The sequence below is a fragment of the Heteronotia binoei genome, chromosome 11, assembly GCF_032191835.1.
Source record: "Heteronotia binoei isolate CCM8104 ecotype False Entrance Well chromosome 11, APGP_CSIRO_Hbin_v1, whole genome shotgun sequence".
In the NCBI taxonomy this organism is placed as follows: Eukaryota; Metazoa; Chordata; class Lepidosauria; order Squamata; family Gekkonidae; genus Heteronotia; species Heteronotia binoei.
The window spans coordinates 48207708-48348912 of NC_083233.1; the positions used below are offsets into that span (position 1 = coordinate 48207708).

At 46.9% G+C, this 141205-nt stretch overlaps 6 protein-coding genes across 10 annotated transcripts; 1 reads left to right on the forward strand and 5 right to left on the reverse strand.

Moving 5' to 3' along the window:
* The first annotated feature begins 12378 nt into the window (after positions 1-12378).
* PLP1 (proteolipid protein 1) lies at positions 12379-29542 on the forward strand. Of its 3 annotated transcripts, none has more exons than XM_060248934.1 (8): positions 12426-12545; positions 20926-21033; positions 22717-22903; positions 23934-24090; positions 26587-26755; positions 27329-27402; positions 28332-28397; positions 29236-29542. In XM_060248934.1, the coding sequence occupies exons 1-8, from the start codon at positions 12542-12544 to the stop codon at positions 29305-29307; spliced, it is 837 nt and encodes a 278-aa protein (XP_060104917.1). In that variant the 5' UTR covers positions 12426-12541; the 3' UTR covers positions 29308-29542. The 3 variants fall into 3 exon arrangements, with proteins under 3 accessions (XP_060104918.1, XP_060104917.1, XP_060104916.1); XM_060248933.1 differs by having other exon boundaries at positions 12428-12545; positions 23934-24195; XM_060248935.1 differs by lacking the exon at positions 20926-21033 and having other exon boundaries at positions 12379-12545; positions 23934-24195.
* Positions 29543-38201: 8659 nt separating this feature from the next.
* Positions 38202-39902, reverse strand: RAB9B (RAB9B, member RAS oncogene family). 2 transcript variants are annotated; one of them, XM_060248936.1, is made up of 2 exons: positions 39755-39902; positions 38202-39083 (listed from the first exon to the last, which is right to left on the reverse strand). In XM_060248936.1, exon 2 carries the CDS (start codon positions 39072-39074, stop codon positions 38469-38471), a length of 606 nt encoding a protein of 201 aa, XP_060104919.1. In that variant the 5' UTR covers positions 39075-39083; positions 39755-39902; the 3' UTR covers positions 38202-38468. The 2 variants fall into 2 exon arrangements, with proteins under 2 accessions (XP_060104919.1, XP_060104920.1); XM_060248937.1 differs by having other exon boundaries at positions 39759-39896.
* A 10989-nt stretch (positions 39903-50891) lies between these two features.
* On the reverse strand, positions 50892-53173 carry LOC132579726 (thymosin beta-15A homolog). The gene is made up of 3 exons (XM_060250331.1): positions 53156-53173; positions 52425-52570; positions 50892-51346 (listed from the first exon to the last, which is right to left on the reverse strand). Exons 2-3 carry the CDS (start codon positions 52522-52524, stop codon positions 51309-51311), a joined length of 138 nt encoding a protein of 45 aa, XP_060106314.1. The 5' UTR covers positions 52525-52570; positions 53156-53173; the 3' UTR covers positions 50892-51308.
* Positions 53174-56860: 3687 nt separating this feature from the next.
* SLC25A53 (solute carrier family 25 member 53) lies at positions 56861-61585 on the reverse strand. The gene is made up of 2 exons (XM_060250012.1): positions 61458-61585; positions 56861-60370 (listed from the first exon to the last, which is right to left on the reverse strand). The coding sequence occupies exon 2, from the start codon at positions 60344-60346 to the stop codon at positions 59447-59449; it is 900 nt and encodes a 299-aa protein (XP_060105995.1). The 5' UTR covers positions 60347-60370; positions 61458-61585; the 3' UTR covers positions 56861-59446.
* A 3289-nt stretch (positions 61586-64874) lies between these two features.
* PRPS1 (phosphoribosyl pyrophosphate synthetase 1) lies at positions 64875-71091 on the reverse strand. Of its 2 annotated transcripts, XM_060249421.1 has the most exons (7): positions 70606-71091; positions 70256-70439; positions 69253-69351; positions 68132-68256; positions 65763-65936; positions 65155-65314; positions 64875-65033 (listed from the first exon to the last, which is right to left on the reverse strand). In XM_060249421.1, the coding sequence occupies exons 1-7, from the start codon at positions 70725-70727 to the stop codon at positions 64941-64943; spliced, it is 957 nt and encodes a 318-aa protein (XP_060105404.1). In that variant the 5' UTR covers positions 70728-71091; the 3' UTR covers positions 64875-64940. The 2 variants fall into 2 exon arrangements, with proteins under 2 accessions (XP_060105404.1, XP_060105405.1); XM_060249422.1 differs by lacking the exon at positions 70256-70439 and having other exon boundaries at positions 70606-70982.
* A 2794-nt stretch (positions 71092-73885) lies between these two features.
* On the reverse strand, positions 73886-108843 carry FRMPD3 (FERM and PDZ domain containing 3). Its single transcript, XM_060249975.1, has 14 exons — positions 108396-108843; positions 107938-108040; positions 107095-107140; positions 102747-102851; positions 100445-100552; positions 99805-99936; positions 98806-98925; positions 97891-98027; positions 96423-96549; positions 95311-95400; positions 92351-92530; positions 85251-85395; positions 81729-82544; positions 73886-78361 (listed from the first exon to the last, which is right to left on the reverse strand). Exons 1-14 carry the CDS (start codon positions 108709-108711, stop codon positions 75522-75524), a joined length of 5265 nt encoding a protein of 1754 aa, XP_060105958.1. The 5' UTR covers positions 108712-108843; the 3' UTR covers positions 73886-75521.
* Positions 108844-141205: the final 32362 nt, after the last annotated feature.

Consider the following 141205-nt stretch of genomic DNA (forward strand, 5'->3'; position numbering starts at 1 on the left):
GCATAAGAATGGAATACCAAACAAACATTTGTCATAAATATGACAACAGAAAAAGTGAAATCTTTTAGCAAAGTCTCCCGATGCAGAACAAGTTGAAGTAAATTGGAGCTCTTGGGAATTATGAATAAATATTTCAGCATCCAAAGACAAACAAGATCCTAAATAAGAATTCTATCCAAGTTTAAAGTAGAAATGCCAGTAAGATATTCATCAATTTTCATTTCAAATAGTGTCAACTACTCTTCTCCTTAAAGCAACCACATATCACTGCTCTAGATGATGAAGGTGCAATCCTGTTTTTGACCAACTGGGTATTGTCATGAATGGGAAATCCAATGCTGATCCAAAGGGAAAGGCAGAAGGAACAACCTTGGAAGGGTAGGGTGGCTACAGGAAGCGGCGGGGGAGAGAGATGGTGGGAAGGAGAGACATAAGGGTGGGCAGCCAGCTCTGGACATCAACAATTCTGGTCCCTGGGTCAGGACTGAAGGCAGAAGGTCAGGGAGCACCCAAGGGCACCTACAGCCTGTAACTTAAAAACAAACAACAACAAGGGAGAGAAAGGACTAATCTGGCCTTGAACCCAAAGCAACCACCATAAACCACCAGGATATTTTCCTCTTTACTGGCTGGCAGCCCTGGATTTAGGGCACTATTACAAGAAAACCAGAGGGCTTGCAGCCTGAGCTTCTAATACACTGTTCCAAATTCCAATTCACAATGTTCTTCAGAGCAGGAATAAGATGTGCTAGCTTCAGATGTGCATCTCACTACAGTATGCGTCCATAGAGATGCATTTTACTGTTGTGGGTTCTCTACCTTGGGAGTGCTGCAAATTAAGAGGATGTCAGTTCACTTGTATTGCTTCCTTGCATTGTCCAGAGAGTCCAAATAGCATGGAAGTGGTTATGGGGGGAACATGGAAGGTGAGAGAATGGGAGTCAATGGGATGATAGGAGGGGATGTGCCCATTCACTATTCCTTGTAATGTCACAGAGAATGCCTACTCCAAAATGTCACCCATTTCCTATTGTGCAGAGTAACTTCCTTTTCAAGTCTTCTGCTTGGGCCTTTTCTTTGCTGCTGGAAAAGATGCTAGTGTTCAGCAGGGAGGAGTCTGGGATGGATGCTCCATTTCAGCCTTGAGCCAAGAACCCACTGGATCTAGGTCAGAGAGATCCTTGCTAATTGCTTCTTTCTAGCTGCTGCCAGCAGCCATCCAGGGCAGCTTATTAAGAAGATGGATGAGTTCAACATGCAAGCAAGTCCTTCTCTAAGAAATCCCAACCGCTTTTCCTCACAGCATTGGCAAGGTGAATGTCTGACACCTATAAGAAGGAGGCTGTTTGCAAGTGCCAATGGGAGAGAATTTAGGTCTCTGATTAGAGGCAGAGAGGAGCAGGACACTAGTTGGGAAGATACTTGCCCCTGCCTCTGGCCTCATCCAGTTGGTTACCTCTCATACATCAGGAAATCCCAAATGTTTCACTCCTCAACATTCCCTAAGGGAGAAAAAGAACACTGAGGTTTAAAATTGCAGGAGGAGGTAAATCCACAGAAGGACAGTGAAGAACCCCCTGGATAAACAGGTTTAAACCAGATTAATAATGAGAAATTGGTTGAGATTAAGAATGAAGGCAGAGTAGATGAAACAGGATGATGGAAGGAGGTAGAGGGAGCTGAAGAAGAGAGTGGCTGGACTGGCAAAATAAAAAGTGTCACCCAATAAAGTTGTCAAAAGGCAAAATAAAACCACTAAAGAGGAACTGTTGAGGAGGAAAACAGAAAAATAGCCAGTGCCACAGATTCCTAAGTGGAGACAGTTGCTAGACAATCCAGTGAGACACTAAATGGTTACTGTAGTTCTTTTCTCTGACCCATCACCTCTAGACTGGTCACCAGGCTGCAAGACATGGTATCAGAAGGACTTTGTATATCAGAAGGGCTTTATAACACTGTCTAGTTCTTCAAATGATTATAATTTTTTAAACCTACAAAGTAAATTATTTAAACTGCAGCTGGTATTACCCATTTTTTACTTTCCACTTAGCATACCCCTCTAAAAACATTCCCTGTGTCTCTACATTTTGCTAGTCTGCCAGCACTGGCAGGTCATAATATTTCTCATCATATTTCATCTGCTGATTTCTATAGATCATATTAGTACTAAAGGCAGAAGAGCAGGTTAGCCAATTTCTTTTTGGTTAATTGGCAACCCATGTGGAGATTCAGCATCTCCATGGAAAAGCATTATTCTATTCAATTTCTACCACAATAGAGTCTGCAACTCTTGTATCTTTTAAAATCTAGAGACTAGGCAGAAATTCAACAGATGAAGTGTTTCCTACCCTGTAACTCCTTTTGTTAACTTTGTGCCTATTGTGAGGCTTAGTATGAATGCTGATGGGGAAAAAGCTCTCCTTAGATAAGCTTCTTATTCAAAACACTGCAACGAAAGGCAGACTTTAGCTTTGCCTGCTTTGAGTTTTGACACAAATTCTCATTTTATTTCTACTGCTTTTGCCCTAACATATTACATTCTTAGAGATGGCACATGATGGCATACATTACATTGGAGCAAGTGAATAAGTTTAAGAGAGTACAGAGAATGTTGGTAACTGATGGAAACAAATGGGCTCTATCTTCCAAAGCCTCTAAAGTGTTCTGGGGTTGGAGCTTGGGCATCCGGAACCTCCACTAATTCTCCTTGAACCAGGCAGCAGCATCTTCTGCAACAATCTTTATCTTCTTCCTTTAAAAAACCCCCAAAATCTTAAAAATCCACATTTTGCAAAAACCCAACTGATAATAATTTTAGCATAAAATATGCTATCCAGAGCATCTAAGCTGGAGTTTGGTATCAAAGAACCTAGGCTTCCTGAAACAAACAAAGGCAAGAGTTTGCAGAGCAGATGTGCAAATTAATTAAAAGACAATCTAATTACATCTATTGGACACCAAGGAGCGCCTATGTCTTTTTGGCTGCTTGTACTTTCTCAGCTGCTTTAGCATATAATCCTGTCCTGCAGTTTACCAAACCATCCAGATCAGCACATCTCCAGCACCCTCCAGAACCCCTGTGATCCATTTTACGTAGCCCCACAAGAGCGCTAGACATAGGCTGCCAGTGCCATCCATAACCAACATAATGCTAGGGCAGCCTTTGATAAGGCTATTGTAAAGGAAATGGATCATGTAATGTAGTCCAATCACATCCAGAGGTAAGTGCTAGTCTACACATTGCATAGAATGAGCTGACTGACTGTTTAGGTAGCCTCCCCCTTCCATCTGCTGTGTGGGGCTAAAAGTGTTCAGTTCCATGTAATGCCTTTTACTAAAAAACACAAAACAGTGTGCAGGCTTTTGGGTTCTCCAGAACTCTTCATCAGACTGCTAACTGCTATTTAATGGTGGCAGTCAATCTGTACTTTCCATTCAATCCATGAACATTTTCTTAAAATTGCTACTTACCTGGCCTTCACATGTGTCACTGTCTACATACTAGACCACTCAGATGCACAGGGCATGCTGCAGTGCAAGCTGACTAATATGCTGTCCCTTTAATAGCTTAACCTGTGGAAGTCCATGGCATGGAGGTAAACAGCAATACCTGGTAAATTACACCCCATTAAGACACTATGAAAAGGACAGGCCATTTATCTCCAGGCCAGTTGGCAACCCTAAGTGCAAATCAAGCCTTCATGCTTTGCAGACACTGATGCATAAACTAGTAGCAATATTTCTGCTTCAGGTTAAAAACTATATCAGGATTTAATAATGACATTATTAATGTTCATTTCTCTGCAAAGTGATAATTGCCCTTTGCCAGTGAAATGAAGATTCACATTGCTCTGCCACATTATGTTCTTGCATTGATGTTATCTGAAAGCAATTCAGTAAGCAACATCTTGGAGCTTGCAATGTTGGTGTCCAGAATCCAGGAAGCTGACAGACTGAACATGTTGCATGTTGCCTCTGGCTTGTTTGTTTGCAGATCAAACTAATGTTAAAGGGATAGCTAGAGGGATCCAGTCCTTGTGTAGAAAGATGAACCAGAATTATCTGTCTAGCACATTTGAATCCTAGCCTTCCTCCAAGAAGTGCAAGGCAGCATACACAACTCCTTTCCCCTTCCTTCTGTTGCTCTCTCATATTTCTGATTTGCCTGACTCGATTTCTAGATCAGGAAACGCTGGCAGTCAAAAGGACTGATCTGTCAGTCAGCATAAACTGGCAGATTGCATAAAATGTCACTTTCTGCTAGGGAGACTGCCAGCCTCATCACTCAGGCTTTGTGTTCTAGACATCCAATCAAAACATGACCAAGCCCCCAATCTTGGGGAGGAAATTACATTTAATGTGATCTGCTAGGCTGACACACTCACAAATCCTCAACTCAGTCACAAAGGGGCTCTTTATATACCCTCCAGTAGGCCTGGTCCTCTCTGAGGTGATAAATTTAGGGTGCTGGAAAAAAGAATTTTTTTTTTTAAATGGGAAAATTCCCTTGAAAATACAAAAGCCAGCAGCTAGTCACATTCCTCTCTAACACCAGAAAAGACATACAGATCCCTGCAACCTCATTCTCCTGGAAGAAAAAAAGGCACAATGGATAACTGATTCTGCTAGAAGATGCCCTCCCCAGCTCACATACACACTGTTTTAGAAGGGAATGTTTTCCAACAAAACAAAATTTCAAAGTAATTCTCTTTGTAAAAGACAGAGACCGAATGGTGACCAGTTCTCAGGGCTATTATCTGGTCATTAAGAAGCACATGGATGACAGAAAGCAAAGTCACTTTCCATTCACCTTTGGGCATGGCTGCATTTTTGGCCTGCACTACAAGCCCCTAAGAAGCAGACAAGGGTTGCAGTCATTTGGCTGCTGGACTGGGTGGCCCAGTTCATACCCCTCAGTTGTGGCTTAATAGCAGGAGGCACCATGACTTCTGTTCTGTTAGAACATGCAGTTAAACACTGTAAGAACTTCGCTGCTCACCTTTACCTTAAGCTCTACTGAACAAGCAGGTCTTACTTCCCTCTAAATATGCATAGGATCAAGCTGCTTGCGACTGATCTTGGGCTGCACAGGAAGGCCAACTTTAGGCTGGTTCTGAGTGGAAGTCCATTCTTCACCTCCACCCCCTCCAGGCCTGCGGTGTCCAGACTGAACCAGCTCCTGCCTTTCTCTGGCCTGCTTTAGCACATAGAGACTGCCACCTACTGGTCGTATGCATCACTTGCAGGCCTTTGGCATGGAATCCCCTGGCTGTTGTCAGGCAACAGATGGCAGTGCCTCCGGGCAACAGGATCTAGAAAGAGCGTTGTTCTTCCATCACTAACACCTAGCAATGTGAGGCAATAAAGATTAATGGCTTCAAGTGGTTGGGGGCACATCATTTTGTCTTTTTACATTAATTAAACAAGTTAAGACGGGCCCTGCCTCACAGTTTGTCTCCCCAGAAATAAGCACTGAAATGCTGGCTAGGATGGCCAACATGCCTGTGTGGAAATAGGCAGCTGAAGCTCTTCATGGCACAGTAGTCAATAGCACCCCCTGGGAAACAACATGATCTCTGTTAAAGGAACAGGACTTTCCCCCTGCCCAGGCAGTTGGCAACCCTAGTACTGGCTGCGGTCTCACGTCGATCCATTTGGGTGTAGCAGTTCAGGAGGCAAATAGCCTTTCCTCCAAGGAAATGAGAAAGAGAATAAGAATATTCCTATTCCCCTCTTCCTTGCTGCAGGCAACACTTCTGACTCACTCATTGCCGGGTCAAAGGGAAGAGATACATGAAGCAAATGTGAAATCCTGGGTCTCCAGTTGCCCTGGAATCAGTCCCCACCCCAGATAGGGCTATTGACTGCCCGAAGAAATAATACACTGTCCCTTAATAGAGGTTTAATGGGATGTGATTTGACAGACAATATTATTTACCTCCATGTCATCATGGAACACCTCAGTTGGCCATTTCTACCCATCATGCTTCTGTTAAAGGGACAAGATTTCTTTTCCAGGCCCAATATCCCCCTCCCGTTTCTTAACTTGTGTGGACTGAATGCTGACTCCAAGCCCCTCCTTTCCCCAACAATAACCTATTTTACCCCATGGAGTTAATTCTCCAAAGTTCTGCCTGTACATCCACATCAGTTAGAGATAGGGGAAGAAGAGCTTCCCCTTTGAATTCCTTCCAGGGTTCAGTCTTCGGAAATAATTGCAACCCTGTACAAATCATGAAGGATTTCAAGGATAATCCAAGGAGCATGTAAAGCCTTTTGGAGGATTCTCAAGGGAATCCTTCCTGTTTGCTTTCTCTTCTGCTTTTGAACTAATTGTGCTTTTTTAAAAATAAAAAACAACCTCCCTTCTGCGGATGAGATGACCTCAGAATACCAAGACATGACAAGCAGCCTCTTGGAGGTTCTCCCTCCCCTCTTCAATCCAATAGAAGCTTTTCCCTCTTCCTTTCTCTGGGTCTGATGAATTGTTGAACCATAGCTAACATGCGGGGTAGCTTGGAATGTCCTACTGTCCCAGAGAACTGTCTCATAGAAACCACAGGCTGCTGCTAGCCTTGCACTCCAGTCTGGGACTGGTCAGGTCAGGCATCAGGGAACACAAGCAGAGTCAAGGCAGGCCTTTTGCTATGCTTCCCATCCCCATCCCCAGCTCCTCTCCCCTTTCATCTATCATTTCCTTGGTTGCATTTGTGCCTTCCTGTTCCTGCTGGGGAAGAGGACACTACCGACAGCAAGGCTTGGGTGGGGTGGGGGGGTGGGCTACAGGCCTATTGGCAGAGAACTAGATGCTGGGCGGGAAGTCACAGGCAGGACAAAGAGAGGTGTGGCAGCTCGCAAACCTTTGCTAACTGGGTGGGACCTCCCTCTTTGGTCTATTGTTTTCTTTGTGGCTCTTTTCTCACAGATCCAAGACTTGTGTGGGAGCGATTGTTGCCTGCATAAAGGGGCTGTGTTTGCCCATGCAGGCACCGCTCTGCCAGCCTGCTCATTGCTGTGCAAGGCCTATTAAGATACCTTGAGTATAAAGGAGGCTATAGATGGCCCCGAGTCTATCTCAAAGCAGCATGGCAGCACCTGGTGGTTTCTGAGGAAGGTAAAGTATTAGCACCCACTCTCTCCACTGCGGAGTCCTTTATGCCCAAGGTATCTTTCCTCAGGGAAAGTAGGTCAGCTTCACGTGAACAGTTGGCTTTACTGGGGGTGTAGAAGTGTAGATTAGGGCCACTCCACTTTCCAGATGGAGATGGCCCTAGTTGCCCTCCTCACAGACAATCTCCACAAACAGTTGGATCGAAGTGGGTCAGTGTTGCTGTTACTACTTGATCTTACAGCAGTGTTTGACACAGTCAGTCATGATCTTTTGATCCACCACCTCACTGACATAGGAATTCATGGGGTAGTCTTGAAGTGGCTCACCTCATTTCTCCAAGGTCGGGACGGACGGTAGAATTGGGAAAGAGGGTGTCAACTAGGCACCCACTAGTATATGGGGTTCCTCAGGGGGTGGTCCCCTCTCCAATGTTGTTTAACATCTGTATGCACCCCCCCTCACCCCATTGGTGTGGAGTTTCACTCTGGGGTGTCACTAGTATGCTGACGACACCCAGTTATATCTGTTGATGAGTGGGCAGGCAGATGCTACCCCAGAAATCTGGCTTAGAGGCCGGAGGCTGTGGAGGAATGGTTGAAATAGAACTGGCTGAGATTGAATCCTATTAAGATGGAAGTTCTGTGGCTAGGTGAGAGGGGACTCAGGTTTGGGATGCTGACTCCCAGCTCTTGACAGTGTGCCCTTAACTCTGGCACCAACTGTCATGAGTTTGGGTGTGATTCTAAATAGCTCCTTATCAGTTGAGGCCCAGATCAGAAATGTTGTCAGACTGGCGTTTTTGCAGCTACACCAATTCCTGCCCTGACCTGGCCACAGTAACCCATGCAATGGTCACCTCCAGATTAGACTACTGTAACTTGCTGTATGTAAGGCTATTCTTGAGACTGACCTGGAAACTGGGATCCCACAAAGGGCACACATACAACCTGTGCTCGTGAGCTGCACTGCTTCCAAGTGGAGTACTGGTCCAGGTTCAAGGTTTGGACATTAACCTTTAAAGCCCTAAATGGTCTGAGATCCACATATACCCCTGGCTCTCTGCCAAATAACATCTGGGCTCTGCAGAATCTAATGCAATTCTGCAGGGCCTGAAAGGCGGAGATGCTCCACTAGGCATTTTGTGGAGGACAGTGATGGTCTCCATCTATCTGGCACTCCTGTCTTCCTACCTCCTCCCCCCTGCCTGCGGGGCAGTGGCATGATCAGTAGTTTTAGCATCCTCTAATTAGGTTGCGTATTGCATTTTGTATTTTACTGGATTTTTATTGTTTTTAGGGCTAATTAATATATGAATATTTTTATTGGTGTAAAACAAGGCTCAGGGCAGTTTAAAAATCCAATTTAATAAGATAATAATAAAATAATTTACAGCTCCAAAAGGGCAGCACTCAGATCTGGCAGGAATTCGCTGCTGTTCTTTCTCAGGGCTGTTCCAATTAGGAGGGGAGAGGCAGAGGCTCCTGGGAAGAGGCAGCCCTTCTTTTTGCAAACCATGCAAGGAAAACGCCTCACAAATAATGGCCTGAAAACCAGGCAAGCTCCCCCTTCTCCTGGAAAGAAGTCCAGGAACAGAAGTCCGGAACACATTGATGGAACTGCAGAGATGGTGTAGGATGACTTTGGAAACCAGGGCTTGGAACTGACTCCTGCTCTGCCTGACATTTGCAAACAGAGAGCATCCAAAGGATCGCTCCAAAACTTAGAAATGCTGCTAAAAGCAAAACAGGGCAGGGGGGGGGGGAGGGTTGCACAGATACACTTAGGAAGGGAGGCTTCCTCTGGACAGAGGGCTCCATTTAAGATTGCCAGCTCCAAGCTGGGAAATTCCTGGAGATCTAGTGATGGAGCCTGGGGTCTGGGGACAGTCCACTTTACTAAGCTGCCATTTTCTCTAGAGCAACTGGTCTCTGTCATCTGGAGATCATTTGTCCAGGTCCCACCCGCTTGGAACTTTAGTCTCATTATTCCTTCTTCCCCTGTCTTAAATGTCTCTATAGACATACAATAGCCTCTTCCCAGTATCCATACTGCTAAAGGGCGTACCTACCCTTTATACACCTTCTTTGGAGGCCCTAAAGGAAGAGCTCTGTGGGCAGCTTTTACATTTCTGGTTCAGTTTCGGGGTGCATTTTCTCTGTGTGGCTGCCTCAGTGTGCTTAGAGCTATGAGGCCAGGGAAAGAAGGAAGGTGCTTGTATTGACATCTTGGGCAGTTTTGGCTGAAAAAGAGCACAGGAGGGCATTGGAAGACCTTAAAGCTCTTTGTTATTGTTGTTGCTTAAAGCAATCAGGACTGTGAATGCAAAGTGAGACTGGCCAGAGAATGCAGACTCTGTTTGACTTGCATGCTCTCTGGCTTTGTAGTAGACATCTAGAAATGTAGAGTATTAGAAAGCCCCAAGAATACTGTTTATTTTGCATACATGAAAACATCCTAAAGATCCAAACATTTTGCCTTTGCCGCTGGGATGCAAGGAACTTGGTAGAACCCTCACTTGGGGGTTCCTTCTCTGTAGTTCAAGTTTCCTGCAAATGCTCTTCTTTCTGTATCAGAGTCGTGCTGATTGTTTCTGGATGGGCAGGGTACTGTTTTAGTACCAGCACACACGCAGGCCACTTTGTATGATGGCTGTGAAGACTAGTCCCTCACTACCCACAGCAAACATAGCCAATCTATATGTGGCAGCAGCATCCTTGTTCCCCATTAATCATCTTCACTCCACAGAGCAAATTATTCTAGCATCACTCCTGGCTGAACCTCACAAACAAACAAGTCCTCTTGAAGCAGCCTGGCACTCAGCAAACTGTGGTATGTAACCAGGAGAGACAATCCCCACATTGTTGTGGCTTCTCCCAGGCTGGAAGGACTACACTGCCCTCTAGAGGGCTTCAAGAACCTTCTGTAGCAAGTTTTGATTGGGACTTGGAGAGGGAAAGGTAGCATTTGTGTTGTGCTGGTCAAGGCAACACAACATATGGGCCTTCAGCACAGAGTTATAAGAACCTCAGCACAGGGACAGTTTATAGGAATTTGGCCTTGGTGGGGGTTAGTAATTTAGATGAAATGCTTAGCCCAAGAGAAGCATATCTGTGTTTGTGAATATATAAAGGAGGAGGCCTATTTGGGTTAAAGGTTCAGGGTACGGATGACTCTGAAGTGGCAAGTCAGGTATTGGTGCCAACTCTCACTGATGATGTTCCCCTAAGAATCTCTGATGGATTTCTGAATGGAGTTTAATAATTCCAAACCTGCCTCAGTTTAGCTCAATTTGTAGATGGGTTAAAAAAAAGTATTCCCCAGCCCTGCACTTTTCTACATCCAAAAATTTTTCTATATTTTTGAGTCTAGGATAAATCTGGTGACTTTTGGGGTTGTGACTTATGGAGATGTCCATGCAGGCAATGGGCAGCAGCCAGATGTATGAATGGGCATGGAGAATGGCTATGAGACTATGAGTGCTTTCACATATGCTGAATAATGCAGTTTCAATCCACTTCAGTAACTGGGTTTTTGCTAGTGGGTTTTGCCATTTCACTTAGTAAAATCCAGATGCAAAATACAATGAAAGCAGATTGAAACGTTACTTAGTGTGTGTGCAAGAACACCATGAATGGCTATGGAACTATAAGGAAATAGACAGGATGGCTCTTTTCTTCTGTTGTAATGATCAATCTGTAGATTGCTTGGCCTGACTGGCACCATTTTAAAAGTGCCAGCAGCACTCTGGGGAAACAGGGATGCCTGCTGGCCTGGGCAGTCAGTTGCCCCATTATCAGTTTGGATCAGCTGTTGCACCACTTCCCCCGTCTGACCCAGGTCCTCAGTCATTTGACTATTTGTCCTGGAGCCCAGGCAGCCTCCCAGGGAAGGATCTAGTTGCATTCATTGCCTTCTTATCCTTCCCACTAGTGTTTTTTTAAAAAAGATGTTACTAGGCATAATTTCCTGGAGGAGGTGCCACAACTGACACTGTGCACTCAGATATTCCTCATACAATTTGAATTTGGTGGATGGTTTTATGCTTTAAAAATTGTTTTTGGGGCCAGAGTATTAGGTTCAAGGGGTCTTGTGCAAACTCTTGCACAACCATTGAGGAATACATGCATATTCGTTATGCAAAAGACTGATTGCACCAAATACTTTTAGGAAGCCCAAAGCCTGCCATGAACTGTGTTTTGCATTTCTGTGAAAGATCCCCATTCACCTTGCAGCTGTCCTTATTTTGGTCATACCCCTGTGTTTTGCAGCAACCAAAGTTTCTTTTGCCAGATGTTGACAGGTTTACCAAGTCCTTTTAATAGAGGCTTAATGGGATGTGATTCACCAAGAGATGTTATTTTCCTGCATGCCATGAAAAGCTCCAGTTGCTCATTTGCATGCAATAATCCCCTATTAAATGGGACACAGCATTTTCTTCCAGGCCTGTTGGCAACCCTAGTTGTTCATAGCACCATCTGTGCTTCTGTAGAGCTTCCAGAGCTTGCGACTTCACCAGCTACTGCTTTACCTCTCTGCACTGAACACTACACTGGTGCTAGAGCTGCCTTCAGTCTTTCTGTCACCTTATCCTGCTCTCCACCACTGCATGCCATCCATCCATTCCTTGACCTCCATCTATTCTAAAGCCCAGTCTCTTCTGTCACCCTTATGCATTAATGGCTTTAACAGCTACTGTGTCACTAAAGTCACACTGTGGCTTGGGGTCTTCCAAGTAGAGGTTGGCTGCAAAGGGGCACTAGTAGATGGCTGGAAACAAACTCTCACTTTCTACTAGCACAGCCTCTGCTCTTGTGACAATAAAACTGCAGATCCACAGTGTCTGTCACGACCTGTCTATACCTGAAGCCTCAACCCCAGCTGCACATATGTGCCAGGTCAGGCCAGGGGCAGGGCACAAGGTGGGCCTGAAGTAGAGCCTCATACAAATAAGCCCTGCTGTCACCTGCAAATTATCCAGTAGCCAATTCCTTCCTGACCTTGAACGCCACTTCAGAAATCATTCTGATCATTTTCCATTCCCCCATTTCCCAAACACAAGGCACTGAATTTGCAGCAAAACCCTCTGCAATTCCTTGCCACCCAGAAGTCTTGAGGAAAAGAAACTGGTAAGCAAAAACGAAGGAGCCCAGCAACACAAGGGACAAACACAAGAGGCAAGTGTCCAGATGAGAGTTAAGAGGGATGGGACAGTGAGAGGAGGAGGAGCAGGAGGAAGGGGGGCTGTCCCTTTAAGGGGGTTGGCTGTCCACCCAAGAGCCCTTTTCTTGGCTGAGGACAGGGCAAGAGAGAGAGAGAGAGAAAGATCCAGGGGGAAACAGAGGGAAGGCACAGAGGCAGCGGCAAAGGATTGTTCTAGTGGAAGAAAGGCAGGAAAATAGCCAGCGGTTGTTTTCCTGACATCTGAAAGCAATGGGTGAGTTTACAAAGCAAAGGAAACTTTGCAAATTGTTTGATGTAATGCTGCTAATGCGAAAGGCATTTCGTTCCACTGAGAAAAATTATGGGTCAAATCCCTGATTAATTCTCTGAATGTTCCATTTATTACCGTTTTGCTCATAGAAATAGGATCTTGGACTAAAAGGACCAAGTTGTTGGACGTGTTTATAAAAGAAAGCCCAAGGAATTGTGGGTCTTTCTGGCAGGCAGGACAGTTTCAGGCTCTCCACTAAATATTCCAAGCTGGTGAAGTTCTCCGGTGTCTGGGGAATACGTGAATTAATTCTGCTCTGGAAACCTTCTCTAGTGCTGGGACATTGAAGTGCTGGCATTCCACAGAAAATAGCTGGTTTGAGGAAATTTTCCTGCTTAAGAATAACCAAGAGTGCAGAATTTTCTTCTTAAACTCTGAACTGAACTGAAATCTAACCAATGACATGAGAAGCTGAAGGGAGAAGTAAGGAGATTTCTGGCTATTTGGTTTCAAGATCTTAGCTAGTTTGTTTCCAATTTAAAATAGTTTTTATTGAACATTATATAGTGAGAAACATGGGGTTGACAGGGAAGAGTCCTTTTTACATATTCTTTTTATCCAAATAGAATCCATACAAAGTACTGCAATATGTCAGTTGCTTAGTCTTGAGCTATTAGTTTGGTTAGATTCAGAACAAACATGCAGACATTATTATTGCTATTGTGTAGACAGCATTACTAATAAGCATTTAGAGTATGCACATAGAAATTTCTTAAGCAGCAACAGCATCCCTCCAGAAGGACTCTTGATGTTTCATCTAATTTATAGTGGCTGTGATGCAGGGGAGAAAGGCAGGTGCATTTGTGTAGAGAAGGAGAAACATTATTCATTATATCCAGTCAGGACTGACATGTCAGTTGAAACATTAGCCAAGTTACCTATTCTAAAAGCCATTGATGACGGGAGCAAGGAGCCCAGGGAGGTGGTGTCCTTTGGGAGATTTCAAGAGGCTGGGCATTCAGCATCTGAGGCAGAAGAACGGGAGACTATGTTTTGGCTAAACATTGACCAGCCATATCCTTCCAACCTGATATTGTGACTCTCCATACTAGACATGCGAGAAAATCCATCAAGTGTCCCACATCTACTCTCCTCCCATTAGTTCTTTTCCTTGTAAGTACTTGATGGGAGACACCAGGGATGGTCTTGCAGAAAACTTCTGTGAAACATTGTTTAGATCAAACACAACCCCATAAAGTGGTGCATTCTGTGTTCATCAATCTGTCTGAACTAGCAGAGAGGAGAACAAGTCCCAAACAAAGATGGTATCAGGTGAAACAAAACCGAGAGAGAGAAAGAGAGGTTTATAGACACAGATTGAAAGAATATTGCCACATCAGCGATGATGCTACCATCTGAGTCACAGCAGCTGTGGCATTCAAGAGATTTGGCTTTCTCCATTTCTTGGATCTGGTACTGGCAATGTGTCAGCACGTGCTTAAAAAGTAGCAAGACACAAGGCAGTGACCAGTTAACAAATTCAGAAGGAGGCATGGCTCATAAAGCTTGATAGTTCAGCAGTGCATGTGAGTAATACCACTACAGAGAGGGCCTCTTTCACAATAACTTTTTGGGATGACAGCACCAGTGCCACTTGCTGAGTTGTTGACCGAAGTGTAGCTCACGGGGAGAGTTTATCTACTAGACCAAGATCCACCCAGTCACCCCCAGTTCACCAGCATATATACACCTTGCTTTTGACCATGACCTTGCAGGCATGCTCTCACCAGGGGGGAGGGGCGGCAACCCTTCCTAGCAACTGGTGCACAGAAAGGGGAGGTCACTTGGGCTTCTCATTCACCTTGTGCTGCAGATGACAGGTGGGACAAGTAACCAAACTTTATTCACATCCAACACAACTTCTGAACAGTAAATTGGAAGTCTTAGTGACATCAGCTCCTTACTGATAGTTAGTCAGCCATCACAACATGCAAGATGAAATTTCTGACCCATCTCAAAGAGATTTGCTCATGCAGTGCTGATGTTGCCTGTGAATGCAAGACAAGCTTCTGGTAGGATGTGAGGGCAGGAACAGCTCCAGATAATAGATTTTGAGTCCTTTCTGGATGATGGGTTGCACCAGCAGCCACTGGCTCCAGGCAAAAGGTTTATTTATTTATTTTTGCTGGTAACTCACCGCTAATTTATGGTGACCCAGTAGGGTTTTCAAGGCAAGAGATGTTCAGAGGTGGTTTGCTATTCTCTGGCTCCATGTCCTCCTGACCCTGGTAGTCCTTGATGGTCTCCTATCCAAATATTAGCAGGCGCCAAACCCAGATTAGCTTCCCAGATCTGAGGAACACAGGCTAGATTGGGCTATCCAGGTCAGGGTAAATAATCCTTTCCCAAATTAGCCAGTTTATGGCTGAAGAGAAAGAATAGGACTCAATCCGCAAACATCTCTTTCAGATCCAAAGATTCAGCAGCATGGGACTCACAATGACTGTATATATTTTTTCCTCGCTCCTCTTTTCCCCTCTCCTCTGCCCAAGAAATCTGAATAAAAAGAGGAAGGAGTACAACCTACTTGAGGAATCGGGTCCTTCAGGGATGGATGTGGAAGTTTAAACAGCCAAGTTACTCCTGCAGCGCTGGCAACCCTGTGCGGGGCACTTGGTGGCCCTTAGTGGCATGGAAGAAAGTAGTGAGCAAGACCAAGCCATCTGACCCTTGCAGCCCTGTCAGAACTATGTTAAGGATGGTTCCTGCAGGCTGAAGAGCCAGCGACTCCTCTGCATCCTCACTAGCTCCTGGACAGGATTCAAACAGGGAAAAACAAATCCTGTCCTGTGTGATGCAACCAGAATTTCCAGAGAAGGGAGCATACAGCCTCCCATACCCAGTGCTCTGCCTCTTGGCTTGCCTGTCTTTCCAGTCCTGTGACATTAATTTTTCCAAAGTCTCCCCCCAGCCTCCACTCAATAACTGGAGCAAAAACTGAGGTAGAATTCTTGTGATTTCTGCTGTCTCCCTTCTTGCAAAGAGAGGCAATCTTTTTGTGGGTCTCAGAAATCTAGCTGGTTCTGAAGAGCTAGCTGGCAAACAGTTCAAAGCAATGCTAATCATGCAGAGCATTAATAGGGCATTTGGTGGGGGTGGGAATTCAAAGAAAGTATTGCTGTTTTTTTAACAGCCTCCCCTCCCAGCTTCTCTAATGAAATTCTCCTTGATTTCCAAGCCTTCATTCACCTCTTGTTTCCCACTGGTCCAAAGCTCTGTCTGAGTCTGAAAATGATAAGCGTTTCCTTGGTTACGAGACATGGAGCTTCTCTCTGAGAGGATGCTCAGATTCTGGGGGTTTGGAAGAACCTGCAGCATGAGCAGGGTGTGCATAAGATGGAGTGGGGGGCTAAAATAATAATAATAATAAAAATATTTAATTTGTATCCCACCCTTCCTGCTGAAGCAGGCTCAGGGAAGACTTAAACCTCCTCTGGTACAGGCAGACCGCTTAGGATACCATGTTGGAAGGCATCTCTTGTCCACTATTTAAAAATATCTTTTACAATTATTGCATTAAGCCATAACTAGGGGGGGGGATTACTCAGCTTTGCAGCCCTAAGATGAGCATCAGTGTCCAAGATTTCTACCTTCCGCTGCTCTACAGAGAGATGGTGCAGACATATCATTGGGTGAAAGATGTAGTAGGAGCTGAGACTTCTCTCCACCCTGTCCTCCCAGTTGACTATGGAATTATTTAATATTGGCCAGGTAGAGACAGGCATCCTACTACACCAAGCCATCTTATCATCCCATCCAAAGTCCTGGGATGATAGGACAGCCTGGCATAGTAGGCTTCCTGTCAGCTTGAAGCCTTCAGCAAACCATCCAGGACCCTTAAAATTCCTGGAGACTAAGTCATTGTCCAAGAAATCTTCTTTAGGTCTCAGGGTCTAATAACTTGATTTAGGATCCACCCAGTCTTGAGCTAGGAGTCATTCACAGTCCTGGTGAGGATTCTGAAGCACTCCTCTCTTTGAAGCGTTCCTAGTTTGAACTTGCCTTTAAAGCTATCCTTTGTTATACTTGCAAAGCATAGATGCAGCTTTCTTCTCACCTGGAGGGAGTGGGGTCCTCTTTCCCACTAATAGAGAATGTTGTTATGCCCTGAAGTGAGTTGCAGGCTCTGGTCATCCCAGTCCCCAGAAGCTTGACATGGAAAGTTAGCAGTGGCCCCAAATGATGTCTTGAAGCAGCTAGAGACATGGAGGTTTGGGCTCAGGTCTTTTCATGGACTTCATTAAACTGCTCCTTCTGTGACTGACAACACTTTTTCTGAGTTCTCCCATCCTTTCTGGTCAATACCAGTTTGCAGGACTTTTTTTAAATAGGAAAAAACCCAGCATGAACTAATTTGCATATTAGGCCACACCCCCTGACATCACCATTGTTTCACACAGAGGAAAAGCCCAGCATGAACTAATATGCATATAAGGCCACACCTCTGACATCACCATTGTTTCACACGGGGGGGGGGGAGCCCAGCATGAACACATTTGCATATTAGGCCACACACTCCTGACACCAAGTCAGCCAGAACTGCACTCCTGTGCATTCCTGCTAAAAAAAAAAAAGCCCTGCCTGTTTGTAAGAAAATGTGTCTCCTTTGAGATCAAGCAGACAATTTTGCCTGCATGGAACTGATATGCACAAATGCCAGCAAATCCTGGCCCTTTGAAAAGCCCTTGTCCTCCACAAGGAGCTTGGTGTTTCTTTTGAGTTGCCCTTTCTTACATGGTTGATAGAGAGATTTCTGTCTCCCCTTTCCAGATGTGGTTTTCAGGAGGCGCAGAGGCTTGGTTTGTGTTTATGGTTGGGATTGCTCCAGGGGACCTCCTTGTGGCTTGTAGAGGTCATTTAGAGGGCATGAAACTGGGTGCCCAGATAGAGTTCTCCTCAGGGAGAAGATGGTGTTTTTGTGTTCTCACAATGTGTCCAATATTGCTGTCATTTCCTGCCAAAGAAGACCTCGATGCGGGGTTTCCCTCTTCAGTCTATTTTTAATTGGGGTAGGCAAAGAGTGTAAATTGTTCCAGGCTTCACAGACAGAATGGGCCTTATAAACCTTAAATGACAGTGCTGTATTTTAATGTTTGAGGTGATCAGATCCTTTTCATTTTGAGCAATGATCAGTGAAAAGGTCAGCCTAAGGTCTCAGGAGTCATTTGGGTTTCTTTTGGGCTTCATTTACTTGATTCCAGTAGGGTTCTGTTCTGATGGTCCAGTATGGCCTGCAAATTTAATCTACATATAATCCCTTTGGTTCTTTACTCCTTTTCCTCTCTTCACCCTTCATATTCCCAGGCCCATCAAGAGCCTGGACGGTTGCCTGGATGGGAGGAGGGGCGACGGAGCCCCTAGCCCAGCCAACAGTAGCCAGGAATATTAATTGACTCAGTTTACGTTCCTCTTAGGCAGTATTGCCAACTATTACCCCCACCCCCAAATCTCACACACTTGAAGTCCAAACCCCAGTAAAAATGAGAGGGTTCAATGTGCAGAAGGAGTTCTATTTTTCTTCTGGTTCCAATAGTATCTGGTTTTGTTTTTGTTTTGTCTTTCAATGTCCAGGACACGAAATCTTTTTTATACTGCCGCATCATATTCATTTGTCTAGTTTAGATTTTTTTTAAAAGATGACATGCATATCTTTTGCTTTCAAATGGAGAAAAAAACAACATTGACATAGTGTACAAAAAAAGGAAGGGGGCTCTGTGACGAACCCTGAGTCTTCCAAAGGGCCCACTCCCTCCCTCCCCCCAAGCCCATCCTGTACCAGCCAGGGTTACTCTCGGCTCCCACACACCTCATCAACGGGAGCACTGTTTCTGTGGGGGGAGCCTGAGCCAGCCGGGCTAGGGTAGGAGGGCCAGGGAGGCAGGGAGCCAGGCTCGGAGGCTCATCCTCTTGTCTCGTGTCCATTGTTCTGCCTCTGAGCACAAGGCTGGGGATTGTGTTCAGACAAGGGACTCTTTCTCTCATCTCCTCCTCCGAATATTCTCCCCCTCCTTCTGAACCCCAGATTCCTGCACTGTGCTTTTGGAGCGTGCGGCTTAGAGTTGCATCCCAGGGCTCTGGCAGCCAGCAAGAAAAGGAGGCGAGGAAGCCAGGAACTTGGGCCAAATGAAAAAGCAAACAAACAAAACACAACAACTTTATCCTTCTGTCTTGTGTGCAATGAACTGCAACATGGTGTCATCTGTGCCAGGGCCCATGGTGTGATCAAAAAGCCATGCTTAATTGGTGAGGGTCCTTGTCTTGTCCAAGTGCAAGATCAGGCCTGCTAAATGTGGAAAGCATGGATTACAAGAGGCATACAAGTACAATAGGCTAGAAATGAAAAGCTTCAGCATTGAACTGGAAATGGGTTGAGCAAACACCTGCCAGGTAGATGCAGTGGCATTCATCAGCTCTCTTAAATGGCTTAAACAGAGCAGTGGATGGCACACTTGTTAAAGATGCGAGGATGCATTACAGAAATGTCATTCTGTAACCAACCTATACCATTCTAAAGGCTTTAGAAGTATTAGTAGTACAACCTGTTTGCCCTGGCAAGATCCTGTTTGGAATTCTGAGCTCAGTTTTGGGCACTAGAATGGATGACAGGGCTTCTGAGACAGTGGCAAGGTGATACAGGCCCCGTGGAGACAGGTTGTGTTTGGAGAAGATGGAGGAACTGAGCATGTTTAGGTTGAAGAAAAGGAAATGAAGGCTTCTCAAGCATTTAAAAGGAAATAAAAAGGATGAGGAAGAATGACTTGTCAAGGCAGTAGATGGCCTTCTTTGCTAGGGAGAGCTGCCCCATTTCCAGATAGGCCATCAAAGAAATTAATTAAAACTCCGGCAGATTCAGCTCCACCAGAAACTTCTATAGCCCTGTTGCAAACCCAAAGGTTGGTGTGCATTTTACAGTCTAAACATTGACTGAAATTACCAAGAGAAGATTGGAGAGGGGGATATTCTTCAGTGAGTGACATTAGTGTTCTTGATGGGGCAGTGCACTGTGTCTCCACACTGGCTACAGACCTGTGACAAAACCATCAAATAAATGGGCTGAAAAGAAAGGATATTCTGCCAACCGCTGCTTAAGTTGTTCAGTTTCCACAACCACCATGCTCCTCTTTTTCAGGCTCTGGTTGTTTGAGGCTTATGGTGAACCAGGTCTTTAAAGCAAAAGAGACAGACAGTTTCATTTGTCAATGCAGACTTTTATAAGGGTCTTGAAAATGGTTTCTAAAGTCAAGCCACAATAGCATTTGTAGTGAAATAATCCAGTGATTTGTCTACCGCAGACAATAAGTTGTATTTAGATTTGTGTAACATTCTCATGAGAAGCAGGGCATTCACTGCTGGGAAGCCCAGGCCGAGAAGCCAACAGGCACCCTGGGAGAGGCTGTGGGGAGTGTGATGAGAACCTAGGAGACAAAGGGGATGAGAGTACCCCAAAGAAACTCTATCTGATGACCTTTGGAAGAAGAAGAAGGAAGAGAGGAATGTATAAGCTGACTTAAGCCAGAAAGAACAGTTGTTCAGGTCAGAGCCTGCAGTGTGGAACGATGATGGGTCTCATGGCACTGATTATAAGAGCCCAGTGAAATTACTCCAAACTGACTGGGCAAAAGTGGGGAAGGGACTGAGGTCACGTGGGGCCACTTTGGCTCCTAGCCGAGAAGAAGGATGACCAAGTAGTTAACTGCAGGCCTTTGACCACCCACTTTGTGCCCATCGCCTCCTTCAAACTACTCCAAAGCCCCAACAGATGCCATACATAGAACGTGGGGGTGGGAGACTTGCCAAACTTCAGCAGGCCTTGTGGTGGCCAGTTCCACGTAGCACTTTGGAGGGGGCTGCTCCTAAATAAGGCTAAGAGAATAGGCCTCCCATTGTTCTCTGTTTGTCTCCTCTTGCCCCTGGTCCAGCCCTCCCCAGAGCAGAGTGAATACTGATGAGCTTATCCAAGCTTGGTGAGAAAGAACAAGCCCCCTCTTGTCCTTTGTGCCACCAAGAGATCAGTACAAGCGGTGACCTTGGCCCTTGGTCCCATCAGTTTCTGATGGGCTCATTTTTCAAGGAATGAGAAAAACACTTTGGAGACAGGGAAGGAGGGAGGGAGAGAGACCAACCATGGGAGGGAAGAACTGCCATATGGCTTGGACTGGACTCCAGTGCCTCTCAGAGGCTTGAGAGATAGGGGGGAGAGGGACACAGATCCTCAGGGACCCAGGGGGATTCCTGCCCCCAGAGCTAGTGGGAGGAGGGAGTGTGGGTTTTCTGCACTATGTTAAGCATTCTTAGGTTTGCTGTTGTATTTTTTATAATATAGATAATGTTAGTGATGTGCCTGAGCCAAAACCCCAGAGCCAAACACCTCCACAAACCACGGGTCCTCAGAATCCAAACCTGGATCCAGTTCCACAACCGAGTTTTCCAGGTAGCCCTTATCTCCATCTGAACCCTTGAAAACCCAGAGCCAAAAGCTCTTCCCCACACTGTAGGTTATGAACAGAGCAGGACAGCTGTGTCTCTTCATCTGCCCTGCCCCTTTCCTCTTACAAAATGTGCTCTCTTTGGAGGGAGCTCAGCCCTTTCTTGCTGAGGGCTCAGGCAGGTTTGATTTCCCATGTCTTTACATGCAAGTGCCCCCTTGTGGAGAGCACCTGTTAGGCAGAGCGTGACCTCTGTAGGTCTCATCCAGCAGTCCAGTTGAAATCCCAGAGGGCAGGACTGAGCTGCTATGTTTGGACTCCTTGTCAAGTTATGGGGATGGCATTGCTTAGCTTGGCTTATTGCTGCTGCCAGCCAAGATTAATTCTTCCACATTTCTGCTTCCCTCCCCCAAAGTCCACAAATGGGCATATCCCTGTCCTTAAATGCAACAAGGACAGAGTGTGATACCAGCCCGGCTGGATACAAGATGGGTTAAAAAAAAGAAGTTTGGAGAGCCACAGAGCTGATTCTTGCAAGGAGATTTCAGATGTCTGCTCTGATGACTTCAGCACATTCTCATGCAGCAGCACTAAGCTCTGCCTTTGGATTGAGCTTCTCTTGGGGTGATATCCAGCTTCTCTAAAATCAAAGCAACATTGTTGAAGTGCCAGAAAAATATCTTATATTTGCCTTATTGATGGGAAGGTCCAAAGGGAACAGTCCCCATTTGTCCATGCAAACAATATAAAAAGGTAAAGGTAGTCCCCTGTGCAAGCACCGAGTCGTTACCGACCCATGGGTTGCATCACATCATTTTTTTTGGCAGGATTTTTACCCATGTATAAAAAGGGCTTCTGAATGACTAGCCAGCTGGATCCTTTTTTTCCTGCATCCTCTGTGCCAGCCTTTTCCTCATCCAGGTACATTTGCATAGCCTGGTTCAACTTTCACTGTCTTCTTCAACTTTCTCTACTTCTTTAAACTTTGGTGCCAAAAAGGAGACACCAAATCGTCTGGGTGTTGCCTGCAAAGGCTCTGTGAGTTAGACCCAGCTGCAAGAGCTCTGGAAAGCAATTCCAGGTCTAAATTCCTTTTGGAAGCCAGCCTAACTGGTCCTGGTGATCTTGGAGCCTTAAATCATGAGATAGGCTTGAAAACCTTGAGACTTTAAAAGAACCAAAAGACTGCAAAGGTGACATCTCTCTGTGTGAAGGGATAGCAATGTACCTGAACCAAACCTCCAGGGCCAAATACTTCCACCAAACTATGATTAAGAAAGCTTTGAAGGGATCCCCAGCTAGCCCCAAGTGAAGGTTAAGTGAGTGTTCTGCCTTCAAGTGGAAGCAAAGATCATGAATAGAATCTCACCCCATCCACTTCAGTTTCATCTACTCCTTTGCTGAAGGAGCTAGCAGCTTTCCTTTGGAGAGTAAGGCTCCTACTGAGGGTTTTTTTTTAACCTAAGAGATTTGTATTTAGGTCTTCTGAAACACTGGTTCATTATAAGTGGACTAACTAATGCGATGAAACATTTCTCTCTCTCCGCTATGTCTCATTCCTGCATTAATATACTTTCTTTTAACTGCCACCACCACATAGGCTTCCCATCCTCCATACTGTTCTCTTTTTCACCATGAGAATGTACAGGTTCTCTGCTGCTGATGGAATCTCTCTTTTCTCCCCCCAGGTTTATTAGATTGCTGTGCAAGATGTCTTATTGGGGCACCTTTTGCCTCACTGGTTGCCACTGGGTTGTGTTTCTTGGGGGTAGCACTCTTTTGTGGCTGTGGGCATGAAGCACTCACTGGCACAGAGCACCTGATCGAGACCTACTTCTCCAAAAACTATCAGGATTATGAGTTTCTGATTGATGTGTAAGTATCCTCTCCATGGCTGAAGCTCCTATATCCTGTCCCAGCCAATGCTGCTCAATTTTGGACTGAGGAAACAAGAGAAAGTCTTCCTGTTTCCCACCTGAGTTGTAACCACATTTAAGCCTCCCCAATTTAAACTCAACCCAAATTAAATGTCTCAGTAAAACTGTCCCACTTGGAAAACCTGCATGGCCAGCCCCATCTGAAGACCAGGTACTCCATAGTCACTCCAAAATGGCCACAGATGTTTCAGGTGATCATTAGAACACGCACAGGCTTTGCTGAGTCTCCTCATTCGCAGCCTGGGGGATGGTTAGCCCATGGGCTTTTAGCACCCTAGATTCTTTCATTTATAAAAGATAACATATAAATAGAGGAAAAATCAGTTCCATCTAATTTGGTGTCCCTTAAAAGCTGGCATCCTAGTAAACCTCCTGGTTTGCCTATGTGGCCCAGTTGATTCTGCCACACTTACAAGCAGCTGCTGATTCCAGCAAAGGGTCTCTGCCATGTTGACTCATCCCCAGCTCTGAACTCTGAAAAAAGCCATTGCATTAGCTTTTGGGACACAGGCTGAGATTGTTACGCATTCTGTGCTCCTTTGCTGTGTATTTATTGCTTAAGTATGTTATCTATTGGATTCGTGGTAAGTATGGTGGGTTCCTTGAGAAGTTTAATAGGTATGGAGGACTCCTGGCATCTTGTCCTGCTAGGCAGAATGTGACTCAAAGCTCTCCCCTCTCCAAGACCATCATTTTACGCATGTATGAGCCTAGTAGTCTCTTCATCACATGGTGGGCCTCCTTTTGGCAATCCAGGATGTGCTATCCTCCTCCCTTCTCCTTCTCCCATGGTCCAGGAACCTCAAAATCTCCCTAGACCCTTTTGAATGACTGAACCAAGACAAGGCCTTGCTAATACCAGGAGTTTATTTTGCTTTGCTCAGAGCCCAAAGACTATCTCATCACTCCAGTACTGGGATCAGAATAAAACAACTACAAAAAGCTTCCTCCCTTTTATCCCTCTGCAGGATCCATGACTTCCAATATGCCATTTATGGGGTTGCCGCTTTCTTTTTCCTCTTTGGAGCCCTCCTGCTGGCCGAAGGCTTTTACACCACTGGCGCTGTCAGGCAGATCTTTGGCGACTACAAGACCACCATCTGTGGCAGGGGCCTCAGCGCTACGGTAACAGGGGGCCACAAGGGGAGGGGTTCCAGAGGACACCGTCAAGCTCACTCTTTGGAGCTGGTGTGTCACTGTTTGGGAAAATGGCTAGGACATCCTGACAAGGTGATCTTATGCAGAGTTTGCTTATCCTTTGAGCCACTTGATGGGCATGAGACAGCAGTGACTGGTGCGGCAGAGGCACCAGGAACTGAAGGGAGCAGCTGCACTGAACTGACAGCATCTTAGAAAGAAAACTGCACCAGGACTGCTCAACCCTCTTCCTTCCCTTCTCTGTGCTCCTCCAGGGTCAAGTGCATCCCTTGTCATCACTGTGTAGAATCTCCCCAATTCTCACCTTTACTTTTATCCTTTATTGATGCTAATTCATTCATTTGTCTCTGTTTCCCCCCCTTCACTATTTTCTTTCATGTTTTATCTACCAGCCTCCCCACTCTCTCCATTGCTTTAAGGCATCTCAACTTACTTTGTCATTACAGTCTTTTAAGGAAGAGCCCAAATGTTCCCATGGACCTGGATAGTGTTGGGCAATGGTTATTCATTGCAAAAAGTTCCCCCATTTGGTAAAATAGCCTGGATCTAGGGTTATTGAGGGGTCCAGAATTTCATGGAAGTCAATGAAATTTCGGCCTCTAAGTGCAGTTTGGAGGGAAAATGGCTGCCGGCCTTTTCATCAAAGCCACATGATGCACTTGGGCTGCCTATAATAAAATTCCAGCTTCATGGCTTTTCAGCATGTGCAAGTTCAACCAAAAGCAGGTGGGAAAAGGGGATACAGTTCACAACAGATTGGTTGGGCATTTGGCTGCCCACATTCTTAAAATGGGCATTTCTAAGCCACTGGCTCGCCATCATCCACCTTTATGAACATGCACACAGGTGAGGCATGTTCTTTAAAGTCTGGGCTATTAAATTTACAGGTTCTTGAACTCTTCACTGCTGTCCCATTCCCTATCTGTAATCACTGCACACACAAAAAGCAATTGTGATAGCTCCATTTATGGTTGTGCCAGGAAGTGGGACTAGACTTCATGTGCATCTGATCAACAGAGAGCAAATGCAAGCCTTTACAAATAAAGAGAGGCATCTTGGCATCTCTGCATTGTTGCTGCTCATTCGAAGGCCAGCTCAACTTTGCAACAGATATTCAAAGCTACCTGTCCTTCAGAGAGTGGAGTGGCTTCAGAAATACCCATTTTAATTAAGACCTCCCAGCTTACAAACCAAGATTGGTTCAGATCAGGGGAGCTGAGCAGAACAAGTGCTGTTTTCTCTCAAGACCAATTTCATCATTGCACCTCTTGGGTCAGATGTTCAGAGCCAGGAGCACACAATTCATTATCTCATGCACCTAAATCACACATATGCACAAATTTTAGGATACAGATATCACAATGATATAAATTCTGCTGTGCAAGCAAGTCCTGGGAAGCACATTACAGAAGTGCAACCCAGAATTTGTACAGAAAGAACTGCCTCAGATAGACACATATGTAATTGAGTGCTCCTCTCCTTGGTCATCTGACTCATTCAGAAACATTGTTCACACCATTGCGGCTTTTCTGCACAATGAAAATGTCACACTCTCTCACACACAAACATCTTTACTTCTGCACAAAATAGCAACATTGTGTTCACCAGTAATATATAGAATGACAGCTCACATCCTCTTTTAAAAAGGAAACGTTATCACTTCCCAAAAAGAGGCAGCTGGAGGTATGTTGCTTTTAAAAAGAACATGGCTAAGTAAGAACTCCTACATGGGAGATTATATAATGGAGGACTCCGTTTCCAAAGAGATAGATCAAGACAGATAGCCATGTTCATCTGTCTGTAGCAGTAGAAAAGAGTAAGAGTCCAGTAGCACTTTAAAAACTAACAAACTCCTACAAATTTCGTTAGTCTTTACAGTGCTACTGGACTTTTACTCAGTTTCCAAAGAATGAATAGCCCAGGGCTAGACAACAATAAGGGTGTGTGTACTTTCTTATGCTACATGTATTACATAATAGGTTGTGCCCACATCCTGGTTAATGTGGTGCTCTCATGGTCACACACCCCACATTGCAATTGCAAAACCTTTGCCATCTGCACCAGTATGGTTCTTTGCAATTTTATCCAAATACAAATTATTGTGCTTTGATTACTGGATAGTATGTTTATTTATCCCATTACAGATAACGCATCCTCTTCAAGGAAGATGTGCAAACTGCACACAACAAATAAACCTGTGTTCATTCATTTCACAAGGAACCAGTTGTGCAGAAAGACCACAGTTGTTTATATTAGCACAACTGTACATATATATTTGCATGGATGCATGGGCAGAGCTGCTTAGCCCTTCTGCCACCCGATTGGCTAGAGGTGCCCTTTCCCTCTCCAGTAGGAAGAGGTTTTCTCAGGTCATTTCAGTCTGCAGATCTCCAGTCTCATGCCCTTGTCTCTGAAGGCTCCCAGCTGTCCACTAACAGTTCTTGCTGATTTTGACTGTTTCAGTTTGTGGGCATAACCTATGTCTTGGCCATCATATGGCTCCTGGTCCTGGCCTGCTCTGCTGTCCCTGTCTACATCTACTTCAGCACATGGACAACATGCAACTCCATTGCAAATCCAAGCAAGACTTCAGCTAGTATTGGCAACCTATGCACTGATGCCAGGATGTATGGTAAGTGTTGTGCATCTTTGCCTTGCAAATGTTGCATTTTCCACATGGTTGGCACCATGGCTAATATATAACTTCTTTTCTCAATGAGCAAGCCATCCTTGGTGGAAAGAGGGTCTTGAAGGGAAGAGATGAGCTAGTTCTCTTGAGAGGACAGCCAGGGATATTTGTGGGGTGCTGCAGTTCATTTCCTGGAAACCAGCCTGAGAATCTGATCTTACTTTCCTCACACCCAAAAGATGGACTGCCAGTAGTGTTTATAAAAGAAAACATGCTCCCATGGAATAAACTAAAAGTTTTTCTTAGAACTGTTTTCTTGGTCCCTTGAAAACTCTCAGAAATCCTCCTTCCCTACTTCTCCTGGCTGATGGAGTAAGTCACAGGGGACCAGAAAAGCTTCTTAGGAGAAAAAGCAAGCTACTGCGCTGATTCCTTTTTTTTTTTTTTTTGGCAACCAGTACCTCATCTGTCTTCTACTTTCCACATAAACTTGCTTATTGTAAGAAGGTTTGCTCTGTGTTGGGAAGCAACCTGATCTGCTATCAATTTACTCTGGGTGTCTTGTGTCCCACACAGGTGTTCTACCCTGGAATGCATCTCCAGGAAGAGTGTGTGGACAGAGCCTTCTTTCCATCTGCAAGACAGCTGAGGTGAGTTCCTAGCAAAAAAAGAAAAGAAAAAGTACTGAAAAGGAAAAGGTGAAACTCCTCACAATTGAACCTGTGAAGGGGGTATGATAGAGGCCATAGGGCCCCCAGGAATGGCTTCTTTTTTGTATGAATTTTTTACAGAACATTGTTAGGTGAAACAGCCTTATACTGAGGCAGGCCGTCATCAGTCTATCAAACTCAGAATTATCTGACTGGCAGGTGCTGTCCAGGATACTCCAAACACCTTTTAAATGTCAGGGACTTAACTTGAGACCTTTTGCAGATAAAGCAGACACCCCTGAGACCAATGCTCCCTCTAAACTGTGGAGTCTTGTGAGCAAAAATTCTGCTTTGTGAGCTGCTGGCATTAAAGTTGAGAGTGAGCAATTTGGCTGCTGCATAAATTAGTTTTCTTTGGGGCCACCCTTCCTGAGTTAAGACAAAAATGTGTGAGCTAGAGGCTAAAAAACTGTGAGCTAGCTCACACTAACTCATCTTAGAGAGAACATTGCCTGAGACATATTCCAAGCCGCAGGTGAGCCCCTTCTGCTTTAGGTTGCCTTTCAGAGGACTGTCATTTTTTTTCCTGAACACATTTCATTAGTCATTGATTTGGCCATTTGCTATCCCCTAATTCACTCATCATTGAGTAAATGGCAATGTCTTAGCTGCTAGTTGAGAGAAAGTACAGGGGACATTATCACAGCATTCCCAGATGCTCAAGCCTATGGTTACCTATGGAGAAGGAGGAAAACAAGGTTGACTACATGTGATGTAGCTGCAGCTCTCCCCTTCTTGTTTGCCAGCCTAAGGGTGTAGTAGCATGCATTTTGACATCTGACTTAATGGGCTACTGGCTCCTCACAGCTCGCAGTATGCCTGTTCAAAAGCAGTCAGAATTGATATCTGCTGTTGACCTTTCCTTACAGTTCCAGATGACTTTCCATCTGTTCATTGCAGCATTTGTTGGGGCTGCAATCACACTGGTGGCACTGGTAAGTCATTCCTTTAATAGCTGTTCTCTTTATTTTATTTACTTTATTTATAGTCCACCTTTCTCAGTGTGACTCAAGGTGGAGTACATGAAATAAACAGTGCAATCAGACATCACAAGACCGCTAATGAGCAATGCAGTTAAGTTCAGAATGCTGATAGGTCAATTTTAACATCAAATCAGGGGGAATAAATTCTAGTGTGTCAGGCCCTATAAAATGCAGAATCCCTATGCAGTCTTTGCAAATGTGAGTCCCAGAACTGAACTAACCCTTCTTGGCTGGGTGGGTGGCAATGAGAGTCTCCAGTGGAAGCAAGAGCAGGAGTGGGGAGGGAGCCAAGGGGTGTAATCTGAGAAGACTGTGGACAAAAGGGCAGAGCACCTCTAGGGACACGGAAGTTCCACCCATTTTCCAATTATGATGCCCAAAACATAGTCTTTCAATAACAAGAATAGCAGCATTATTTTTCATCCAGAGAATTATACAGAAAGTGCAACTCAGTAACATTTAAAACCAAACCACAAAGAAACACAGTGTTAAAATGAATACTCAATTAACTTAAAACGGGCAATCCCAGTTTTGGCCACTAAAGATAAGTCTGAACAAAGATGTTCAGCATTGCATTGGGAAAAGTCTGGGCTCCAATGGCTTCTAGACATGTCCTTGTCCTGAGAGTCCTTCCTCGCACGCTCTCGGCCATATCACATGGATGACATTGCTGGAGCACAACTGGAGGGCCACAACAGGACACATGGGATGGTCACTATATTACTTTTGGGGGTAGCAGGGTGCTACCCGTCTGATCTCATTTCCTCATTCCTGCTTTCTGCCCCACCAGCTCACTTACATCATTGCAGCCACCTACAACTTTGCAGTCCTCAAGCTCATGGGCCGGGGCACAAAGTTCTAAACGACGAGGGAGTTGATGTCGCATCTACAAGGCGCCCTTCGTCCCCTAACGACAAGGCTTTAACCTGATGCAGTCACGCTACACCAAGCCTCCTCCTCTAACTCTGCCCATTGCCCTCCTCTTCCTCTACGCTATTTGACACTGGGTGTGTGGCAAGGGAGAAGAGACACCCCACTCCAGCAGCAGAGCTCTTTGCACCCCGGTACCTCTGAAATTATCTGGCCTCGTGGCAAAAGCTCATAATTTTAAAAAGGTCTGCAAAATAAAAGGAATTTCTTTCCCTCAATTTGCAAGGAGAAATGCAGCAAATTTACTCCAGCTTTTCTGCTCCCAAAGACAAAGGATAAAGACGAAATCACACTTGTTGTGGAAAGGTGAGCCTATGAGACAGAGAGAGAGAAGGAAGCACTTGGAGCTTGCTAGAGACTTTTCTTGATGCCGCGGAAGGTGGAACTTCCATCACTCTTGAACAAGTGACAGAGGACACAAGAATGAAATAAACCTTTATAGGATCCTACCTGCCACAGCCCAGGCAAGGGGTTAAGAGCAAGGATCTTCCTGATATAGGAAGAGAGCACTGACCCTGTCTCCAATGCTACCAGATCTCTCCTTCTCTTAACCCAACCAACTTTACTGAAAGCATTTAAGGAGCTTGGTGCCCCTACAACCAAGGGGGCCTCTTGTTTTCATACTTTGAAAGAGAAGAGCCAGGCTGCTCTTCTTGCTTCCTCTGTGCTGCCATGTTGCTAACCAGCTGAACAGATATTGGTATTAGCCTAAGAGTATCTGTAATAACCAGTAGCTTGAATGTGTAATGCTAGAGGCTCCTTTGCTGTATGTGGGATAACTCTTTTGGACTGCACATCTGTGCTATATGCCTTTCCTTTTGTAACCAGCTGTGGAAATGAACTTTCTCCAACCTTCACAATGGTGCTCTTTTCTCCCAGTGACATTTGCTTCCATGTTTCTATACACAGATGATCTTTTGCAGAATCTAATATTTGCTCTTTTGGTTCTTGTTGCTATTTGCTGTCTTCAGCAAGCTGTAGACATTTGCCACAAACAGTATCTGAATCCTGAATATTTGAAGTCAAATTTAGAGACCAACAGATAGAAGAGCATAGAATATTCTGGGTAACTGTAATTCCTGAAAATTGAAATGAGTTGGTGACTGTGCAGAATGAACCTCATGGCGTGCCAAATAAGAATCTGAAGGCCAAATTTTTTTTAAAAAAAATCTGGAGACACCAACATAGGATTGGGACTTCATGATGTCACTGTGCAAAGAGAACCAGACAGCAGGTCACCTCAGGAAGTGACACAACCAAAAAATCAGGAAGCAAATGATCCATGGCCACTAAGACTTCCTGGTTTCAGCCTTAACCTTCACTACTTAACCACAAGTAGAGAGACCGAGGTTTGGTGCTTATCTACTGGGGAAACCAAAATCACAGTGGCAGACAGCAGGGATGCTAGAAAGAAGGAGAATGGGCCAAGATAATTCTGCTGAGCAGGAATGCTGGCCTAGATCAAACTGGTTAGGCTGACAACACACATAGGGCAAAAGATGAGATCTGATTAAGGTGGGTAGGGGTGGGACATGAAGAAGCCAGTCAAGATCAGGACAAGTGAAGTCATCTATATTTCATATTTCACTTTGATTTAACTAATGCATAACCCGCACCCATGTCCCCCAGCCCCCTTACTCTCCCCAAGAAATACAGGAAAAAATAGTTAATAAGCTGAAAGTGTTTTTATCATTCTGATTTTGAATTTTGACTTTTTAACAAAGCATAAAAGATCATGTTTTTAGAGACTTACCTTACAAGGTGTATTTTATAAAATTAAAGAAAATAAAATTCAAGAATGTCTGAACACAAACACGCACATTTTGTTTGCTTGTCTTGGACTCCATCTGACATCACACATTGCAGAGCACTCTACAGATTCTTAAAGGGTTAGTAAATCTTTTACATTACATGGATTGAGCTAGAGGGAGACAAAAACTGCCTGGAGTTGAATCTAAGAGCTGCCTCCAAGAGACAGAATTCTGCAGGGTCCTTTTCCAGTGCTATGACTTACACTACTGCAATGTCTATTCAGTAGTATTAGAAACCACCACTACAGCTGTCTCCTTCCTCCATAATGAATGGTAAAGTACCTTTGCTGCTGAGGACAGGTATACTCCTAACCTACAATTTAAAAAATCCCCACATACTCCAGCGGGGTACAGAACCAGAGAACAGGCTGAATGAAAATGGAAAAAATATATACTGTTTCAAAAGTTGTAAGATGGCAGGGTATTAATGCAGGGGAGGAGACTTGCTGATGTTTTGAAGAGCTTAGTGAACATTCCAGTAGTACAACTCTGAAACAATTCACTTCTAAAGACATTTGCTAAACTACAATTCAGTTCACAAAGGGGTGTTAGTGTTATGCTAGAGTGCTGTTGCTCATCCATGATGTCACAGGCACTAGCCAATTGGGGACATATCTGCTGTTTTGACTGCTATACAGCAACACACCGTAAAAACTGGTTAGAACTGTCAGTGTATCCTAGCAACAAAATATTTTTATCCTGTGCTGAGAAAATATGAGAGACCCTCAAGAGAAGTGTGAGATGATCCTGCACAGATAAGTAAACATTCCCCAGCCTATTATCACATGACTGAAGAATCTGAAGGCCGTCCCCCAAATGAAAACACTCGGCTCCCTTCTGCCCAGCTCCTGTCCTGTCTCACCCCATCTTCCAGCCCTGATCTCCGTACATAGCACCCACGCCAATAGGAACGTGTGGGTCTATCAATGAAGCACATTGTCCACAGCTCTCCCACATACCACAACCATTCTTTCTCTACACTGAAAGGACCCCGTGGGTGTTAAGATCGGCTGAGAATCAGGAGCGAGCCATGTAAACAAGGCCTGTTCTCTCACTGCCAAAGCAGGCTGCTCTCTCAACAGCATCAAGAGAGTGTATGGAAGCCCAGGACTGCTTCAGAGCTGAGACTGGCTCCTGTGCTTCAAGCAGGAAGAAGATGGTGTTGACGGAGCACCAGCCAGGTTTCTCATGGGACAAAGATCAGCACCAGGGCTTTTTTTGAGTTGGAACGCTCAGGAATGCACAGGATGGCTAGAAGGTGTGGGCTGTAGGGGGGGAAATGCAAGGGATGATTACTTAGTGGGGTTAATCACATGAATTCAGAGTAAAATTCTTTCTAGGGATCACTCTTCAATTGACAAATTATCATAAACATCATCATCATCATATGGCTTGGCATCAGGGGGATCTAGTATGCAAATGAGTTCCTGCTTTTTCTACAAAAAAGCCCTGTGTGAAACAATGGTGATGTCAGGGGGTGTGGCCTAATATGTAAATAGGTTCCTGCTGGGCTTTTTCTACCAAAAAAGCCCTGGTCAGCACAAAAATAAAGAAGTGGCGTATCTGTTGGCCCAGAGGATATAGAATATGGAGGGCAGATACACAATGCAGTGGCCAGACTGAAGGTCTCCTGCACATCTCCTCTCTGCCCGCTCCACTGCACAACATTTTGAGTTCCATTATGGAGGAATATAAATTTAACAGATGACACTGTCCTAAGCCACTTCCATGCCTGTAAGCAGACAGCTTCCTAGTTTAAACAGTCACAATCAGGACTTTTTGGGTAGCAGGAACTCATTTGCATATTAGGCCACACCCCATGATGCAGCCAATTCTTCAAGAGCCTACAGGGCTCCTATTACAGGGTCTACTTTAAGCTCTTGAAGGATTGGCTACATCAAGGGTGTGTGGCCTAATATGCAAAGAAGTTCCTGCTACAAAAAAAGCCCTGGTGACAATCATACTTTACCCCATTGCAGGCTCATGGCTTCTGCACAGAATGATCCCTAGAGCTGCAAGTATTGCACTTGAATACACTGCACAGCTCTTCAGGTACCTTTAGGCAGAAAGAGGCAGATAATTATCCCAGATTAATTAATGCTTTGCAGGTTCAGCACCTGCACCAGATCCTATCACGATGCAATAAATAATCAGCATATCTTGGGGTTATGCTCCACTGTTGTAGCAAAGCCCAGCATCCTTCAGCTGCCTAACAAACAGCCGGATAGCTAGAAGGTATGGGGTGTAGGAAGAAAAATGCAGGGGATGACTAGTGGGGTTAATCACATGAATTCAGAGTAAAATTCTTTCTAGGGATCACTCTTCAATTGACAAATTATTATAATCAACATCATTGTATGGCATTGGATGTACTATAGCCAGAGATCCTAAGATTGTCTGGCAGTCTAAAGTTCTAGCTCTTTTTACATTATGCACCACTAGGTGGCGAGCTAGACTTGTTTTTAAGGCCAGAGATGTTTCAAAGGTGGTTTGCCACTACCTGCCTCTGCATCAAACCTGGTATTCCTTGGAGGTCACCCTTCTAAATATTAGTCAAGGTTGAACCTGCTTAGCTTCTGATATCTGGCTAGCCTGGCCTATCCAGGTCAGAACTCAACTGACAAAAAGAAAAGCCAATTAAGGGGAAAATTTAACTGCAACAAGACGTCTGGGTACATAAGAATGCAAAAAAAGCGAAAAGGCTTAAACCAATGCCTACTCCCATTTAAGAGGGATGGTGGAACTTCACTTGCCTCAGATGTTTTGATCAGCCAATGGTTATGTCCTGGAGTTGTACCAAACAAAGGCTCTGAGGCTGAAAACAGACGGGCATTTTGGGGCAGCTGGGAGGTGTCCCCAATTGGACCGGCGCAAAAAGAGCCGTTCGGGAGCCTCCACACACTCACTCGCAAGCCGCCCGCCTCCGGTGCGTCAGGCAGCTCGGCGCCTCTGCACGGGAAGGCGACCGGGAAGCCGGGTTCCTCTTTGATCCCCCTCGGGGGAAGTGCTGATGCGCACAAGCGCTCTCATGGGGTTCTTTAAAAAAAAAAAACCCGGAAACAGCTTTGGGCGGCTTGGAAGTTCCACCCCGCCAAGCCGCCTCACTTGCGCCCCTCCCCTTCCAGACGGGGGGGGGGGGAGGAGGCGACTACCTGCTGGCTCAAACATTTGTGACCACTTCCAAAGTGATTGCTTTTCGAGCGGGGGAAGCGGCCAGAAGGACGGGGTGAGTGCGGGCTGGGGACGCCCAGCAGATGTTTCTGTGTGGAGGGATTATTTGGGCCGACTTCAGAGGCATCTCTGAGTCGGCCCAAAGTGCCGGTCTGTAATCAGCCAAAGATATTCAGTGGACTCAACCCTATATTAAATGTAGTGTTTTATGACTCCAGACCCTGATCTTCAATCTCCTCCTTGTGGTTGGAATGAGCATCTAATCCTTCTTGTTCAAACCAAAGCACAAGTCCATCAGGAATCCTTTAGCACAGAGTGGAGCTGAATGGATGGTCCATGATAAACAATGAACATAAGACAACCCCTGCTGGACCAGACTAATGCTCCATCTGGCACAGCATCCTGTTTCCCACAGTGGCCAAATGCCCCAGAAGGCCATGAAAACCAAACCTCCTCCTATAGATAACCCCATCCACTGATACCCAGAAAGTTACTGCCTCAGATCTCTCCATTCCCATTAGACATCATGACTCAGCCACTGATATCCTCCAGGAAAGTGTGTAATCTTTCAATTACACATTGCATGAAGTAGTATTTTGGCTGTCTTGAACCTATTGCTCATCACTGTCATTTGGTGCCTGTGTATTCTAGTATCACAGAAGGAGGAGATAGTTTTCAGTATCAATTTTCTATGTGTGGAATTATGTCAATCTCTATCATGTCCCCTAGTCAATTTTTAAAAACCTGAATAGGCCCAGATACTTCAGCCTTTCTTTTCACAGAAGGTTCCCCAAACTCTTGAAGTACCCAGAGCATGAAATCTAGCAGAATCCATTTTCCATGAAGCTTTTACTTCAACCCATTTTCCATGCTGGGTCTCAGCAGAAGGAGGCACCTAATTCTACTCCTGCTAGCTCTTGGGTGCAATCATAGAGGTATCCAGGTAGGTATCATGCACACCTGGTGCAACTTGCTGTGATTTCCCATGGATTTGCATCTTGTGCTTTTTTCATGAACAGAAATGCAAGGAAGGAGGTTTATCATTTCCTTAAATACATTCACATTTTATTGGTTTCAACAAGTCTCAGTCTTGCCTCTTTACATTCCTGGCTCCTCTAAAGTGCAGGAGCACCCACAAGAGAGTCACGCACAGAGAAGAGAATCTCTGGTTGGTGAAGCAGCAAGCAGTTGGGAATAAGGGCTTGCAAAGCAAGATCCTCAGCCATGTGTCTCCCAATAGACATAAGTTGCACTCTGAAATAAATTAAGAACTAAAAATGCTAGATTTCTTAAAAAATGAATGTAAAAAAATACACAGGCCCAACAAAATATTAGATCAGGACATAAAGGGAAACATCTAGTAATTGAAGGTACTGAAGTATATGCTTCTGAGTTCACAAAGTATTAACACATGTGGTTCAGTTCAAATAACTAGACTTTCCCCACTTCTGTCAACGCACACTCTGGACAACCCATACTGTGCATTGTCCCTAGTAGCCAGGGTGGCCCCACAGCAACTACTTCCCTTTCTTTTGTGGAGACAATGCAGGTCACAGCCCAGAAGGCATGTGTCAAAACAGAGTCCAACTGTTTTGGCAAGAAAAGAGGTTTTGGCCTCATCAACACCTGGACCACTTCAGAAAACGGCCCTGCTCACTACCAATTGCAACCAGATAATTCAAAGCACGTAAGATGGGTAACCTATTCCTAAAAGCAAAGAAGACAGAAGATGAGAAACCTGCAGTTTTTGAGTTTGGAGAGGGCAGTTCAGAGAGACAAACACAAACTTGTCACTTATTTGCAGCAGGAAAGGATCTCTGGTCTCAGCTCTTTTAAGCGGGAGAGGGGGGGGGTGAACCTGGAATAGCTTTGCACCTACAGGTGTATTCTTCCATGCAAGGAGAGACTACAATTTCCAGGTGTTCCTGCAGAGGGGGCACGCCTATCACTCAGCATTTTTATGGCACTAATTGTGCAGAGGAGAACAGGAGGGAATCAAGTTACAAGCTACCAAGCAAATGAGCCACTGCTTAGCAGAATATGGGAAGAAGAGGGCTCCCAGTGGCTGTGACCTCTCACAGCTGTTCTGAGGCCTTGGCAGGGTAATTCTCTCCTAGGACAACTGCTGCATTTCTACTCCACCGTATTAGGCGGAATTCATGACTGTAGGGGCAATGTAGCTGACCTGAGTGCACTGACACAGATTCATGGGTTGTGACTCAGTTTCCTGTATAAAACAGAAGTTGGGTGGTACCTCAAATGCTTACATTTATTCAAGTGTGTTAGTCTATAACAGGGGTGGCCAAACTGTGCCTCAGGAGCCACATGTGGCTCTTTCACACATATTGTGTGGTTCTTGAAGCCCCCACTGCCCTGTCAGCCAACTTGGAGAAGGCATTTGTCTCTTTAAATCCCTTCTCCAAGCCAAGCCAGTAGCTTGAGGAATGCATTTAAAGTTGCTTGCTTTCCACCTCTCCTCCATTTATCTGTCTTCCTGTTGTGTGGCTCTCAGACATCTGATGTTGTGGTTCTTACATTAAGCAAGTTTGGCCACCCCATGTTGACTTCTGTTTTAGTTTGCTACAGCAGACTAACAGGGCTACCTCTCTGGAATTTTCCCATCTAACGCCTAGCCACTTCCAAGCTCCACTTGAAAACTGTCCCCAAACTTTGCAACAAAGTGTGTAAGGAACACAGCAGGGGTTTGGAGTGTTCCTCTCCTAACACAGTCTGGCCAAGACCAAAACAATGTCAGAGAGGCAGCAGGTCCTGAAGAAAGTTTAAATTACACGCCCCACCCCTCTTTCCCCCAGGGGAAATGAGTTAGTCCTCCCTTTTGGGAGGAAAGTAAGCACAAAGCCTAGCTTTGAGAAGGCATGGATTCTGTTCAGACATCACAAAAAACCCCAGCTGCTCAACCCTCAAAGTACCCTTGATAATTCTATTCCTATCAGAGAGAGGAGGATACTGGAAAAGTGCCATAGGGACAACCACATAAGATCCATATCCGGATCTAGTTCCTTGCTTGCCAGGCAAATCTGACTGTCTTTTCTGAGAGGTGAAGCAGAGGCTGCATGTTGGGATGCCCCAAGCTGCAAGTAGACAAGCAGCACATCCAGGCAAGGAGAAAGAACAGGCATCTCCTTCACACACACAAGACAGGAATGATGCCTAGAGGCTGCCACGTTCATACAGAGCTCCCCTTTCTTTTCTGAGGATGTATCAGATATTAAACTGATAAGAACAGCTCGACTTACTTAAGAATGTTTTACTCCTTTGCCAAAAGGCCAAGAAGTGACGACACAGCCCTCTTTTCAAAGCTCCATTGTGCTGACAACTTTGCAATATGGGCCATTGAGTGCTGCTCACTACAGCCATTCTCTGCCCAATGTATTCCAGCGAGTAGAGAAAGATGGTGCTTCCTACAGCAGGGCAGAGAGCACAAGCTATAAAGGACAAGGTGGGGTGGGAAACAGTCAAAAGCATGAGAGTGTATAGTCTCTACTCCAGGCAACAACACCACTGCCCTGTGAGATGTCAAGAGGCAGCCAACTGTACTTCCAAGCAGTGTCTCCTGCTCACCATGGGCATCCAAGTGCACACATACACACACAGGCCCTAAGCCTCCTGTCCCCTATAAGCCCTCCCTCTCACAATTCTTTCACTCCCACTCAGTCCCCATACAATAAAGCCAAACTGTAGGGTCATCGCTGCTATGCTCAGCACCACCAGAACAATTACGGCTGAGGAACTCTGGACCAGCTCCCCCCTCCCTGGATTTTTTGCTCTCTTGTTGGCTTCCTCCAGCAACCTTAGGAACATCTTGAAGGGCAGCAGAATACAATTTTCCAGTTCATAAAATACTTTATGGAATGTCTACAGTGCTTGCCACACACCTCATTGGCAGCTCTAGCCCATACAACAAACCGTAACTCTATTTGATTTGATGTTGAGCCCAATATATTAGGTATGCTAAGACAGAAGAATGGCTACCTCCAGCTGTCCCTGGACCTCCTGCCCGCCCTTTCTGACTACATTCTAAGGGCCTCCTCCAGAACCTCTACTGCGGGGTGGCTGGTTCAAGGATCTGGCTTCTGTCATGTAGCTGTCCTCAACAGCAAGAAGACCCTGACTTGGCATTGGAGTGAAGGTCAATGGTGTGGCCCAGCATACAGTGCTCCAGCTGCTCCTCCACGGCCAATACCTGCCGAACAGCTTCCTCAAAGGCCACGGCCACGTTTGTGTCATCCTTGGCACTGGTCTCCAGATAGGGGTAGTTTCCATTTTCCAAGCACCAGGCTTGGGCTTCTTCGGTGGTCACCTGCCTCTCCACCTTGTCTACCTTGTTGCCCAGCACAACGAAAGGGAAGTGGTCCGGATCCTTCACGTTGGCATAACAGATAAACTCCTTCTGCCAGTGGCCCAGATTCTCAAAGCTCTGGCGGTCGTCTACACTGAAGGTCAATAAGCAGCAGTCCGCCCCCCTGTAAAAAGGGGTCCGCAGGCTCTTGAAGCGCTCCTGTCCGGCCGTGTCCCAAATCTGGAGGGTCACAAAGCGCCCGTCCACTTCCAAGTCCCGGTTGAGGAACTCCACCCCAATGGTGTGGAAAGCCTGAGAGTCAAACTTGTTGGTGACATAGCGGTTCATGAGGGAGCTCTTCCCAACGCCACCATCGCCCAGGAGAATCACCTTCAGCAGCAGCGACTTCCCACTCATGGCAACGGCCTGCAACAAGGAGACCCACAGAGTTAAGGTGAAGCAGTGTGGGGTGGGTGAGGGGGGCTTCTGCTCTCTCCTGACAGAAAAAGGAGCAGAGCAGAGCGGAGGGGAGGGGCAACCCCTGGAGGGGCCTTAACCCAGCCGGCCTCTCCCTGTTCTCTACAGATGACACTTCCCCACCCCCTTCAAGGGGATTCCAAGCAGCTCTGCGGGAGGCCATCGGGCGGCGCCAGGCGGGGAGGGCAGCCCCACAAAGACCTCACTCTCCCTGGAAAGCAGGGAACAGGGTGGTCGTTTCCCGCCTTCTCCCGAAGCCGCCATCCCATCCCAGAGGCAGAGTCCGGGGCGCGGGCAGTAGGGGCGCAGGGCAGCTTCCAGCCTAGAGGCCCGGGGGATGGGCTGCTCCGCCCTGGCATTTTAACTGACAGCAGAGACGTGGGATTCTGCAGGCACGGTGCTTCAGCCCAAGGACGGGGATTCTGCCCCTCGGAGTCCCCGGGAGGTGCTTTCCTCGGCCCTGCCGCCCCCCCGCCCCCAGCATGCTCAACCCGCCCACTTCGGCGGCGGCGGCGGCAGTGCTTCAAGCAGGGCCGGGATGGGGACGTTCCCCGGGGAGGCCCCGAGGGAGGCCGCACTCCCTTGTCCCCGGGCGCTGCTAAGGTTCCCCCGCAGCGCACCTACTCGGCCGACCAGGACCCCGGGCGACTCTCGGGTGTGCAGCTCCTCCGCTCTCCCCGGCTGACCAGCAGCGGCAGCCGGGCGGGCCCCCAGCAAGGCCAGATCCCCTACGCATGCGCCGGTCGCATGCGGCGCCCCGAGCCAGCTCCGGCAGCATCTGTCGGCTTCCTTCTGTCACTCCGAGGAAGGGGGAGGGATTCCCCCAGGCCACGCCTCCCCTCCCCCTCCCGGGAATAGGGGCCTCGGAGCAGGTGTGCTGTCGCCCTGGCTTGGTGACTAGCCGCGGTTCCTCCAGGGCCACTCCTTCTTCGGGAAGTCTGCAACGGCGGAAGGAAGGTGGTGGCGGCGGCGCCTCTCTGGCCCTTGGATCCACCGCCCCAAACCTCTCCGCAGGCAGATGGAGACCGGCTAGCCATCTCGGGCAAGGAAGGAGAAGCCTCTGTCTGGGGCAGCTGGCCCTCCCTTTGGGTGCCCAAATTCCTACATCACTCCTCCGACCCCTTAATGAGACGCCTGGCCAAGTTTTGCCTTAAGCGAGTGCCGGAGATGAAGCAGCTGTAGGGTTGCCAGATCTGCGTTGGAAACTACCTGGAGACTTTGGGGGTGGAACTGGGAGAGGGAGGGGTTTGGGGAGGGGGCTCAACATGGTACAAAGCCATACGGCCCGCCCTTCAAAGCAGCCATTTTCTCCAGAGGAGAGGATCTCTACCAGCTGGAGATCACCTGTACAAGCAGGAGATCTCCAGACCCCAACCTGGAGGCTGGCAACCCTAACAGGGAGCAAGGCCGCTGGACCCTGCCCAGCTTCACAGTTCTCCACACTGACTTCCCGCTCCAAGGTGTTCTTGGGCTCTTCCTGCCTGTGGAGCTGTGCATGGGTTCCTCTTCATGTCAGAGCGTGTTTGTGGGATGAAAGACTGTTGTTGCACACTGGGTTGCAGTTTGGGTTGTCAACCTCCAGGTGGGTCCTGGAACTCTAATGAAATTACAACTGATCTCAAGAAGACAGAGATTGGTTCCTCTGGAGAAAGTGACTTCTTGGATGGCAGTCTCTATGGCATCATACCCTGCCTGAGGTCCCTCCCCAAACCCTGCCCTCTCATGGGTCCCCCACATCTCCAGAAAATTCCCAACCTGGAGTTGGCAACCCTAGTTGCAGTCGATTCTAGGGCTCTGAAGTGAGCTAGGAGCGGCTCCAGTGCAAAGGTGTCACAAAGGAAGTTTTTGGTGTGAGCAGGCCAAAAGAGCACAGGCAAGAATGAGCAGAGGGCATGAACCTGTCCATATTACCTGTGGCCATGAACTTGAAGCACAAATTGGGTTTCTGGCTATTTAAATAAATACAGTATAAGAGCAGATCACTGTTCCTGGATTTGAGTGGCAGCCAAAACTTTGGAAGGAACATGGCAGCAGCTCTCTGCTGAGACTGGTTTGCTGAATATACCAAGTATCCACAGTGTAGGAAAAGGCTTAAATGCTGATTTGCTGGCCAGATTCCTGGGATCTCTGTAGGAAAACAGGGGCTCCCAAAAGGTCTAAAGCAGCACCTGGTCTACTTTTGATCCAAGGAAAGAGGGCCTCAGGTGGGCACCTAGTTACATAGAGAGTACTGTGGACTCCTGCAGGGCAACTTGAGGAGTGAGAGCAAAGAAATCATAGGAGAGCCTACTAAAAGCACCCTTGCCTTTGCCAGGAAATTGGACTGTGCAAACACCATGGAGTTGAACACTGTTGCCACACAATAGATAGGCAGTCAGTATCACCATCACATGCAGCAGAGGATGGTGCCCTGAGGAGAGTGAGGAAGCAGGTGTGATCAGGGACTCTCAGCCAGGCATCTGTCAGCCCCATGAGCAGAGCCCAGACATCACTTTTTCTGGGCCTAGCACAAACTTGTAATATGATCCCCTCCCACACATACAACCTCACCAGTCACAAAAGAAAAAAAATGTTTTGCTTTACTTCTGGAATAATAAATCATAGCACAGTCAGGGCTTGCTGTCTGGATTCCCTACTCAGGTGTGCTCTTTTCCCCTCCCTCAGGGCCATGTTCAGGGATCTCAGCTTGAGAGAGGCATGCTACATGAATTTCTAACACATGGGGTGATATTAGTACATACAAAGCCTGACAGGGGGGCTGATATGTCCAGGTGGGACTTGGTCATCTGCTAATGCTCATGTCTACAAACTCATTACAGCATGTGGACACCTGAAAGGGTAGCTTTGAACTTTGTGTAAGAAATTATTGAAATTGGGTTCCATTTTAACAGCCTGATTAACTGAAGAAGACCAGTATTGAAACATCTTGAAATCTAGAGGAGACGTCTTATGAAGGCTGCAAGGATTTCCTGGCCCCTCCATTTGAAATAATTTCACAAGATATGGACTGCATTATGAACTTCGTTTATTGGAGGAAGGATTTCTGAAAATCCCTCTATTGAAAAGTATTGGAACTAATTGTTGTTTGTTAATAATTTGTAAATTTTTCTGAAGGGAAGAAATTGGAAATTGATGTTGATATCTGTATACACTGGTTTAAAGTTGTATATGGGATAAATCATATATAAGGATTGACATATACTCATTGTTTTTTAGTGGTATTCTATCTGTTTAGGCAGCCAAGAAGGCACTGTCTGGCTTGCAGTTCCTGATTTCCAGACCTCCCTATTCTAGCTCCAGCCTAGCCCTGACCTGCAGGCTCTGTTTGTTCCTGCCTCAGGGAGTGGCATCTGTTCTCCTGACCTTGTGCAAGGGAGGGGAAAGCACACAGTGCAGTAAGAATACAACAGATTTCTTGGCTGAAATACACACCTGAAAAGCAAACACTGTTTTGGTGCCACGACCAATGCCAAGGCAGTGGTGCTGAGACTCCCAGTTGGAGAATTCCCAGCACATAACCTCTCCAAACTAGGCACTGGGAACATATAATTCTTCCCTCCTCTCAGCAAAAACAAAAAATCTGCCACATTTGTAACCACTGTACAGAAAGTGGTTGAGCAAGTGTCAGTAAACAGTAGTTGGCTAGTGTCCATGGCATCCCTAGTGACCAATGACACATCTCTCTCTGATCTCCAAGTTTGGCACCATTTCACAAACCTTTTGAGCTTCCAATTTTTCAAAAAGTTTGTTTTTCTCAGATCTTAAAAGTATATGCACTGCTCAGCATAACTACTGTGTGTGCTTCTGTGTGCTCAGTTTGTCCTTTGAGCCAAGCAAAATGGTTGTGATCACAACCAACCATTCCTCCCCTTCATGATTCAATTTCCCTTTTTCTTCTTGTACGCTATAATGCTTTAATCTCTGCTCAACATCTCTCGTGCACCAGATACCTGCAGTTCTTGATGAACTGGGCTACTACAAGTGCGCATCTAAGGGGTTTTTATGATGGTAATTCTCTGGATCCTGACCTGGATAGCCCAGGCTAGCCTGTTCTTGTCAGCCCTGGTTAGAATTCAGATGGGAGACCTCTAAGGAATACTGGGATCATGACACACAGAGGCAGGCAATGGCAAACCACATCTGAACATCCCTCACCTTGAAAACCTATGGGGTAGCCATAAGTCAGTTGTGACTTGACAGCACTTTCCACAAGGGCTTTTTTTCTGGAAAAAGGGGTGCTGGAACTCTAAAGAAGAAAATAAAGGAGAAACATATGGCTGCCCCTCATGAACTTTTAAACATTTGTTGAGCATTTTGTTTCCACAAAGAGGTTCTGGAACTCTGTTCCCCCAGGAAAAAAAGCCCTGCTTTCCACCATCAATTATCTGAAACTCTGCAAAGCTTTGTCTGGAGTTTTCCAGTCTGTAGGCAATTTCCATGTGTGGACTCCTTTGGACCTGCTGTTCATGAAACAGTAATTCACATGTTAGGAAGACTAGATGTTCATGGCATCGCCTCCCACCCCATTCCAGCCACCAGCTGTTCCATGGTCAAGAGATACCCCTTGCGAACCACATTTGCTTCACAAATATACACCCCTAGTAGGAGAATAGCGAACAAACACTCCCTAGAGGAACTAGAGACAAAGAATGCACTCTGCTATTTTGTGGCAGGTTTATATTTGTCATGGAGGACTTCTGGAATCTGCAGAATGTGCAAAATGGCAATTACTGCTCCTTCTGACAGCCCTGTGCAATGCTGACCTGGTGCGATGGGTCAGCAACCAAAGGATCCATCTGCTTTCCCCAGAAAGGCTTGCATGCCCAGGATAACCTTCCCATCTGTCTGCTTCAGAGAGAGACCTGCCTAGGAAAAGCCTGAAGGAGGGGGCAAATCCTTTATTCAAAAAACAGGTTCACTCACTGATATTTTTGGTCAAAAGGTCTAGGGAGAATCTTGTGCTGGAAACCTGGGAGAACCACAGCCAGGCTCAAAGCCTTTCTGCACTGTTGTTTGCCAGATTCTGTGTTTGTCATGAGATTATCACATTTTCTAGGCTGTCAAAGTGTCAGATGTGGGGGGAATGTGATGCAGGTCAGCTGCTGCTGGGTGTCAGAGGCAGCTATGGGCATAATTTCTGATGAACAGAGCACTTTCATCCCTTCCTCTTTACTCAGACAAATTCTGTAATTTGTTGTTTGTTTTATTACCACAAAGGTTGGAAATGCTGTGAGCAGCTGGGGATGGAAATGGATGAAAGATTAACAACAATTTTATTTATTATTTATTTATTACTTTCCATTTATATCCCGCCCTCTCCGCAAGCGGACTCAGACTGGGAAGATGTGTGTTATCAGATTTCTCCTTAGTCATGAGTGGGCTGGGGAAGTCATACTTTCTTGGCTTCACTTTAGAAAATGGACAGATCTTGTGGCATGGGCAGTTCAAATCCCACATCTGCTATGACCTCACTGAGTGGCTTAGGCAAGTGCAAGTCACTGTTCTTGCAGCTTCTGTGTCCCTCTCTGTAGTATGCAACTAATAGCACTGGTCGGCCTTGCAGGATTGTTGTAGGGATGACTAAAATGCTATGCAAGGGTGCCTAGCTTCTATGGACAAAGATATACAAATGATAATTGCTGTTAAGCTTCTCAGCTTCCAGTCTCCACTGGAAGCAAATCTGTTGAGCTCTCTTTGGCTATAACAAACAGAAACAGATCCTGTAGAGACCAGGGCTCAGAAGCACCCAATGAAAGGCCCTGGACAGAGGAAAGACAGGGCAAGATGAGAAGCTGGAGGACTGACCCAGTGGACAAAAGGCAGGTTAGACTAATGCCAACTATTGCAGTCTCCCCCCACTTTATGTATGCAAAGCATGTAGCTCCTCTTCCATCTCTGAGCCCAGAGGGCTTGTATTCTTGCAGCCTCTCACTCTCTGCTGAATTTCATAATATCTCCAGTTCAAACAAGCTTTGAAGAATCTGGCAATTCCCCTCCTGAAGTAGTTCACACTCTGATGTTGTTTCCTCATCTCCTCTTGAATACAGCAACCCCCTTTCCGCACTGGTGTGAGAGGAATGAGGGGCAGGGATACCACGAAGCTATCTCCCCAAAGGAGGAGGGTTCTCCAACTATGAGCCCCAACATCACAAATTAAACATAATAAGCATAGTTATATAGTTATCATCTGTTAAGGTTCAACTGGGGGGGGGGGCAACAACATCACAAAAATTCCCAGTTGAGCCCTAACAGGTGATAACATATAACTAAGCTTATTATTCTTTTAATCTGTTAAAAATTCTTCATTATTCTGTATACTAATTTACTGCCCACCTTCTATATGTAAGATTGTTTGTTTCTGTTTCACTCTGGCTGAAGAAGTGTGTGCATGCACACAGAAGCTCACACTTCGAATAAAAGTTTGTTGGCCTTAAAAGGTGCCATTGTTAAGAGAAAGGGGTCTGTTTTTAATCTATTCTTTGGATGCAAACTCAGTCTGTATGTATTCTTTTTATTCATTTATTAAACTTTCTTATATTTTGAATGCTCTAAATCTGATCTCTGGAAACAGGTCACACCTATTTGGTCTTGCTACCTGAAGTGTGGTAACAGGGACAGACAGTGGGTCAGCTTGCCCTCCCTAGAGTACAATAGTTCAAAATTGTAAAGTTATTATTGATTTATGTATTTCATTGAAGCCTCGCCTTTCTCCTCATAATAGAGATCCAAAGCAACTTCCTTTCTTCTCCTCTCCTCCATTTTAACCTCAGAACAACACTGTGAGGTTGGTTAGGCTGAGAGCATGAAGGTCACATAGCAAGTGTCAAAAACAGAGTGGGGATGGGTCTCTCAAATCCTGTTCTGACTACACCACATTGGCCCTCACCTCTCTAATGCCAGCTTGCAAGAGGTGTGACAACTAAGGAAAACTTTTAAATGGCAATGAAAGTACAGTGTGTAGACATGCAATTCTGTTTAGGAGATACTCTCAGAGTTGCTGGTAACAGCAGTTGTCATTTAGTTTGTTTTGGGACTGTCAATAAGTGAGGGTGCTAAGTGGAGACATAAGATGACTGTGGGGTTTTCTGACCTCTGGATGACCAAGTGGAAAGAATCAGAGTGGGTTTTCAAGTCCTTTCCTTCATATAGGAGCTGGGTAGCCTCCCTGAAAAACCCTGACAGAAGGATGGCACCTGTCAGGTGATGGTGCTCCTAGAAAGTATTCTAAGCCTGCTCTGCAGGAGAAATAAGGAAATACTCCTCAGCCATGTATTCTTCCTGCCATTACATTACATCAAGGCCCTGATTGGGGCTGGGAAGGCCAATGAAGCTCTACTACACTACCTATTACATGCCTCCAGCATTACCCACTGGACACTTCTACTGTGGAGTTCCACCATCCTGGCATTGCTACAGCACCAGCATATTACCAGGTGTATTGGCACAGGGCTTACTTGCCATCCTAAACCTTTCAGGTCTAGGCTTGTCCTCTATATGACACAAGGCTGAATGGTAGGCAGTAGCTAAAGAAAGTATGAAGATTTTGTACAGGAAGTCCAGCAGCCTGCGTTGCTTTGACTGATGCTGGCCCCGTAAAGGAATCCAAGCACCTTCCCTGCCCTGAAGCCATTTACCCACTGAGGTGGACAAACAAGCTTGCCCAGCAACTTCCAAAAGAGGAAGGGGGAGGTACCGCAATCAACACCAAGCCCTTGTTGGCCAACAAACCCTTTTCCGGAGACAAAGCGTTTTCATTTGCTGTTACAACATTGCCTTCCTCTGCTGCTTTTATCTCTGGCACTCTGTTCTTCTACTCTGGGCCGAGGAAACCCACCTATGAAACACCGGCCCAGCAAAGGACACCAACAGCTTTTGCTTCTGGATGGTTTGCACAACCAAAGCAACTGTTTGGCCTACAGTTGCCTTCCTCTGAGATGGCACTGTCCACTGTTACCCGAGGCTGGAAATGGTTCTTCTGTCCCTCACCTTCAATTCTGATTTTCCTTCTGCCAGCAGGATAGCCCAGTTGGGAAGGAGACCATTTGCAACTTCCAGGGTGAGGCTCCCACTAGTTCCAGCCTTGACCTGGCACTCTAGAGGCTGAGTATGAGGATAGCTGCTGTATATCTTGGCAATCAAGCCCTGCACCAGGGCTGTGGGAATAATGTTTTGAAGAAGCTCTCCAGCAGCCTACTTCCAGTTTTGGTTTGCTTCTGACAGCGCAGTCCAGTGACTGGGGCCGCTCTCTCAGAGTCAGCTTTCCTAGTATCCCTCTTGTTAGGATCCTGGGAGAAAAAAAGAGTTTGAGCTTTGTGACCCTGGCACTATCTGGAGACCTATCATGCACCCTGAGTTTCTCCAAGGTAGACGGAGGCCCATCAAAATAGGGCTTCTTATGGAACCTTTCAAGTTCCTACCGCTAAGCATTTTAACTGAGCCTAATGGGTGGTTATAAACCAGGCACTTTATGGAATCAAGGTCTCTCTTGTTCAGTCTTAAGTACTTAACAAGCTTGAAGAACCACAGAGCTGACCTGAAATTGACTAGACAGTTGTTGCAGTTGGTAAACAAGTGACTTTGTTCTGTCAGACTGAATGTCTGAAGGCTTTGGTTCCATTGCTAAGTTACGTGGTCCTGTGAAAGACTGAAGAAACCCCTGCTACTTCGGAATAGGAAGCTGACCATTTGGATTTGTCTTGAGCATATAAGGGACTTTTAAGAAAGTGCTATACCAATATGGAACTTAAATTTTCTTTGTATTTTTTGAAAATAATTCCATGTATAGGGTGATAACACCTATTGTTTGTTGCAATGTGTTGTCTATGTATACTGTCTTCAAACTGTAGCAATCATTACACTGAATGAAGTTTACAGTAAGTTTTTATTGTATCATAGCAGTGTTTTTTCCTTTTATTCTGCTCGCTGGCACAATGGAAACAGACCATTTACTGCAATGTCACTTCTCCCCACCTTTGCACAGTGGCTTCCAGAGTCAGCTGTGGCTCTGTTTGCTGCAACTGAAGCTCCAGAGAGTTTTGTGCAATGACTTAGTCCTGCAGAGATGATGCATCCTAGGTAGAGCCTTTGAGCCGCGCAGCCTTGCATGCCCTGAAGCCTTGGCAAGCTCCCTGGTTGGTGGAGGAAAAGGCCTGCTCAGTCATGCTCCTGCCACTCATTCTCCACCCCAGGCTCCAAGGTGAGCTCGAGGGACTGCTCCCTCATGAAGGCAGATGGGAATCAATGCTCTCCAGTTGCCTGCCCAGCTGGATCATTAGATTACCGGGCCTTGCTCAGACTTTTTCATGAGACTCAGCCAGACCAGAGCAGGATTAAAGATAGCAGAGCATAACAAGTTTGAGCACGTTCCAACTTGCCTCCCCATGCCTGAAGAATCATCATTTTGTCTGTAAAACCCAAGAAAGTTTTGGGAAAGCCCAGGACAAGAAAGTATGATCTTTTAAAGAGCACCTTTTCCTTCCTCCTTGGTGAGCCTGCAGAGACTAAAGTAGCAGCTAGTTTCTCATTCTTGCATTTTCCAAGGGTACAGAGAATCAATGTCCCCCCAGCCCCGTGCTAAACTTCCATTCACTTTGTAAAAAATTTGCCTTTCCCTCCATTTGCCGTTGAGCAGAAGTAGGACTGCCTATTTTGCCTATTATTTTAAATGCATGTAGATGTATAAAGAGCTTATGAAATATGATAAAGCAACACTTACGTATTTCTCCCGAGAAAGGGGGACAAACCCACACAAGGTTGCAGTTGGAGAGTGTAATTTACTTACACAATGAAGGCCAAGGAGAAGCATTATTACAAGTCGTGGTTTCTGCTCTCTCACTTCCTTCAGGTGCTTCCTCTTTCTTAAGCATTTTGGTGTCTCTGGAGAGCCCCCCTTAGCAATGCACATTTGTAAAGAAACACAACTTGCTTGAGCTCCTACCTATCACTGTAGAAAGGGAGCAGAGTTAAGATCCTGGTGTGCTTACACACTGATGCCCACTAGCTCCCTCTCCCACTCTGTGAACAGCAGAAACACATATTGCTGAGCATGTAATAAGTGGCTGCTCCATGTTGGCTCTGTGTAGTCCACAACCTAATCTCTCTCCAAACGCCATTTCCACAAGATCACAGGGCCACTTCTGACGCATGCTTTTCCTTTGCAGATAATCTGTATGCAGAAAAGAAAGCCGCAGGCACTATCGCTTCAGCATTTATTCTTCTGCTACACAAAGACATATCATGCATGAAGCAGCCGTGGTTTCTTTTTTAAACTTCTCACTTCTTACATTTTTAGGATCACAGTACACCCAAACATTACTCTATCTGGGTCATTGCCTCACTGCTGCTGAAGATGAAGTGCAGCCTTCGCCACCTCTCTCCTCTACCACTTTGCACCTGCCCACCACCTTCTAAGCAAGAGGTACTGTGTTCTTTTATTGCTATCTTTGATTTCCTCTGCTCATAAGTCACATTGTTGGGATGCAGAAGCTTTTTTGCACCTGGACCCTGCAATCTTGGGAGATGGTCCAGTAGTCACTTAAAAGATAAGAGGCAGGCACTCCACCCAGAACACACCACTAGTCAATAATGAAAACAATGCTTACCATAAGCCTCTTCTGATAGGCATCTAAAGAAGGCTATTAGCAAGAGCTTCAGTTTCAGGACTGATTCATACATGCATGCCAGTCACTTGTCTGGCACTCACTGAATATGCAAACAGCCTTACTTAAACGGTATGATGTGGTGGGCTCAGTCTGGGATGGCTGTTCAGCACATGCAAGTTTGCACTTGATGCTTCTGTCACTGGGTGAACAAGGACGTCACTTTCAGATTTATGTGTGAAACACCAGCAGCTCCACCTTTCCCCATTGCATTTTTCCACTGGAGGTTTCCTTCCAACCCGTTGCAGCTCAATTACCCCAAAAGACTGAGTGAAGTTTGGAGCTGGGCAAAATGAGCCCTGGACAGGCCCATCACAGCTAGTGAATGATACACAACTCTGCTGTATGCAGCTCAGCAGCTAGCTTGTCTGGCTGACCTGAGCAGGTTTTTGTTAGATGTCAAGTTATGTTCTTTATGCTAACTATATGCAAGATAAACGGACAAGAGATCTGACAATCGTTATGGCAGGTCACCCTAGCACAGGATGAAGAGCTCCAATCACTAAGCTGTCTACACTGAAAACTTTGGAAGGGGAAGAGTATGCGAGTTAATATCTTTTTAAAATAATTTCAAGTACACAGAAATCATGACTAAGGAACCCATATAGCTTTCACGGATGGGACTTTGTGAATAGGATTCTAAACTCAGCCTTTCCATCTATATGCACGTGTAGAATCACCTGAGACTAGTTTTGAACAAGAAAGCATTACACAGCATGAATTGCCAGAAAAAACTCAAATCAATAGGGAAGCCTAAGTATTGGAAAGCAGGTACAAGACTGCCAAGTTGCAACTACCCTAAATTCTCCAAGCAACCTCATTGTACATGGTAAAAGACCCTCTTCTTGAAGTCTGCTCATGAATCCCACAACCCTCACTCACTTGCTCACAGGCTGCCCCATTGAAAGACAAGCAGTGGAATCCTAACTTTTAAATTAGTGGACTTAGAAGAGTGGAACACAACTTCAGATTGCACTGCTAATCCTTCCTCAGCAAAACTGAACCTCCCAGTGCCAGGAACTCAAGCAGATCTGAAACATAAACAGCAGAAGTTCTGTAATGCTTCAGCTGTTTCCAAATAGACAACCAGAAAATCACATTTTTATTTTTCTCATCAAGTTTTAATTTTTTAGGAAAACAAATCAAATAGAGCTGCAGAAACAAACAGTGAGCAAATACAGAGGACAGATCTCAGCCCCTGAAATTGCCCCATCTAGCTAGACAGGGCAGGAAGGAGTGGGGTTTGAGCCATGTGAGCCCCAAATCTCCTTTTCTGTATTGTTCGTTCTCTCCTTGCTGAAACAGGCAGCAACATCAGCGCCCGAAGGAGGCAGCAGCTGCCCAAGAGAGAAGAAGCCAGCTGGTGACAGGGCTTCCGAGGGATCCAAAGCAATGGAGGTGGGATGGTTGCAATGGGAGCTGCAGCATTTAATACAATATACATTGTTGTAAAAAAAAAATGAATGCAAACAAGAGTAAGGAAGAGAGAATGGGCACTTCACATCAAGGGCCATCTCTATGATGTCTTCCCACATTCCTTCTCCTGTTCAATAGCTGGAAGAAAGAAAAAAAGGAGAACCATTAGCTGCTCTAGCAAACTTGTTTCACGGTCTGAAATGCTTCTGACAATTGTGCTGAAGTGCAGTGTCCCTTTTCAAAGCATTTCAGTAGCAATGAAGTACAAGAGGCTGAAGGTTTCTCAAGGCAACCCCAGGCAACGGTCCTGTGGCCTGAAGCCATTAGCCAAGCCCAGTGCTTCTGGGAACTGCGCTCCATGAGTCAGTGTGGCCAAGGGCTCCCACCTTCTGCTAAACCATCCATTTCTCCCTCGAAAGACAATTCCAACTCCCACCACACAGATACTCATTTTATAGCTACCCCAGCAAGGCTGCTGGCACTCAAGCAAAACAGCTGGCAACTTGGTCAAGGGAGCTGAGAAATGATCGAAGCACCATCGTGCCCTCAGGAAGGCCCTTCAAGCAGCTGATGGGGAGACTGAGCACCTTGCTGCAGCTGGAAGCTTATCCTGGGGGTGCAGAAGGTCAATGGCACCTCTTGAGGCTCCTTCTTGACTGCCAGATTCCTTTAGGATGAAGTAAACAGAAGCAAGAGCCTCCAGCGCCACTCAGCAGCCCCACTCAACCAGGACTGGGAATACCAGCCAGAAGCCTCTTCACCTGAATCCCGAATGAGGGTGAGAGAGGCTGACTTTCAGATCAAGTCTTCTGCCTTAAGAGAGCCTATCCTGCCAAGGAGGTTGCTTGCTCAGTCACCAAGCCTGGGATGCCAAGTCTCCCCTTCCCATTAGCTCTCCCTCCCACCCTTCATCATCAGCACAGTTACCTAACCAAGCCCCATCTGCTTTGGGAGCATGAATAAAGGAAGGCGGGTGGGCAGAGACCAGGCAGCCTGGGACTCTGGCTTTTACAAGCTACCAGCCCACAGGCATGGCTGCCTGCCATTTTCCTTGTGGAACAGCACACAGCCATTTCCCCTTGTGATTTGGGTGGTGAAAGGATACACCTATGCAGCCAGACTCGGGTTCCTGCCCCATGGCCAAGGAAACTGGGGGGGGGGGGGGGGGGGGGGAGCTCTAGATCTCCAAGCACCTCCTCTTCCCAAAGACACTCACTCTCCTTGGAAGGAAGGGTGTTCTTCTCTTCCGTGTTGGTTTTCTTCAGCTTCTTTTTGTCAAACTTCTCCACTTCAGACAGGTCGGGTTTGTCACACATTTTGACCACAGGAAGATAAGCTGGAACCTCGAGGACTGCAAAAGAGCTCAGCGTCAGCGGGGACAGCAGCCCGGGAGAGAGAGCCCGCCTCCCCATCCAGGCTGCTAGACAGGGAGGACAGCAAGGACGGAAAGGGCGCCCCGGGAAGGCAGCCCAGAGCCTCTCTTCAAGAAAAGGGTCTGGGGATAAGAACAGGGCAAGCCCCGCTGAGCTTCCAGCTCCATGTGTTAAAAAGGAGGGGGAAAAGAGGGCAAAGAACACGCTTTGCTTGAGGTGGGGAGTAAGGAGTCAATCTCCCCCCTCCCGTGTGAATTCAAAAAGCACCTCATCGCGTGCAAACCCAGGGAGCCGCCGTCAGTCCCGCATTCCACCCCCACCCTGCCCCGAGGTCCAACAACGCGACCCTTGCAGAGGCCATCCAGCCGCCCTTCCCCGCCACGCCCGCGAAGAAGACAAAGGCGGGACGAAGAAGCACGCGCCCCGAAACAGCCCGCAGGAGACGCGCCTGCAAGGGAAGCCAGGCAGACGGGGAGAGACAGCCAAATGAAGAAGACGGCCCTGCGCCGTTCCGTTCCACCCCACCCCAAGGGCACCGCCCATCTAGCCCCCGGTTACCTGCAATACGTCCAACAGGACTCTTAAGACTGCTCGAGCTCTGTAAAGCCAGCGTGTCTGGAACAGCCCTTTATATGTCGCGGCAGAGCGCTAGATGCGCCGGGAAATGTAGTTTGTCTGCCTAGTCAGGCTGCAGGCACCGCGCCAGGGGAAACTACGCGCCCCAGGAGGCGACGGGGGAGGAGAGGGGAGGGCCGGGCTGGAGGGCGCGGCACTGCTGGGCTGCGTGGGCTAGGCGGCAGCGAGGAGCGCGCCAAGGAGCAAGAGATAAGGAGGCGGGGACTAGTAGCCCGCTGGTCTGGCCCAACCCAGAGAGCCGCCTGTCCCGGTATGCCAGGGAGAGCCCCGGACAGACGTGGTCCTTACCCTGCGGTGGCTCCGGCCTGTTGGAGAAGCGAAAGGCGCGAGTTTCCGCCCTCCCAAGGCCAGCTCACTCCCCACGCCACGCCGAAGTTCCGTCTGTGGATTCGCGCGTGGCTACATCTCGTCTGCAGCCCACATGTAGGAAAGTGCGCGCGCATGAGCGGTGAGGCACCGTGTAGCGCTCAGCCCCGCCATTTCGCGCTCTGCAGCTGCTGAGATGAAAAGCTGAGCTCTTGATAACGTATATAAAACGACAGTTCTGGTTTTATGCACATGGCAAAGTGCCACCGGCGAGTTATCGCAACGCAGTCGTAGTCGACCTATCTTGGTCTTAGGAAAATTCGCTCTTTGCTGGCTGCTGCGGAGTCAAGGGACTTAGTGCACTGCAATGCTGTGACAACACGCCCCTCCAGCGGTCCTTGAAAAGAATGCAATCTTTCGGAAGGTAGTCTCACTCCGAGATTGTCCCCAGACAGCCAAGTACCAGCCTCGTGATCCAGAGAGACGCACACTCCCTGGCTATTTGAATGGTTTTGGTGGGTTGGAGGAGGTGTGCGCATGTGTGCAATCCTGTATGCACTTATGTATCAATCAGTAAGTCGGGCAGATCGACTTTCTCTTCATGTTATAGCATGTTTTCCGCACTTTTGAAAAGTGCAAAATTGCTCTCGCTAGCTTGGAGGAAGAGTGGGTGTGTGCCCGCCTGCTTCCGCTACTGACGGCAGATGTGAAGATTTTTGACCCGAACGTCAACCAGAGCAGACCATGAAAAGGGGCCAGCCAGGGGGAGGGTCTCCGATTGCAAGATTTCAGTACAGTTTACTCTTCCACCCTGAGTAGTAGGAAGGGGGGTTCGTGGGAGTGCTGAACTAAAGGGGGGGGGGCAGACCTAAGTCATTAGAGAGAAGCTCCCCCTCCGCACCGCAGGCGCGGAGCAAGGCGTGGCGCGTTCCTCTGATAGTCTCAGTATAGTCTACAGATGGAGTATATCCCACTGCAATCTTCACTCATAGGGTCAGTAGCGAGTTTGCTTTTGTGCCGGAAGTTCCGGCTGCGTGTTCCTTAACTTTATCACGAGGGGGGCGTGACTATGAGATCGGCAGGGAGAGAAGACCTCTTCCTTCGCTCTCTCATTTGTCTTGTGCCTTGTGGTAACAAGCCCCGCCTCCTCATAAGCGAAAGGTACTGAAGAGGAAGCTCCTGCGCCAGAATAACGGTTGTCCTTAAAGCCCCGCTTCCCCAACTCTGTGCGTTCTCGTTGCTTTATGCGCCATCTGGCGGCGGTACGGTGGCTGTTTTCCCCTCCTGAAGCTTCTGTCCAGGGATATTTTTAGTAGCCATTCCTAACCGGCACGATTCCAAAGGTCCGCCAGGCCAAGAAAACAGGCAAACATTCTCTAAAATAACACTGTATCCTCGAGGCTCGAAGGCTTTATAGGAACACATTCCAAGAAACCCCCATGGCTTCTCCAAAAACAAAGCCTGAGTGGAACCTTTAAGACCAACGAAGTTTTTTTCAAGGTATAAGCTTTCGTGTGCAAACACACCTCTTTAAATAAATCCAGGTGGGCAACTGTGTTGGTCTGAAGCCGTAGAACACATTTTGAGTCCAGTGGCACCTTTAAGACCAACAAAAGTTTATTCAAGGTATGAGCTTTCATATGCATGCACACTTCCTCAGATACATAGAAATGGCAATATATATATATATATATATATACACACACACACACACACATATTTATTGCATTGCATTACATTGTTCCAATATGCTGTTCCAAAAAAGAAATACACTAAAATGCAAAGGATGTTTAGCCCTTCTTGGTGAGAATACATATGTAAGGACTGAATTAGTTCAGCATAAGAAATTAGATAAACCAATATCCCTGTTAAATCCTGGGGGATTGCTCCAAGCTTTGTACTAACTTGTAGTTCGGTAGTTTCCCCTTCCAGTCTGTTCCTGAAGTTCTTTTGCAATAAAACAGCTACTTTGAGGTCACCCATAGAATATCCTGGAAAGCTGAAATGTTCTCCTACAGGCTTCTCAGTCTTATGATTCTTGACATCAGATTTATGTCCATTTATCCTTTGGTGTAGGGCTTGACCTGTTTGCCCTATGTAGAGAACTGAAGGTGCTAAATAATATATAGTAATGTTAATGAATGTAGCGTAAAACAATAATCAGAAACATCGACATGCATCTTGGACTTCTGGTGGTTGTTAATTTGTATGAGAGGGTGGGTTTTTTTTTGTTTTTTGCATATTCTGTCTTTTAACCCTATATGTTGTTTTTTAACTTGTTAGCCACCCAGAGCCTGCTGGGGGGGGATATAAATATGATAAAATAAAAATAAATAAATAGTTGACATTTAAAGGCATATACAATGTTAGAAGATGAGCATGTGAATAAGCCTCAGATGGTGTAGTTAATATTGTTGGATGCAGTGATTGTGTTGTCTGGGTGTATGTGACAGCAAAGTTGGCATCTGGGTTTATTATTTCAAGCTCTGTCAGTACCAGTCTCCATGTTCAAATTAGATGTTGCATTATTGTGGATGAGTTGTTTGAGATAGGGGAGCTGGCTGAGAGTAAGAAAGTGTTTGTGCCCCCCCCCCCAATACTTGTGAAAGAGAACTGTCATTATCCAGTAGAGGTTGTAAGTTTCTGATGATGCAGTGAACTGTTTTGAGTTGAGAGCTGCATGTGACCACTTAGTGGTGTTCTGTTATTGTTTCTTTTGGGCCTGTCTTGCAACTGGTTTTCTCTGATACCATTCTGTCTTTGTTAATCTGTTTCCTAACTTCAAACAGTGGATACTTTAGTTTCAAAAAGGTTGCTGTAGATCTCTGAGGTGAGAATCTCTGTCTGTAGGATTAGAGCGGATGCAGTTGTACATTGAGCATGGCTGTATACGATGGATCATTTGGTATGTTTAGGATGGTAGCTGGAGGCATGTATGTATGATCGTTGGTTAGTGGGTTTCCGGTATAAGGTGGTGTTTATGTGTCCATTGTATATTTTTACAGTAGTGTCCGGAAAATGTGTTTCTTGCATAGATCGGTTCATTGTCATGGCTTCTCCACTTCTGTTACTCTGGGCTGTCAAATGATTTTACCACCCTCCCTCCTTGTCCTTTTAACTTGCCTCCCAGAACACCTACTGGTGTTCAAGCAGGTGCAGTGTTTCTCCTGATCCACTCTTCCCTCTGGTTTTACTTTCTTGTCTCAAAGCTTATAATGTAAGCTCCTCTGGGTAGGGAACTGCCTTCTGCTCCGGAAAATGTCATGGATGGATAATGTTGTGGAATCCACATCATGTCAACCATAGGGAGCTATAATTAACTAATCAAAAGCACATGTTATTTAGCACATAATTTATTTCTCCATGTCATCCATTGTAAAAGAAACCCTAGCAATTGTTGAAGTCATTTTCTTTACCTTAAAAGTCAAGAAACCAGGCACAGTAATCCCTTGAAAGGACCAAAGATAAGGCAATCAATTTATCAGAGTAATCCAGATGTACACACAACAGTTCTTCACTGGGTCATTTGCTTCCTGAGGTCATTAAGCCATAGCAGGTACATTCCATGCCATGGCAGGTTACCAGCACAGCAGGTACATTCTATGCCATGGATCACCCCATTCCCACCCCCCACCCCCAGTCAATAATCTGAGCTATGTTACCCTTCAGCCATGCATTCACCTACCCCTTGATTATGGACCCTGGGGCTCTCAGGAAGGGCTTCCACGGGGCTGCCTTGGTTGGTCCATCCTCCTTCAAGGAGACAGGTCACTTTTGAGAATACTGAAGGGCCCAAGAGTGGTCAGTGCAGCCCTGTGGCTCCTCCTCAGACTCCCCCCATCCCAGTTCTCTGCCTGAACTCTCCAAGGCAGATTCCCAGAAACCACAAGAGAGGCTTCTCAGCTGACATGCTGCAGCTATAGGAGTAGAGTTGGTCAAGGTGTGAAGGAGATGTTCTTGGGTTTACAGCTCCCAGGTAGGCGGAGAGAGCAGCCCAGAACTCATTAAACTTTTACCAGTACTGCACATGTTAAAGGACAGGAGCAAAGAGGCTGCTCTGTGTGTGTGTGTGTGTGTGTGTGTGGGAGATTCCTCCAGATTTTTCTGCTTGCACCTAGTATGGTGCCTGCCTCCCCCCTAAGAACATTAGTCTCATTCATTGGAGGAAAAACTGAACAAATGAAGCTGCCTTGGCCCATTTAGATCAGAGTTCTGTCTATTCAGAATGGCAGTGGCTCTCTAGGGTCTCAGGCTGAGGTTGGCATCTCATTCTACCTGATATTTTGAATTGGGGTCTTTTGCATGCTAAGCAGGTGCTTTAATGCAGCCCCTCAAACCTGTTTATTAATGGAGCCTTACAGAGATACATCACTTAGTCTCTTAGTGGAAAGCTGCCACCCCTCAGCCAATGTAATCTCCTAACCTCTGTGAATACTCTCTGGTCTCCTTGTCCCTCTACCCATTCCTTTCTTGCATACATTGTGTGAATTGTCTCTCATGTAGGAGAGCAAAGCTTTGTAGATGGTTAGGCAGGTGGTCAGCCCAGCAACTATTCTTGCTTCTATTCCTTCTTCAAACAGCCCCTCTTAGCCACAGAGGCTGCTTATTGGAAATGCTTGTAATGATACCCCTGATGCTTGCTTAATTTAAAAAAGGTATAAAGAATTATAGAAGATAGAAACTGTAGTCTTGGGTGTGTGATCTTCTTCCTTGCTGCTTGTGCCTCCCTCCATCTGGGTTTCTATTGAATCTTGCACTGTTGACTGAGGTTCTGCCCCAGCCTGGTCCCAAAATGGGCCTCACTTCCAGTAATCTGTCCCTATTACCTTATTTTAATTCAGCTTCAGAATCAGGCTGTCCCTTTGGGCAGCCTCTCTAGCAAGAGTGAGAACAGGACAGCAACCCACACAACCTCAGGGGGAGCATTAGGTTTTTTCTTCCAAAAGGAAATAATATATGGGCTTAGCACAAGCCACAGCAAGAAAAGGGCATCTGTCCATGCAAGGGGGTGTGATTTTAGAAAAGCTGATAAAGGGAGAGTGACACTTGCCTTTTCCAGCAGCAAGCAAGGTTGGAGGAGTCCTTCACAGGTTAGATCTGTGTCAAGTTGTTATGGCTCAGGATCTATGAACTGTAAGCCATTTAATTAGGGCACCAGCTGAGTCAGACTGCCTTCGCTTTCTGTACTGGTTTATCTGCTCTATGTTCGCATGTGTGTATGCAGTTCTTCCTTATTTTCTTTATTTCTCCCCTGCAAGTAATTGCACTCCCCTTCCCTTCTTACTCTTTCCCCAAATAAAGTTAGAGTGTATTGTTTAAGAGAGCCTCTGTCACCCACATGTATACAAGGACTAGGTTTTGTGCATGCCAGCTTTTAAATGAGTCAGACTGTTACCAATTCTTCTCTAGCAGTTGCTCTGCCCCCGGGCTTTGCTTTCCTCAGAGCAAGTGATTTCCCACTAGTTGCTGTGCAGCCGTATTTTGATTCGTGGCTCCCTCCAATTTCTCTCGCAGCTTCTGGATCTCCAAAAAAACAAGGCCAAGTTGCTGTGGGGGAAATTGGAGGGATCTGTGAGTCAAAATGCAGCTGTGCAGGAACTAGTGGAGAATCGGTCGCTTGCTCTGAGGAAAGCTGAAGTCCGGGGGTGGAGCAACTGCTTGTGAGGGATCAGTGTGTGTGTTTGAGTGTGAGACAGAAAGAGGCCAAACTGGGCCTATCAGATTCTGCCTCAGTGTAACCAGGGGTGGTAGCTATAAGGGGGGGGGGGGGAGGAGAATGCATTAATGTTTCAGTGGCAAGCAGTAGTCAGATGGACTCCAGGGAAGGTGGGGAAGCAGGGTACTCCATCTCTGGTTTCCCCCTGCACTTCCTGGACAGCCCTCTCCAGATCCTGCCTTACTACCAACCATGTGGGTCTCCAACCTAGACTGTGTTCTGCTGGAGGAAGTCATAGATGGCTGTGGTGAGACCCCATGTTATGCATGACCTGAGAATAAGGAGGGACCCGCCCCTGTAAAGCAACACCACTCTCCTCCCATGGTTCGCCCAGACGGCTGCCACTGAGGCCTGGAAGTGAAGCATCTCCTGTTTCCCCACCTGAGACTGCACATTGGCAATAAGGACACTGAGAGGATACAGGAAAAGGCAAATCAACATGCCATTAACACTGCCGGACATCAGGGCAGGGAGCCAGTGAGGCAAGCCCCTTTCAGAGAGGCTGTCCCGAAGGGGATCCTTCAAAGAGAAATACAGGGAGCTCCCCAGGCTGTTACGAACCAGGATGAGGCCTAGGCCACGGTAGTAGCCCAGCACCAGCTTCTCCCTCAGAGCATAGGAGTGGAACTCCTGCAGGATACTGCGGGTTGTCGGGAATCTCTTGTTCTTCCGTCCGTCCTGAAGAATATTCTGGATCCTCTCAAAGGGAGCAAGCACCATGGCTTCCGAAATGCCAGACATGAGTCCTGCTGTGTACCGGTCTCCCAGGGAGTAAGGCCCAGAAGACTGGCTGGAGAGGATGTGAAGGCAGTTTTCGTATGTGCCAAACATCAGGGTGCCTTGCAGCGTCTTGGAAAGAAGTGGGGGAAAGACTCCTCGGTAGAATTTGTGTAGGCCCTCTTGGCTCAGCTGGCAAACGGCCTCCTGGATAGAAAAGGCATGGAGCTGTTGCCGGAAGATGGTCTTGTAGATGGGGAAGGTGGCGAGCGTGGAGAGGAAACAGGAGGCAGCCCCCATGTTGTAACTGCGGGAGCCCCAGCTTGGTTTCTCTCTTTCCTGCTCTGGCTTTCCAGTGTTCCCAGGAGGGGTTCCCACTTCCTTCTGCATCTTGAGTCCTTTCCTTTGCAGGCTCTAATGAGAAGAAAGACAGCCCGTGAGAGGGCTCAGGAGACCAGTTGCCTGTTATCTTATCCTGTGATTGGAGATAACTGGTGGAATAACCATAAGCAATGTGAGCAGGGTAACTACACCAGTTTCGTTAGGTGGTTAAGTGTGCAAACTCTGGGAGAACAGGGTTTGATTCCCCACTCCTCCACTTGCAGCTGCTGGAATGGTCTTGGGTCAGCCATAGTTATCACAGAGTTGTCCTTGAAAGGGCAGCTGCTGTGAATGCTCTCTCAGCGCCCCCTACCGCACAGGGTGTTTGTTGTGTGTGTGTGTGTGTGTGTGGAGGGTGGGGGGAAGGTAAAGGGGATTGTAAGCCACTTTGAGATTCAGAGTGTAGGGCGGGGTATACCGGTAAATCCAATTTCTTTTTCTTCTTCTGTCTGGATCAGGCGGACCACATAAGGGAGTAGCGTGAGACAGAGAAATGCTCCTGCTTGCTAATTGAGGGCCTGGAGTGGCTGCCACAGCCCCCCCTGAGATACTCCCCCAGCATATTAGATTAGGATGTCACCTCTTTTGATATCCAACTGAGAAACAATTGTTGCAGTTTCAGCTGGAGGATTCCTGCTTTTTGCTTGTTATCAGCATTCCAAAGGCAGAGCCTGAAACTAGCTAGCAGCAGGCTGTACTCACTGAAGCCAGCAAAGCATCCTAACACAGGAGGGATAGAAAGCAGCATAAGCCTGAAAAATCTTTCTCCCGTTTGTTTACATCCAGCCTGCTGAGAGTTCTAGAGAATTTATAGGCTTGCAGTGTTAATTTTGCTCAGTCTCAATAAAAAGTATGGCATGGCCTTTGTTACAGGTGAAAATGGCCACCTCGTTTTTGGCTAAGGGGCAAGAGGAAAATGCGTTCCACACAACCTTGTGCAAGGCAGCCATGCCCACCCCCTCCCCTTCTATAAAACCTGGCCACCCATCTTTGGACACCTTAGCTAGGCTCTTGCTCTACGAAGCCAAGCTTAGCAAATAAGCCACTGGCTGGACGGGTGTCCCCCAATCCCCTCTAGTATGAAAGAGAAACAAGGGCTGGAGGCAAAAACACAGCTTACCTATTAACTGCTCCGATTTCTTCTCCCTCCCCAATTCTCTCCTCCTGCTCATCTCACATTCTTTGCAGAGGAGGAAGAGCTTTATTCTCAGTGCTGCCGGATGTTCTCTGTGCTAGTGCCTCCATCCCACTAAGCTTCCGGTGGGTTACTCAGGAGGACCGACTCTCACAAGCCTCTTCCTTGCAATCAGAAGCAGAGGATGCCTTCACAGGCTGCATCGCTGACACAAGGGAACCCCGGCTGGAGCTGCCCAGGCACAAAGGACTCCCCCCCCCCAAACGTCTTGGCATTATGCAAATGCTTTTCTGGAGTAACCAGAGAGAAATTCAGGTGGGCAGCTGTGCTGCTCTGAAGCTGCAAAACAGTTTGAGTCCAGTGGCACCTTTAAGACCAACAAAGTTGTTCTATTTTGGGTGTAAGTCTTCATGTGCATGTACACTTTTTCAAACAGAGAGAAATGCTCACTTAGCCCTGGAACATGCTCAAGGTTTTCACAGTAACATTTGTGGGGTGTACACTGGGGGAGAACCTTGGGAAAACTTACATCCTTTGTTCAGCAAAATTTATACACACACGTGCAGAGAAACTGTTTCCCAAGATTCAGTGCAGAAGCTTCAGTCCTTCCCTGGAACTCTGGATCAAGCCACTGATTTTGTGTGTGTGTGCCTGTAAGTCATGGTTGACTACTGGCAACCCCTAGTGGGGCATGGATGTTTCAGAAAGGTGGCTTGCTTATTGCCTACTTCTGCATCCTGGCCCTGGTATTCCTTGGTGGTCTCCCATCCAAGTACTTGCCAGGATCAGCCCTTTGTTTGAGATTGGGATTGCCTGGGCTATTCAGGTCAGAGTAAGCCATTGCTTCTTTGTGCAAACCTAACAATGACAGTAAAGTTAGAGCTGGCCTCTGTTGCCATCAGGGTCATTCCAGTAGAAGATTTCAGCTGCATGGAAAAGAGGCGCTTTATGCAACGGGGAGCTGGTCAAGCAAGCCCCAGCCTCACTGTTTTATGAAGGGAAAAGTGGGGGGGAGAGTGGCAGGGTTCCCTCTAGGCGAAGTCAGTGTGAGCTAGCTCACAATTTTTTAGCTTGCAGCTCACACATTTTTGTCTCAGCTCAGGAAAAATGGCCCTAGAGCAAATTAATTATGCCGTAGCTCACAACTTTAATGCCAGTAGCTCACAAAGTAGAATTTTTGCTCACAAGACTCCACAGCTTAGAGGGAACATTGGTGAGTGGGTAAGTGAAGGGTGTTGCATTGATCTAGCAAAGCATCCAGCAGTTCTGAGTTTCCTCCTTGCCCAGACAGATGGCCACAACAGGTATTACAGCTTTGGTGAGCCCCCAACAGGCTCTCCCCTCCCCCAATCTATGAATACTACATGGTGTCCCTTGCAACATACACTGGAAAGGGCCTGCAGAGATTTCTATCCCAGCAACTCTTTTTTTCAGGCTCTGAATCTATGCAAAGGAACGGGAAAAAATTCATAACCATGCTTATGGCATGAGCAGCAGCCCTGCTTTCGCTCCATCTGTGCGATACTACATCATCTTTGCAATGGGCACCGGGACTTCCACACTATCTGAGACTGGACAGCCAAGGCAGTGGGGCACAGTGCAGGCAGCCAGCCAGCCTCTGTCATTGCTCTGAGATCAAATACTCCTCTTCATCCTCCTACAGCTTCAAGAAAAGGTGTACTGAGAAGAATTCTTTCTTGGCTCATTCACTCCCCATTTTCCAACCAGGTGCATCAGAACTGAAACCCCTCCTTTACTGTGCCTGCCTTGAAGGAAAGATCATGATTTGCCATGTCTTCCTCCCCTACTGGGCCCCATTGCACATCTCTTTGCCACCTGTCCAGATCACCCACCATCCCCATTTTTGGATACCATAAAATGAGCTGCTTCCGCTTTGATGCAGGGGAATGAAGTCACCCGTACCTAGGCTATCAGTTGCCCCAAGAGCAAGTTCCAAAAGGGGAACAGCCACCCCCATCCCCAGTGAGAAGTAGCATTCAAGGAGGGTTTTTTTTGGTTTTTAAATAAAAGTTTAATTCCTTCATTGAGGTCTGGAGGAACACATATGGTGCTGACCCCCCCTCCAAGCCCCCCGGGCTGCTTTCCAAAGAATCTCTCTGGGCTGCTGCCCAGGACTGAGAAGAGGCAGCAGCTTGAAAGAGAGAGGTGACACAAAGGATGCTGGGCAGAGAAGCAACCACACACACACGGACCTGTCACACAGATGAGACACAAGACACTCCCTCCCCCCCTCGCCACATGCTTTGGAAGAAGTGGATATATAATTGCCAGGGGCCCAAGAGCCCTGGGACAGGAGAGAGGAAGTGTATTAAGAAGGCACAATACTCAACATCTAAAGAGGACCCCCCTCCCAAGCTGAGACTTTTCAAGACAGCTTCTGTCATCCCACAAAAGAAGGGCTTCACATAAGCTGTGGCGGAGAGATGCCAATGACTTTGCTAAAGCAGTCTTTGTTCCAGATTAAGCCAGACTTCACCAAGCCAGGCTACTGCTTCTCTCTTTCACAAGAGAGGTTAGTGGGTCATCTGCAGATTGTCTGATGTGGCAGCTCAGGATTCAAGTGTGATGCTTTTGCCTCTGGTGACGGAATCAGTGACCATCCTCCTTCATCCTTCTGCGGGAGTGTCGAATGAGAGTTAACAAGGAACACGGAAGAAGCACCAATAAATAAAAGACGGACCTAAGGTCTCACTAGGAAAAGCGTCCGACAGAGAGGAGTGGGTGGTGGGATATTTCCCCAGGGCCCTGGAAACTGCACTGTCACCCTCTGGCACAGGATGAAAAGCAGGGTTCCCCCAACATGGCAGGCTTGGGACGGGAACGCTACTCATCAAAGCTCCAAATACAAAACATATCAATGAGTTTAGCTATGAAAAATGAACACCTGGATCAGCCCAACCAGATGGACTGCTCTGAAATGAACTGGACACAAAGGGGGGGGGGGGAAGGAGAGAGAGAGACTGAGACTAGGAGGGGCAGGAGCCAAGAAAAGCCATGCCCCAGCTAGTGACAGAATATGGAAGCCCCCCATGTCTCCTGCCACCCCTTCTGTCCCACCCCCTCCCCTCCTGGGACCTTCCTTCCGCCGAGGAGCAGCTACCCGACCTAGCAATACAAAACTATCCAGGGAGCTTCACATGCAAAAAGTCTCCCCCACCCCAACCCCACTGGGCAGTCTGCAAAGTCCGCTCTACTTTCCCACGGAGGGAGAACATCTTAATATCACTAGTTACTTGAGAGCCTAGGAATGAGTGAGAGCTTGGAAGTGATTCCCTCCATCTCTCCCTCCCAGGCTCTGGGAACGCAGAGGAAGAACTGAGCAGAGCTGCAGTCAGGCAAGCAAAATTATCTTCTACTGAACCTTAAAACAAATTCAACACATTTTGGTTTGTTTTTTTTTCCAAAAAAAAAGAAAAAGAGCCACACAAGCAGCAGCAGCTTTGACTGTTATAAAGGAACATGACTGAAGAGGTAAGAGACTGATTCGCCATTGTGAGTCCTCCTGATGGCCTCGGCCAGAATCATGGAGATGTCGATGACCTATGGAGGGAGGAAAGGAAACAGAGAAAGGCCATCAGCTCCAGCCTGAAGGTTTTCCTCCTTTGCTAGGTCTTTTCTATCTGACCTCACCAGCACATTTTTTTTAAATATTCCCAACTACCTGGATTTTAGGGCAGTGCTTCATCTTGTCCTCCTGGGGGATTGTGTTTGTGACTACAACCGCCTCGAAGCAAGCATTGTTGATGCGAGAAATGGCTGGCCCAGAAAAGATCCCGTGGGTTAGAATGGCATAAACTTTGGTGGCTCCAGCTGAAAGCAGTCTAGGGCAGAAGGAAGGCAGAAGGCAAGGTTTGCATTGCTTGCAAAGGGAAAGTCTGGGGTTTCTTTTCCAAAGCATAATGTGTGCCCCTGACAGCCCAGCATGCAAGGAGAACATACCTCAGTCACCCTTCTCACAAAAGGGGCTATCTGATATGAGACAACTGCTTCAATTTTCAGAAATCAAAATAGGTTTAGCAACTCTAAGGTCAGTCTCAAACATAATGTGGGAGAAATGTGTTCCAAATTCATCTTGGGTATCTTTTTAAAGTCAGAATGGAAACATAAATAAGATGCCGGGAGCAGGGATGGAGACAACCCCCAAAGTAGCCACTTTTATTTAGGACTCTGTCCCTTCCATGTAAACCCAGCATGACACCTCCAAAAGCAGACTAAGCCATAGCTGCTCCTTACATCAGCCTGTTAGACTGGACAGACAAAGGCACTCACCTGTCCGCTGCATGACAGATTGTTCCACAGGTGTCTGCCATGTCATCCACAAGGATAGCCACTCTGTCTTTCACATCTCCCACTAAAACCATGCGGTCCACTTCATTTGCCTTCTTCCTCTCCTTGTGAATGAGGGCAAAGTCCACATTCAGCCGATCAGCAATAGAAGTCACTCTGTGGAGACAGCAAAACTGAACATGGTGCCCAGAAGATCTGAATCTGGAACAGCTGTGAGGCCCAATTTCCACAGGTCTTAATGATGCAGAGCTTATACTACTTGTCATTATTGCATGTCCCTCACCCTTCTATCATCCTGGAATTCAACAGAGCCCAGCATGAACGTTGGTCAAAGCGGGATTCTCATTCAGGCACCAGCAGACCAGCTTAGCTTCAGCAACAGTGCTGCATCATGCGGCCCTGAAAGTCTGTGTGCTTGGTGAGGGGCTGAGTATCAGAGATCACATGCTGTGCATGCAGCTGTTCCATGTGCACCACTGCACAATGAGCAGAACCAAGTTCAATGTGCAGCGCCATGTTAAAAGATATCTTGCCTGACTAGTGAGAGCCACTGCAGTCAGAGTACACAATGCCAGCCTCAATGAAACTAGCGGTATGTGTCAGAATGAAGCTGCTTTATATGTTCACATACAAAGCAACAAAAGGAAACATAATGCTGCCCCAACTGGCAACAGTCTGGAGGTAATCTGTGCACAAATTATAACACAACAGTTTGGGGAAGTTTCCCACCGCCTGTAGGTTTTTCTTTCCTAGAAACGGGTCATGCTCCAGAGTCTCAGCCCTGTGACATGAACCACTGCAGTTAATGCTAAAGCCCTTGGAGTAGGATGTGGCAACATGTTGGGCAGACACACCTCTCATTTGCTGAGGTCAGAAAGGTCAAGGCTTTTCCAGTTCCCATGGGAGACTTTGACCTAATTGCCTGCCAGCTTCCTGAAGATTAGGAGAAACTTGCTAATAGTCAACAATGATTAGAAAGGTGGGTGGGCTGCCCCTCAGTGGAAATTTTCAAGCAAGAATGGGCAGCTCTTTGTCAGGGATGCTCTAAGCTTTGCATTTCCTGCACTGAACAGAGGGTGGACTACATGGCTTGTAAAAGCCTGATGACCACCTTAGATGGGCTCAACCCAGCTGTAGCATTTTATCTTGTGCTTAAACAGTGATTTGCAGAGTACATTGATAGCCATTGCATTTTCCAAGTGTGTGCAAACAATGTTGTCCATATCTGTGGCAAGAATGATTATTTACAAGATCTGTATGCTGCTTTTCTGCCTAATTGGGGCCACCAAGGTGGCTAACAGTTAAAAGATAGAATAAAAACATTTCAAAAAATTAAAGCCAGAACTAAATTATATATGGAGCACATAAACCAGTTAGTTAAGACATACAGTGGGAAGAAAGGATCACTGAAAGAACATCAGATGAAACAACAAAAGGCCTTCACTTGCTGGTCAGAGACACTGCCAGAAGGGAACAGATGACTATTCCTGGAGGAAGAGTTTCAGAGTTTGGGTAGCACAACCCAAAAGGTCCTTGGGAAGAGGGGGCACCTGAAGCATGGCCTGGGAAGATGATCTTAGTTGTTGAGCAAGTTTGTATGAAAGCTATATAGGACTTTAAAGGTCAGCACTAGCACCTTGAATTGGGCCTGAAAACAATTTGGGAGCCAGTGTAGATGGACCAAGATTGGAGTTATATAGTCCCTACAACCCACTTCAGTCAATAACTTGGGTACAGCATTACGTACCAACTGAAGTTTCTAAACAGTTTGCATGGATGGCCCCTTGTAGAGTGCGTTGCAGTAGTTTAATATAAATGTTGCCATGACATATACTACAGTAGCCAAGAGTGTTCCCTCTAAACTGAGTTAGCGTGAGTTAGTCTCCAGCTCACACATTTTTGTCTTAGCTCAGGAAGGATGACCCCAGAGCACAATAATTTATGCAGCAGCTCACAACTTTAATGCCAGAACTCACGACTTTAATGCCAGTAACTCACAAAGTAGAATTTTTGCTTGTGGCTTAGAGGAAACATTGGTGGCCAGATCTTTTCTGCCCAGGGAAGGCCACAGATGCCACCTGCTTATTCAGGAACTCCCCCAAGCTAGGGGCCTGTTCCTTTAGGGGAAGTGCAGCCCCATCCAGAAGGGAACAATATCAGAGAAGACATGAGCAGTTCTGTATGGAAGCCAAAGACAAAAAGATAGGAATATTCTGTAGTGAGAAAATGTAGAGAAGATAGTGATTAGGAGAAGCATAAGGCAATAACTAGACCAGCAAGCATGCCTGCTGTTTGTTGGGCCCTAGGAGTCACTGCTGTTCCAGATGCTCACTCCCAATCCATCTGATCACCTTTTGGCTCCACCAGCATCAGGTGAGACGATTGTGCAGGTCTTCCACTCTACTATGTTCTCTCTGATCCACTTCAGGACGGCAGGCTCTGCATACAGGTTGTCCACAGGGATATCAAAGAAGCCCTTTGGGGGAAAGGAGACAGCTGTGTTCTCAAGACAGATCTGGTAGAGCCACAGGCTTTTTTGCTCTGACTTCTAGTTACTTTAATGGGAGGAAATAAGAAGCATGCTGTAAGATAGCAGCAGCAGGTTCCAAAGAAAGGTACTCCAGACTGTCATGGCTGAAACTTTCATTTGGGACTGGCACAGCAATGACTTACCTCATAAGCTGCTATTCAGCCTCCTTAGCCCAAGCTTGCAAGATTAAGAGGGCATTCAAATTACAAGCCATTGACTTCATTTCTGTGCTTTGGGAAGCGAAGCATCAGTCCAAAAGGGAGAAGCCAAACTTTTTTTTTTTGCAAAGGGTCCAGAGTATCAAGGCATCTACCACACCTGGCCTTCTAAAACTTGGTTCACATATGCAGGAGAATGCAGGAGCAGAGGTGGTAGAATGGACCAAATCACTGCAAAGTGCTAGTCAAGGATCACAATTTGGAATGCTCCTATATGTGAGGTTCCCTGCAAAGAGAAATTAAGCACAGCAGGGAATGTGAAAGATAGAAGTCCTTACTCTCTTTTTAGTTATAGTATTCTGTTTGCACGGAGTTTTCTGGAAATGCTGAAACTCTCTGCCCACACTTTGAAATGGTGTAGACCGGGGGTGGCCAACAGAAGCTCTCCAGATGTTTTTTGCCTACAACTCCCATCAGCCCCAGCCAGCATGGCCAATGGCTGGGGCTAATGGGAGTTGTAGGCAAAAAAAACATTTGGAGCTATCGTTGGCCACCCCTGGTGTAGACCATTCTACTACCTCATTCTCAAGCAGCCTATTGCATGTGTACACCACATCTAAACCAAACAGGCAGAGAAACAGGTTACTCTTTAGCTACATTGTGCCAAAGGCCCAGTCACTTGCTCTGAAGCTGCCCTTAACAGCCTGATGAACAGCATCTGCCACAGAGATGAGGGAAGTAGGAATCAGAAGCAGACAGAAGTGTGGAAGACATTTTGTCTCACCTGAATCTGAGACGCATGCAGGTCCATGGTGATGATGTGGTCTGCCCCAGCAACTGAGAGCATATTTGCCACCAGCTTGGCAGAGATTGGGGCCCGGCTCTAAAGGAAAAAGCAGGCATGTGAATCTGAAGCAGGCTTCTTTTGGACTACCATGCACAACAACCCTGACTGTAGAAAGGAGCAATCCCTCATGAGGAGACCAGAAAAGAGAACTTCCTGAGAAGTTTCAGTCCCAACAACAACTAGCCTGGCATCCAGGGAAGTAATAATATGAACTTTTTGAAAGTTTCTTGGTACACAAAACACATAGGATATCCATAAAAACAGAAAACTAGAGCACCATAAAGGATTTTCTTTAAAAGCAGATTTTTTGAAGGGGGGAGTGAAAACTTCTACTTCATCAGCCTGCACCCTCCTTTGCAAGAGACACTGCCAAGGCCTCATCTTTCTTTCCTAAGGGTCCAAATTCCTTCTTCCAGTCATGCCTGCCAAGTTTCACAAAGAAGACCTAGCTTACTCTTACCGAGGCATTTTGCGTGTCAAATTGCTGGGGGCCTCAGACATACAACACAATGGCAGCACTCGCTCCATCACCAGTCTTCAGCCTCTTGGTCCCAATACATCCCTGACCAATCTTGCCTCTGCCCTAGCCAAGATAAAACCTAACCACCAGGTCTGTTTCCCAACCTTCACCCTCCACCTTGCTTAGGATCATTTTATGCTGTCTAAAGGGAGATCCGTAAAATCCCCACAAACAGAACTACAACAGATCATGTGGCTTGCCTCTGGCCCTTGCACAGAGAGAGCTCTAATGGGAGGCCTAACCCTGAGCATTTTAAGCAGCTCACAGCAAGGAAGCCCTTCTCTCTGAGAGCCGCTGCCAGTCAAAGGTGATGGTGCTGATCCTGGGAGACGCATTCTATTTGGAGACTCCCTCATTCATGAGTTGCCTAACCCTGGGGAAGGGCTCCAAGTGAAGAAGCGTGATCCTCCGGGAGCCCACCTTGTCCTTTTTGTCTTGGCGCGCGTAGGGAAAGCAGGGAATGACGGCAGTGACGCGGCTGGCCGAGGCGATTTTGCAAGCGTTGATCATGATGAGCAGCTCCATCAGGTTGTCGTTGATCTCGCCGCAGCCGCTCTGCACGATGTAGACGTCCTCGCCGCGCACGCTCTCGCCGATCTCCACGCTGCCGGCACGGGGGGGGGGGGGAGCGGGTTAGGCTTCGCGCCCCCGGACCTGCACCGGGCAGCCCCTCCCCCCTCCCCGGACTACGATTCCCGTCAGCGCCCGCGCGCCGTGGAGTCGGCCGGGAGCCGTAGTTTCTCTCCCGCGGCCTCCCCGCCCCCGCTCACCATGTCTCCTGATTGCTGAACTTCTTGGTGACGACCTTTCCGAGTTCGAGGCCGAGGCGGTCGGCGATCTTCTGCGAGAGATCCTGGTGGGAGCTGCCGCTGAAGATCTTGATGTTGGGCATCCTGGAGGCGATACAAGGACACCTCGTCGCCGCCTCCGCTGCCTCCCTGCGCCTCTCCTCGGGGCTGGCGTGCCTCTGGGGCTCCAGCGGCAGACACGCCTCCGCCCTATTGGCGGCTCCGGGTGAAAGACGGGGAGGAACAGAACAGCAGGGCAAAAGCAAGACCTGCGCCTACGCCGCCATCTTGGCGCTTCCCGCCAGCGGCACCCCTTTTTATCACCTCGCCGGGCCGCCGCGGCTACACCCCCCAAACTTCGTCACGTGGCAACGCAGCGCGTTCGACGGCGTGATGAGTGGGGGCGGGGCCGCCACGGCCTGCCAGCTGACAATGGCCAGTAACTGCTTCTGGCGGAGAGGTGGGACCATCGAGAACCCGATTGGTCCAGGCACATGATAGCGGGGACGGGTAGCCAATGGGCCTCAGCGATTCTGCCTCGCGGTCTGAATCGCGAGAGTTTAGTGCAGAACGCGAGACCAGATACGAACAGGTAGAAGTTCAACGGGAGAAGTAGCGACGTGGACCCCTCGGCTGTCTGCGGAGGCCGAAAGGAGACACGTTTCTTGCGTATGCCCTGGGCCCAGGGGTGCGGGCAGGTCCGCACAGGCAGAAAGCTAGTTTGCCAGGGAGAGCAGACCGATGCCTTTCCAGCAAAGGGCATTCAGAGGTATACAGTCTCTAAACATGGAGATCCCATTAATTCTCCATCATGACGAGTAACCGCGGATTCTACACGCACCTTTCCTCCATGAAGTTACAGAGTCCCCCAAAGTCATTTAAGCCAATCACCACCACATACTGTGGCAGTGAGTTCCTGTGCGTTAAAAGTTCTGTGAAGAACTTCCGTCAGTCGTACATCTGTCCATCAATTTCAGTGTGTAACCATCAATTCTAGTTCTATAGGGGAGAAATATGTTGATCCGCTTTCTCCTTCTGCATAGTTTTATAGGTCTTGATAATCCCCTCCCCGCCCCCCCCAATTTTTTTTTCTCTAAAAGCCCTCGGATTCCTTAGTGTTTTTGTGGGGAGGTTTTTAAAGCTCTTGATCATTTTGATTGCCTTTTTTGCATCTTTTCCAGGGTCATTCACTGCCAGTGCAGATCCTGTTAGTGTTGACCCTCACCCTGCCTTCCTTCCCCCCCTGCCCAGTTCTTTGGAATATGTGGGGAACTTGGTGTCAGTTTTTCTTGCACCTTTCTTTAAGAGGTTCCATGGATAAGTAGAATATGTTTGAAATACCTTTTTTCTGTTTTCTCCCTTGATGTAAATGTAATTACAAGTATTATGGTATGGATTTCTTCTTTTTGCATTCTCTATTCGATGTTTCATATTTATTAAAAATAAATTGATGAAAAGGTTCAGTCCAGCAAACCTCAGTTTCTTGATGGGGCTGACAGTTCACACTTGTACACTTTAAAGAACTCATTGTTTAATGTACATTTACTTGGGAGTAAGTTCCAGTGAACTCTACAAGTTTGCTTCTTCCCAACTTTTTCAAAAGAAGGTATTTTTGTCTCTTTATTGCTGTTGTGAAAGTTATTTTTAAAGCTTGCTGAAACTCGGATCCTGCTATGGAATTCTGCATCATTTAAATGCGTTGTGTTACTACTTAAGCTTTGTTTCACTTCTAGTTGTTCTGCCCTCCCTCTTCTGCACATCCATCCTCTCTGAATGTATGTTCTGCATGTGTAATGTCATGATGAGCAAGTCTTCTTTCAATTGATTTCTTTGCAGAATAGGACAGGTAATCTCTGCTCTCCATCTTGATCTATCCCTCTCATATTTTCCAGAATTGCACTGCACAGAGAGCTGGCACTTTGCTCCTCTCTGCTCTTTACCATCACATCTGGAAAACTGGACACTTATGTCCCAAATGCTTTCACTTTATTCCCCGTTTTCCCACATATACACCTTTAGCTCAAAGAATATCTGATGTAGAATAGCTCTGCTGAATATTAAGTCAAGTCTCTGTCATCCTTTTCCTACTGAAAACTTGCTACTCAAAGATATGTTCTTTAGGTAAAGACACATCTTTAGATAAAAGATCCTGGTTTTCCACACCCTGTACAAACACACTATTTTCCCATGTTAATCTGAATATATGTTCACGTGCTTGTGGGGGCATGGTAACATTGCATTCTAAATTTAGCATTTGTTGAACACTACTCTGCTTACAAAATAACAGGTTCCATTGAATCCAGCCAGGCATCATCCAGAACTCTCCTTGTTGGCCTTAAGATGGCACTGGAAGGAGTTCCTAATTTGCTTCCCTTTTCTAACAAAAACAGAACAAATCCTATCGCATGCAAGCATTTTCTGACTGTTGACTCCCACAACCTTCCTGAAGTCACTCGAGCTGCCAGTTTGTGCAACAAGCTGCTTGGATTGCTAAGGGCAAGACTCTTCCATGGTATTAGCTGGTGTCAGTCAATCCCAGTGGTCAGAAAACTCTGTGTACATGAAGGTTTGCCTTGACCAATGTGGCTTCCAGAAATATCCAGTCAGATGCTCTGGGAACTCCCAAGCAACATTAAAGTAATAGCTATCCCTTGTTTGTTTCCAGTACCTGGTACTCAAATGTACACTACATGCATGGAAGCACTCCATATTTTTATTTTATTTTAAAAAGGAGGGAGGATTAGGCATTAATGGAGAACAAGCTTGTCAATAGATATTACCCCCAACATTGAATGCCTTCATGTATGGAAGCTGTCTACTTTCTGAGTTTCAAAACTTTTGTCGTCTAAGCTACTGTACTAGTAGGGAATTTTGTAAATTACATATGTAAAAGAAGTGTTTATTTTTTCTGAATTATTTTGTAATGTAAAGTGGGGAATTTCTGCCCCCCCGCCATACCATTTTCAATTTTATAAACCTGTACCATGTCTCCTATAGTAATTTCTTCTATTTCTTAAACAGCCCGAATGCTATAGGTTTGCTGTGTATAGAAGATGCTTCAATGCTTTTTCTGAGTTACATCTAGTTTTAGGACTTCCTTTGCAAGACATCAGAACACCATATTATTTCTGTCACTCCATCAAAAAGCACTTCCAAACTTCCCAAAGGGTTCTGTTTCTCGGCTTCCCTCTTCTCCAGTCCCCTTATTTTGGGAGAAATTTTATATAGCCCAAAGAGCAACTTGACAAACAAGAAGTTTGATATTAAGATTAGTATATTTACTCTTTCTTATTTGTAAAACAAGACATAAATTTGTATATATATATATATAACTTTCATATATCTATACATATATAGCCTTTATTTATGTATACTATATACAGACATTTTAAAAAAGTTTCCTCTGTATTCAGTGGAGAGTTTTATGAGAGGCAGGCACAACCAAGGGAAGCCGCTGGTTGCTTGGTCAATGGTGGATGGGGAAGGGATCCCGCTGGCCCCCACTGGGTGTCCTGCAGAAGGATCTTTCCATGGGGCAACAGATGAGGCCAGGGATCGCTGTGAGCCAGAGAACACATTGCACTACATAGAGGATATGTGTTAAAAAAAGCACAGTCTACATTTTGGGGAAATAATGAACTATTGCCAAAGCACCTTGTATTAAAACAATAACAAAAAAGAGATGAGGTGATTTATTGTCACTGGAGCCTTAACTGGGATTTTCACTCCACAAAATGCAAAGCTGCACTCCCTGAGCCTTTTGCCCTTCCGCCTCAGTGGGAAGATTCTCTTTACCTTCATGTGGGCCTCTTGGAAAGAAACTCAAGAGAGCTCTTCAGGATGGGCACTTTGTCCCAAGTGTCATGGTGGAATAGAATCTGGGGAAAAGAGGGTGGGCACACAACATGAGGAATCTCCCCTCTGTTTGGGAAGAACAGGAACGGCCTCAGAGCCCAATGAAAGTGCTTGAATTGGGTATATCTGGAGGTTGGGCATCAGTGGAATAACAGACCCACTGGGCATTATTTCACCATACATTCTAATAAACATCCCAGTACTGGGAGGGACAGAGAAGTGTTTGTAGGAACCCTTCCAATAAAGGGTGGCAGCACAATGGGGGGGTCTCAAAGGAAACTCCCACCTCCAAAGACCTATGGAACTGTGGCCTGACCTGCCAACTTGAGACCAAGCTACCACTGCTCCCTGCCTATGAACAGTCAGATGTCAGTGTACAGAGAATGAGGTCTGGCACTGCATGGCAGTCGCGTCCTCTGGGAGGGGGAGTGTGGGAGGTTGACTCCTAGCTGATGGCCCTGGGGTTGGCCTGCTAGAAACTCTGAGGCACAGGTGGGGCTTTTCAGCTCCTTGCCGCATCAGCGCAGCAAAAGAAACACCCCCCCCCAATACCTTGCTAGATTCTTAATGCACTCCTTGGAAGGGCCAATACCTTCCTACTGCTACTCCCCAGCTATGCCTGCAGGGATTGGTCTGCTGATGGCAGCATTTACTGCTAGTTGAATGCTGCATCTGTAGACTTTGGAGGCACTTGGCAGAGGCCAAGGCTCCTTTCTGGTCCCCATGGGACAAAAGCAAGTGGCCTTGGCACACTTTTGTACATTCAGAAAGGCCCAGCAGAGCTCTGTAAAGCAAAAGGTATCTGCTGCCTTCAAAGAAACAAAACAGGGCTTCTGCGGGCAGTGGACTTGCTCCACACAGGGCAGGCAGCATGGAAAGCATGCAGTGCAGCTGCTGGAGGCCACTGGCAAGAGTTAGTAAGACGTCTGCTTTCTTGTTTGGACTTGACTGTCCACCCACAGCCCCCGTGGAAGGTCGGGCACTAGCTCTTGGCATGCTGACGAGAGGAGAGGTACGGACTCACTGCTCCGGTGCATGCCGACTTACTTATTCATTAGGTTCTTCAAAGAGCGTGTGAAAGTGCTCATGACCGTGGCCACCGGCTGCCGAGTCAGCTGATCAGCAGCCTGGTCCCAGTGACCAACCGTTCGGGCTGTCGACTCCTCAGCTGCTCTGAGCAGGAAAGTATAGTTCCGCACCACCTCCTCGACTTTGGTCAGCAGTGCCTGCCTCTGAGACTCGGAGCGTACCACGTACACGAGGCGCACAAAGGTCTCAATCAAGCTGCCTAGAACTTGGAAGCTGCTTGTGATGGCCGAGAGCATGCGGGTCGGGCTCTTGTCGACTGCGGCCACTCTGCGGCAAGAAGCCCTGAACTCCTTGAACTTCAATGCCAGCTCCTGCTTGTACTCAATCAGCTGTGAGAGGTAAGGCTTGCCTTCCCGAACTTCGGGGTTCACAACACACTGCCTCAGGATGGTCAGGAGCTCACTAGTGTCCAGCTGCACAGCCATGAACCCATCAGGCAAGGCATAGGTGCGGCCTCGCAGGGCATGGATCTTAGCCAGGCTTCCCTCAAAGGTGGAGGTTCGCAGGTCTATCTCTTGGGTCTGGTTGTCATCAGGACTGCTGCAGGCGCTAGCATCCAAAACCTGAAGGGTCCTGCTTACAACTGGAACGGCCTGATTGTCAAGTTTCATGCCAGGAAGGATCTGCATGGGGATGGAGTAGGACAACTCGTCCTTCTCGCTCCCATCGTCTGCCATATCACACTTCCTGTAGTAGAAACAGTACCGAATGGAGCAGCACTTCTCCCCCTCCATGTCTTCCTCTGGCAGCTCAGCATGGCTTGGATACACATCCTCCTGGAGAGAGAAGACGGTGTGGTCCTTCTGGCTTTTCTTTTCCTGCGCAATTTGGACATAGGAGGGCTCTGCCCCCACTGCCAGGGTCTCCTGGGCTTTGTTCTTCAAGGCTGGTGCCTGGACCACAGCTTGGCTTTCCTCTTGTGAGCATTTTTGCTGGGTTGGATAAATGCTCTGGTAGACATCGGATGTCAGAGATGCATCGTCTGTCTTGTCAATTTCACTAACGCTGTAGCGGCGCATTAGCTTCCTGTACTGTGGGGCTCCCATGCACTCTCCACGAGAAGCACATGTGGTCAAGCATGACAAGCTGTTCTCGGGGTCAGACCGGCGGTCTCTAGACTCCAGGCTCGTGGACCGCAGCCGGCTGCCTTTCAAAGGGCTTTTGATGCTGGTGCCTTTTACCACCTCGGCCTGCTTCTGGGCTTTCTCCCTGCCTTGCCGTTCCTGTTCTGGTGCAATTACCTGAGGCCTTGCCCCTCTGCTAATACGCTTACAGTCACAGCTTCTCCTCTGTTCCCTGGACATCCCAGGGACCTTCTGCACAGGGCTGGTCTTTAGTTGGCAACCACAGCGCCCGGATGCTGAAGGGAGCAGATACTCCAGCGGTGGGGGGTCACCTTTAGTCTTTGGCTTGAGTAGCTCTTCCAAGAACTCCAACTCATACTGCTTCACCTTCTGCAGCTGGGCCTGCCTCTCATCTGTCTCTTTTTTGAGCCTTGTGGGGAAAGTAGCAGAAAAGAGTTTCCTCAACCGGAATGGGGCCTTGGGCACTTTGGGCTTGGCTGGGACGTCAACATCCTGTGGGGTCACCTCCAGGACCTTCTCAGGCTTTTTGGAAGGCACAGAGCTTATTGTCAGACCCTCAGTCCTGGTTACCAGCTGGATCTGCCCTGTGGGATCCTCACTGGAGCTCCTGAAAATGCCACTGGCAGCAGCAGGGGACTTCAGGCTGCTTGCCTCTGCTTTGAGGCTTTTAGCACAGGGTTCCTGCTGTCCCCTCTCCCCTTGGCTTGCAGGAGCAGTCTGTTTCTGTGGGGCCGGGCTAGCAGACTGTCCCCCAGCCTTTGACAGGGGCTCATCACCCCCTAGCTTTTCTGCAGATTCTTGGCTGATTTGGTGCTGGCTGCTCTTGGAAGGCTGTCTCTCCCCAGGGGCTGGAGAGCGATGGAGAACATTCACTTTGCTGCCTTGGGATCCTCTGAGTCTTGGAGAGGCTTCCTCTTGCTGCTTCTGGGGGCATTTATAAGAAGGATCAAGCTGACTTGCCTGATGTTGTAAATGCTTGCTGCTGCCCTGCCATCTGCAGTCCTGGCTTCCATTGGGAGTCTTGTGTTCACTTGGAAGATCTAGTGAGGTGGTGGCTGCTACTGCTGTTGCTGCTTGGGAAGGCAAGGATTTGTGGGTCACTACTTGCTGCAGAGCAGCTGAAAAGATGGCAGGAGAAACTCTGCTTCTGGCATCCAGGATCAACTTGGGGCTCAGCCGGACCTCCTTGGGCATCTTGTCTTGCAGCACCTGCACCTTCTCACCACTTAGGGCAGCAGCATGCAAAGATACCTCTAAGGCCACTTTGGAAGGACTGGCTCCCTCACACTCCACATTTGGCATTGATGTACCTTTACTCTTTGGCTCGCTGAGCTGCTGGGAGAGCACAGGCTGAACAGCCAAGGCGTAGCTTCTCCCAAGCTGGGGAGGATCCTGCTTGTTTCTACTGCAAGGAGGCTTGGAGTTTTGGTTTGAGATTGCTGGCTTTGGGGAAGAGCTCGGTTCCTGGTGGCGGAGGGGGTAAGGTGAGGCAAGGACAGCTTGTGCGGCGCAGCCCTGAATGCGGAAAGGAAGGTCCTTCCTAGTCAGAAGGTTCTCTTTATTGATATGCTGAGCCAGGAAGTAGGCAGCATTCTGGCGCTGCTTCATGGCCGAGACCATCTCTGAGACATCGGTGATCTCCGAAGAATTGGTTTCGTGGCCGGAGTCCAGCGATGACTCTGGGGTGATGGCAGCCAGAACAATCAGGCCTGGAGAAACACAAACCCAAGGTTAGAGTTGGGAATTTGCTCAAGGACAGCCCTGCAGGAAAGCAGGTGGTAAGGCAGGAGGGAAGCCATAGGTTGGGTAGATCTGAAGTGAAAAGTCTGTCACTGTTTACAAGGGACCCCCACCTACAGGCAGTGGATTCATAGAGGCAGTGCACTTTGGCACGTGGCACCATCTCAGAAATATTATTTCCCTGCCCCTAGCCCAGAGGAATGGCTGCTGTGCCCTGTCGGGAGGTAATTGTGTGAGCAGAGGATTGACTAAGGTAGCTTCTGCCTTGTCTACTCATTGTGGGACACTACACCTAATATGGAGACAAGGATCACAATGCATTCAAAACTGTGCGGCCTGTCCAAATGCCTGCTACAGGTATATGAGAAGCAGCTGGAAGCAGCCATTCTTTACACTGATAACCAAAGAGCATCTAATGCTATTGATTGTGCTTCCCCTGCAGCCAGCTAAACCATGCTGCAGGCTTGTTTAACAAATAAAGTAGCTCTGAAAGAGACTGCAGCTGGAGAAACTGGGCAGCTTTTGTGAGCGGCTGAGATTTGGCTGCAGCAGTGCTGCTGCATCACACGCCGAGCTGGTCCAGTGCCTGTTCAGCCAGAACTGCATTTGCTTGCCTGCAACATGGCAGGCCAAAATGGCCCCAGACACAGCAGTTTTTTTCCCTCTCAGTACTCATGAGCTAATCCTATGAACAACATGAGCTGATTTACAGATACCAGAAGTAGTCTCTCTAAGTGGAAAGGTTGGAAGTTCACAGACCACACAATTCCAGCCTTTGCAGCTGCTTTAAAATACTTTCTTTTAGCCCTGCATTTGTGCTAACCTCAGTCCACCAGTGGTACAACAGCTTATTCCATGTAACACAAAAGGAGAGTGACATCAATATTTGCACTTGCAACTTGTAAAAGGAAAAAGAACCTCCAGAAGGTTGTGAGATCCAAGCCTTCAACTAATTAACTTGGTTTCTTATATACAAGAGCAGGAGGAGGGGGGGAAAGGCTCTAATATTGTTGGGCTTTGCATATGGGGAGGACTTTTTCCCCTGAAGGGCTATATAAACAATATGTTGTTGAAGGCTTTCACCGCCAGAGTGCATTAGTTGTAGATTTTCCAGGCCGTATGGGCATGGTCTTGGCATTGTGAGACCTGACGTTTCACCAGCAACTGTGACTGGAATCTCAGAGGTATAACCCAGAAAACTGTAGTTCTCTCTAGGTCGAAGAAGATGATAGGCAGGTGATTTATATCTACTCAGGAAGGTGGGGTAGGGCTGAGTCATTATCTTGTAGGAGCTTCCCAGCTGTGATATGCTAATGGAGGAGCTTTCCTCCATTATTAGCCGCCCTGAGTCCACTTGCTGAGAGGGCGGGATAAAAATCTAAGGTAAATAAATAATGAATAGAGCATGGTTTCCAGTCCTGAAAAACACAAAATGCTCTACAGTTCACAACAGCATTACACATAAGATTAGAATTTCAATAACCAATCCATATACAAAAGGACCTTCTCAGGAAAGCTCCTCGATTAGCATGTCACTAGCAGCTTGTGATGTTCAGAATGTCGCACCTTCCCAGTTCCCATATTTCACAGCTGAAAATAGGAACATACTTATAAGGATATACTTGTGCATTTATTAAATGCAATTGCATTAAACACACACATCCCTACCCTTTTCATTTATAAATAGTTAGCAAAGGTTGAACCCCCTTACCTCTAGCAGCCCATACTAAAAAAAATGTTATAAAGTATCCTCAAGGCCAAAATAGGGGATAAAACATAGTGCTTTAATATGGAGAGGCAAAAGAAAATGAACTGCCCTGTCAATAATGTCCTCCTTGTTCAATAGCCTCTAATGCTGCTTCTGACTGGCTTTGGGAAATTTCACAAAATAATGGACACCCTACTGATACAGGGGAATCAACTCTGCATAAATGTTCTTAAGTCTGACAATTGCAACTTATCTTTGAAAGGAAATAAGCTTGCTTGCAGTAGGGGAACCTGGGCTAGGCACTCCTTTTATGATAGGAAGGGCAGAAAGCCTACTGTGGAACTCTGTCCAAAGTGGAAGTGGGCGCCACTTGCCACTGCTCCAGAATTATCCCTGTGGACCAGTGTTCCCTCTAAGTTGTCAGCTAGCTCACAGCTTTTTAGCCTCTGGCTCACACATTTTTGTCTTAGCTCGGGAAGGATAGTCCCAGAGCAAACTAATTTATGCAGTAGCCAAATCGCTTGCTCAGAACTTTAATGTCAGTAGCTCATGAAGTAGAATTTTTGCTCACATGACTCCACAGCTTAGAGGGAGTATTGCTGTGGACCCCCTTGTAAGGCTCAGTTGTCTACTGACATAGATGAGCTTCACATCATGATGATTCTGGAGCTGGGCCTCAGTATTTCAGCACAGGTCAAATAACGAGTAATTTACAGTTGGCAAGGAAAGAAGCAACTGCATTTTATGGTGCTTTTCCAGAAGTTAATTCTAAATGGCAGTTTCATGAACTCAGTGCTTCTGAGGACATGGCCATGAGGAGATTAAAGTCAAGAAACTGGTAGGGTTTACAGCACCACAAGAATATCAAAATTATGCATGTTGCAACATATCTGCTGAAAAATACGTTTTCTTTTCATTGTTTTCCTTCATTTGACTACCAGCTCAGAACTGCACAAAGTTCCCATTAGAACTGCTCAAATTAGCATTTGCCCATTTTGCACCAAACTGTGCAGTAGAACTACGACCCTGCAGTTCAGCTGCTTTGGAAGGCAAGACTACTATGATTAGACCTGATCACAAGGCTTGTGTACTTACAAAGATTAGTCATATCTCATGCCTGCTTTTGAACTACTCAGAGAAATCACTGCAGCTATAACTTAGAGGCACATGGTGAACCTTCCAGATTTAGCCCCTGGCATTTCCAGTTCAAAAGACCGCTGCTAGCTTGTCTGGGAAAGCAGTACATTTTTGTGCCTGGAGAGCTACTTCCTGTCAGAGGAGACAAATATGCAGTTGATGAACCAAAGTTTTGATTAAGTACAAGGTAGCTTTATCTTGGGAGGGGCTTTACAGGCTGTGGGTCCCAGGTATCATCCCTGTCATTTCCAGATAAAGGATTTCAGGCTGCAAGTGCTGAGAAAGACTTCTCTCCCTGAGATCCCAGTGAGACACTGGCCCTGAGTACTGTGGGCTAGGGTGGATAAAAGGCAGCTTTGCACAGTGAGATTCTGATAACATTCTTATCCTGTGACCCTGCCTCCTCGTCTGGCCTTTGGCATTCCCTGCTCTAGATGGCTCTCATGGTAGCTGGAACTCTGCTCTCTATCTGATGCCCAGAGTCGGGTTACCTGCTGTCTGCTGTGGCTGGGGGTGTGGGCCATCCTCCGAGGCAGCCAAAGCCTCCAGTGCCTGAAGGGTGGATACCAGGGCATCGTCAAGATCCTGAGCATGGTCTCTGACCGTCCTTGTTTGCACACTGTCTATGAGAGTCACGGGAATCTCGTCATAGAGGATTCCACAGAGATGGCGGCCTTGCTCCTGGCCCTGCACTGCTGCCCGCCGCTTGGAGTCGTCTTCGTCTGAGCTGTTGTCCCGGAATCCAGGAGGCGGAGCAGCAATGGCAGGGAGCAGAGCGGTGGTCTCGTCCTCCTCCTCATCACTCCCTGGAGGGGGAAGGGACATCAAATCCACCATGTTGTCACGGGAGCTGCCAGGATTGCCACCCTTGCGAGAGGCCAGCCTACCCTTGACTTTGGCTTTGCAAGAGTCACAGTAAAAGTGCACAGAGTTACTCCGTCCATGGCTGTCCATGGTGTAGGCTCTGGCCCGGTTGGCCCAGCGCTCTCGGTCCAGGCCATCCGGGTCATAGTTGTTAGAGGCCCCATTGCAGTCTTGTCCAGAACTGTTGGGTGTGGGATCGGATTTGGTCCGGGGCCGAGACTCCTCAAAGAAGATCAGGTTTTCATTGATGTCCGTCCTGGTCTTGCGCTCCTTTCTCTGCTCTCGCATGTGCAGGTAGCAAAAGCTGACGAGCTCCGAGTCCGAGGCCACGGGAGCTCGAGGGGGACATTCCCCGGGGCTGGGGACAGAGCCACCCAGGAACCCGCTCTCTTTCTTTCCCACGTGCCCCGCTGCCACAGACCGGTGGGTGGTGGGCGCATAATCTAAATGAAAATAGCAAACAGACTATTAGAAGTCTGCCCTACAGTACTTGTTGCTCCAACTGAAGCTCACCCAGTGATGTCATTGAAGGACTTTGCTCCCAAAGCAGTTTGATTCACAGACTTGTGTTGTGAAGGACACTGCAAAACTGGAAACCCTTTCCAAACCCAGCCAGGCATGCACTTTTAGGGCACTCACCACATGGAGGTGGTGTTGATCCCAGCTAGTATGAACAGCAGAGAGGAGGGGGGAGGGATAAGCAGTGCCATTGTTCAAATAAGTGAACAGGGGTTAATTTGTAAGCCTTCTGTTCACTGAGATCAGAACACACATCTCAGATTGCATATGCGATCAAATGCTTCTGTATACAAAATACACCCGTGCAGGGCTTTTTTTGTAGCAGGAACTTCTTTGCATATTACGCTACACTCCCCTAATGTAGCCAATCCTTCAGAATTTACAGAGCTCTTCTTACAGGGCCTGCTGTAAGCTCTTAGAGGATTGGCTACATCAGGAGTGTGTGGCTTAATATGCAAAAAAGTTCCTGCTACAACCTCCCCCCCCCCTCGCACCCATGTACAAAAAAAAAAGCTCAGTCACCTGCTCCCTGACCTGTGAGCTTTCCAGACAAGGAGATGGAGAAGTATCCCGTCACACATGCACCCACTTGTAGTGGGATGGCCAGACACAGGGAGAGCTCATCCTTGCAGAGGGGTTAATCTGTATGTGGTCTGGATGTTGAGAAACTGCTTAGTAGCAGGAGGGGGAGCCAGAGGCTCCTTTGATCTGCTCCATCCCTAAGAATGTTAAAGTTGGCAGAAATCATGTCGCCCCAAAAGAAACTGTCTTCCCTCTTTCCCCTCCAACATGCCCATTGACATACCAAGTTCAACAGGTACCCTATGGGGCTCAAAATCTACAAATAAGCTACATGGCAGATAGTGATCAACAGTGAGACTCTGCAAGCTCGCAACAGATTTTTTTTAAAAAACAGGACCTGGATGGCCACTGTCTTAGGGCACAACCTGCAAGACCTCCTCTCTGATGGCATGGTGTTAAAAATTCATCATCCCCCCTCCTCCTCAGACCCCTCCCCCTAAACCAATGTGCTTTTACCCATGCATACATAATATACCTACCACCATCTCAGTCCACTCCACACATCTGAGGAGGCAGCCCTTGCCTAGGAAGGCTTAGGCCACAATAAACCAATCAGTTGCTAAGGTGCTGCAGGACTTGTCTTTGGGTGGCTGCACATTCATGCGGCCACTCTTCTGAAATCAGATTCGGTCCATTACATTCATACAGAAAAATCATTCTGACACCTGTTGCTCATGGGTGAATTTGGCTCTCAATCCTCACTCTTAAAGCAAGCCAGCAAGTGGATACGGGTCCAGGAGTGGAAATGGATCACTATCTTAGATCCCAAGCAGAAGACAAAGTTGAAATCTCACTGGAGCAGTCAGTGTGAGATCCTGAACAAAGGCCTTCTCTCATGGGACAAAATGCACCAAGTGACTGCAGAGCAGAAAGTGACTTACAGGTTGATTACACACATTTTGTTCTGGTTCAGCACCCAAACTGCAGCAGGTTTGGGGGATATTTTTTAGATTCACATGGTGTCATCCCCTAATTGCTCACTTTCTCAGTTTCCTCCTGTTTTGCAGTGACCTTTCCCAAACCTAGTTTGATAACAGTGTTTTTGGAAAGATTGCAGCTCAAGAAGAATAAGAAATTTGCCTGCTGTGTGGACAGGAAGGTGCATCTTGAAGGTGCCACACCCATTCTGGCACTATTTTCTTTGCTACAGCAACATGCAGCCAACATGCTGCCCCTAGATATATTTCTCTTTTAAAAAGTCAACCATTGCTAGCTACAGCAGAGAAGCACTATAAAATCCTAGCAACAAAAGGGGCCACAGACTTACTCTTTGGTTTAAAAAATAAACTGGAAATTCAGAGGAGTGGCTTGGTCATGGCAATAGATCATTTATGTTATTGCACCACAGTGATCTTGCCATTGGTGATTTTAAAAAAAAAAAGCCTCCCCAAAGCCTTCAGTGGTGGTGGATGGCACCTGTATGGGGCACAGGCAAGAAGGGTGTGAGCAAAACTGCTGTGAGGATGCTCCTTTGCTGCTATGAGAACTGTCCCCCTGCCACAGCCCAATACAAAAACTCAGCACATCTTGCTGTTTCTGGCTGCAAGTTTTGGAACTTGAAAAAGCAAAGTGATCTTCTCCATCACAGCCAGATACAACTTGACCCCTTGATTATATTCTTAACAATGTGAAGGACTTCTGTAATGTTTTGAAGTTAAAAAATCCTGAAAACTGTTGGCTGGTTTGACCAAGTTCTACAAGGGGCTGGACCAAGATGGAACTACTCAGGGCCACCTAACAGAGGACAGTTGCCCCTGCTTCCTCCTGTGGGGCCTGCATGGCAAAAGCCCCCTGCTGTGAGCAGCTGCAGAGACCCTCAGTCACCCCCACCCATTTCCTCCCTTTGGCTCAGCCTCAGCCCAGCCACTGTGCTGGTCCAGGGAAAGCAGAAAGAGGTGATTCGCTCTCTGCCTTAGCTTGGGTGGATTGAGAGGGGAGAGGGAGGGGCTGCAGCCCTTGATAGCAGGGGGAAGATGCCAGCTTGGGAGTCCCATCCAGGCAGGCAGCCCTGAGTAGTTGGGTCACAAATAGCAGAGGTGGAAACATACCTGCCTTGATCATTTGAGGAGGAGGCGGCTGGCTGGCGGGACGGGAGAAGATCATCCTCTTGGAGTCTACCAGGAGGCGGCAGTAGCCAGCAATGAGACAGGCAAAGTTGGTGGCCTCTGGCCACTCCATCAGCAGCACCAGCGGCTGAGAAGGGGAGGAAAAGCCATTAAAGGGGAGCTCAGCAAACAGGGAAGGCAGGCGAGCAGGGAGAGGATGCAAGAATCAGCCTCCTGCTGCAGGGGGGGGGGGGGGGAGAAAAATCAGCCTGAGTTTGTTGTGTGGGTGTCCAGTGTCACAGAGCCCTATTTGGAAGTTGTTTGCGGGGTTTATTCGTGATGAACGACAAGGTTCCCTCCTATGCCGCTGAAGGCTGCATCTTCCCCTGCAGCACAGACTCCAGCGCAGAGGCGTTCCTTGAGTCATCAAGGCTTTTAATGCAGAAAATGCCGGTGAAGTTACCCCTCTCCCCGCCTGAAATGGCTATCAAAGGAGTCAACGGAAAAGAACATTTGGGTTTGGAGCAGACACCACCTCACGTGGGAACAGAAAGGTGGCTGGAGACACCCAAGGGTGGGGGGAGGAATGCTACATTTGAATGTCATGAAAGGGTGGGAGGACCAAGGTACAGATAGAAGGAAACTTTGTGAAGTTGCATTTTCCCCAACAGAAGGTACATTCTAAACCATTATTTCCTATTATTTTGAATGTTTAAAATGTCACACTGCTTCGATAAGTCAAGCCATTCTGGATTCTTTGGAGCCACAGGTACTTTATAGTAGGAGTTAAGCTGCACCTTTAAGACCAACAAAGTTTTATTCAGAATGTAAGCTTTCATATGCATGCATACTTCTTCAGACGAGGGGATAGGGTACAGTGGGCTGAAATACATGTAGTTGGTGGGTTAAGAGTGTAAACATCAAATGGATCAAATGGTGAAATAGTGTAATAAATTGGAAGACCATTTGGTCTGGATGGCAATAAAAGGTAATAAAAGTTGCCTGTTAATAGTAGTAAGGAAATGGCTATGCTTTCTCCCAGTGCCCTGGGGCTATTCTGCATCCCCCCCCCCCCCAATTCATGCCCTACTTTCTCTTGGGACACTCATGTACACGCATACACATGAAGCTGCCTTATACTGATTCAGACCATTGGTCCATCAAGATCAGTACTGTCTACTCAGAATAGCAGTGGGTAAGGGATTTCACATCTCCTACTGCCTTGTCCTTTTAGCTGGAGCTGCTGGGGATTGAATCTGGGACTTTCTATGCCCAAGCAGATACTCTTATCACTGAACTACGATTCTATGACCACAGGCCAAACTACCCCTCGGGGCTAACTTGAGACCCAGTTTGGTGTAGTGGTTAAATGTGCAGACTCTTATCTGGGAGAACTAGGTTTGATTCCCCACTCTTCCACTCACAGCTGCTGGAATGACCTTGGGTCAGCCATAGCTCTTGCAGAGCTGTCCTTGAAAGGGCAGCTTCTGGGAGAGCTCTCAGCCCCACCCACCTCACAGGGTGTCTGTTGTAGGGGAGGAAGGTAAAGGAGATTGTAAGCCGCTCTGAGACTCTGAAATTCAGAGTGAAGGATGGGGTATAAATCCAAGCTCTTCTTCTACCTACACGTGGCACTGAAGACCCATGATCAGGCCATTCAACATGTTAGTTAACTCTTTTAAAAGTAGCTATTTGGAACAGGTCTGGTGATTGGGGGGGGGGGGTGCTATCTATTTGCTTCCTTTCTGTCTGCTTCCTTTCTATGGCTGAAATCACCTCCCTGGCTGCTATTAGCCCCAATTGAAGAAAAATGAAAAGCAAGTAGTGGATCTGGGAAAGGGGGGGGAGCATTCAGAAACAGTTTGATGTAGGAGAGGGTACTGAGGGAACAACAGTTAATCCCTTTCCCTAATCTGGAGGAAAGTATCCCTGATACTTTGGGGGAGACCAATCACAGATCTCCACTGTAAAATGCATTTTGACCCTCAAAATGTGCTACTGTGCTGGGTGTCTAAATTGATGGGAGGAAAGTGTAGATGACTTGGGAAGGCAATGGTAAACCACCCAGTAAAAAAGTCTGCCATGAAAATGTAATGCAACGGTTACCCCAGAGTCAGAAACTATTGGTGCTTGCACAGGGGACTATCTTTACCTTTTTAAAATTAGATCAAGCACATCAGAGAGGACAATGTGGGACAATGAAGAAGCTGTGCGAACCACATCTGCAGCTGAATGACTGATTTAGGTAGATTCTGCCTTTAACTTGGAACTATTAAAATGCAGATTAACAATGCCATCCTAAAGAGAGTTACACCCTTTTAAGTCCATTTAAGGGAATCGATGCTATTCTTATGCTTTGTTAGAACAACTAATAGATTTGGGCTCATTTATTTAGTAGAGAAGAGATCCTTTTTTTCTTATTCATGACTTTTGCAACTGCTTTGCATTTACATGGCACTCACTTCCTACATCCACTCCCCCCTCCCCTTACCACCTAATGTATCTCTGGCCAGCTTCCTCCATGCATCTAACAAACAGAGCTGTGTTTCTTGAAAGTGTATGCTAGAATAAAATTTGTTAAGTCTTAAAGGTGCTACAGGACTCTTTACTGTTTTGCAGCAACAGACTAACACAGCTGACTCCTCTGGATCTAGGACATTTTTTGGGACTCTGAAAGCTGTTGGCCTTAATAGCGATTCATACAACTGGTTTAAGCAGAAGAAAAGCGATAACTTGCATCAAACTCTTCATTGGCAAAATGCAGCTCATTTTCAGGCAGAGGGAAAACAGAGCTGGACTGCAAGCAAACATGAATTTAATCTGAGACTTTAATCAAAGTTGCATTCTACAAATGTAAAAGTCCACTCTGTAGAATACAACTGTGGTCCTGCGGATTTCTGCTGTAAGGTCCCTCTAGGTTAACAGCTGCATCTCTTCAAAGCATTCTTGAATCTTTCAAGAATTTGTGCTTTGTGCTCCTTAGATCATCAAAGCAGCTCCTGGCCCTTGAGAAACACCTGTCCCAGCTTGGCTCATACCTTTGCTTCCTGCTCCTCAAAGCCACAGCCTGGGAGAAAGGGATTTGTTTATTTATTGCTTTTATTCCACTCCAACCTCTGTGTTGCCCAGCAGATTTCCAGTCATTGCAGCGTCTTTTCCAGTCTGTTGTGTGTGCGAGAAATCAAGTCATTCCAGCAAAGGTCTGTAGATGGCAGGAAGTGCCTGGCTTCAATTGCACATCATGTGCATAGATGCTCTGCTCAAGTCACAGGATGGAGGTATGTTTGCTTCCTATGCTCATCTGAATTGAAGGCAATAAGCCAGAGAAAGAAAGAGCTCTACCTCTAGTCTATATCACTTTGCAGAAGGGCAAAAGCAAATCAAGTTTATAAGATTCTACAAGCTGGGGCTACCAGGCATATCGCCATCTCAATCATAAGGTGACAGCTCTTCATGGGGAGGTTGTTACATCCCAACCAGACTGTGCATCACTCTGGGTACCACTTCTCCACTCTTGCATCACTCTGCTGTACAAAGGCCAGGTATTCTTGTCAACAAAAAATAAAGTCAATATGCATCCTTTTGTCTGCTATACAGGAGGCTGAATATGCTGCTCTAGAAAGGAATTCTTTTCGGGAGTTTTCAGGTGTTTGCTTCTGGGGGAAGGTGACCTTATGAGGGCTTTGCAGAATGTCTCACTCAGAATAGCCATGTTTCTGCTTAGAGCAGTTCTCTGAGAGACAAAATTGCAGGGCCATGCATGTTTGTAGGCAGGGGTCATTTTGTAGAAAAACAGGTGGTGGAGTTCATCCAGAGATTGTTATGCAGCTGCACCTACTATTCAATAGTCAAGGTAGGTAGATGGGGAGGAGGAGGGGGAACCCTCAGAAAGGTTCAGAAGCTGTGCTCCTGTAAGCACCTGCTGAATTCAAGGCCTGTTTGAGGGGCTGCATAAAGATGAGCCCTCACAGAGAAGATGCTGCATTGACATAGGGTTGCCAACTTTTAAACTGGACCTTCTGTCTTGTGATTACCAGTTTGATCTGCAGCAATTATTGAGTGATGTCATTTAGCTCCATGCCATGAAACACTTCAGTGAATCAATTCTACACATTTAGCCCTCTACTACGGAGACAGGAATTGTTTCCTGGCTAGTTGGCCACCTTAGTTGCATAGTACATATGGTGGTGTGACGAATCCCTCCATACTCCAAAAGAGGGAAGGACTATGCTTAAGGAAGGGCCAGTGTGTTTCTCCGACACCCCACTGCATGTTGACCTGGCCAGTCTGGCTGATGTGTGGCAGAATGAGCCTGTACAGAATAAAGCATGGCTGGCTACCTTTTCTACACCAATGACTTCTGCCGCCAGGGGCAGTGCTTCCTTCTCTTGCCCAAGCAGGGTCAGACTATGGCATTTTGCTACCCTGACTGAACTGTGGTCCAGGATCCCTTGAAATGTCACACAGCCTGCCCAAGCAAGGGCACAGGTGGCTTGCCCTGCAAAACAGCCTCCCCCCCCCCCCTCCCCGCAGATGCCTGATTAGTTGAGTGGGAGGAAAGTAAAGGCTGGCTCACAAGGAGACCAACTGTGCAGATTTGATTAATGTCAGGGCATGTAAGGCTGCAATCAAGCCAGGGCTGGTCCCAAAATCAGCTTCTAGGGACAAACACCCACCGGGGATCTTTTGCAATACAAGTCTTCTTGACCTCTGCTAAGTGCCTGGAGGCAGGAGTTCGATGATCATGATGGTGTTGGACTGAATTTGCATCTGGTGTGTCACCAGGCACTCCAGGCACTTCATCTTGACTCCTTGCTCTCAGGGGAGGCTCTTGCCTTTGAGGCTCAACAAGAGAATACCTGCTTTGCATGCAGAGCACCCAAGGTTCAGTCCCCAGCATCTTCTCATTAAAGAGCCAGAAGAGGCTTTGGTGTGACAAGCTGCAGAGAGCAGCTGCGAGTTGGAGTGTCAGCAGCACTGGGCTGCATGTGACCTGACTCAATATAGGGGAACGTCACTGGGGCTGGGTAACAGGTGGTGTGCAAACCTCAACTAATTACAAAGCCTTTGCAGCTAAAAATGTGTTTTCAATTCAGTTTTAATTATAGGTAACTGAAATATTAAGAGGTTGCTTCTACAAGGGAATATGGATCAATATACTCAGAACATAGCAAGACAGGAAAAGAAATGTCAGCTTAGAAGGAGAGGGACTCGCTCTGATTTTCAAATAAACAACCTGCGTGCACCAAACAGATGACCCACAGGCTCTATTTCCAGGATAGCTACAATTATAGGGTGTGTTGGGACTGGTCAAGCCTGACCAGTCTGATAATCTTCACAAAGTCAGACATGACCCTGCTTTGTGCTGCAGAAACATTGTCATCTCTGTGATGTCTAGGGTTGCCAGGTCTGTGTTGGAAAATAACTGGAGACAGCAGGCAACAATACCATAGAGTCCACCCTTCAAAGCAGCCATTTTTTTTTCCAGGGGAGCTGATCTCTGCCAGCTGGAGATCAGTTGTAAAAGTGGGAGATCTCCAGGCCCCATCCGGAGGCTGACAACCCTAGCAGAAACAGGGAAGTTGAAAGGACAGCCCCACATCAGCACACCAGAGAGCAAGAGCTGGCAAAGGGCACAGTAAGCATCACTGTCTGGGCTGGAGGAGCTTCCAAAGTCATATATTAGTGAGCTGCTGTTTAGGTACCTGAGAAGCATTTCAAAAACAGGCTAAAATGCCTGCAGAATTTCTGGGCCCAAATGCCCAGCCCTGAAGGCAGGTGAATATGACAACATTCCAGTGAGTCTGTGAATCTAAGGTGATGCAGACATACTTTGGCTTGACATTCATCCGTCTTCCCTACTGTTACTAATCTCCCAGGCTCTTGCCAGTCTTGAAGAGCAATCAGGATGAGGCCCTGGTTCCCCCAAGGGCTCAAAGAATGCTTGGGAAGATGAGCGGCTAATGGCTTTGAATCACAAAGGAACAGCATTGAAGTTGCATCTCACAGCTTTAACTGAAGCCACAGGAGCTGCTAAGCACAATAGAATAATTGTGCCGAGCAGGTTAACATTTGGAAGGACTGCAGTGACTGTTTCCTTCCCTTCTCAGTCTCCTTGAGCTCTCTAGGACTGAAAACAATCTATTGGCAGGGGAGGGGAGCAATTGCTCTCTTAACAACAGATCATTGGAGGGGCCAAGGAGCCGTCTGCAGTGGAAGCTCTTCAGTCACCCCCCAGTCCACACCCATTGTCCCTCTCTCCCTCCCTCTGCATAGCTCACCACTGTCCTTGGCCTCCCAACAGGTCACACACTGCCTGGCAGACATTTGCAAATAAAGCTCCATGTTGCACAACCTGGGGTCCAGGGGTTTTTCTACCAGTTGTGCAATAGGTGGGCCCCGAGTGGCTCTTCTGCCCACAGTGAGATTCAAGTGGGCCAGACCAGGGTGGCTTCCTGCTGCACTGGCCTACCATTGGCTCTGGAGACAGAACGTTCTGGGCTCCTCTCTTCTGGGGCTGGTGCCTACTTACAGCCTTCCTTGTGCTGTTTGTCTTCAGCTTTGTCCCACCTCCCACTGAGATCCCACAACAGCCAGCCAGTGTGGTGCTGTGGCTAAAGCGTCAGGCTGAAGAGACCCCAGTTGAAAACACCACTCAGCTGGGAAGCTCAGTGTGTGACCATGGGCCAGCTGGCTGGCCATCCTCTGTCGGCCAAGCCCTGCTTCACAGGGTTGTTGTGAGGATAAAATGGAAGAGGACAGAAATGCCCTGATCTGCTTGAAGGAAGGGCAGGATTAAAAGGACAAGACAGATGACATCCCATCCTGACCTCCTAGTTCTCACTTAAAATCTCACTTTCTGCTCTGAGAGCCTCCAGGCTTCTTTCCTCAGGTCCCAGTTCTGTGTTTCCTACCCCCTTTCAGAGTCCAAGTCTCACAGCCCTCCGGCTCTAGCCTTCCTACTGGACTGGACTTCCTTTCCACACTTAACTGATCCACGCAGCCTGGAATGTCAGTTAGTAGAGATGCCCTTCCCACAGCTGAGAGGCTTCTCCTTCTGGCCCCACCATGAAACAGGGAAGAAGGGAGGGAGCCGCACCTACCTTGGCATCCAAGATGCTGGTTTCCACCCGTGCCACACCTTGGTTTTCCCGAAACAGCTGGATCTTGCTGACCTTGCTGAACTCAGACAGCACAGTGGTGAGGTTGGTCTTCAGGTCAATCACGTGGCTGATGCCATGGCGGGGTCCCACCAGAAGTGTGGTGGCTGGCTGCTTCTCATCCTGAGCAGGGACCAAGGTCAGCCAGGGAGGGGGATGGAGAGAGGGTGTCAGAATCCAGCCGGCCTGTGAGGGCTGCTGCAGTCTCCTTTCCCTCCCTCCTTCCACTGAGCTGGGCCCCAAGCCAAACGTTCTGAGCTCTGCTGGCTGGGTTCCACCTTGGGTGCAAACTGGGCAGAAGGTCACTGCACCAGAGACTGCTTCTGTGTAGGAGAGGAAGCTTGTGGGTGGCAAGGGGAACGTGCCCAGAACAAAGACCACAAGCAGCTTTGATCTTGCTGCTAAGGTGCTTGCAAATGCTCCTTTCACATGAAGTACCAGGACTGCTTGGCAAAAGATGAGGGGAATATTTAGGATGGATCCTGTGTGCACTCAAAAATAAGCATGTGATCCTATCCTAGAAGGCCAGACAAGGTAGCTGGGTGGGGTTAAAGAGGCACAAAAGAGAACACAGAAGTATCAATACGATCTCTGAAAGCAAAGGCCGCTGCTAGGTCTGACAGGGCTTAACTACATGTGTTTTGTCCCCCCAGGTCCTCTATTGCTACATACAGTTCATGTGCCCTTGCAACTTCCCTGCTGGGATCTCCATTTCCAGGGTGCAGGGCCTAATTTGGGTCATGGTACGTGAAGAGAAAAGGCTTCAGCTTTCCTCCCAGTATGTTACCCATGATGACTTCAGTCCAGAAGAAATCCCTAGGTAGGGGCAGGGGATCCCCCTGTTTGGAGGCCCTCCCCCCACTTCAGGGTTATCAGAAAGCAGGGGGGGGGGCAGAGGGAAGGGAAATGTCTGCTGGGCACTCTATTATTCCCTATGGAGACCGATTCCCATAGGGTTTAATGGAGAATCGATCTGTGGGTATATGGGGCTCTGTTTTTTTAGGTAGAGGCACCAAATTTGCAGCATAGTATTCAATGCCTCTCCTCAAAACACCTCCAAGTTTCCAAAGGATTGGACCAGGGGGTCCAGTTCTATGAGCCCCCAAAGAAAGTGCCCCTATCCTTCATTATTTCCAATGGAGGGAAGACATTTAAAATAGTGGTCCCTTTAAATGTGATGGCCAGAATTTCCTTTGAAGTTCAGTCATGCTTATCACAACCTTGCTCCTGGATCCACCCCCAAAGTCCCCAGATATTTCTAGAGTTGGACTTGGCAATCCCAACCCACCAAGTGTTGTTGTTTGCTCCATGTGTACTGATGGTGTACAAAAAGGTTTCCACACCAGGACAGACAACACTCCCCTGTTTAGGTTAAAAAAAAAGTAAGGATGGGAGGGAGGCATAAGCACCTTCTCACACACTGCAATCCCCATTCAAATAATGTTCCCACACTCCTGGGATCTGAGTTCCCAGCAGAGAACTTGCAAACGTGGACCAAAGGACTGTGCAGCATGCCATTAGGCCCTGAGGATGTCTGCTGACCATGCACTGAGCAGAAGATGAATGGATGAGTGAAGGGAGAATGGATGAGTGATAAGAGCAGGAGGAAAGTGGTCACTTTCCCAATGCGAGCCCAGGAGTCCCCAGCAATGTCTGCTTGCTCCCACCCAAAGGGCCCAGGCTTGCACTTATTTTGCAAAACCACTCCAAATTACTGAAGTCAACCCAAAGTGCACATAAAGGGGTAAAAAGAGGGAGACCAAAGAAATCAAGCAAAGGTGAAGGGAAGGGATTAAGCATCCCCACTCATATTTGGAAGGCATGGATGATGGTTGGTGGATGACACTTACGACAAATGAAAGCAGAACCTTCCCAGGATGGAGATGGACCATGAGAGCAGAAGCCTCCCTGGATCAACTTTGGCATCACCCTGTGGTGGACACAATGGGGCTCGTGTGGATGAAAAGGAGGAAATATGGGACTATACTCTGTGCACGTGTGTATAAAACCGACTAGCTGTTGCAGCAATTGGGGTCAGGACTGGGCTCATGCCACATACAACATGATCATGCCATTGTTGGCTTCACAGCAATGCTAGGCATGCCTCAGTATTGAATCAAACCATCTGACGGGGGGGGGGGGCTGCATTCACAAAGCCCCATCACCCTCTGCATCTGCTTCACATGGCATCTCTGATACACTGACCGGCCTCTGCAAAGGGAGCCAAGAAGGTCTCTTGCGTGACACAGGTACGTGTTGATTCAAAGGAGAGGATTTCAGTTCCTCAGCAGAAAGCTCAGCTACAGTGGCAGGTTGCCAAATAAGAAATGGATGTTTTTAAAATCACTGTCACTTCTGCTCTAGCCTTCTCAAAACAAAACAAACAAAACAAAGCTCAGCTATAGAAAAGAGCAAGAGCCCAGTAGCACCAAAATTTGTGGCAGGGTATGAGCTTTTGTGAATTACTGCTCTTTTGAAGAACTGAGTAGTGATTCATGAAAGCTCCTCCCCTGCCACAAATGTTGTTAGTCTTTAAGGTGCTGCTGGACTCTTGCTGTTTTCTAATGCTACAGACGGACTAACACATCTGCCATCTTGAAAAAAACTAAGAACAGAATGTCTGGGATTTCCCATTCAGACAATGACCAGACCCAGACTTGCTCGCAGCAGAGATGGAAATGTCTTCTCCAACTTCAAGCCAATACTCTGTTAAAGAATGGGGGTTCTTGATGCCACTGTAGTGGGGGAATGAAACCACCCCAGAGCTTTGTAAGCAAGAAAAGGGAGAGTGGCAGGCCAGTTGGCCCAAGGTTTAGTCCTAGGCGAGGCCAGTTCATGTCCTTAGGAAATGTGGCTTTGGGTTCCTGTTTGCTTAAGATGAGCCCACACTACAGTTACCGTACCAGTCCCACGGTGTTGAAGAGGACGCCTGCGAAGGTCGGCAGCTCATTTAGGATTCGCAAGTACTGGAGCTTTGCTTGGGTCGTGGAAACCTGTGTAAATGCATCACATCCCCATTAGCAAGACTGTAAAGACTTCCAAGGCATTCCTTATAACTTAACAAACAGCTATTGCTCCCTGGACAGAGGGCAGAAGAAACAGCTTCCTTCTTTAGGGCCTCAAAGGAGCATAAGTTTCACACTGCAGAGCACTTAGGGCATTACAAACACAGGTGCTATTTAACTGTGACTGCGCACTGTTGGACAGACAGCATAGTTTGATACTGCCTTCTACACCATGATAGTCAGGCAAGCCTACTGCACTAGTCCTGGCCAGGCTGGTATTGCAGGCACATCTGAGAGATGCTTCCAAGCTCTAGCAGACAGAGGCCCCTGAATATAGATTGCACAATTTGGGCCAAAATACAGCTTCCTGTTAAGCAAAATGCAAACCCCCCCACCACACAGCATTCCCTAAAATTATATTAAGACAGCTGGTATACAAAATCTCTCAGTGAAAAAAAGAAGTTAGCTCCCAAACTTTGATTTTGCAGTATTTGTGTGTCAGTTTGTTCTGGCTGCAGTGTTTCCTGAACTGTATGGAAACAATTTAAAGCAAAGCTCTTTCTCATAGTTTTGGACTTATTCGTTTACCCCTAATTATTACAAGATACTGAGTTTTGTATAGAAGATGGCAACAGGACAGCTGTCACTGAAAGGGAGGGAGGAGGGACCCAGGGTGTGATTTTGGAAGACTTGCTTTGGAAGACTTGCTTTGGAAGACTTTGCTTTCAATATATCAGTGGGGAGAACAATTTTCTTGCAATTTATCAGAGCTGGAACTGTATTTTGGCCAGACTTGGGGCAGATTCCTTGTAATATCAGGTCATCCTGGGCCTGGCTGCCACTCTAGGGCCAGGCGGGACTGAGTCATGAGTCTCCTTGTGAGGTTTTTAAACAAGATGGGGTCATACTTTGCTACATATGTTCACTTTCACCAAGGAAACCAACAGTTCCTCAAAGGCCTAGCTGGCTCCTTGCCTCCAAAAAGTGCCCCCTCCTCCCCATCTCCTTGCCTTGGTTCCACACGGTGGCTGGTTCTGGTGGGCCTTCAGCTGCTGAGAGAGAGCTTTCCGAAGGCTCTTGTCTTTGATGCCCTGCAGCAGGGAGGGAGGCAGAAATGGCTCCAGGCCCCATTCCTTCCTGAAAGTTGTAAGAGGAAACCATGAATTAAGGGGCAAACCCCCTCTTTTTTCAATCTGTAAAGGTGTGTGAAATTGGGAGGGGAGAAGATTTGGGCAAGCAGGTGTGGCAGTGGGTACAAGGGGGAAACTGCTGCTGGAATTTGGGGAGGGTTTTTTTTTCACAGAGTAGCTGGAGAGGCAGAAAGATATGTAGCAAGAAGAACGCAAAAGGGTCAGAGTGGAGTGAAGAGCCAGGGCGGAGCAAGCAGCATGAAACTCACAGAGGTTGGAGAGGATTCTCACCCTCCCAAGCTACAGGATTTGGTCATATTAAAAGGGCTTGCTGTTTCTCACAAAACAAAATCCTATTTAAAAATAGCATAATTACGCTATTCCACCAGTTGTCCTATAAAATGTATATTTTAGGTCCTAAGAGGAATTTAAGTGAGAAAAAGAGAGAGAAATAGTAGGTTGATGCCACAGGAAGCACTGTAGCTAAGCAGCTAAGAGAACGACCTGCAATCTGGCAGGTCTAAGGTCCAAACCTCACCTCTGCCATGACCTTACCAAGAAGATTTAGGCAAGCCACTATCTCTCAGCCTCAGCAGCTACATTTGCAACAGGGAGATAACAATAGAGGCATACCTCACTAGACTGTTATAGAGGGAGAACAAGATAATGTTAAGTAAAGCCTTTTGAATCTAGAATATGCCCTATTAATGCAATATTTTCCTATAATGATTTAGCTAAACACTCGGCAGCATTGCAACATACATTCTAGTCATGATAGAAGAAGAAGATATTGGATTTAGATCCCGCCCTCCACTTCGAAGAGTCTCAGAGCGGCTCACAACCTCCTTTACCTTCCTCCCCCACAACAGACACCCTGTGAGGTGGGTGGGGCTGGAGAGGGCTCTCACAGCAGCTGCCATTTCAGGGAGCCAGTGGCGCTGGATTCCTGCTTTAATATTGCAACATACAGGCAGGTGCTGCTGCCGGAGTGTGAGTCTAGATACAACCAAAAGAGGTTGCCAAAGAGCACTGCGTGAGCATCTCTACTACAACCAGCCAGGAGGGGGTGGAAAGGGGCAGGGGAGGGTGGAAGCTGCAGATGGAAGAGGAGGCATCATTGCTCTGGGGATTTGGCAGAGCGGTATCCTCCCCCGCCCAGATTCTGGCTCAATGCACCATGCTTCCTCTTCCTCCATGTTGTCCATTTCTCAGTAAAAGTAGCCTGCTTTGGGCCGAGCTGCCCTCACCCACAACACAGCAAGAAGGGGAATTTGCTAGTGCTGCAGGGCCCCCAAGAACTGCCCCCATGTGCCGATGAAGAGTGCACAGAGGCAGCAGGAAGACTCACTCAACGTTTTTGAGGGACACCTTCTGGCTCGGCCGTGTAGCGGAGACAGTGATGTAAATGTGAAGGGCGGTGAGGCCCAGCAGCATCTCAGGCTTGGGCTCCATCCCGAAGCGCTCCCGAATCACATCATTGCGGCTCTGTGGGGGGGGGGGGGGGAGAGGAGATGGTTCAAATCAGGATCTTTGGTGCCTTGCTGTGCTCAGGAATGCTTCAGTGGAGCAAACCCTCCCCCCAAATTCCATGCTGCATTGCTCCGGAAGCCACAGGCCCAGACCCACTGCAGAGTGAGCAGCAGCTGACTGGCTTCTCCGTCTACCATCTGCCGCCCGTGACGCTCCAGCCAACCACGGCCCCATCTGACATCTTCATTTCCAGCCTCCTGTCCTCAGCCGTCCTCAGTCAAGCAGAGGGGGCTGCTGAGCTGTGTTTGCGCCAGCTGGGGCTGCTCAGCTGCTGTGCCAGGCAGGGAGGCCTTCTGTGCTGGAAACCAGACCGTGGCTGCCAGTCAAGGGGAAGGAGGCAGGAGATGGAATTGACCCAACGGAGGAAGCAGTCCAAGCAGGCGGGGGCTTCACACGCCACACCCTTGGCACAAGGAGGCTCCCAGGGAGCTTCCAAATCCACATCACCAACAACACAATAGAGGGAAAACATACAAAATACAAGCAGCATCCAAAAATAAACCAGCAATAAAACACAATCAAAGAGCAAGTGATGAAACTGGAAATCCAAAAACACAGTGAAATCCCCGGAAAAGCCAATATTATAATAATTTCATTCAGACCTAGAAAAAACCTAGGCGAATCAATGACAGCAGGTGGGAGAGAGAGGGAAAAGTGGCATGTTTTCTGCTCAGTGAGAAGGCAGGGGCCTGGGGTGGACTTCTTCTGGCTGATTGCCCATCCCCCCTCTTACCTGGATGTACAAGTACTCAAATGCTGCTGGATCTCGACGCAGCAGCTCCACTGGATCTTTGGGAAAGAAACTCACACGGAACAGGCACCTCATCCCTTGATAGTGGGTCCTCTGCACCACCTGGAGAGAAGCAGGAGCAGGTGAGGCGGGGTAGGGAGAGCCTGTGCTTCCTTCTCCAGCTTTATGCAGCGCTCAAGAACATACAGGTCCTATCACAGATCCATAATGGCACCCTTAGATGGGCTTCACTCTGACAATTAGAGATATAGGGGCGGCACTGGGGAGCCATCCCCTCAAGTATTTATTTAAAAATGCACTCTTCACACTGGTGGTGCCACTCTTCCTCCATGAAACTTGGAATAATGTCTCCTATCCAGGTATCAGATGAAGGAGATAACGCCTATAAGCATGCAGGCTGCAAACAGCAGTGCCGACATTTATTTATGGGCCCTTTCCATCTCGTATGCTTTGCTCTCTTGGTCTCTCTCTCCTCCTTCATCAAAGTACTGAGGGCAGGCTCAACTCCCCCTTCTCAATGGCGCATTTAAACTCAAGAGGAACAAAGTCCATCAGAAAGGATCTGGTGCCTGACAGATGCATCAGGCCCAGGAGACTTTTGCAGCTGACCCAAGCGTGGTCTTGTGGACTCTATCATGCCTGTGATTCCACTTGATTTTCTTGGTAAAACTCAGTGTGTGTGTGTGGGGGGGGGAGGAACTGACAAATCCATCTGAGTCCATCCTAGGATGTTTCTGATTGATTGTCAGGTCCCCACAGTGTTCCCTAGTCTTTGCGTGGTGCTCCCTTGTCCTCCCTGCTGCTCTGACTCATCTAGTTTTATTAGCACCATCAGAGATACCTCACTAATTGCTGCAATCCTTGCTGAATCATCTCATGGCAAGTGCTGTAACAATAAAACCGTCTCAAACCAATTTTCAGCAGGTCACCCAGACGTTCCCCTAAGCCTGGGGCAGGAAACAGAAGGCCACTCCTGCTTACGTGGGCAAGGGGCTGCTTGTCCTGGAGGAGAAGGAACTTGTGGCTCTGCTCCGGGCTGGCATACTCCAGGACGAGGGCGAAATGCTCAATGTGCCTCAGGGACAGCCGGTCCTGCAGGGTCACCATCACATCCTGGCAGGAGAGAGCAGGTTGAGAGAAGGTTGCGGGGAGGAAGCCTAAATGTTGGGGGTTGAAAGCTGGAGCTTACTACAGGACAGCCTTCCCTCCCCTTTTTTATTTGAGGATAACAACGCCTCCAGGGAACAAACCCAACTGGGATACAGCAGGGCTTGGGAACGTATTCTCCAAGAATTGTTACTGGCAGTTGCAGACTGAAGCACAATGGCTCTCAGAGCTGGAAAAATGCACTGCAGTGTTCTGGTGCTCTGCTCACACTAGTAGCAAGCAGTCAATTCAGAAGGTTCAATCCTGCTCCTATTTAATTCAAAGGCAGCCTGCTGGCTAGAAAAGAGCAGCCAACTTTCTGGGTTCGTGGGATGCAGACACAGAATGTGTGAGGCACAAGACAAAGGACTGCTACAAACAGAACTCCTACGGTTCTATGAGGGATGGAGAAGGCATTTGCAAGGTAGACAGCAAGCACAATGGACTTCCCTCACTCCCTCAGTGTCCCCCGTACCTTGACAGTGGTTCGGCCATCAAATGTGAAAGACTTGATTTGCCCATTCTCGAGAAAAACCTTCAGCACGTTAGGAATAAGGAGAAGTGCTTCCTTCTTCAGCATCTCCTGGGAGATGAACGGGTACCACCCCCCACCAGTCCAGCAGCAGCAGAAGCAGCAACGGGGCATGGAGTGGTAGAGAAAGGAGAGGAAAACAAAAAAGAGAAAGAGTCTGTCAGTTGCTCAGTGCTGCTCCCGGCATCTTCAGCTAAGGGCCAAGGAATAGGTGATGTGAGAGGACCTCTGCACCCAAGGCCTGGGGAACCACTGGCCAGCCACAATAGACAATTCTGACCTCAACAGACTAGTGGTCTGACTCGCTTATGGCACACACCATGTGTGAGATTTGCTGGGTTGTGAGGTAGGGCCTCATGGCTCACCAAGGGCCTCACAGCCCACACCATACGATGAAGCATACCACTCTAAACCCTGGCAGTACACTGCCATGATTCTTTCATAGCTTCCTTACCTCGCCACCCCCCACAATCTTCTGAGCTCTGGACCTGGGATATTCTTATCTCAGGCACAGGGCTGGAGGTCATCAGACCATCCACAGCCCTCCCAGTCTCCTCCCCACAGTGCTCAGCTGTTTTCCTAACCTTCTGAGATTCTTGCATTTCACCGCACTTTTAAGAGAGAGCCTCCCTGCCTTCACTCACTTGCTGCTGGCCATCCAGGACACATGCTCCAAACTCCAGCACCCAATAAGCAATATCTGGCAAAGAAAGCTTTTTATTTAGCAAGTAATGTTTGAATCAGATAATCACTTTCACTGATTTGGTTTTAAAAATAGAAATTGCTACAAGCGTCTTGTGATTCACTTTGGCTGCACTGCTTAATAAAATCTTTGCGCAATTAAGAGATAATGTTATTGGGATAGAATGGCCTTGCAGGATAACTGTCTCTGTTCACTGTGGGAGCCTGTGGAGGCATGGGCCAAGCCATGCACAGCTGCTGACTGGAGGCTGCCTTCTATTCCAGCAGGAGCCTTTCTGGCTGCAAGCCCTGCACGGTGCCTGGAGACTGGGGGGTCTCAGACAGGGGGAGCAGCAACCCAAGGAAGGCACAGCTGTGTGCTCTCTTTCTCCCTCCCTCCCAAATGGAAGCTGTCAGAAGAGAGAGTTGGAGACCTGGCAGACCAGATGCCTTCTGGAATGTCTTGCTGGGCACCTCACTCCATCTGCCAGGTGGGGGTCACAGCCCACTGTAAAAGTGGACTTGACCTTGCAGGAAAACTGTGGCCTTGGAAATCACCTGAACTTTCACAGGTGACTCAGCCACAGCCTGTCCTTGTGGCTCTTCTCCCTCTTCTGCAAATACAGAAACAAAGCTGGAAGAGGAACTGCAAGGCCTTGCAAGGCTCCCTGTCAGTGAACAGCCCTGTTCACACTTTCCCATCCCTTGACTTTCCCCCATGTACTTCTGCTCTCCCCAAAGTGCCCCTAAGTGTGCTAGGATAATGTGCAAAATCCCTCTTATTATAGATCCACAGGTGCTGCTTGGGGATCTCAAATCTGGGATGCCTTGGTGCAGAATGTATATTTTGTTGCCATGCTTGAGCAGAACCTGTTTAAACTGCTTTGATGTTTCTTCCCCCTAGAAGTCAATATCTTTAGCAGATGGGCATATCTGAGGTGAAGCTCAACTGGGGACGAGGTGCAAAGGAAAACCTTCCTAGACCCCACCAGCCTTGTTTCAGCCCTCAGTTCTGCAGCCACCACTGAGCAAGCTGGATACTACTAAGCCTGCTGTCTAGACAGAGTCTGTCATTCTCTTCATGAGCTTTGGCAGTTTCAGGGGAGAAGCAAATGAAGGGTTCCTAGAGGTACAGCATCTCCCTTGCTAGATCTCTCAGGACATTCAACCCAATTACTTCTTTTAGAATCATGTGAGACCTTATCCAGATCCAAGAAAGACATATGTCCCCCACAGCCCAACCAAAGTCCCTTTTCCTCCACAATGAGTGAAAGGTCTTCACTAGCCCTTTCCTCTTGCTTGGACACAGTAAGCTACCTTCTTTCTGAAAATTCTAGGGAGTTGTAGATCAGTAGACATCATTCAAAAGTGAATAAAAAGGGATTTTCCCTCACCTCCAATTCACACTGCTATCCTGCCCATCCTCATTTGGCTCCTTTCTCACAAACTGGAGCACAAGCCTGCCGAGGACTGTCAGAGAGATGGGCAGTACAGCAGTACAGGCATCTATGTGAGAACGCCGTGGGTGTTGTGCCCACAAAGGTGCACAGGGATGAGGACTTACTGGATCAGTCTCACCAATGGTGACCTGCTCTGAAAAGCGGACCTTCACTGGATTTGACCTCAGCTTTGCCTTCTTGGCCGCACTGATGAATGCTGATTTTGGAGACTGGAAAGAGAACATGAAGTCATGTTACCTCCCTGGCAGACAGCATTACCGCTGCTGGTTCACAGGCCTCAAAGGAGGCTTGGGTCAGCAAACCTGCCTAGTCAGGAGGGGCATGATGAGGCGTTGAGCTGTAACCAACAGGAACACATACAATTAGGCCAAAGGTGGGCAGGGTAGGAAGACATCTTGGGCATTTTATATTGTTTTAGGATTTCTTGTTTACCGGTTTGAAACCTTGGTCTTAAAGAAGATATTGGATTTATATCCCACCCTCCACTCTGAATCTCAGAGTGGCTCACAATCTCCTTTATCTTCCTCCCCCACAACAGACACCCTGTGAGGTGGGTGGGGCTGAGAGAGCTCTTGCAACAGCTGCCCTTTCAAGGACAACCTCTGCCAGAGCTATGGCTGACCCAAGACCATTCCAGCAGCTGCAAGTGAAGGAGTGGGGAATCAAACCCGGTTCTCCCAAAATAGAGTCAATCACTACACCAAACTGACTCTCTTAAAGGTTCTGTAAATAAAACAAATGCCCCTTGGGTTAGGGGAGAGTGTCTCTGAAGATTAGCCCATACTGAATGTCACATGAGAAGGAAAACACAAGACACGGGCAGTTTGCAATGACCACCACACTTCCCAAATCTGCAGTGTAGAAATCTGAACCAGTCCCTCCTTTCCTCACTGGCCCTTTGTTTCCAGTCCTCCCACCACACACAAAAATTGCCAGAGGGCCCCCCCTCAGTGCCAGCTTCTTCTTTTCCTCATTCTGTTCTGAATTACCCCTGTCTGTGCAGCCTTTTTGGCAAAACAGCCAGTTGCGGCAGAATAATAGACTGCTAGGCAGAAGTCACAGCTGAATGGTGGAGCATATGTCCTGCATGTACAGGGCTGCCAGAGCCATCTAATCAATTCTATTTTTGTATTCTACCCTTTCTTCTAGAGGCTGAGCCAGGGGTTTGGACCTGGGGCTTACTACATCTAAAGGCAATGCTCTAGCTGCACAGCACCGTGCTCTCTGGAGAACCTTGGGCCAGGCAGCCTAACCAAGGAGGGGAGAGCCGCATAAGCTGCCATCTGTTCCTTACAGGAAGATGCAAGCAAGGAATATTTTAAAAGGAAAATATCCAGAGACAACTGTTAGGACTGTTTGTACAACTGACTGGGGTTCCACCAGAATGAGGAACATTGCATTAAAAATTTGTCTTGGTGCAGAATGCAATATAAAAAACCTTAAAGCAATGAGCAGATCTCATGACTATAATGCCTGGGCAGCTGGGGGCAGCTGCCATGGTCCGCAAAGGCTTGGCTTTTCCCTTCAGTTTGGGAGATCTTTCAAAGGAGTCTGGGGCTGGAGTAACCTTGCCCCACCATCTGCCTGCTTTTGGGGAACCACTCGCTGTTGGCTCCATCCTTGATGGGAGCTGAATGCAGCTGCGACACTTCCTCCTTCCATGGGAGGAAGAAAGGCAAAGGGAGCCAAGGGGATTCTCACACTGATCCCTTTCACCAAGATCAAAAGGTTCAGCAAAGCAGAAATGACAGCCCGCCTTCATTGCCGGTGGCATGACAGTTCAATCTGTTCCACTGCCATGGGCTCTGAAGCACCGAGGTTCCTTCCCTGCTCAGAGCCAGCATCTGCCACGGCTGGGCAATGTCTCGGGCTGCCTGGCCCTGAATGCAAATACCCTGAGCAGTGCTATAGCCTGCTTCTCTCTAGAGTTGAAGAGTGGTAATACTTGGGAACACTGCACAGCACTACAGGAAGGGACAGTCAGTGTCTCCCAGCCTCTTTCCCCACTGCCCACGTCTTTCCCTCTCCATCACTCCATTTATTCAGACCAAGGCACAATGGCCACACACAGATCTTGGACAAAGGCAGAAATTTTCTACCATGGACCAGACATTACAATAGGCTTCTTTCAACTCCATTGTGAAACACAGCCAGGAGATCACAGATCACTCGGCCATCTTATTTCCTCTTCTAGGGAGTAAGGTGATGGGAAAGCGGTTGTGCACTCTCTCTTCTCCTGATAGCAAGCTCCATTAATACATGTGCCATTGTAACAAACTCTACTAAGAATGCAATCCTAAACTGAATTACATCCTTCAAAGCCCACCAACTTCAATTGATTTCGAAGGATGTAACACTTCTTAGGATGGCACTGTTAGTTGCTCATAAATGATCTGAAATTGGGGGTGAGTAGCAAGGTGGCACGGAATTATCCAGTAAGGTGAGAGCCAAAGCATATTGTGAAGTGCTTCAAAGGCATATGTCAAAATTAGGTGAGCAGGTAACAACATGGCAAATGAGGCTCACTGTAGCACTACAGTGATGCAGGGGAAAACACCAGTTTTAAAAACATGCTGATGGAGTCTGAACAGGCAACAACTGGCAAGGAAAGAGCTCTTGGGGTCATGATGGATAATTCATTGTAAACAACAATTCAGCACGCAGCTGTGCTTAAGAAAGTAAATTCTCTACAACGAATTTAAGGGAAGAAACAGAAAATAAAATGGCTAGTAATATAATGCCTTTGAACAGATCTGTGATGCAGCTGCATTTGGAATACTGTGTGCAATTCTAACTGCCACATTTCTAGAAAGGTATTGTAGTACTGGAACAGTTGCAGAATGGGCAAGTGAATCGATCAAAGGGTTAGAAAAATCTCCCTACAAGGAAGTGCTAAGTGTTTGGGGGCTTTTTGGTCTAGAGGAAAGACTACTGGGGAGAAGGATGGAACATAATACAGATTTATAAAATTATGCACAGCATGGATAAGGCAGAACTTGTTCTTCCTCTGCCAAAATACTAGAACTTATTGATAACCAGTGAAGTTGACAGAAAGGAGATTCAGAACAGACAAGAGAATGTACTTTTTCACTCAACGAATAATCAACTTGTAAAACTTGTTACTATAGGATGTAGCAACAGGCCCTGTTTCAACAAATTTACCAAGAGATTAGACAAATTAGATTTACCAAGAGATTAGACGAAGATGTCTGTCAGCAGCTATTTGCCACAATATTAAGAGGCATTGTGCCTGACTCTGGCTCTAGGCAGATCTATAGATCCTCCATGTTAAGAGGCAAGGGAGAACAATAGAGAGTCTTTCCCTTCTTGGGTGGGGTGAGAATAGGGAGAGTCTCTTGTCTTTCTGTTCAATCAGTAGACCTTCCCAGGTAATCTCTTGGAAACAAGCTTTGAAATAGACAGACTGCTGGTCTGACCCAGCATGGCTGCTCTTAGATATTTTTTAAAAAACAAAACTTCCCTCTCTTGATCTCCCTTGATTCTCATTAGTAGGTAAAGCAGAAAACAAGTTACATCTCAGTACTCTTGAACAGTGACCAGCCATAATATGGGCCATAAGGGATCTATCTATCTATCTATCTATCTATCTATCTATCTATCTATCTATCTATCTATCTATCTATCTATCTATCTATCTATCTATCTATCTATCTATCTATCTATCTATCTATCTGTGTCTGTCTGTCTGTCTATCTATCTATCTATCTATCTATCTATCTATCTATCTATCTATCTATCTATCTATCTATCTATCATCTATCTATCATTCAATTTTTAGCTCGCCCTTCCCGCAGAACAGGATCAGGATGGGTTGCATCAATGACTCCTTCCTCTCTGTTCCTTACTGAATGGAACATAATCTTGGGGCCAATCCAGACAATCACATTCCTCAAGATAAATGAGCAGTTCTTATTCACTTGTTACAAAGGATTCTTTGCCCCACCCCTGGGAAATGTCTCTGTAACTGCAAGGGTATCATTCTTTCCTAGCACTGTATTTTGTCCTTGGAAAAAACGCAACCAATCTCTCGTTTCAGATCAGCCAGAGCTGCAGCAATGTGCAAGACTGCTGCTGGCACCTACTGGACAGCATCTGTGACACCATCAGGGACATAACTTCCAATGCCTGAGCCATTTTCTGCTCTGTTTTAAAATCCAATTTAATTGTTTAAAAATGTTTTCCTTAAATTCTGTAGAACCTGACAAAAAGAAAAGGAAATGCTGGTCCCAAGCATAGAGGGCGGGATGGCAGATAGCAGCAACAAGGGCTGGACGGGAAGTGATCCAGAACAGAGGGAACACACAACCAAGAGAGAATCAGGGGAGATAAGAAAGGAGACCAACCAGGGCCAAGGAAATCCATGTGGAGTGTTAGCAGTCATGGCAACTCCTTTCTCCCTGCCCCCCTTGCCTGCCAAATCATGGTTCTCACCTGATGGGTCTGTAGCACAGTGAGGAGAATAGATTCTTTAGCACCTCTGCAGGAGGGGGGGGGGGAAGCAGGGAGAACAGAACAATTTGTATGTTTAGAAAATGGATATACTCTCTTTCCACCAAACAGCAGTGCTTGAAGAGGCTTACAAAAATAAAATCAAACAAAGTTATAAAAACACAACAGTATAAAATAGTTCATTCAAATGAGGGCACAAACAAATCCAGTGAAGAACTCATCCCCCTGTTCAGTCATCTTTAGAAACATGAATCAGGCATCTGTAGTTGAGGACTTAAGGGGGCAAGTGGAAGCCTCAAGGCAGGAAATTCCACAGCCTGGGTGCAATCACTGAGAAGGCCCTGTTCTGCATGCCTGCTCTCCTTGCCTCCCACCCCATGAGCACACAATGCAGAAGAGCTAAGTTTATGAGCAGGCACACGTGGGTAGAACCAGTCAAACTAGAATTGTCACTTATGGGCATTGCTCCGCATGCTTTGCAGAACATGAAACAGGCTCAGCTCTTCCACACTATTAAGCAGAGAACCACACAGCAAAAACTATCTCAGCCAGCTGAAGATTTATGCCCTCCACACAGTCTGCCGCTGAAGGTCAACATGCCCTGTCCCATAAGGAAATCTTCTTCTAGCTATCTGCTCACTAGAGAAGTGGAGGGCCCTACTGGATTCTTGCCAAGGGGGTGGGGGAGTCATCTGCAGTTTTGCATAACCTTAGAGCAGGATTGGAAGGGATCTGGTGACAGCAAAACACCTGGAGCCAGGCCTGCCCACAGTCCCGGGGAGGGAATGTTCTCATCTCTCTCTCATCTTTGGTCCCCTCCCTTACCTCACAAGCTCTATGAATCTTTCTCTTGGGGCTTCACTCACATCTTCATCATTTATGGCCAAAATCTGGTCACCTGCCAAGAGTTTATCATCAGAGGGTCCGCCTGTCAAAGAGAGGGGGGGTCAACGGTAAGTCGCTGCCCGAGAGATCCTAATGCCCTGCTGGAGGAGTCTGACCTCCCTCCCCAACATGACTTTGGGCCAATCCCATCCAATCTGTGTGTTCTGTCTGACTGCCTCTTGAGCAAGAAAGAACCTGTACTGCCTGCCTCTAGGCACCCTCCCCTTTGCTCCTACTCTCCCTGGCATCTGCATGGGGGTCCCAATCCTGGTATCAACAGTACCCCGGAGTTGGCCTGAAAAGTGCAGTTCCCACAGAACCCACCCTTCCCTCCCCACTGCTGCTGCTTTGATCGATCCCTGCATCTGCCCAGATTGTCAGAGCACTCCCAGACCTACCTGGTGTCACAGAGCGAACAACAACAGGCCTCTCACTGCCAGCCACAAAGCCGAAGCCGTAGACGGGGTCACGCTGGATCTTCACCTGTCGGAGGGCATCTGAAGGCAACTGGCCACATTCCATATCATCCCAGCGCTCCTCCTGCATCACATGTCTGGACGAGCGAATGAGGACACAAAACAGAAGGAAACAAGCAGGCTCACATCTGGAGCAAAGCACTTGTTCTTGTGATGCTGATCTCCTGGAACCTAATTCATTTCCTCCTTGCACATGGGAAGCAGAGGCGCCGCTGCTCTTCCTTGGATGGAGCTTCATGGCATTCTGTTTCCTCTCCCCTTTTTGCCCAAACACAGCAGCCCAGCGAGGTTCAGGCCGCACGTCCACCTCTGGCACTGTTAGGCCCTGGACACTTCCTACTATCCATGGGCTGTCCCTTACGGCACAGATCAGGAGCTTTCTTTTTGCCCCTACGCCAGATCTTGTTGCAGTTGACCCAAGTTTTCATCCAATCCTTCCTCTCTCTAGTTCCCCACTGACATTTTGGCCTTTGACTTAAACGGCACTGTCTGTGTTGGATAACTTGCCCCTGCAATTCGGCTTTGCCAGCCCTGGTGCTGCAGAGAGGTAGTCACGGGAATAGGGAGAACGCGGTCTTGTTCGTGTCCCCTTGCTTACAAGACAAACCCTGCTCAAAGCCATTGCAGAAGCAAGGATGTGGAGGGGCCTCTCCGTTTCCAATCGTATCTGCTGATCTGGGACTCGATTGCCCGAGCAATGGCAGCTGCGGATTCCAACAAGTGCAAGCAGGAAATTGGAGCCTGGGAGTGAACAACTGAAATCACAAAAGGAGCAGCCTGGGTTAGTCTTGCTCTCCTCTAAGATGCCACAGGCCATTTGTAGAGACTCATCACGTTTCCAAGTCCACCTCATGCAGCCATGGGACAAATCATTTTGGGACAGAGGAAATCCTGCTCTCCTCTGCAACTCCCACTGATTTCGATAGAACCTCCTTCATAGAAAGAAGAAGTCCCACTGAACTCAGTGCAGCTGACTTTTGAGTAAAACGAGTGCAGGATCGGGTTGCCGGTCTGGCAGGTCCTCCAAGGCCTTTTGCTTTCCAGCCTTAAGAAAGTGGCACGATGGGGATCTGAAAGCTTCTCCTTGCTCCGCGCTAGTTTGCAGAGCTTCCAAGCCGCAAGGGAGATGCTGTATTTTTAGTCTTTGCGTTGCAAGTGCTGCACACCCCATCTGTACTCCAACTGCCTCATGCATCACCAGCATGGATTAATATTCTGCCGTTAGATCTTAGCTGACAAGTTTGCCAAGGATACCCTGCGGCACCTCACTCCCCCTTCATGCTGCTGAAGCAGCTCCTGCAGGCTGCCCAAGTTAACTGGGTGCAAAGGTGGGGACACAGTAGTGGCCACGCTCCAGAGCTGAACCTCCCTTTGACAAGAGGGCCTCACACCAAGAGGGCACAAGCTCCCCACGAGCCTGTGATGCTGCTGCAGCAGCTGACTTGTTCAAATCAGCACACTTTTATCAGCAATCCTCTGCTATTCATTGACTCCCTCCTTCTCCCCCTTTGTTGAATAAAAATTGCATTCATTCCCTAGTAAGATTTCATGTGCAAATGAGGGTTTCCATCTTGTACAGTCCTAATACACCTTTAACAACAGAGTGACAAATCTCTAGATAAAGTCCCCCCCACCATAAGATCAGACACAGGATCCCCCTCCCGCCAGCTGCCTCTTTTTGGGGGGACAACATTTTGGCAAGCTCCAAATCCAACACAGAGTATGCAGTATCCCAACTCCACATAACAGAGGAATTATCTCTGATCGTAGCAAGCTTGCTCTGAACATTTGCCCCTTTTGTATCCTGGCAGATGTGCACCCCAGCACAGCTTCCTTGGTATAAGAAGAATTAAAAAGCAGTCAGCCAAAGCAGAGGCACATGGAACACAGAAGCAGTGGGGGAGGAGGAGAAGGCATTGCTCCCACTGTATTTAAATGGGGCTGGAACGCGTTCGCTCCAGCAATGACGGTTTGCCCAGCCATCAGAGACATAAATGTCTACAAGAATATTACCAGAGAAATGCATGACAGAGGCTTTCGTTGCTTGTTCCTAACAATATCTCAGGGTAGCGACAACCTCAGAGCTGTCCCACATGTCAGTCACTCTATCAGGGGAGGGGGGGTGATCAAAGAGCCCCTTGACTCAAGCCCACTGTAGCATCCTCACCAGTGGGAGCCTGCAGAAGTCCCTGAGGCAGGCCACACTGAGCAGGTGGGATATGTGTAGCATCTAGACAGCTCCTTCCATTCATTGCACCCACCCAGGTTCTACATGGACCTGTGGCATGTGATGACAAGGGGTTATTTTCACCTGACCACCTTCTCTGGTGGGGCATATTTCCTTCCTAATCCTCCACCTACAATTCCAAAAGGTCTACTTCCTTTACCCATTTATCTGTAGTACAAATATCGGGGTGGGGGGATAATGTGCTATATTTTTGACACTGTTTTTGTATTTTTGTACTTGTTTGTGTGTGCACCTGGAAGTCATGACAACTTCTGGTGACTGACCCCTACTGGGGGCCTGGAGGATATTCAGGGAGGTGGCTGAATAAAGCCTCCCCTGCCCTCCCAACTCTGACAAGTGTTTCCACTGGCAGGAGATGCTTCCCCGGTGAGAACAGCCAAGCCCTTGGCCTCGCTGCCTGGAGCACATGGCTTGTGGAGGAGCACTGGGCTGGGCAGCTCCTCCCCTCCTGCAAAGGCACATATTCAGATATGACCTTCGCTACATGGGATGAAACGCTAGACATAAGCTATGCAAACGACACAGGTTAATTTATTGTGCCTGGCTCGCATAATTAGTGTATCTAATTAGTGTTCTATGCAAATCAAGCGTCTCCAAGCTGGGGAATGGAGCTGGGTGGCTCCACATGGTGGCAGCCATAAGAGAGAGGTCTTGATGAATTCCTCCTGTTCCTCAACTCCCAGTCATTAGCTGTTAAACATGCTAGCAGAATATCAACGTGAAGGAGTACTATCTGGAACACAGACAAGGGTGGGAGCAAACCGGCAAGACAGAGACAAGCCCCAGGTCCCACCAATTCTCATCATCTTGCTCCACTCCCAGGCCCAGTAATGCATCCCCTTCCCCTTAGTACCACCGCAGAAAGAACAGACTGGCAACCTTTTCATTTCAGCTAGAAATGAGGACTGGGTCTTGCTTGGGCAACAACATTAAGATTTGCACAGTGGCGATCTGATGAAAGCTGTTCTCCTGCCCCTGCTGGGCTAAGGAGAAAGGAGGGCTGATCTCCCCCCCCCCCCTCCCTCCATGAAGCAACCTCCTTGTTCCTTTGCTGGCAGTCATTCAGAGCTGCAGCAGATCCTAATAAAAACACTCATCCCCAGATTTATTCTATAGGTGGACCACAATAACTCTTCCCAGAGATGGCAATCCTGGAGCTTTGCAGAGACCCTGCAAAAGTCTTTGCTGGAAGCACGGAGAGCAGCCTGACTTCCCGCGAAAGGCAGGAGAGTCCCAAAGTGCCTGGAAGACTAATTTGTTTGCTGCGGCACGAGCCTTGATAAGCACAGGCTGGCTTCCTCAGATGAATGGACGTTGGTGGCTGCTTATTTATATGCCTGCGTTGAGGCCCAGCAGAGGAGAAGCCACCTTGGCAAGGTGAGAACGGAGAAAAATGGCACACTGAAAGAATGCACCCCGACAGCGGGGGTGGGGAAAGAAGCCAAATCAAAACACAAATACAAAGCTTCTTTCCTAATACCCAAGGAGGCCCACTGTCTGGGGCAGTGATGTGCTGTATTCTTGGTGCTTGGGGGGCACAGTGGGAGGGCTTCTAGTGTCCTGGCCCCACTGATGGACCTCCTGATGGCACCTGGTTTTTTCGGCCACTGTGTGACACAGAGTGTTGGACTGGATGGGTCACTGGCCTGATCCAACTTATGTTCTTAAGTGGTGCTGGGATGGTTAAAAAATGGTAGGCTGAGACTGAATCCAACAAAGATGTAAGTTCGGGGGGGGGGCTCAGGGTTGGGGCACAGATTTCCCACACTTGACGGGGTGCCATTAACACTGCACAATCCATCAAGAGTTTGGGCGTGACCCTGGATGCCTCCTTAATAATGGAGGCCCAGGTCACGAATATTGCCAGGCTGGCATTTCTCCACCTACTCCAAGCATAGCAATTAGCCCCTTTCTTGTCATGCCCTGACCTAGCCACAGTAATCCATGCAACAGTCACCTCCGGACTAAACTCCTGTAACTTTTTCTATGCTGGCCTGCCCTTGAGACTGACACAGAACCTCCAACTAATCCAGAATGAGGCAGCACGAGTCCTGGCGGAAACACCACAGATGGCAAATATACGACCTGTGTTGACCAGCTACAATGGCTACCAGTTAAATTCTGAGTCAGGTTCAAAGTTTTGGTGTTGACCTTTAAGGCCTTGAGTGGTTTGGGACCTGCATATCTTCAGGACCACCTCCTCTGGTATGTTCCTGGAAGAGCGTTACACTTTAATGGAAACAATCTACTGGTGATCCCTGGCCCCAAATATATCCAGCTGATCTTAACCAGGACCAGGGGGTTTTTTTTGCCCTGGCTCTGACTGGGTGGAACTCTCTACCAAATACCACCAGGACCCTGTAGGACTTAATGCAATTTTGCAGGGCCTGTAAGGCAGAGATGTTCCGCTAGGCTTTTGGTTGAGGACAGAGATGTTCCGCTAGGCTTTTGGTTGAGCCATGGCTGGCACCCTCCTCTTTTCTTCCATCCTTTTTGCTTTGGCCTCCTCCTCACCCTGCCCATGAGATGACAACGCAGTCTGGTTTAGGGTTTAAGACTAAATTAGTGATGCCATCTGGAGATTAATAATATAGGAACATCTGATTTATTAATTTTAACAATGTTATGCTGTTGCTTCTAACTCCTGTTGTGCATTGCCCAGAGCCCTGTGTACTCAGGGATTGAGTGATTCGTAAATTTAAACAAACAAACAAACAAACATACATTTCTGCAGCTGCTGCTGAGATGACATTGCCCTCTCTAATCTTCTCTTGTCTTCAAGTTCACAGCCCAAGTGGAATTCACACCCCTCAAGGTTCTCTTCATTCTCTCACTCTCCCACAGGAAGGGCAGAAGCTCTGACTACAACAAAATAGGGTGTTGGGCCCTTGCAGCCTGCCCACTAGTCTTTGGGGAAATCACCTGCAAAGATGAGAAACTGTAGAGGTTCCATTATGGCCAACCAGGTCTGCAACAGAGGGAAAGAGGAAATGACAGGGTCCTTCTCCATGGCATAGCCAAGGTGCTGAACTTCCCCTCAGGGTATGCAATCTGACCCACAAGATTAATTTGGGCTGCACAGGGCAACAAAGCCTTGCAGCTGAAAGGAGACATACAACCTGTGGCTTCTCATATGGATGTTAGCAAAATCTCTCCCCTCTCACTGGGATGGGCTTCCAAGCAAATGTGCTTGGGAATGAGGTGTCTGGCTGAAAAACAGGGCAACTGCCTTATAAAGCTCGCTCAAAGATACCAGCAGAAAGCCCGCATGTTCTTTTCTGCCAGCTCCTTGACTCAGGAACATCAAGACGTTTCTCCAGATCAATGGAAAGAGAACTGTCTGTCCTAAGTCCAGGGGGGAAATGCAAACTCTACCCAAGAAGATGTTAGTCTTCTGTGGAGGGGAAGTGGTGGAAGAATGATGACAGTTGGCCAGGGATTGAGGGAGCAAGTCAAGCCTTAGTAATGCTGTCAGGCTTTCTGGAATCAAGATCCTTCTTACAGAATGTGACTATGGGATAGCTCAGCCTACTTCTTGACCTCCTTCCACTCACCTGTTGTCCAGATATGCCCATCCCTCCTAGTGGTATGCATCCCTAGCTACCACATTTCTTTCCTGATGCTGCTGGCTAGGGTATATGTGCAAATGAACATAAGAACATAAGAGAAGCCATGTTAGATCAGGCCAATGGCCCATCCAGTCCAACATTCTGTGTCACACAGTGGCCAAATACACACACACACACACACTGTGGCTAATAGCCACTGATGGACCTGTGTTCCATATTTTTATCTAAACCCCTCTTGAAGGTGGCTATGCTTGTGGTCGCCACCACCTCCTGTGGCAGTGGAGTGGTGGAGTGGTGGCAGCTACAAATTAGAAGTATTTGTACATCTAGGTTTTCCTACCTGCATTTCTTGGGCAGACTACCTTCTGCATGTTGATAGGCTTCCAAAGCCTTTTTCAAAGTAGGCTCAGTGCTGCAACCACTTGCCCAGGAATGTGAAACAAGCCACCCATGCTGTGCTGTGTTATGCTGGAATTATTAGAGCAGTGCTTGTATACACTGGAGAGAGTGCAGAAGACAGGTAGGGGCTGCAGCTTGGGGGTAGAACATTTAGTATACAGACAGTCCCAGGTTCCATCTCCAGCAACTCCAGTTAAAAAGATCAGATACTGGGTCACAGAGCACCATAGCCAGTCAGAGTGGCCCACGGTGAGACTGATAATGGGGTGACTAAGGCAGCTTCATATGATGATAGAAAACAATCTATCTCCACATAAAATTAGCAACCTTGTGGTGCAGAGTGGTAAAGCTGCAGCAGTACTGCAGTCCGAGCTCTCTGCTCACAACCTGAGTTTGATCCTGGTAGAAGCTGGGTTCAGATAGCCAGCTCAAGGTTGACTCAGCCTTCCATCCTTCTGAGGTTGGTAAAATGAGTACCCAACTTGCTGGGGGGAAAGTGTAGATGACTGGGGAAGACAATGGCAAACCACCCCGTAAAAAGTCTGCTGTGAAAACATCATGATGCAACATCATCCCAGAGTCTGGTGCTTGCACAGGAGACTACCTTTACCTTTACCACATAAAATACTTATCTGTGTGAATCTACTCACAGCACTGCAGAATGGAACATGATGGTAGACCTGCCAACTCTCTGGTGAACTATAAATTGTTCTTTGGTAAGGATGCCAATGAAGGTAAAATTGCCAAGAACTGAACTGGACAGACCAAGGCAAAGTATTTAGGAACACAACTCCATTCTTTTGAAAGCTCTGTAGTGCAACTCTAAGTTAATTAAAGTGAAGTGTAATAAATTTAATCCGATGGACAGCAAAGATCTATGGTTTTGCAAGCAGACAGCACAAGACCATGGGCCTGAGCTGTCAAGCTCTTCAGGATCAGTAAGCCTTCTTAAACTCTGGAGTAGCGTTGACAGTAATTTGCCTGCCAATAAACAAAGGAGGAGATACTTCTCATTAGAGGCCCAACCCCTTTTACATCCAATGCTTTCATTTGATACCTGGCTAGCAAAATGAAAGGAAAGGTCCCCTGTGCAAGCACCAGTCGTTTCCGACTCTGGGGTGACGTTGCTTTCACAACATTTTCATGGCAGACTTTTTACAGGGTGGTTTGCCATTGCCTTCCCCAGTCTTTTACACTTTCCCCCCAGCAAGCTGGGTACTCATTTTACCGACCTCAGAAGGGTGGAAGGCTGAGTCAACCTTGTGCTGGCTACCTGAATCCAGCTTCCGCTGGAATTGAACTCAGGTTGGGAGCAGAGTTCAGACCACAGAACTGCAGTACTGCTGCTTTACCACTCTGCGCCACAGGGCATGACTAAACGAAGGGGTAACTGGGTACCTGAATTAGAACAGAACCCAGCTACATTGGTGGATTTTTCTTCCTTTGGTTAACTTTTGAAATAACAGCTGTACAACTGCAACATGGAAATGCTGACTGGCAAAAGCTTGATATGTATTTCTTAAAAACCCCACATGCTTATGGATATAACTTTATTGGTGCTATTCATTAAATACAAGATAAGAGTTGCTGTTTTCAACTCTGTGGCCTGAAAAGAACTGATTGACAGTTGCCAAGTCCTGCTGCAAGCCAAACATTTGCATGGTCTGTTACTCCAATTCAGAGGCCATCCCATTCATTCCTGACCCTTCCTCCTATTGGCAATGTCTTCTAGACTGGTGCCTATTTGCCAATTATATCAATGCTCACTCCCAGCATTAACAAATAAAGAATTAAACAGGCCTAGTGACTGCTCCTGATGGGATGGACAGGAGGCTACTGGTGGCTTCCCTCAAAACTAGGGAGGTTTGCTAAAAAGCAAAACTTACATAAGCCTTCCCTTTAACTATTAACAGATTATCCTGGTGGTGCCCTGGCCCAGAAAGCCTTCGTTCAAAAACTATTAAACCATCATGAAATGCAGTCATTGTGTGTGACTGTTTTGTTAAAACCAGCCCAAGGGCCTCCCATGTCTGGGATTTTAGCAGACGGTCCAACCCTTTGGCTTATCTTACCTCAACTGGTGCTTATGTCAAAATGCGATCCCTCCTCAAATTAGGTTAAGGCAACTGTTAGGAAAGATCTCTTATCTAAAACTATTTTATCCTAGCTTTCCCCCAAGGATCTCAGAGCACATACAGTTTCCTATCCCCATTTTCTCCTCACAGTAACCCTCTGAATCCAACATTATCCAGTCAGTTTCATGCCAAAGTGGGGACTTGAACTGTGGTCTTCCAAGTCCTAGTCTGCTGCTTTATTCACTACACCCCACTAGACCCCACAGGTCTGGCCACATATGAGTGTAAAAGGATTCAGCATATGGATCTTCCCAGTGGTTTGTTGCATATGCTAACAGGCTAAGGGATTCCACCCCCCACCTTTGGGACATTCTTATGGGTGCCTTAAAGTCACAAACATTGCAACCCAATGCAGAGTTACTCCAGTCTCAGCCTAGTAAAATTAATGGATTTAGATTGGAGTAAGTCTGCACAGGATGACACTGTAAAGTACTGGGGATGGTTATCAGTGGCACAGTAATACCCTGTCATGCCAGGTTTTTCTAAATATAAATACTTTTGTATAATATTTTGAGCAGTGAGCTTTCTTGCTAATGGTAGGTCTTAAAAGGCATACAGGTGAAAGGCAGAATGGACCAAGGTGAACCATGAAGCCTGAAATCTGCCAGCACTCTCTGCTAGCATGGAAGTTGGTGTTTATTTATTAAACAAGAAATAATTTGTTGTGTTTTCAAGATGGCTTAGAGAAAGCACAACAAGATGAAACACTAGCACATGCCAAACCAGATGAGGAATCAGAGATACAGGAAGAGAAAGGAAAGGGCCTTCTTTGTGGTGACCTCCAGGCTCTGGAATACCCTTTGTGGTGACCCTCCAGGCTCTGGAATACCCAGCTGGCACCTGCATTGATGGCCTTCCAGAGATCAATTAAAACAATTCTCTTCCATAGGGGCAGAGGGTGGGTGGATGAAATTATCCCCCAACGTTGACTCTGTATGCCTGGTTTTACTTTTCTGAGTTTTTGAGTGTATTAATACTGTTTGTGGTGGGGATAATAACAGTGCTGCTTTGTAAGGTTTTCAGTTAAATTGAGTTGAGCCCTGGTGTATCTTTTAAATTGTTCTTTGTTTTCATTGCTTTGCTTTTGCTGTTATGAAGCAATTATTTTTAAATAAAAAGCATTGGAGTTTTAAAAACTTATTGGAAGCTGTCCTGTGTGATTTTAAGGCAAAAGGGCAGGGTATAAATCTTACAAATAAACACAGTAAGAGATGAGGAATCTATGTGAGAGCAAACTACTGGGTTTTTGAGGTTTTTTTTTGCAAAAATAGCCACCCCTTGTCCCTGACATGAATTGGTAAAGTTAAAGGTAAGGAAAAAAGACAAACAACCTTTGATTCACATGTAAAGCTAGTATGCATATGTATGTGTACAAGGTCTGATCTGAATCAAAAGCAGAGTGCAAGGGTGAAGGGTGCTAACCCTTGCTGGCCAGGTTCTGATACCAAAGTCAGAGTGGGAGAAAAATGCTACCAGTCCAGCACAAGAGAGCAGGGAAGCAGGGGTGTGCATGTCAGAGAGTGCTTTTGCACCCCTCACCAGTTTTGTTTAACAAACAGTTCCCCAGGAGAGGAGGCAAAACCTCAGTCACCCTCCAATTTACACCTCTCTGTGTGCAAGAGGACTTTTTAATTGCTTCTACAGAGCAGACTTTTTAATTTTACCTGCCTGAAACTTGGCAGGGTGAAGGGTAACAATTCCAACTGAGCAGAAAAACCAAAGAGATTGTGGGCAGAAATATGTTTCCCTTTGTAGCCAGTGAAGACAAATGATGAATAGAAAAACAAATCAAAACATAGGCAACCACTATAATAAAGAATACAAAACAAAGTGAAAATGATCCAATTAAAATAAGCAAGCAAACATTAGGGACCAAACACTCTCTAGAATAAAATGGCCTTTACCAAGGGAACAAGCCCCTCCATTTCAAAGACTCCAGCCAAACACATTTCTGATGGTGAGGAGCACCCAACAGAAGATTTGATGAACCCTACAGGAGGTGGTGGTGCTCATGGGGTTTCCTCCAGCAGCCCAGAAGAAGAAGAAGAAGATATTGGATTTATATCCCGCCCTCCACTCCGAAGAGTCTTAGAGCGGCTTACAATCTCCTTTACCTTCCTCCCCCACAACAGACACCCTGTGAGGTGGGTGGGGCTAGAGAGGGCTCTCACAGCAACTGCCCTTTCAAGGACAACCTCTGCCAGAGCTATGGCTGACCCAAGGCCATTCCAGCAGGTGCAAGTGGAGGAGTGGGGAATCAAACCAGGTTCTCCCAGATAAGAGTCCGCACACTTAACCACTACACCAAACTGGCTCTCCCAGGGCAGTGCTGGGGGCTTCCGGCTTTGAACTAAGACCACATCTTCATGAGAGTTTCCATGAGGTTTAAGTACCATTCGAGATTGTCTCTGGTGCATGACTGTCCTGCAAGATCTTCCTGTAGGAGCACACTGGAATGCTTCCACTAAAGGATGGTCATGCCTCACACTCGTTCTTTTTCTGCCCAGGATCCTCCTGGGAAAGAGGACTCCCCTGGGCATTCCAGGCCCAGAGATCAAGCGCAGGGCCTCTGTACTCCAGGACTGCCTGTGAATATCCTGTGCTGTGCCAAAACATCATGCATTTGTCAATGTCCCTTTCAAAACTCTTCTTGCTTGGGAGAGGCAGTGCTGGGCAACAACCCATGACTGGTCATGGTCTGGAACTTATCCCAAGTCTGCCAGCTTTGCCAAGATGCTGGGTCTGAATGGCAGACAGTTGTTTCTGCACACTCTCCTGGCACCAATGGAATATTGCCAGCTGCGAGTGTCTTCTTCTGTGATGTATGAGCATGCCCAGCAGGGATTCCCCTTCCTTGCAGCAAATCCTTCTCTCCACCCTGGATTTTTTCTGCCATCAAGACAGCACTAGCTGGCTTCTTGGGGGCGGGTACTGGGTTAAGCCCCATCAGGTGGACTGCATGCTGGGACTCCCAGATCTGGTGTGAAATCAAGCCAGTCACAGAAAGCATGCATATATGCACTGAGACAGTCCACAGTGAGACTGCATGTATGCTTGTATAACGCTAGAGTCCCCCAAAGGTATATATGCAGGAATTCAGTCTCCTTGGAAAATGGCCTGATGAATGCAGAGACTCAGATGCCCACCAAAATGAAATCTACATGGTTTCACTTCTCCAAGGAAGAAAAAAATCTGGTTTATCTGCACGTGTTTGCATTTCCCTCCCAGCCAAGCCTCTTTTTCTGTAAGTGCAAATCCCTTTTACCTGGAGGCCAACAGCACTCCCCTCCCCTGCCCCTTCTTGGATTCTGCTGTGATTTTTAGCTTGTTTAAAAGCTTTTGTTTGCTCTGCTCCAAGGTGTACAGAAGTACCGTGCCAAGCTCAGAATCAGAGTGAAATTATTCAGAAATCCTGTTCTGCCTAAAAGGCTTAAGCCTTGTTTCAGGCTGAATTGCAACTACTGACTTGCATGACTTAGTGCTGAAGTGGAGGCACAGGAAGCAAAACTAGCAAGAAACAGATTACGTTGCATGGGGGCTGTGTACAAAAATCTCCCCCAAATCCACTCATTGAACTCTACATCCCATGCTGGGCCATTAACTTCTCAGTCATATGTTTGGACTAAGTAGGATCAGCAGGGAGATTGGCACAGCCCACATGTGGCTTGCAGATTCGTCCAGACAAGCCTTCCTCTGAAGACCCTTCCCTAGAATTGCCCTAGCATAACCCTTCCATACCTTCTCAGAACTGGTATTGGGGTTTCTGACAGAGAATAAGTGCAGAGCTGCCAAGATGCAAAGTGGAGATTGATCTGCCTCAGATCCACAGAGCATTAAGGTTGGAGACACCTCAGAGGTCTTTCAGATCAATCCCAAATACAAATGGAGCAGAAGACCCAGGCTGTCCACAAGAGACAGTTCCCAGAAAGTACAACATAGCCAACAAGCATAACCAGGGGGTCATGCAGGAAAAGCAAAACAGACCAGGCACAACAATCTCAACCAAAATGCCAAGAGACAAATGCTGCTTTAAAAGCCATGTGTTATTGGCTTTTCCAATTGTCTGAGTGATTGGGGAGGCCTGTTGGTCATTCTTTTGCTTCCTGGCTCTCACTGTCCAGGTTTATTTTCACTCCAAAAAGAGTAAAAAGTGAAGGCTAGAAAGCACAGAGCTTATGAACATTCCACAAAACCTGTAAGACTGTATGACCCATAGTACAATCCCAAGGAGAATTACACCCTTTTAAGTCCACTGAAGTCAATGGGTTTGGAAGGGTGTAACTCAGGACCGCACAGCATTGTTGGAAAGAGGAATTGCTTTTGTATAAGAAGCAGCAGGGCTGGCTGACTTGTTTGGGTGGGGGAGTCTAGGCAGGATGGCACTTGCCAAATTCCAGGCCCCAGGAAAACCAGCAAGCAAAATGCTCTCCCCCCCCCCCCGCCCCCAGCATCCTGCTGGAAAAGATTCATTTTGTTATAAAATATTTCACCTCCTCCCCCTCTTTCTGTGTTCTCTGTTATGTGTTTTGCTGACAGGTTAACAAGTCGACAAATCAATTCATTAAATCCCAGATGCTGTTTCTTTCTAATAAATCTGACTGTAATCACCAGGGATGGATAATGCTTCAGAGGGTCTACCTCTTTGACTGAACAGCTCATGCAGTGACAACCCAACCACCTCAGCATGGGATCCAACAGCAAGAAGGAATCCAAGCTGGCTGCCACGATCATGAGCAGGAAAAGCCACCCGATTTCAACACCCCGCCCAAACTAAGCACAGCAGTAGTGGAGGGAGAGAGGAGGGGATGGGGGTTGGCCACTTATGAGAAGCCAAATACTCACTGTCTGCGCCCAACAGCTGGCAGGAGAGACGACCTCCGGCCCTGTCCCCTCCTTTCCTTTTGCCCGGCACGGGCGATGGCGGCGTCTGTGCAGAAACAGAGAGAGAGGGAGACTCTGAGCACTCAAGCCTTCGAAATTCAGCACTGGCTGTGATCAGAATCTTAAAGAAGCAGCTGGCTCAGCCCCAGAACCATGACAGGGAGCGAGCTGGGGGAACACATGCTCTCCTTCACTGTCTGCTAGAGGAACTGGTCAGCTCACTGCAGTCCTACCATAACCAAAGCTGGGCTGGTTTGGAGCATGAGCCACTAGGAAGTTCTGCCCGTGTCCCACCAGACCTCCTGGGCAAATGACTCCCTCCAACTCAGGATGTTCTTTCCTTTTTTTTTTTTTTTTGGTAGAAGGCAACTCAAAGGGAGCAGCTTTTTCCACCTGGGGAGTGCTTTAGCTCCCTTGGAGCTCCCACATGGATAGCTATTCCCTGGTAAGATGAAGATCTCAAAGAGGGGTTTGCACTTGCTTTGCCCAGAGGAGAAAATTCACTGCCACTGCTGCTGAAATGTAACTCATGAATATTTCATAAATAGCAAGTGTCCAAATAACTGAGGCTTGGAGAAAAGTGCTATGCCCAACACTACAGGGGTAGGGCCTGAATCCAAGTCCTTCTGATCAGAGGTCAGTACACTAGAGCACCTTGGCTCCAACTGTTCATTCGCACATACTGATTTATTCCAGTATATACCAGTCAGCCACTCAAGAACATTTCAAACCTACTGGCTGGCCAGCCCTGATCCAGTCTCTTCACCATCTCCAGGGGGACAGTATATATGAAGTCCATCCCCGACCTGGTGCAAAAACTCTTAAGAAAAAACAGTGACTGAGTAGGCACAGCTTCATATGCCAAAAGTGTGGATGACGTCACAATGTAACGGGACCAGGGAGGAGAGACTAAGCCACAACAAAAAGAAAAAACTCTCCATGTAAAATGCAATTTTAACTTGTTGTGAACAATGTATCAATATACAAAATGAATAATATCAGTACATATCACCAAGTTAAAACCTCATACGTTACTCAGTGCTCCTACTGTCCTTATGTGGCTAAAAGCCACTAAATAACATTCAGTCCAGTGTTAAAATTAGGTGGTCCAATGGAGAACTGGTATGCTTTGCAAGCCATTTCAGATCTCAGATCCTTCTTCCAGGGACCATTCTTAAAAGTGTTGTACAATTTCCCAGGTGCATGCTAATTAGAGAAAGCTAGGAATTCTTTTGGCACTACTGGACCTGGGAAATTGTACAATAACATTCAGTCCAGTAGTGCCAAAAGAATTCCTAGCTTTCTCCAATTAGCACGCATAATAGCGGGAACACCATAGTAAGTGCTATCCTTATCAGCAATGCATGTGTGTTTGCCAGCTGAGAACCTTCTGCACATCTAATGAAGTGCAAGAAAACTCCATGCCATGGGAAACACACTAGTCTTTAAGATGCCATAAGACTCTGAAAGAAAACCGCACCGAACTCAATATGAACTACTCCAGATAATGCATTTAGGACTGAAGTGGGGCAGAAGAAAAGGTCTCACAAAGGGGTGCAAGGCCAGAAGATAGTGTGAAGGATGACTGCATACATACGTTGCATCAGATGCTTCACGCCAACCATGAAGCCAATAAATAAATTAAGGGAACCTAGTCAGTACATCAAAGCAGCATCTTGGTTTCACATTTACCAAGAGCCAGCATGTTACAGCGGTTAGAGTGTTGGACTAGGATTTGGGAGACCCACTCTGTCATGGAAACATGCTGGGTGACCTTAGGCTGGATACACTCTCTCAGTCTAACCTACCTCACAGGGTTGCTGTTTTGAATCAAAAAGGAAGAGAGGAGAGTAAGCTGTTCATTTCCCAGTGGGTGAAAGTCAAGGTACAAATGAAATAAGTAGACAAACAAACACAACTTGTAACTCTTAAGTCTCTAGTTTAAGACCTATGGAGAACCTGAAACAGGGTCTTTCCTCTTGTCCACTTTCAAAAGCTCTTCTTATTAATTTAAAAATCTTCCCAATGAGCAACTTCAGTAAAACTCATCAGACTGACTGGGCTCCAAAAACTGGCCTTAAATCCATTTAATGAACAAGGAAGGGAATCCTGGACTGACTGAACATTATTGAAGAGACATGCAAAATAAAGCTTCTCATAACAAGCAGTCTTGAATTCGCAAGCAGCAACTCTGAGCTATCCAAGGTGCTGAAATGATCATGTTCTCGGAAACATCCACAGGACTTCAGCTTCTTGGACTAGTTTAGCAAGCCTTCTTTCAGAGTGCATATTTTTTATCATTTATTTCACATTGTCTGACCTACACTAATATCAGCAAAAGGTATAGAAAAGTGTATAATGGTTGCAGAATGATTTCACTGAAGAGGAGGAGGAAGAGATGATGATAAAGAAAATAAAGGTCCTATAGTTCAGTCACAGATCAAGTGCTTTGCGTGTAGGAGGCTCCTAATTTATTATGAGGAATCTTCCATCTGGACAGGTATCAGGTAGCAATAGCTAGGAAAGGCTCTTTTCATCCCTAGACTGTGGAGAGGCACTGCCAGTCACAGTGAAACATTCCTGGGTTAGATGGACCAATGGTTTGACTTGGTACAGCAATATATGTTCAGAGAACAGACTTTTGATCAATTTTCCAAAATGAAGCTGGGAAGAGAGTGCAGAATGAAAGGCTGAGGAGAGTGCCTGTTTATTTATTGACCCAGTTTGTCCTTGAAGGAGCTCAAGGGCAATTTATGTCATATTTTCTCGATTTTATAACTACAACAACTATGTAAGGTAGGCTGAGATAGTGGCCAGCCAGTGAGATACATGGATCCTAGCACAGCAATTGAATCACTGTACCACACTGGGTCTGTTGTGGTCATCAAGTTACAAAATCACCAAAACATGATTTCAGGGGATCTCTGACAAGTCAAAAGGACTCAGAGGCACAACAGTGTTTGGTCAACAGTCAGGCCTAGCTCCTTAAAATCAGGATTCTTTCAAAATGCCTGTTTAAATATCAGCAAGGCACATTCTTAATTTAATCCAGACTAATTCTAGCCATCTCAACAAATTAACACATTTGTAGTCAGGAGCCAGAATCCAACAGATTTAGGTATGAAACCAATGAGACTGTGCACGATTCAAAACTGTACTGGATTATTCCAATTGTATATGAACACAGCCACCAGAATAATTCACATTTACCAACAGTACACACAACTCCACCTTTATGGCCAAAAATGAACCACAGTGCTTGCAAACAGTGCTCATAAATCATTAAGGAGACAAAGTCCTGATCTGACAAATTTATGTACCTTACTTCCTAAAAGCACATCAAACGCAACCACCCTTTTCTTTCTGGGAGCCCCCCAACCTCGGCTAGCAATTCTGTAGAAGTAATTCAAGACTCTCAAGCCCTGTGCTCCTGTATTTTGAACAGTTTTCACTTGAATTTCTCTAAAAGCCAATCAGAAAATTCACATCTCCCCAATACCCCAAATTTATACTACTGTACATTCCCATCATTTCCGAGCAGCAAGCACTTAAAGCACACACCAAGACCTTCCGTTCTACAGCAAATATATAGCTTCTACTTTGGCAATGAACTAAGATTTGCACCCACCTTGCCCCCTTCCACACTTGATGTTCTGGCTGCAGACCATGTTCCCCAAGTGAAATTCTTTCCTTCCATAAAACGTACTGCATGCAAAAGCACACCACAGTAAATGCCGCTGTGCAAGCTTCCCAGCTGCCGGGACTGCGTCCGCTTTTCTATGCTAAGTAAATGAAGCACGTTGGCCCAGATCATTTGGGAGGGGGGCAAATAGCCCCACTTCCTGCCTGATGATGCGTAACCTGCAGCTTGCAGTCATCAGTCTAGCTACCTTTCAGGACTATAGGGCTTGATTTGGGGCCCATCAAAAGCACATGGGGAAAAGAGCCTCTGAGAAGGTTGAACTGGAAAGGGGAGGGAAGAGGTGGTTCAAAGTGGTCCAGGAGGCTGAAAGTCAGCCAGAAAGATAATGCACCTCAAACACTGGAACGCTGAAAGTGCTATGCAAATACTACTAGTAATCTTAATAATACTAGCAGCAGCAACAACAGTAATAACAATGGCAATAACATTATACAAGTCCTGCCAGAGCGGATGCAAAGGGCTTCGAATCAGGGGCTTTCAATTTCTCCTTTCAGCAGCAAAATCTGCAGGGAAGAGACAGAGTGATTCTCATGGAACTTGTCCACACTTAAATCTTACAACGTGTTTGCTTCAGAAAGTTTAAGCTGCCTTTATTTTAAATTGTTTTGTTCTTCTAAACTTAAAACAAATCCCACTGGGAGAGCACTGGGATCTAACCAGTTGAGATAGTCAAACTTGAGGTTGCTAAGCATTTTTTGTCATCTACCCATTTCCAAGATAGTCTTTTTAAAACAGTGCCTCCTCTTTTCCTCAAGAAGAAATGTTCAACTCCATATTTGTACCATGCCAAAGGTGAAGAAGTGCACAGCTCCCAAATCATACATCATTATAAGAAAACAAAACAAAACCAGGAATGCCAAAAACAAACAAAAAGGCCAGGGCTTTTTTTGTAGCAGGAACTCCTTTGCATATTAGGCTACACACCCCTGATGTAGGCAATCCTCCTGAAACTTACAGTAGTCCCTGTACTAAGAGCCCTGTAAGCTCTTGGAGGATTGGCTACATTAGGGATGTGTGGCCTAATATGCAAAGGATTTCCTGCTACAAACAAAGCCCTGAAAGGCTAGATGGAAAGGTGACCCATTTGGTGTGCAATCCAGGCACAAGAGATGGAGGTAGCTGTGGGGAAAGACACAAGGGCAGAGCAGCACAGCCAGAAAATGGCCACCATGATGGCATAAGAGAAGGATACTAATTCAGCTGCTTGGCTGCACTCAGTTCTACACCAAGAAACCACTTCTGTATGGGCACTGCTGCCCATCTACTAGCAGAACATGCTAATCCACCCTGCTCATTACTGCCCAGAAGACACAGCTCTTGTTGTATTGTTGAGGAATGTATTGTTGAGGAATCCATTTATTCCTCAAGGAACTTACATGGAAGCTTCATTCTCTTCTTAAAGCCCATTTGGAAATGTCAGCAGTGGGCAAGAACTAGAAGTGACAAAGAAGCAACAAGTGAAAATGAGTTGCATTCATAGCTGGGCACAGTCAGACAGCAGTGAGTGCGATATCTGAGAAGCTGAGCAAGGGTATTGTTAAACAGTTCTCTCATCCAGTTGTAGAGGTTTGTGTTACTATTTTTGAAAAGCATGTTCTTGTTGGCATGACACATTCATATGATGCAGGTAATGAGCAATCTGCAAGGTCCCTATGGCTTGAACTGTAACTGGGATTCCAATTATGAAAGGCACCAACAAACACTAGCCAAAGAGAGAGAGAGACTTCTTTTTTTTGTCAAGAACTAAAAATTGGCTTGCTTTCTGGGAGTGTAAGTGTAGGATTGTCTCACTGTAGTGAGTGGAGATTGCGGTAGGAGTCTTGGCTAGGCAATCTTACAATGTCATGTTTCCTACAATGTTTCTTACAATGGTCATGTTTCCAATAATACTTAAAACCCATTTCAGAAACCAGAACAGTTTCATGAAGACCAAGAAAGGGGCTAAAATAATCAACTTCTAAGCATGCACCAACAGCCTCAGCAACCTCATCTTCTGAGTAACAACAATATAGGTGCAAAAGCGGAACATAAACTTGAAATATAGCCTACTTCTAATTATGAACAGAGTAATAATTTCAAAGCAAGGGGGCTTAACCTGAAATAAAAACAAGCACTATGAACAGGGGAAATGCGTATTACAAGACCATTACTTTCTAACTTTATGACATTGCTACCATGCAAATAATGTTTGCTGGAGCTGCTGCCATCGCCTCTGTGATAGCTGTTCACTTACCATGAAGTTATTTATAAAAGTTACAAGGTCCAGTGAACAAGTCCACAGAACCCAAAACAAATGCAGTAGGTGGATGTGATAAAACATCCTTTTAACTCTAAGTATCTGCGTGAACCTTTTTCACTTTGCTAGAAATTTGCTGTCTCTGAATGAAGTGAATTTTCACTTTGCTAGGAATTTGCTGTCTTTGAATGCTCAGAGGCTAAGCTCAAAACTGCCTGTATAGTAAAGGCAAAGGGCTACATAACAAGCTTTTCCCTTCCTTTCCTTCCAGGTTTCAGTCTAAAGGCAACCAAATGTGAGTTTTTATACAGATAAATGCCAAACAAAATGGCAAAGAGTCTCTGGGCAAGTATGCCTAAAGCAGATGAAAGCAATGAGAGCTAGTAGAGTTTTCTAGAGTCCCCACCCCCACCTCCGCTTCTGCCTTGTAATTTTCCACTAAGGGAGGAGTGGCCTATGGTCTTTGGGGGAAGAAGAAGCTCTCTCCTTTGGGAACAGAGCCAAATTTGGGGGAAAGGGAAACTGAGGGAAGCAGGGGATGCTGAATATAGGGTCTGCTAAGATCTCTCTGCCTCCTTTCCCCCACATAATGAATGCACACTTGAAAGATTCATGACTCAGTTAAACCTCTGCGCACTGCTGCCCCCCCCCCCCCAGTCTGCCCCATAAAAGCAATTCTGTTTTGATTTCCATTCATATCTGAAGTGAGCAGTGGCTCACAAAAGCTAATATTGAAACAAAAATTGTTATTCTTTAAGGTACCACGGGTCTTTTGTTTAATTTTGCAGCTAACACAGCTGAGTGTGTGTTAAATGCAGCTGAGTTGCTTCTGACTTATGGTGACCCTATGAATTAACATTCTCCAAAACAACCTATCCTTTGCAGCCATTCTCAGGTCTTGCAAACTACTTCTTTTATTGAGTCAGCTACCCCTGACACAATTACACAGCTACCCCTTTGCAATCTAATAGCAGTCATCAGACAAGTGCACTAGTTATTACCAGTCTGTTGGTGGCAGCAGAAAGTAAACCCTAAACATGTTACCATAGGATGGAATAAGCTGAAGAGATGATCCCCCATACAGTCCAGCAGTTTAAAACCTGGAACAGCAAAGCAGATTCCTTATCCCTAGAGGCAAAAATTGGTGACTGCAGTGCCAGTGTTGCCATAGAGGACACAGCAGCAAACCTCATTCATTATCTGTAATTATGGGGTTTTTTTACATATTTGTGAAATGTGAACAAATCCTAAATGTTTGACTTCATGTAGTGTGTTGCGGCAATTTAGAGATGAACTGGGTTTTTTTTTTGTGTGTGTGTGTGTGTGTGTCTATATATATATAATTACACACACACACACACAAGCTCTCAGTCATGGTGTTCCGAAGTGGTTTACTACACAAAATAGCCATGAAATGAACCATTCCTGGATATGGTCAAAGGGCTCCAATGAATACTATTATGGTAGTGATGTGGCAGAGTCCTCCTAACTTACAAGTCTTCTGGTGAATCATGTGGCTCACTTCCATCCCCAGGAGAGAGGCTTGGTGGTGGCCTGGGAATGCTCAGGAACCTCTGGGAGCAGATCTGGGCCCAGCAAAGGATTTAATGGTGATCCTTGAGGTGACCTTCATGATGGCACTATCCAAAGGACATCATTGTAGGTTTCATACCAGCATCCTGCTCCCCTCTTCCAACTGCCTTATCTTCTGGAAGGATTCAATCAGAAAACTGACACCAAGGCCTCTTCTGACAGATTTGCAAAAGGAAATGTACTATGCATATGAAGTTTGGAGTACTTAAGCAAAGGGAGGAGAGGTTAAAGACTGCTTACACCCCACTGTTGGGAGACTGCAGTGACAGACAACACTGCTAGCACTCCCTTGGGGGCAGCAAAGCCCTTCCAATATTCACTTGCAGTGTCAGCTTATGTTTTAATAGCGAAGGTGATAAGGATGGAAAATGCACCCGGATTATAACGCTGAGCTGGCCGGTGGGAGACACTGAGACCCAGAAGAGCAACATACAGCCATCCTGATTGCACCTGACCAATCAGTTTTCCAGCACCACATACAAGCAAACAAATCTTACCTTGGAAAATTGAGTGATAACAGACAGGCATTTTGGAGTGGATGGGAGGCATCCCAAATTGGGACGGCTCAAAAAGAGCCATCCTGAAGCCTGCACACACTCCCCCGCAAGCTGTTCCCATTCCATCCATGGGGAGACATGAGTGTGTTCAGATGGCTGTTGTGTACCATTCCCATCACTCAGCTTGGATTTCCCCCCATACATTTTCAGTAGTCATGCGCATGTGCACATATATATGTGTGCATGCACGCATATGTGCTCTGAACAGTTTTGTTTTTTAAAATGCCGGATGTGACTTGGGGCAGCTTGGTGTTTTCACACTACCAAGGCGACTCACTTGCGCCCTTCCACTTCCAGACGCCAAGGAGGCAATTTCCATGCGGCTCAGATATTTGCTACCACTTTGGAAGTGGTAGCTTTTTTAGTCACACTGCGGAGGATGGAGGATGGAGTAAGGACAGTATGAGGATGGGCGGCAGATGTTTGTGTGTGGAAGGTTTTTTTGGGTTGATTTCAGAGCCACCTCTGAGTCAATCGAAAGTGCCAGTCTGTAATCACCCCTTATGTCCTATTTTTTTTAATTTGCAAAGAGCAAGTTTTAACTCCCTAACAAAGCTAAAACTGAAAACATTATGATTTTTGCTAAAAGCTGACTAAGCAAAGAAAAGTCTGGGTAAATTGCATATTGTTCAGGTTGTGGGATCAGTCATTCCCCACAGACCAGGCTTGTCTAAAAAAATTCTTGCAGCACCTCCATCCTGAAAGTACTAACAAACAGGCTGTAAAAATGTTCTGAAAAGGAACATGCTGCTGACCTGAAGTTCAAATACATGGGATTGGTGAACTTTACAATCACACCCTGCTCCAAACTACAATTCCTAGGATCCTTTGGGGGATGCCATGACAGTGAAACCAGCACAAAACTGATAGGCAGAGGTTTTTTTGAGCAGGAATGCATAAGAACACAGATCCGGCTGGCTTGGTGTCAGAGTGTGTGGCCCAATATGCAAATGAATTCCTGCTGGGCTTTTCTTACAAAAAAGCCCTGTGTGAAACAATGGTGACATCAGGGGTGTGGCCTAATATACACATGAGTTCCTGCTGGGTTTTTCCTGCAAAAAAAGCCCTGCTGATAGCAGTTTGTAGTATAGATATACCCATGAGGACCCCACATTCAATGGCTTGCCAGATGTTTCTACAACTAGCATTACAGGGAGGTGTCTACTGATAACACACAGCTTCTTGTTAATATTCTGGGAGCTGCAAACAGGTCTTGTCCTCTGGGAATATGACCTCCAGGCTTGTGGGCTGCAGCAAGAGATGTCAGAAGTTAATTTTATCTTTCACAGTGAGTAGGAGGAGAGGATCAGAAAGACAAAGTGTCCTTTAAACCCATCAAGCTTAGCCACAGTACCTCCCGGGAAGAATCATAACCAGTCAGGACAGAAGCACAGGGCAGTGATGGACTCTTCAGGCCACTTGGCCTTATGGGGGCAATAAAAACAAAATGAGATATTTCATTCGAATCCAGCTGTCTACCATGGCCAGCTATGCTTTAAGGCAAAGGTAACATTTTCAGATGATTGAAGGCAGGGGTCATTTTGCAGAAAAATAGGTGGTGGAGCTCATCCAGGGATTGTTATGCAGCTGAACTACTATTCAATGGACAAGGAGGTGGAACTCTCAGAAGAAGGAGGTAGAACTCTAAGAAAGGTTCAGGAGCTGTACTCCTGTGAGCTCCCACTGAATCTGAGGCCTGATTGAAGGTTAAAAAAAAGGCATTATTTTGGCAGTAAAGGAGGTTTGCTTGGCTTCAGCAGCATTCCCAACAAGAATATCGAGCTGAAGGTGGCAACTGGAAGAATCATCAATTAATAACAAACCTATGGATTGCAGTCCTGATGGACCACTTTACTACAGCCCCAAGCAAAGCAAAATTAGGGAGGAATCCTAAACAGGGCTATGCAAAAATAAGTCCCATTTAATTCAATGGGACTTAATCAGAAAAGTGCTCTCAGGACTGCAGCATTACTCCTCAGTTTCTGAACACAGTCAACAACAGCCCATTGCCTATCTCAGCTGGCAGCTGAATATAGGAAGAAAGGGGCATGGCCAAAGGAGAACGCCATCTGGGAATATGCCAAAGGTTGCTCCTCTCTGAAGGCCATGTTGCTGATTTTGGCTGAATGATATATTTCATAAAGAAACAAATAGGATCTGGGACAATTTATTAGAACCGTTTTTCATACCCTGTCGGCCTTTACAGCCCTGTTCTGCACAGCCTTTAAGGAAGGAAAAATTATAAGAAATACTTTACAATGCTTTTAAAATGCTGTAAAACAGAACTTTACACCAATATAAAGAGGCCGGAGCAGGATTCTGCTGCTACTGGAAGCAACCAAGCATCTCTGCAAGCAGGGACACCCCCACCCCCCAAGATGCTGTTTATGACCCCCAACAATCCTGGTTCTGAGAGGGGGAAGGAGTCCCTTCAAGACTAGAGGCAGAAAAGAGGAGGTGGAACTAGGAGAAATAAACTGTTTAATGGGCTGCCTCCTTGCAAAGCATAACTGGAAGCTGCTAAAATGAGCGGGGAATTTTTGCTTCCCTTGCTTAGCTGCCACTCCCTCAGTTGCTCTCATGGCGAAGACTGTCTTGTTTTTACTCTGCAAATATTTGGGGTGATTCTGCTTCTTTTGTTTGGGTTCTTTAATATCATTATGACAAGTATTCAGGGTTGCTAGTCTGTTTGGCAGTCATTTCCAATGATTCCAATGGGAAACACCTCCCCAGCTGTGACTTTCTCATTCCAACTCAGATGAAGTTCTCAGGGACTAAACCCCTCACCCCAAGGGAAAACATCTCTGTTTTTTTCTTTACTGACTTGCAGAGTGTGCACATGCAGGTGTGGTGGTGTGAGTTTTCTCTCTATATCCTTTCCACCACCAAGATCCTGCCACAGGTATGGGGATGGTGGGGGCGCTATTTTCAGAGAGAAACAGCAAAAGGCACTAAACCTTGTACACACTCTCACACATGAACTCTGCACTAGCGCCGTTCATTTCAGCATGTTTCCGAGGCCTGCAAAAGGGTTTGCTTGGAGAAAATGAAATGTACCACACGGCAGCATAAGGTCTGACAGCAGGGTGTGGACTTCATTTCCCTTTTTCTGCATTCTGTTTTTGTTTAAAAAATTATACCCACCCACACCACAGTTTCACATAAAAAGGTGTGTACACATGCACAACCCCCATACCTCCTGATGGGCGACCAGGCTGACTGTGTCTCAGAAAACCTGGAGCGGGCATTACAAGCCACTGTGAAATAGCTCAGACAAAGTCGACTGAAATTGAATCCAGCAAAGATGGTGGTTCTGTACCTAAGCTGAGGCGGCATGGGAATAGAGATCCCTTTACCGACCTTCGATGGTGCACCTTTAGCACCAGCTTCAAGGGTCAAGAGTTCAGGGGTTCTCCTGGAGCCTTCATTAACTACGGAGGCCCAGGTGGCAGCCACTGCCAGATCTGCATTTTATCATCTTAGGCAGATAAGACAGTTGGCTCCATACCTGGAACGCAGCGACTTGGCTACAGTAATCCATGCAATGGTCACCTCGAGAATAGACTACTGTAATGGCCTAGCCAGTCCGGGTTCAAAAGTTGAAGGAGATTTCATTTACCTCCGTTAGCATATCCAGCTTGGTTTTTTTTTTTTTTTAATTTTAAAGGGTTTTTATTAGAAAAGGAATTAATACACAAAAAGTGAAAACACATTGACACACAAGAAATGGACATAGAACAAGCACAAATACCATCAACATTATCAAAATTACAAACACAAAACATTCAAGAACACATCAATGCGCAATACATTGGAAAAAAACAGCTTGGGTTTTAGTACCTTTCCAAATGCTCTTCCCTCTTGATGGCAATCTCTCTCCCCCACCCCTGCAGCCAAGCACTGTATTCCCTTCCTGGACACTGAGGAAACTCCCCCATGCTAAAGTGGGATATCTCCCAACAACACTGACGAGACATTCGCTCAGCCACCATGAAGCTTTCCTTAATGTTTACATCTAAAGCAAATCTACTTCACTTGCATTTATCATTCAAAAAATGTATCCTTTTTTAAATGCACCAACACAAAACGAAAATGGCTGTTAAATGATACATGAATTATTAATAGGATAGCTTAGCATCTCGTGTCAAATGATAAGCAGCAAAGGCTGAGATCTCGCTGGCATATTAGCTGTCCATGCTAAGGCAGTTCCGCTATAGCGATGGCCCCCAAATCTCTGACAATCTGCTCAGATTGGCAAAGCAGACTCCATCCTGGCTTTGTCTTGGCTCTGAAGGCTACCCCTCCACCTTCCAGTTTTTTCCAATATATATATATATATGTATGTATCAGAGTGCCCTTCTACAGATTAAATCTGCACAGCTCCCCTGTAATGTATGTGTCAAGTTTCATAGCAACAGAGCTTAGCATTCCCATCGCATAAAAACTGTGCCATTTACCGAGTTCCTGCAGACGCTGAAGTAATTAGCTTGATCAGCCCATGCAAATCATCTCCGATTGGAATCATTCATTATTTAATCTGATATGCACCATATTTGCACAGGAAGTTTTCACACAGATCAATCTTTTGGGTCTTAGATATTAAAGACAGCTGAGAAAGCAAAGTGGTGTCATATGCAAATACCCCACATCTGCATAAATCAGCATTAGATTTGATGGATTGTGGGCAATCTCTAAACAGATCACTTATGATATAGTATCTGATCTGGGAAAGGGGTGGGGAGGATTCTGAGCCAGCATCTCCCTTGCCCAATGGCTTGATTCATATTCTATTGAATTCTACCAGAAGAAAGGAGTTTGCATTATCCTTGCCCTATTTCTGCAGCACTTTGTTACAGGATGTCACAGAGTTCAAAGAGAAACTCTTTCTGCACTATGCAGAAGACTGTACATGCAAATCCATCTTCAATAAGAAGGGTGAAGCTTTGTGAAGTTATCTACCAAGAGCCAAGCTGCACAGTTCTGAAGTTCTGTAGACTGGAGTTCCAATCTGACTGATGCCTTTTGGCCCTAAAAAGCAGCCAATGGAGTGTGGCACTAGGGAAAGGAGGGTTTAAACGCTTTCCCTACACCATTTCCCTGAATGACCCCCCTGCACACGCGCGCACACACACGGCTCTTCATCCTGGAAGGAATCAGGGAAACAGTGGATGAGGAACAGTTTCACACACATCTTTTCCCCTCGTGCTGCATCCCTTAGATGCCCTACCATGGCTGCTTTGGGAAGTCACTGGAGTGCCAGTCATGAAACTCAAAATCTGATATGTCATTTTTGCTTCTGCTAGAGAAAACTATTGGGATATCCTACCCTCTTCCAAGTCCCCAGAGGAAGAGGAAATACCACTCCCTTCACCAAAATACTCTAGATCAGGGTGTGGCACTTGAATTTTAGCCATGCCTTGCTTGCTCAGGCTCTGCAGGGCACACAGAGGTCTGTGTCAGATAGTCTAAGAGTGAAGACTGAGCAGTTATGCAGATGTATGTAACGATAACTGAATGGACATTTTGTATAGGAAAGGCTGTTTCTGGAAGTAGCAACTGGGGCTAAAGAAATTACAGGGAAGGAGCACTTCCTTTTCTCACTGCCAATTAAACCTTGGGGTTTAAAATGTACATTTGCCCTCCTGAACACATCTACTGGTGAAATAAAAGCATTTGGAGCTCAGAGGTGGCTTGCAGAAAAGGTTAAGTAGCCTCCAGAAGAGCCTTCTTCTGTACCAATATGGCCACTGGGCTGTTGTTATGCTCACAGCAAGCAGTGGCTACGGCTCAGTGGCAGGGCACCTCCTGGGTGTACAGAAATTCCCAGGTTCCATTCCTGACATCTTCATTTAAAGGGTTGGCAGTAGGTGATGTGAAAGACCTCTGCCTGAGACCCTGGAGAGTCACTGCCCTTCTGAGTAGACACTACTGACTCTGCTTGTCAGATCAACTAGCTACATGGGGGTTCCTCCTATGCTATACATAAGGCTGCCATTTAGAGAAAGGCCCCATCTGTGGTGCCAATGAGCCAGAGCCCTTGGCCTTGCATCCCAAGCCTCTCTTTCCCCCCTTGTGCATCCCAGAAGCTTCCCTGAATGGCTGGCTGGCTGGCTGCTGATGCCCTCTCTCTCATTTATTATCTGCAGGCCTATTAAGAACAGTCCTCATATGCACAGTGATCTCGCTGCTCAGGCTGCCTCCATCACTCATCCCACTGCCATCAGCATTTCAGTGGAGGGGGGGGGGAGGCAAGTCTGTGGAATGGCAGCTGGTTGCAGACGCCAGTTTCTCAGCTTTTTGAAGGCCAGACTGGGGATGGATGGAGTGTCTAGACGACTGAAGTTAAATGTGAAAAATGAGCTTTCTTAATGGGGAAAGAGAGCTAGCAAGAGAGAATCCCGGTGGGGGCACCTTCCCCAATGGCTATTGCAAGGTCAGAAGGATAGTGGGGAGAGGAGGGGAGAGGAGAAGTCCAGGAGGCAGATATGAGACTACCATATAGCAAATCAGATCAGTCCACTGACATTTGGACCTTGCGGGATACATTTATTTCAAACAAAATGACCCTCTGTTGTTTGCTTCTTCCCAAAATGCGAGTGCTGTCACTAAAAACCTAAAGCAATTAAACAAGTGCCTGTAAGCCTGCCAGCGTCTAACACCAAAAGCTGATGACAGGATCTTAAGATCTTGACCTGGAAAATCTGCTTTTCCCCTCCATTTAAATCCCCCCCCCTTAGATCTAGCTTTAGGATGTATTCTGACTAACTCAAAAGCTTGCACAATGTTTTCTGTCATTTTAGTTGGCCCTTTGAGGCAGCCCCATAGAGTTTTCAAGGCAATTAACATTCAGAGATGGTTTGCTACTGCCTGCCTCTGTACAGCAACCCTATGCAGTTTTCCTTGGTGGTCTTCCATCCAAGTACTAACCAGAGCTGACCCTACTTAGCTTCTTCGATCAGGTGAAATCGGGCTAGCCTGGTTGGTCCTACTAAAAGTATTACACAGATTTAGCACCTTTCCAAGCCTTCAGGCACAGAAGGGGCTCTCTCAGCCCTGCGACCCAAGATCCCTCTAAATGGATAGAACTGCAGATATTATACATACAAAGCCTGAGCTCTACCACTGGATTATACCAGAAGAGTCTGCAAGTGGCCATCAGAGTCTGAGCTCCTCACTTATGCTCTGCTACAGATCACAATATTGGGCTTCAGCACTGTTGGTGGGGTTCCTGGAGGGAAGATGGACATAGTAGGCAACTGAAGGCAGTTCAAGTAATTCCGCTCTAACTAGGGGAGGTGGAAACATTTGTGAGCAATCAGGCACAGCAGGGGGTGGGAAAGGCTGGGCAAGGATACCTAGAGCTTGTTACTGCTCCAGCTTCTGCAACTACCACTCTGTATCCAGCTTCTGCAACTACCACTCTGTATTCCTTCACCTCCCCCAACAGATGCCTCTCTCACACTGCTTCTAGCACAGCTGGCAGAAATGGGATGCCTCCTCTCTCCTGCCTTAGAGGTTCTTCAGCCCTTTCCATGGTATCACAGGAACCAGTCTTCCAGAGGTGATTAACCAGTATTAGAATGTCCAGCAGGAAAAGTAACGCCCCCCCACTCCCCACATGTGAAGTCAAATCTGCATGATATGGTCAGTCATGACTGCAATGGAGGGGCTCCTTAAGGTCTGCAGAAAAATCTAACTTTGATAAAAGAGGGAGGAGGAATGGGAGGGGGGGTGAAAACCCCTCAAAAATCTTACTTGTGACATCTATGCATGTGCACACATTGTAAAAAAAAAGCAGAAAACTGGAGTCTGGGCAGCATCTTGTATTCCCAGAGCAACTCAAACGGTGGCATGAAAACTGGTGGTAGTCAGAATGGTTATGAAGATGTGCCCAGGAAGAGGCAACAATAAGAGGACAAGCCAGAGCAACTGGCTGGTGGTGGGGAGAAGCTGGAGTAGAGAGGAGCTGAAGAGAGGTGGAAAATGGGCTCCCCCCACCCCCCCGCAAGTAACCCTCTTACATCAAAAATTCAGCTAGACTAGCAGCATGGTCTAATAACGAGGCAGAAAAATAATCAATCAAGGGGAAGAAACAAACAATCAATCAGACACTCACCAGTGGGGGGGGGGGGGCAGGAAAGGCTCTTGGTCCAGTTCCATGTTTCACACAATAGCTGCATCTAGATTCTCTCTGTCTCACTGATGGCCTCTCAACCCAAGCTTAGTGTATTGGTTCTGCTCCACTCCTGGACCTTCCTCCTACATTTCTCCTAGTACAAGGAGCACCCTCCTTGAAACCTCTGGCAAACATCTCATTCTTGAGAACCAACTCCTGCCATGTGTGCAGCAACAGGAGCAAAAAGCACAATCACACCTGACCTAATGTGGCAGACACACTAGTCATGGCAATGCATTCCTTCACCTCCCCCAACAGATGACTTTCCTTTACCTTCTGTCCCTCTGCTTGTCCACTTATGACTCTCATTAGCTGGGACATGTTTGGATACAGGTCTCCTTACCAGAGGCTGGCAGCCATAGCGGTCTCCAGAAGGACACAGCATAAAATTCCTCTACAAAGTAAATGAGATAGGTGGGATGGGTGGCAGCAGAGCAGCAGGTGGCTTCCCCACCACCCCAAAGCCTGTTCAGATGGTAGCACACCCATTTCCCTGGACACTGTGGATCGTCTGCTACCTACACCCCAGAAGGAAATCAGTAAATTGCCAATAAGGTCCATCTGAAAGGCTCAGTTTGATTGACAAAGCAGATCTCACTATGCCTTTTAAGCATCTGTTTGTACCAAATTAAGCAGGTTGACTTTCATTATTTTGATGCTTAAAACCTACATCAATAAAGCCTTGACATTTTCATAGGTAGATAAGGAGATGCCCTGGCAAGAGAACAGTGAAATGTCTACCAACCAGTTGGATCACTGCTTCTTTGTAGCAACTCCCTCCCAGCATTTGCCTGGGCACTTGATCAGGGGAACAGTTTACCCTTGTGAAGGTATTTGAAAAGGAACGTAACAAGCTACCAACTGCCTCTGCTTCACTCTTCCTGAATGAGGGACAAACTCTACCTCCTTTTCCACAGACCTGAAAAGCTACCCAGTACTGATAACCCCTGGGAGCCAGTTTCAACATTTCATTACCCCCAGGGTGTTTGGTGCATTTCAGAGTAAGTCAGAGAACGCACAGTGTACATTATGCTTTAGCACAATAAACACCCTGAGCGTAGACTTTGAAACCAAATTGCCTGCATCTCTCTAAAGAAATTCACCACAGGGAGGAAAATGTGTTCACCAAACCCTTCCAAAGACTCACAGGTCTGCACTGCAGGGCCTTGCTAACTTGATTGGCCCAGTGAAAAAGAATGAGACCTGTTCACTCCCCCCACAACATTTTTGTGTTCGTTTCTGCAAAAGGATTGCAACACATTGACCCGAGTGAGGGACACCTGGGCTGTAGCACCTGGTTGCTGACATCTAGAAAGTAATGTGTGCACCAAAAGGGAGGCAAGAAGGGAGCAGTTTAAAGCTTGTCCCATGGGACTGTTAGTAGCTGACACTCAGGGGGCTACTACTGCCTCATCCCAACCTTGCCAAAGCAGCTGCCAATGTCTGCATCGTTCCAGTTCCTGCATCTCCAGACAGAGGAGTCTTCCCCCTCCTGTACTTCTGCCTGTAACATTTCCATTTCGTTTCTCTCTGCTATTAAATGATTATTTGCTGGGAGCCTCTTGGTTCTCAGAGCAGAACTGCGTGCAGAGAACAAGCGGCCGACGGCAGCAGGCAGAGCAGCAGGGAGGAGCACAGCCTCCACCCCATAGCTGGGCTGCCTGAAGCATGCTTGTACAAAGAACACTGCTGCTCATTCATTTTCCTGCAGTGATGGACACAAGGGACAGTCCTAAATGTGTGCGAGACAGACGGGCAATTGCTGGGGAGGTGCAGGTTCTCCCAGATAAGAGTGCACACACTTAACTACTACACCAAACTGTCTCTCATGCTTTTTTGATTTCAACAGGCAAATACATTTGTGAAAAGAGCAGGTTTTATTTTTTCCCTCTCTGCAACTGTCCATTCCTCAAGCAGTCTGTCAGTCAACAGGCAGCAGTTTCCCACCAGAAAAGAAAAAGCTCCCAAAGACCTAGCCCACATAGGATTTATTTATACCTCATTGAATAATCAGCTTCAGCTGTAACTGGTTTATTTGTGAGGTATCACCAGCTGAAGCAAACATAACTCTAGGCAAGGGCAATTAACCCTTTGCAGCTTGGTGCTGTCATACGGAGATACACAGGTCAGAATGAGTGAACCACTTCACCACTTCTATCTCCTCAATGTACAGAGGTCTTCCACAACACCGTCCAAAAGAAGTGCTTGCTATGTCAGTTCTAAAGAACAAGAGATAGAATGCAGGGTGAAAAGATCTCTTCTTTACCAGCTCTACATGAGCTGCTGTAGATATCTGCAAGTTTCACACAGGAGTACACCTGATGAAAAGTTCTGTGCACCTTGAAAACTTGCATGCTCCTATAGCAGCCTAAGAAGGATCAATCAGAAAGACTGCTGCCCTTACATGATATCTGGTAAAACTAATGTCATTTGTTTGTTTATTTATTTGCATTACTTATAGTATGCCTTTCTTCCTGGGACTCAAGGCTGATTACACAGAATAAGTCAATACAAGCAATAGTAGGGGTATCCAATTGACAATGCAATAGGATTTGACTTGTGGAAATGTGGAAACCAACCAGAAGTGAAACACAGCATAACTATTAACACAATATGTTTCAATGAATGTGAAAATTGCATGAGAGGAACCTACTTACAGCAACAGAAAGCACGAACCCATACACAGTGGCAATGCCCACAGTCCCTAAACCAGGGGTGTCAAATATACAGTTCAGGGGCCGAATCAGGCCCCCAGAGAGCTCCTATTAGGCCCCAAGCAACTGGCTGTCATCTGCTTCCTTCTCCCTAGTTCTTGCTTCCTTTTGCACAACAGCTTGATTTGCAAGGCTTGCTCAATTGCACCAGAGCTACAGAGCAAAACCTCTATTTTCTCCATTGGCTGAGGCTCCTCCCGTGGGGAGGAAGGGGTGGGATAGCTTGCTTTGCCAGGCTCTCTTAATTGCACAGCAGAGCTACTGAGCCAAGCCTCTCTTCCTTCTATTGGCTGAGACTCCTCACTCCCCCAGTCCCCTGGTGAAGGAAGGAAAGAGCCAGAGCTTCCTTTGCCCAGTTCCCTGGATCCCATGGGAGAAATACAAAGAAAACATCTTTAAGACCAATGAGTGCTCATGTTTTAAGTTTTTTAAAATATATATATATATATATTAATGTTTGTCTGTTCTTTATAAAATTTATTTCTCTGCTACATAATCTTAAATAGGGATACACATGGTCC

What these genes read in the sequence shown, in the direction of transcription:
- LOC132579726 (XM_060250331.1), bottom strand. Translation starts at nt 52,524, where the DNA reads ATGTGTGACAAACCCGACCTGTCTGAAGTGGAGAAGTTTGACAAAAAG. An exon ending in CACCCTTCCTTCCAAGGAGA is followed by an intron (nt 51,347 to 52,424) that starts GTGAGTGTCTTT and finishes TCTTTCTTCCAG; the next exon opens with CTATTGAACAGGAGAAGGAA.
- PRPS1 (XM_060249421.1), bottom strand. Translation starts at nt 70,727, where the DNA reads ATGCCCAACATCAAGATCTTCAGCGGCAGCTCCCACCAGGATCTCTCG. An exon ending in ATCTGTCATGCAGCGGACAG is followed by an intron (nt 65,315 to 65,762) that starts GTGAGTGCCTTT and finishes CTTCTGCCCTAG; the next exon opens with ACTGCTTTCAGCTGGAGCCA. An exon ending in AGCACTGCCCTAAAATCCAG is followed by an intron (nt 65,034 to 65,154) that starts GTAGTTGGGAAT and finishes CTCCCTCCATAG; the next exon opens with GTCATCGACATCTCCATGAT.
- PLP1 (XM_060248933.1), top strand. An exon ending in GGCTAGGACATCCTGACAAG is followed by an intron (nt 24,196 to 26,586) that starts GTGATCTTATGC and finishes TGACTGTTTCAG; the next exon opens with TTTGTGGGCATAACCTATGT. An exon ending in CACTGATGCCAGGATGTATG is followed by an intron (nt 26,756 to 27,328) that starts GTAAGTGTTGTG and finishes TGTCCCACACAG; the next exon opens with GTGTTCTACCCTGGAATGCA.
- SLC25A53 (XM_060250012.1), bottom strand. Translation starts at nt 60,346, where the DNA reads ATGCAGAAGGAAGTGGGAACCCCTCCTGGGAACACTGGAAAGCCAGAG.
- RAB9B (XM_060248936.1), bottom strand. Translation starts at nt 39,074, where the DNA reads ATGAGTGGGAAGTCGCTGCTGCTGAAGGTGATTCTCCTGGGCGATGGT.
- FRMPD3 (XM_060249975.1), bottom strand. Translation starts at nt 108,711, where the DNA reads ATGAAGCTCCATCCAAGGAAGAGCAGCGGCGCCTCTGCTTCCCATGTG. An exon ending in TGTTCGCTCTGTGACACCAG is followed by an intron (nt 108,041 to 108,395) that starts GTAGGTCTGGGA and finishes TCTCTTTGACAG; the next exon opens with GCGGACCCTCTGATGATAAA. An exon ending in ATGGCCGAACCACTGTCAAG is followed by an intron (nt 99,937 to 100,444) that starts GTACGGGGGACA and finishes CTCTCCTGCCAG; the next exon opens with GATGTGATGGTGACCCTGCA.